The following is a 117,240-nucleotide window of genomic DNA, read 5'->3' as shown; positions in this document are numbered from 1 at the left end:
ATTAGTTATTATTATTAAATATTAATTATTTTTTAATGTAATTGATCAATTTACTAGTAACAGTAGAGTTTTGTTATTCTTTGTTGAAAGAACAGATATTACAATGATTTTTTAAATCCTTACAATAAAAGACACTAAAGGTCTTTTATTGAGTTAGTTTTCATGTAAGTCAAAATGGCACCAGTTATCTTGGGTTACCTGCATGGGACTGTTAACACTGTTATTAGAGTTTTATTTGAGATGCAATTAATTATGTAAATTTTTTTAAGCATTAAAAATTAATTTTCCTGTAATTTTCTTTAAAACTACTTGGTTTTTTTTTTTAAATTTTTGTTCACTTATCTTGATTTATGGTCATGTAAAAAAAGGTGGATGTCAAATTTAGATTTAGTATTGTATCTAAATGAAAACTTTCCTTTTAGACAAAAAAGGCAAGATGAAAAATGTGAAACATCCTTAAATTTATGACTTTGACATATTTTCTTCAGAGTTTGATATGTAGAATTATTTCCCATTTGGCATGACCTTTTTTTTGAAACAAGGTTTTTCAAGTGTATAAGATCCAAAAATTCAGAGTATGACTAAATCTTATGGACAAATCAAACTTTTTAACACAATTTATATAAAAAAGAGACTTGTGTCCTTTATATAAACTACATTTTTTCCCATGCAATAAAAGTGTCATGTCATTCCTAAAAACTATACTCTTCAAATATCTATGATGAATAAAACTTTTTTTATTGTAATGAAAACTTGTCAAATTCACAGGTTAATTAAAATTTGACAAACAAATCTGTGTAGACTGCAAAGAGTAAACGTTAGTTAAAGATATTTTTTTTTTTTTATTTCATAAGATATCAAAATTTTGTTTGATAGCAAATTACATTTGTGAAATAATTCCAAAACTGTGAAGAATTTATCAAGTATAAACTATGTGTAATTAATATAACTTGTTTGCTTCTTCTCAGAGTAATAATTGTTTCCTATACCCGTATAATTCCACTGTTTGTAATCTGCTAAAAAAAATTGAAGAACATTAATTTTATAATAATAATATAATTAATTTCCTTACAAGTAGTACTTTGTTAGCTTGAATCTTTTTCTGTATTCAAATGAGCGGCGCATATGGAATAAGGATTTTTAACAAATGTGGCATTACCATTTAAATTATTTTATTCTTATATACTTGATAATATTAATCTTTTATTTTTTACTAATTTTTTGAGATTTATCAGTGAAAATGAAAAAGGTACCATTTTTTTACCTTTACTTATTAAATTGTTGTTTCTCTAAAGCAACAAATTCTTAACAAATAAAAATCCCTAATTAATATATGTTTAGCAGTAGTTTTATCAAATATTATATTCATCAATTTAAAATAACATTGAAAGTAAGGTAATGAACCTTATCTCGTGTTTGTACATCAAACAGATCCAAAGGTAATATAGTTTTACAAATCTAATATCTGTAAAAAATGGTCAAGATTCAGATAAAAAATGTTGTAGGTAAAAGATGTAGAAAGCTCAAAAGATTGTACCCATTCTCTTGTAGTTGTGATATATCTTAAAGAATTAGTAAAAAAAATATTTTAATATCTTCAATTACAGCATAAAATAATCTAAATGATTTGTTTCAAAATCTTATGGACAGTTTTATTTTATAAGCCTCAAACTTGATGGCACAAACTTTCTGCATTGATATTCTAGTCTGTGATCTACCCATGTGTTGTAGATTCAGAATTATTTAGACCCTATTAATAAAGGTTAATAAAGATTCAGCTGTAGTATTTGATTCTCATCACATTATTTGTAATAATTGGAATGTAAAGTGTTTTTTGTATGGGAAAAATTTACTTTCTTTTTACTTTTGTAGAGTAAGGCAGTAAAAAGAGTTTTTATTTTGCTATGTAGAAAAAATTTATATATACAGTAAGTGCTTGTACATATCAAGTTTACAGTTTTATTTTCATTTAAGAGATGTGAGTTTATATAACTGTGTGTAGTCATATCTCTGAAGAATCAGAATGAACCACAAATTTTTTATTTCAGTTGAACCAGAATTTTATAGTTAAAGAGCACAAAAACAAGTACGCAAATCAAAGTCACTTTTTTTTATCATTGAGAAGGAATTACAACTTTTTTTTTTGAAATTAGATTCTATCATTGTGTTGTGTATCTGCAGCAAGAATGGACTTGGAATTACAGATCATGAAATTTTAGGCTTGCAAAAATATTGTGAATTCGTTTACAAATGATAGTGTATAAGTTATCATTATGGATCATTTATTACTTCATTATAGTCTGTTTAAGGAAGCAGAGCATAAGTTCAAATGTAATGTTCAATAAAATTTATTGTACTTTTTAATTGGATATAATAGTGACCAATTTTATATACTTATCCCTGAGAATTCTGAATTCCAGCTTATTTTCCTTAGTTCTGGTATATGAATCATATGTACTTTCAGCATCTATTGTGTTCAGATTTATAAGATTAGAAATGTATATGCTAATTGGTGATATTCTCTGTTTACAATGGAAGTAAGAGTCACCATAAATAATTCTTCATCAGTTTTATTCACATGAATGTGTGGTGGATTCATTTTTAAACATATACACAAGTAAGTAAAATGTTTTATGACATTGAGATCACCAAAAATCGATTTAAAAAAAAAAGTCAACTAATTAATTATTTGTGATTGATTATAAGAACTTGTTACATCAGAATGAATTTACTCTGACCAACATTTCTAAAAATGGCAGTATCAGTATTTCTAATCAACCTGGGTTGGGTATAGGATTGACAAACTAACCTGCAAAAAAAGCTGGCTCTCATGAAACAAGGAAAAAATCAAGCCTACAAATGCTCTAGTGCTATAATAAATAAATAAAAGTTATTACTGGATAAACAGAAAAAACTATTACATCAAATCAATAAATAGAGACCTTTTACATTTACATAATTTTAAAGTACATCAAGATGTTTAAGCAAAAATTTATTTGCTTTTTATGATTAACTAATTTTTTTTCTAAATGTATGACAAACGGGTTGTAGAACTTATAGAAAAAATCTAGATTACTATAGTTAATCACAAAATTGATTTTTTTTCCTCTAAAATTGATTTAAGAAAAACCAAGCTTCCTAAGCTGTTTGAATTCATCAACAAATTGATTTAAGAAAATGTGACAAAACATGCCCAAAAGTTTAAAAATTGATGCCATTGTAGCAGGGCATTGTAACTAGGAATGGGTCTCACACACCTTCAAACATAACTCATTTTCTACTTATCTATTACATTATATTGAAGCTAAAAGTCAGTTTTACCTTATTTATATACATGGAGGAAAAAATGAACCTTTCTAAATGTATCTCTCCGTAGTAGCATTATTATTATGCCTATCTTAACAAAACCTGCCTGTGGCAGTACTACGTAAAATATTACTAGTTTTTTTAAATTAATTTTATCACGATTCAGACAAATTATTTTCTGCATGCAATGTGTAATGCAAATTAAATGCTGTTAAAAACCTATCAGGATTAATCTTATTTCATAACTTATTTCTTGTTGCAAAACAAGAATTGTGTAGGAAGTGGGTGTAAATTTTTACATTTATATAATTTTTATTGCCATGGTGGAATATAAATAATAATGAGGTAGTTTTTTCTACTTATTGTATAATTCATTATGTAAAATTACTTGTAAATTGATATTCCAGCTGTTTGTAATTTTGCTTGTATGAATTCAAATAGCTTAAGAAGCTTGGTTTTATCTTACAAACAGTTGGGCTTCTATAGTCGCCAAAGGAAAAATTTGGGTAGGTCTGTATAATAAGGCCTTGATATGAGATACAAACATCAAGTATGAGTAGAGTACCTCATGTATGAATTAAAGTACATTTTTAGTATGAATCCGGTAAACACATCCAAAAACAGAGATTCTGGATTGGAATACCAGTTTAAAGGAGAAAATTTTTCACACACCTCAGTAATTCTTATGAAGTTCACCTTTAAAAAAAGTTAGTTTAATTGTGTTTAAAAATGTTAATTGTGGATTGTTGTTTAATTACTCAAGAGAAAAACAAATTACGACCAATGAGGAAGGGGTCAAGAATAATAATAATAAGGGCTTATACTGAGAAAGGATTGATCTTCCCTTAGATGAACTATGAAATAAGAGAGCACTACATCTGAAGTAATTTAAGGCTGGATTTTTGATTTCTTAAAATTCATTTCTAGAATAATGTGGCAAGTGGAAGGTCCAACTGATCTACAATTCATTAAGCAGACCCTCCACTAAAGCATTTATTTTTTATTTGTTGTAAATGATTGAATTTAGGTATTTATCGATAAAACTGACTTAGGTTTAATTAAAATTTTTATATATGGTAGTTGTAATTTCAGATGAATAATCCTGTGTGAGTATATGAATTTCAATTTATTGTAACCAATTTCACAGAATTCTATTGTAAACGATTTTTTTTTTAATATAAAACATGTTAAATTACATCTAGTACATAAAATTCGTAGTATAGCTAACTCATAAATAACTATCATTAAACAAATGAAGGACGGAAAAATCTCGTAATCCATTGACACATACAAAGAATGTTTTTAAACTAACCGCCTATTTTCCTCGATCAGTATGTGTTTTATCAGTCAATAAAACTAGAGTAGTAAATCATATTTTTTGTTTCTCATTTAAATTCATTTGTTAAGGGATTAAAATTCTATGAAAAACTATATAATCAGTCGCAATTAGTAATGTGAATATATTATTTATTTTATTTAAAAAACGCTGTATAATAGACATGAATAAAAAAAAATTGTTCCTCCAACAGTTATGAAAAATGATTTTATTCAAAATTATTTTCTTAATTTAAACTACTTTGTCAATGGTACGAAAAGTTACTTTCAGCATTTTGACTATAAAAATATTAATTCCCGTATAAACCATACAGTTTATATGGAATAAATTTCTTATAAAACAAATTTTTATACATGAAAACAATGTAGTGTAACTTTATATGTAAAATGTATAATTTTTACTTCATTTTCTTCAATATCGTCATTGTAGAGGTTACGTCAACTTCTAAACAGAATAGAGAACTTTAGGCAGCAGCTGCTTTACTCAGTGCGTATCTTGCATCAGCTGTTCGGATAACTAGGTTGTGGTTAATCTGGATTTGGATTCTTTCGTTGATTATTCGCTACTTTATGCTACTAAACTTAATTTTGTAGCTTTGCTACAAAATCGGATGAAGTATTATACCGCATGAAGTAAGTAAAACTGTTTTCTTATTGGAACTTTTATTATTTGCTTTTGGAATTCATTGTTTGTAGTTCAGATAAAAAGGGTTTTTGAAGGATGTGTGAAATACGTTACAAACTCCGTGGTGAAATAATTCGGTTTGATGTAAACTGCAAAAATTAATGTCGCATATGGACCGCTGTAGGTTTTACGGAATGACATGCTGTTTTTTCCGTGTTTGATAAATTCCTGAATGAAAGCCATTTTGCTGATTGATCACTTCATGTACCTACTAGTTGATTCTGTTGATTATGGAAATTTTTTTTCTAGGAAAATAACGTTTTTGAACATTCTTCGTTTGTTCTTCCGGTTTAGCCTTAATATTACTTTGCAAAATATTTCTTGGTTTTCTGTTTGCTTCAGGTTAATAAGATTTGTTATGTTTATTAGATACGATAGAATCGTAAATCCAATACGGCCTATTTAGTTGGGTAAGGTTTTGTATTAACAGTAAAGTTTAGTGCTTCATTTTTTTAAGGTTATATATTAAAAGTAACATACACTTTTCTAACTATTAAAATGTTATCAAATCTAAAACTTTTAAAATCCGGTATAGATATATATTTTCAACTTTTGAATTTCATTACCTTGAAGTGCTCTTACAATCTTTGGCTTGATTTGTTTTTTTTTTAACTTGTTATTTGAATAATTTCCTAATCTTGTTTTTATTTATCTGCAACAATATTGTGGTAGTTGTTTTAACAGTGATCTTTACTTAAATTGTAATGTCATCTACATTAAAAACTATTAACTTTTGTAACAGTCTTATCTTATTTTATAAGATTCTTATTTTATATTGTCATTTTATTCATGTTTTATATATATATATATACAATAAATTAGTGAACTTATCTCTGTATTAGTATGGTTGAAATACTTAATTTTTGACTGATTTATCATTCACATTGATAAAATGAATACATTCAAGGAAATTTTTAAAAAATTTTTACTTTATAAATAAATATAAATCTCTGACTTCCTTCTAAATTTGAGTTTGGAGTATATTTTCAATTTTTTTTTTGTAGATTAATGTAATACTATTAGAAGTAATTATAAAAAATCAAAGTTCTATTCAACCAATGTTTTACAGTAGTGATTATATCTGACATTGAGGACATAACAGACTTTGTAACATAGCCTGTGACATTTTTTGTTTTCATTCATGAAGAAATATAATTTGATTTGATATAATTCTATTGGAAATTTTATTATCTTTTATTTTCTGTGAACTGATTTCATTATTTGTAATTAATTCACAAAAAAAAGTGTATTAACACATTTATTTTTATTATTTTTTTTTAAAAAGAAAACAGCATATGAATAGAAGTAATTCTTTAACAAAAAGGAAATAAAAACTTAAAAATTCAGAAAACAAACCATAGCGACCAAAGAACTAGAACAACACAACTATATTGCCAGCTGGAATGATGTAAATTTAAAACATCATGCAACTACATTCGTAAACACAGCTCTCTATGTCTTTAATTAAAGCATCATCTTCAAAAACGATCTGTTGATCATTTTTGAACACTTTTTTTGATCACTAACATTGTGCCAATGTTAGTATGTTGATAAATTATTTGAATTTTCAGAAAGTTAGTTTTATATATATTTGACTTAATGTTTTTGAAGTAATCTGATTGCCTTAGCAACATACTGCATATGAGTAGTCACAATCTGTCAATTCATTATATGCTTGTAAATCATCCACTATATTCAGTGCCATTAAAGAGCAGCATTTAGTGTGTTGTGGAATCTGTCATTGCGGACAGATTGATTGAATTTGATATAAAGTGATTACCATCTTGTTGCAACAGTGAAGGTCTGGCTGACTGCTCAGTTTCAAACTGATGAACAGCTTTCAGTCAGGTTTAATAACTAGTCATACTTTGGCAGTGAAGATCTTTGAGAAACTGCATAGCCAGTGTTACAGTTTGAACGTGCCTGAATATGTATGGTGGTGACTTAGTGAAGGAATTTAGATACCTAAGTGATTGATGTATAGTTTATCCATAAATTTATAGTAGGGTTTCAAATTCATGATATGTGCATTAAAGAGCATTAAACATTGCATTAAAGAGCTCAAATTATATAAAATAATAGATTATGCTTAGGTGTGAAGCTAATGAGCAATGCTTTTGACTGTGTTAAGGTATGGAGTAGAGAATGTCAGTAGATTGCTTGGCTTGCCACATTTGAATTGATGGCTATTTCTTTTACGTGAATGTAGTATTTCTAATCAAAAGCCATCACATGAAAATAATATTCCTCTCTCTCTAATAATAAGCCTCTCGAATCACCAGTTTAAGGAAACAGGCAGCTTATTAAATAAAAAATGTTCTAGCAGAGGCCATCTATTAATGACAAGTCAGTTGAAGCTATTCAGGAGGGTTACTTATGGAGTGCAGAGAAATTTGTATGAAAGAACTACACCTTCGCAGTATTTATTAATATTGAATTGTAGTGATATTACATAACCGTATTCATTGTGTTTTCATGTGAAATTTGAAGAAAATTTATTGGTCAATTCTTTCATTCCAAAGAGCCTAGTTTATTGTTAATATTAGTTTTTTTATGTTGTTTCTCTTTTCTTTTATATAAATTTTTCACATTTTTGTTTGTCGTAAATAGTACTTTTTTAATAAAATAGCAGGAAAAATTTTTAATTTTCTTGTTTTGAGAAATTCTATCATAGATTTTTGTGTATGATTTTAATGTACAATAAGAGGATGAAAGGGCTGAAATTTAATGCAGACAGGAATGGTTTTTTGTCTTCAGTCTTGCATCAAGTCTTTCAGTCTTGATGCAGCTCTAGTGTCAGTTGTTTCATTTCAGTTTATGCACTACATCCTTAACAATTTGTTTTACATATTCCAAATGTTGCCTACCTGCACAATTTTTCCCATCAACATGTCTCTCCAATATTAAAGTTCCATGATTAGGGTGCCTTAATATGTGGCCTATAAGTCTGTCTCTTCTTTTAACTGTATTTTTCCAAATGCTTCTCCCTTTATTAATTAGCTGCAAAGCCTCTTCATTTGACTATTCACTCGTCTGATTTCCATCCATCTCATGCACCACATTTCAAAAGCTTCTAATCTTTTCTTCTCAGATACTCTGATCGTCCAAGTTTCACTTCCATATAAAGCTACACTCCAAACATATACTTGCAAAAATGTTTTCCTGATGTTTAAATTAATTTTTAATGTAAGCAAATTATATTTTTGACTGAAAGCTCGTTTAGCCTGTGCTATCTAGCATTTTATATTGCTCCTGCTTCATCCATCTTTAGTAATTCTACTTCCCAAATAATAAAATTCTTCTACTTCATTATTGGTGGTCCATCTTCATTATTTTGCTAGATTTCATTACTTTTGTTTTGTTCTTGTTTATTTTCATGCCATAGTTTTTGCATAGGACTTCTTCCATGCCATTCACTGTTTCTTCTAAAACTCTCTGCAAGAATTACTGTATAATCAGTAAATCGTAACATATTTGTCTTTTCACCTTGCACTGTTACTCGGGATCTAAATTGTTCTTTAACATCATTAACTACTAGTTCTATGTAAAGATTAAAAAGTAACTGGGATTGGAAACATCCTTGTTGGACTCCCTTTTTTATTACTGGTTCTTTCTTATGTTTTTCAATTATTACTGTTGCTGTTTGGTTCCTGTAACTGTTAACAATTATTCTTCTATCTCTGTACTTGAACCGTAAATTTTTTAAAATGCTGAACATTTTATTCCAGTCTACTATATCAAATGTCTTTTCTAAGTCTATAAATAACAAGTATGTTGTTTTTTTTTCTTTAATCTTCCTTCTACTATTAATCTGAGTACTAAAATTGCTTCCCTTGTCCTTATACTTTTCCTGAAACCAAATTGGTCTTCTCCTAACACTTCTTTCACTATCCTCTCAATTCTTCTGAACAGAATTCTAGTTAAGAGTTTTGATGCATGAGTAGTTCTAATTGTTCTGTATTCACATTTATCTGCTCCTGCTTTCTTTGGTATCATGACTATAACACTGTTTTTGAAGTCTGTCGGAACTTCATCTTTATTATATATATCCTCTTTAACTGATGTTGATATGGCCGTTTAAGTCCTTCCTTGACGACTACTGAAAGAGCTGCTGCCTTCTTTCAGGAATAATTTCTTAGTTTGGCTCTCAACAGATACCTCTTCGATAAGGTTGCATCTTCGGTCCAGCTAGTCTGTATCACTGAGTACTCAAGCCCCCCTCACCATCAGTAAGGTCTTATGATTGATAGAGGGAGAACTGGAATGTAATGGAAAAATAAAATCTTGTACAAAGCAACAGGTGCTGCCATCTTGTGGTTTAATTCTGCTTCTGCTGTTACAAAACTTGTTAAACTTTTATTTTTTTGTCAATTGCCATTTTAATGGAGTCTAATACACTTGCTATGTCAGTGTGTGTCACTGACATTGTGGTTGAATGTTTGCGAGGAGAAAGAGTGAATTCTGATGACATTTATCGTTGTTTAAAAGCTGCTTAAGTGATAAAACTGTTGATCAAAGTACTGTTAGTAAGTGTGTAATAAAATTGTGTGGCAAAGTGATTACTGCAGGTGAAACTCGGCAGTTGTCGACCAGCTTATGTGACTGATGAGAAGTATCTAACAAGGTGGAAAAATTTCATTTTTGTCTTCTAAAACAAAAAGTTTTGTGCATTGTGATCGACAATCCATGGAGCTAATAATACTTGGTCAAATTTATCCCAAACAATACTCTTGAGAAGTTGAAATTTGAACCTGTTCTACAGCCACCACACTCACCAAATTTGGCAGCTTTGTGACTTCCTCTTGCAGTATAAGAGTGATATTAAGGTATTCATTTCACAACTAATGTTAAACCGGGTGGAGTGATATTGTAAATCAATGAAAACTACCACCATTCTTCATTGAGAGAATGAGAAAACTGGTTCACCATTGGGAGAAATGTATAACTGTAATTGATTAGAGGTAGCTGAAGCTTTATTTATGTGAAAAAAGAAATATGGCTTTTTATAGCAAATAGAATGTTCTTTTAAGCCGTGTTTGTTTTATTTGACTATTTCTTTTTGTTTGTAAGCTAAGAGTGACTTCATTATATTTCTAACACCTCGTATTTATAAAAGTAAATACGTAATGAGATTTCTTTTGTGTAATTCATTAATGGCATCTTTGTTATATATATTGTATATATATATATATATATATATATATATGCTTGGTTACAGTGCAGCTGTACACATTTTGTTGAAGTGATAGAGAAATTCTAACAATTGCTGAAATCAATTCTTATCCATTTAATCAGTCTGCATCACTATGCTGAGCTACTTTAAGTTAAACTAAACTTCCATATTTATGTATTTTAAAGGCCTTAATTAAAATGGTTGTAAAAGAATTTACAGGAGTACAGGTCATTCCAGAATATATCAACCGCTTTCAAGTATAACAAATATCTCACATCCGGTTTACTAAAAAGAAGTAAGGGATGAGGTGGTTTTGTATTGCCTTTTCTTGGCTGAATGAACAGTTGCATATCAGCATGCTAAGCTCACCAAAAGAAGGTGATACTTAATGTTACATTCTAATCACTTCAGGGATTAGCTGTATTGTGAAGATTGTACTCTAGAGAATGCCCCTATGATCAGTACCTCCTGTTCTTCAGGTGTGGTATGAATCAGCCATAAGAAAAACAAGGAATGATAATGTAAACTGATTAACTTCCCCACTTCTACTACGTAATGTTATGTTATGTGTTCTGGGTGGTGGCAGCTGGTAATTCTCCATAAAAATTTGAATTGGTTAATAGTGTTTGTTGGTTTATCGTTTACCACCTCAATTAAAAAATAACTGGCACGATAATTATTTATAATTGTCTTTTTCAGTGAAAATTACTGTAATTGGAGTTTTAACTAAGGAATGACCTAACCGGGTTTTATAGCCACATTTATGAAATTAGGACTGATTTCCTAAGTTTGCAAAATTTCCTAAGTTTGGTCTTTTATCAGTAAGCCTGATGCTGTCATCCTCATGACCTTTAACTTCCAGTTGATAATGTTATCAATTGTGTTTCACATTAATCCACTCAGTTGTTTAATAGTTTTTCCTACGCTATGAAAAAACTAATTATAATTTTGTAGTAGATTGAATTTAGAAAATATAGAGGTTTTAAAAGTAAGCATTTTCATCATAATTATAAGATTTCAGTAAATCATGAATTTATTTGCATTTATTAGTAATTTTATTTACTACTACCAAATTTAGTTAGTGCAGTTTGTTGTTTATTTTTAGTCTAATCTAAAAGTATAATTTTTTTTGTGAAAAAACTATTGTTTGTATGTAATATTATACACCTGATAGTATATTAATTATAAATGAACAATTATTATGGTTCTTGAAATTAATGAAAATTATTCTTGAAATTGAAACTAGAAGATTCTTTATATAAATTAAGTCTTATAGATTTATGTAAATTAAGTACTTCCTGAAATGTGTTAGAAACAATGAATGTGGACTCTTGAGATATAGCTGCACCTGAACCTAAATTATTGAATACATTTCACCAAACTTTTATATAAATTATCTAAGGAATCATCAATGTATGTTGTAGTATATCTGATTACTTTCATAATTTTTGGTTTTGGGATGGAGTGAAATTTTTTAGAAAAATATTCTTGTTGAAGAAGAGGTTGCATGAAAATTTTACACAGTAACAAATTCTGTAAATTTAATGCGATCAACATAGATTAAAGAGGTATAACCCTGCTTAATCACTTGATTTCTATGTAATTATAATAAATAGTTAAATCTTCTATTGTGATCAGCACATAACATGTTAAATAGATCACATCAGGACTGATATTTATGCTAGACTACTCCATTTTCCTGGATCAGTTAAGGGAAACTATGGTAAACATTTATTAGAGCTAGATCACAAAGTACTTTGTTATTCATAAAATAAAAACTCCATATTAAATATAGCAGTTTTGCAAATATAAATTATGTAAAATATATAATTAACATACACACAAACAAGCAGGTTAATTAACAAATGTGGAATTGTGATTTGGAGAAAGGCGTACCTGAAGCGAAGCTGAATGCAGTGTTCTTTTATTTAAGCGACATATGAGAACAAGTTTATTTATATCAAAAGTGCTTTTTCAAAAGTATCTATTTTTATCTTAATTTCACATCGATTTATTTATTCAAATTGTTTCTTCCAAGTTATTAGCCTTACAATAACGTCAAGTGAATGAAGTTTACTGTCATGCCCAGAATGGAAATCTTTATTTTAATGAATAAATACTCTTCTGAAACAAATTTCAGTCTTTTCTTTAGCTTTAAATTTAAAAAACTATATATTTTGAGTTTTATTGTTTATTATTTTGGTAACCTGTTAATTTAATTAACGTAAGTTAGGTGCACAGTAATATAGGTCTGTATAACTTATAAATTGTTTTTATTATGTTTGTTAATTTAAATCATGTTCTGTCGTGCTAATCATTAACAAATTATTACCATATTTTTATTGCCATATAATTAAACACATTAGAAAAAAGGTTTTTTCTGTGCTCTTTTGTTTTCAAATAATTTGTAGTTTTAATTCTATTTTACTCATCTGAGTTCAGTATTTACCAATTTTAAATTGGTTAGGTTAATCCTGAAATATTACTATTTGTTTGTGGTATCTGCCATATTTTTACCTCATCTTTCCTGAAATATGTGTGGAATTTGTCCAGAATTGTAAAAATATACAACTAGGAAAATATAAAATTAGGTTGGCTAATAACTCATATTTTTATTTAAAAAAACTTTTCCTACTATTTATTTACACACACTTGAATATAAGACAGAAATTTGTGAGCTTTTTCTGAGGTATTTACCCTGTAAATTCTGCCAAGTTTTTATGTGCATAATAGAATTTATGAGATATTTTTGACTGCTGGCCAATGTTTCTTTATTTTTAGCTAGCTGTACCTCTAGAGCAGTTTAATTATTTTAGAACAAATGTCATTGACATAAATAATGATTGATCTATGACTTAAATTATTTTTCATTTTCGTTTAATAATAAATTGTAGTAGTTTCTATTCAGATTTTTCTATATAAATAAATATGTAAATGCTCCTCTGTTCAAATTCTTAAATCTCCGAAAGTTCTTCACAGATTGCTTTGAAATTTTGACACAACGTTGTATTCGAATACGCGCATGTTTTTATATACCTACTATTTATATACCTAAAATGTCGCACCTGTGACAGGTAAAATGCCTTTTTTGAAAAACAGTGCTATCTGTGGGACCTGAAAGCAACACACGCTATACGAAATATATTTTACGATTTCATTTGAATGTTTCTGATATTTGTGTCCGCTATAGACTAAAAAAACTACTGGATAGATTTATGTTTGGGGAAAAAGGGAGAAAGGGAAATATTGGAAAAGGGAAGGGAAAAATCAAAAAAAGGGAAGAAGGGGAAAAGAGAAAAGGCAAAAAGGAAAATATAAAGTGAAAGGAAAAGGGAAAGAGGAAAACAGGGAAAGAAAAGAGACTAAACTTTTAATTGTGTTCATTTGATATATATATATATATATATATATATAAACAAAATAATTATTATGGAACTTCACGAAATTTACTTTTCCCTTTTTCCCCCCATTTACTCTTTCTCTCTTTTGCCTTTTCTCCATCTCCCTTTTCCTTTCTCCTTCTGGTTGAATTACGTATGATTGTAAGTTTCTTTCCATAGATTTCTCTCCCTCAGTTGCATCGCATCTCAAGAGAAATTTTTTTGTTGCCAGACTCCTATGCTAAATGATTTTGTCTGATGCGGATGTTATTATTTTTGAGAACCAGTTATTATAGAACAGATATTATAGAAAAACTTAAAACAAATGATTACGTAAAAAAATAGTATCAAATCAAAACGAAAATGTTGTAGCCAAATATTCTTGTTTAATTTTTATTAAAAATTCTGTTTGCTTAAATACATTCTTATTGATAAAGTCATAAGTAATACTCTTTCCTGATGGTTGAAATTCTGTTACCGAATTTAACTATTTTCATAATATTTTGATTTCGTCTTGTCACTTCTTTCTTTCTACCAACACCTCAAAGAAATCCCCTTCATGAGCTCCAAGTAAATTATTCCATTAATATAAGTTATGGTGATGTAGGCAGAATATTAAAATGCTTATAAGTTTACACTCAAAAGACATTGAATGCATGTTTGTGCAAGTAGATGGCAGCAGACTTATGGTCATACTGTTAGTTGGTTGCTAGAAGATCGATAATTAAATGCTTGTTTAAAGTATATTTTCATTTCAGTAATATTAAGCATAGATGTTGCCCACCACAAAAATAAAATTAAACTTTTTAATGATCAACAGAAATGGCTTCAGCTGACATTTTCTTTTGTTTAATTTATGGTTCTGTCATTTTTTTATAGTAGCCTACTACATATTGTTTTGCTAATTTATTGTGCAATAATTGTATGCAGCTCTAATAAATATGTCTAGTAATTTTATGAGTATAGTAATATTAGGAATTAATTAAAAATGAATTGACTCATTATACAGTTTATAATTTAATTAAAATCATTTATTATTTTATCATAAATAAATTTTATAATAGAATAAATTATAAATTTTCAGTTACTTCTTGAAAAAGCTTGCGTATTTTTGTTTTTAATATGACATTATACTGAACCTATTGATGAATAACAATAATATTAATTTTAAACTCCAAAAAATAAAACATTTCGCATTCTACGAAAACAGATGAACAAAACACTACAAAATCCACTACGGCCCAACATCATCATCATCAAAGTTGCTAAATTCAGTTTCCTGTATTGTAACTTTCACTCTTGCTGTCATCTTCCAAACAAATTATAAATTGTTCCATTGTGTTGCCCATGTAACCTTTTACTTCAGACCGTACCATTTCAGTAGGGTTTAATTCTGGTTTTTGTGGGACTAATCGTAACACTTCATCTCTTCTTTCTTTCTTTGAGAGTCTATTAAATTATAAACATAATTTATTTAGTTTAACATAATAGTTTATAAACATAATTAGTGTTTTCTTTTTTTGTTTTCCCTAGTTAAATAGTGTTCTTGAGGTTTCCATGAATATATTATAGTTTAGTGAGAGGACGAGATTGGAATAGAGTGATGACCTAGACCTAACCGGTCTAGCGTTTCTTGTTTTCTTGGATATAGATAATTTTTCTTTTATATTATGATAGAATTATTACCTAGAACCAGATTTTGGAAAGATTTTTTTTATTAATTTTTCTGAAAATTACTTGAATAAAAGTACCATCAGATTACTTACTTATACACTTGCTTTTGGAATTCATAATGTTTTCAGAATAAATCCTATTTCTCCTGCAGCATGAATTATAATTTATGTAATGTCAAGTTACAGAGTAACAGCACGGTAATGTGATGTCAACAGTACTCTGCAGAGATGCCAAGGCAACTGTTGCAGTTTGGTGTGTAAGTGTAAAGGTACCATAAATGGTATAGTCTTGAACAGACTTAGGCCAACCACTCGGCATGTGGTTTATTGACTTGTGGTTTATTGAAACCGACCCACCAAACACTGGTATCCACAGTCTAACATTCAAAATTTATATAAAAGCAACTGACTTTACCAGAACTGTAACCATAGAACTCTCGATCATAATATTTTATTGCCTTTAGAAATTGGATTAGTCCATCCCCTGAAGCATCACTGCCCTGAAGCATATGTTTTTTGAAGGAGTATCTCCTAGATACTAGACAGTACCTCTGTACTGTATATATCTAAAATAGTACTTGTGTTGTTTATGTATCGAGAATAAAAGATAATTCATGAAATGAACTTTGTTGCATCTTTGTAGTATATACAAATTTCAGGTAGAAATCCAAAATAAAGTAGATTCGTTACAAGAACATATTTCTAGTTTCTTCAAAAAAGGTAAAGTAACTTTTTTCTAACGCTATTTCTAAGATACAAATTTTCCTATTTAAAATTAAAAGTTTTGAGATTCAAAATTTTGATCTTTTTTCCCTGTTTTTAATAATTGCATTTGTTATTCTGCTACAGGAATAAATCGTATACAAGTTGACGTCATATGTGGTAAAATGTTTAATCATTGTAATTTTATCCATAGATTCTGGATATGTAATTGTTCTTAATGATGTAATTGTTTTTCTGTTGCAGTGTTGTATTTAATATATTGAAAATTTTTGAGTATTTTATATAAGGGTATGGTTCCTTGGTGAACTTTGAGGGCTGAAAAACTCTTGTAATTTTTTGATAAATTATAGAGGATGATTCTCTGTTCAAAATTATCCGTACATTTGTGCGATTCTTTGAAATTGATTTGGCCAGTTAAGCGTGTGCTAATTTTTAGTTGCCGTGTTAAAAGATTCTTTTTTGAAGAAATAATACTAGCAATATTTTTTTCTCTCTTGAACAGTTGAATAAATACATAAGCTATCGTATGTAATTATATATATTGCGTCAATCCATTATGAAATGTATGTTAGTTTGTTCAATTTTGTTGTTGTATTTGAAAAAATCTTGTTTGTTTAAGTTATTCATAAGGAATTGAAGTGTGTTTACTTTTGTTGTATTACATTGAATGTTAAACTTAAATACATTCTGCTGATCGATACAAAATAATTTTTTAATAATAATTTATTTTGTTGTAAGTCCTGATAAAGGTGAAGGATATTTTTGGTATTTTTAACGGTTATTATTATATACAGATGTTTAAGAAAAACTTTGTCACAGTAATCTATGGTAAATCTTATGTTGATTAAATTTGTTTGTACAGTATAGTGGTCTGTATGTATGATTTCAGTCTTAATTATTAATTAATGTTTAAAAAAGGATTAAATTTTTCTTTTTAAGTAGTTTTATTTAAATTAAATTGGCTTAGGATAAATCGGGGTTATGGGGATAATTATTTATGTTATGGTACATTGTATTTCAGTGAGACATTGTATTGTTATAACAACAGTACGTTAATCTCTTCAAGTCCGTTGAAATCTTGCATCTCCCATTCTTCTGATATCATTATGACTATTGCGTTATACGATATCTTTTTAATCTCTTTTTTCCAATTTCAGTAGTTTTCTCCAAAAAAATGATCTCTAATCCAGTTTTTGTCTATCTTTATTGACCATATGTACATCACCCACCTGTGATAGTATAGCCCCAAGGAAATGCAGTAAAGCATCGATAACCTAAATCGAAGAGGATATGGTTGCTTTCCATTTTTCTGATAATTTGGTTTTTCCGATCGTACATCAGAGACATCCAGCATTACAGTACGGTATGAAAGATGTGCTGAAGTGCAATTTAGAAAATTGGATAACTGTAAAATATTGAACAAATAGACAAACTCTACAAATTTATGTTTTTATATAATTTGTTTACTTCTAAGGAAACAAGAATGCGACATGCTTTTCCAAGTAATTAGTAAAAGAACATTTTTGAAAAAGTCATAGTGTTTCTTTATTCGCTGCCAGATCAATTACTACACAATGATTTATTTATAATTAAAGTCGGCTAGATGATAGAAGGATGTATTTTGGGTTTTGATTTCACTAAAAAGATACATTTCAAATGAATAGATCAGCAAATAGGTGATATAAATAAATTTATTTACTAGTTCCTATTTTACCTCTTTTGTTCAGTCTTGAAGGCTCATTTTAAGAATGATTTTGAACAGAGTTGAAGATGTATGACAATCTTGTAATAAACCTATAGAAGACCTAAATTTTGCGATCAGATCTTACTGTGTATTTATTTTCATCCTTAAATTTTTGTACGATTTCTATTAAGAAGTTATCAGTATTTTCTTTATGCAAAACTTATTGTAAAATTCTTCTTGGATCGCTATCATAAGATCCCCCAAACCAATATGTTTAGATGATTTTTTATCAAGGAGTCTTTTATTTCGATGAGTCGTCAAGGATAAATATTTTATAACTGATCTTTCTACATAAAAATACTACTGTTCTCTTATGTCTTTAAAGAAAGTACTGATATGTTCTTTAATTACTTTCATAAGAATGTCTGTTAGATGAATTTATTCTTTTAAGTATTTTGCAATTAGGCTATATATTCTTACAAGTTAACGGTTCCACAGAACTAGAATGACTCTGGAAGAAGTCGATCTTCAATCAATATCCTGAAAATTGAAGGATATTAAGGAACGATAAAACGCTGTAGTTTAAAATCATATTTAATGAACTCTTTTCTCCAAACATCAATGAAGTTATTCTGGTTACAGTCCCTGCGTACTGTTGGGATTTGATGATGTGTATTGGTTTTTGCTGTTAAACCGGCTTAAAGTAATTTGTAAAGGGGATTTCTGTTTTGATACTGATATCAAGTTATCTAATTTATTTATTTACATTGATTAAAATATATATATATATATATATATATATATATATATATATGAAAGCTGTAATTCTTTAGCTTCATACATTTTTCTAAAAATTAATTTTTTGCCTGTAAATATTTTATGTATCCTTAATGAAATTCACTATTTTCAACTAATTTGATATTTTTTTGTTTTTAGAAAATGTATTAGTAGGAGAAATTTATATTAAGCATCGATTAAATTTTATTCTGTTTTATAATTTAATTTAATCAGACGTTTTTGTTATGTAATTATGTTAATTTAGATATTTAACGTTTATCTTTTGATAATAATGGCGTGTTGGTTGTGTAACATATTATGTAGCTTATCATTACGTCATATTTTATTATTTTGATTACAAAGTGTATCACAACCGAGGGTATCGTATAATTAAACTCGTATTTTCTTTAACGTTCGTTTCGAAACATATTTCTGTTTTTTTATTTTTTCCAATCTCTGTGTACTTGTGTGCTGAAATTTTTATTTTCACGAGCATCGGGAAGGCCTCCGGTTTAAAATATGTTAAACAGAATATCGTTAAACCTATGAGCCGTTTTATAAAATCATTTGTTTGTGTTTATGCAATACCTGTTATTAATTCTTAACACAGCTTCCATTGATGATTTCATTAAATATTTTGTTTGAACAAAAGGCATATTGTGTATTAAGATATATTTGGCATTGTGCTTTAATATGAGATGTACAAGGTTAGGTTAGTTAAAATCCCAGCAGTCTTAAAGTCCAATTAACTATAGTTCAGCATTTGATATCATCCGCTCTCTTAGTAACAGTACAATTAATTATTGAATTTTACCCGATGATTTTTTTTTAGAATTTTGTAAATTTTTTCCTCCAGATATGACTTATAAAAAAATATATTTTCATTGAAAATTGTAAAAACTTGAAATAACGTACTATTTAGTTCATTATTTCTTAATTTGATTCCATTTTTAATTTGAACTTTGTAATGCAAGTATAGTTGTTCGTTACGTAAATGAGTATCATTTTGTCATTGTAGGAACTTGACTTTGTACGTTTAAATCTTTCATTACATTAATTTTATATATTTGATTTATTTATTTTTGTATAATTTATTATTAAGTCGCTTCTTGTTTAGCTGTTTGGGAAAAATTTTTTTTTTTTTCGAAACCGGTTACAAGGCTGAGATAAAGTGGCGCATAATGGCCTTATATTTATTTTTAATTTTGAGTGTACATACTATTTAAATATACTATGGGAAAAGCCAGTTTCCTCTGAATTCAGATTTAAAATCTATAACGAGTGAGAAATTCTGTTTTTGACGTCTGTAATAATTTGTATCGGTTAATATAATTATTAAGCGGCTATTTAATTCGCTTTAGTACCTATATCGTGAGAATAATTTTATTGTAAATACGCAAAATAAATACGGGTATTTATACCTCGTTGTTGATGGAAAGATAATAAATCATCGCAGGAATATTTATTATTTTATTATTTTAAATTATTATTTTTGTTTATAATGTAAATTTGATTTTTGTTTTTTGACGAGGTACTTGATCAATCCAAATACATGTATATTACTTTGTCGTTTTATTTAATATTTTGACCTTTTCAAAATTTGTTGTGAATTTTATTTTTAGGTATATATATTATTGATATTGCAGGTTAAGTAAAATATTGTTGGGATAAATTAGAAAAGGTTGTAGGGTAGTTATTCGAAAGTTTCCAATGACGGTAAGGTTGTTGGTTCGAGGAGTAAATAGAAAACGACGATATCATTTCTCATTGAGCTAGACATTTTCTGTTCAGAATTTCTTATTCTGTTCTGTTTATTATAAAATAGGTTGAAAAGAGCTCGGATAGTGGGAAGTCGAGCTCCAAAATTTATTGTATATATTAATATTATTTTATTGTAGCGCATTTGCGGTACGGCAATACTTTTTTTAGTTTTTCAGAACACGGAAATAGAAAGAAATCGAGTTTAGTTTCTTTGTAGTACGAATGTCTTTGTAAATATTTAGAAAATCTTTTTCAGCGCTTGAATTACAGTCGTATGACGGAAGAGATCTGCGTGTTACATCGTGCACGATAGCGAGCTTGTAAAATGTTACGTTTATATCGATCTGTTCTTGCACGTGTTACTGATTAACTAGATTACAAAATTAAGGCGTATATGGGGCTTAATTTTTTATATTTAAATCTTTATTAAAAAAATATTTGCAAATTACGTACGGTTACAATTTTTTCTACTGTCTTTTTATTCCGTAACGTAATTCACCTTTAATGACAGCTTCCATTCTTCCTTTTCTAAGGAAAATTAATATCTTATCGGGAACGTCGTACGGTTTCACTTTCGTGCAGAGTGGGGAGCATTGAAAAATGTCATTAACCCGAAAGTACGACACGCTCTGTTTATGTAGAAGGATAGAAAATGTTGAAGTAGGAAACAATGCGATTAAGGAGGTAGTGGAGTTAAAATCAAAGGAAACTGTTAAATTTCACCGGGTCGATTATGGGTAAATACTCATCAGATTTTTAATGTGTAAAAAATAGTTTGTTTTTACACATGTTACGTAAAAACATCTTTTGTTACATGCGAAAATAGAATAATTCGTATTTTTTTTTATACAAGAATTATGAAATGACCTTTGTCTGGTATCACTTATGATTGATTATTATAGTTTTTTTTTAAATGATGTTAATTACTTATTTGAATGTACTGTAATCATTTATTGTTTTTTTCCCCTAAATTCTTGTCACCTTCATACGAGGGGAAACCTTGAACTTGTTTTTTTTTTTGCTGATCGAACCTTTTTTTCTTCTCAGAGTTGTGTTATTACGTTTTAATAATATGCCTATAAATTGATACGTATTATTAACGAAGTTCGATTATGTGTTTTATTTGTTATATATAGTACTGTTAAATGACTTAATATAAAAGAACTTGCCTGCTAAGAAGATAAATGAACCCTTACCTCGTAAACCGTTAAGAATCGCGGCCCCGAGTTGAGCTTTATGTGTAGCAACCCGGTAGAAAATAGAGCCAACGGATCGGATCCGTAGGCAATCACTAGAACACAGCCAAAGAAATAAACAACTTTTTATGAAGAAAGTTAGTGAAGAATCTTTAAACGTCACCCAGAGGGCTGTGGTTAGGGTTCAAATACCAAGAAAAAATCTAGATCGATTCTAAAGGAATATTTAAGTTTTATAGATGCGATTACTTCGTACACTTCTTAAAGATGATTTTGACAGATGGGTGAAATTTTGTGAGGGCTTTATTCGTTTTGAAGCAGGTGTTGGTTTCACTTGGGCGGATGAAATGCGCTGCAAACGATCTTGTGATCGCCACAGTTATGTTTATCGGTCCCGTGAAAATTCTATCGTAGTTTCGTAGTTATGGAGAAGGAACTTAATGTAGCTGGAATTTAGTATTCGGTGTGGAATCGTAAATAAAGGATTGCCGACCCTTATTTTTTCGTTGAAAGTGTAAAAGGCGATTCATATCTTTGAGATGTTATTCCCGAGCTATTAATCACACTGTTTTGATATCAGCCATGTCTATGTTGGCAACGGAATGGGGCACTCCCTCGCTGTGAGCTTCGATTTAAAGTACTGCTTCCATTAAACTCTTCTTGAGCGGTTAGGAGACCGAGGAAAAGTAACGACTACCGCTTTATCCGATTTGACAATTCTTATTTGCAATTTTTTGTTCTGGGGAAATCTTTAAAGGCGTGGTATCGTCTTCAAAACACATTAACCTGAATAGTCTCAAGCTGTCGATTGAAAAATTCGATTTTTTAATTAGAAACTAGACTTTTACCGGATAAAGTGTACAATTAAGTGGTTAAACTAAACGCTGTCAGGAATGTGTAAGGGCGAAAGATAGCGCTTTTAACACTGCCTTTCGTATGTAATAAAAGAGATTTTGATTTAATTTTTTTTCTTAATTAACTATTTTTTTTAGCAAATGGGAAAACTTACTTAAATCACATCCCTTGTAATTGTTATTCCTTAAGATATTGAAGAGCCGCCGAAGCATAAGCGCTAACCTGCGTGACGAAATTATAACGTCTTGGCCTTTCATCCGAATGATCGCGGGTTCGAATTCCAGTATCGCATTTTTTTGTAGATTAAAAACTTTCCGTAGTTCCTCCTAAGAATAGACACGGGCTTCTTATAAGAAATTTCGCTGATTTCCAGAATCGTATGACGTATTGTGCTTGGTTTGAACTATAATTTTTTCAGTCAATTACCATTTCATTGATAGCTTCAACCGAAGAAAATTTCTTTACCTCATTACTATTATTTATTCGTTGTATATCCAATACGCTGACGATCCGTAGAATCTATTTTGAAAATTATATTGTCCAGATTAATTTTATCCAAAATTGACGGGACTAAATCCAAATTAGTTTTATCTGATTAGAAAAATAACTTCAGGTACCGATTGATTTAAAATACTTTTGTATCGCTGTTCTCAAGAGTGCATTTTATAGTATAAATTCGTTTTAGTTAACCTTTCTGTCGAAATAGCGTGCTCTGTTGATTTGGTTAATTTTTCATGGAGAATAATGAATGAAATTTGGATGCAGAATTTCTGATGAAACCGTGGAAAATGTTGAGAAGTAAAATTGCAATGACGTTAAATCGGACGTTAGTGAAGGGTTAAAATCCCGAGTTAGTTTTTTATTTATCTCTAGGGGCATCTGAATCTATTTGTTTAGCTTCTTTCTTAGTCGTTTTAATTTCATTTAGTGTTATATTAAAACTGTAAATTAATAAGTAGTTTAGCGAATTGCATCCTAGCGGAATAATATAATTAATTATTTATAAAAATTAATATTTCCATTCCCTTACTGCTTCGTTATTTTTCTATCCTCTTGAAATTAACTGTTTTTGCAGAAATCTGTGTTTCGTTGGAATATACGATGCTTATCGCAAAGTAGTATCCTTCTATTCTTCAAGTAATCCTATTACCGCCACAACGCTGCTATCGCAGCTGTAGGATGCGCGCCGCACACTCTCATTTGTTGGTTTTCGATAGACGCCATTACAAGTACAGTTTGTTTACAGTTAAACATCTTTTAAAATGTTAGTCGATCGAGAATCCCGACGATTGTGGAATTAGGGCCGTTGTCCAATTTTTAAACTTGAAAAATTCAAACCGGTATTATATTCGTTGGGAAATTAAGTAGTGAATAAATAAATAGCGAAGTTTATGAGCGATTGGTTCTTCGAAAGCGGCAGATCAGTGAGGGATGCAATAATGTGCACGCGAGCAGAAGAGTGGGCGCCCTTTCGTTGTGAGCAACGATTTGGTTACGCGAGTGAAAGAAAATGAAAGAAAATCAACGATTTACAGTTTCTTCGTTATGTATTGATTTCCACGAAATTTTACGAATAGTTCTGCGTGAAATCGTAACACAAAACCTAGGCTATCGCAAACTCTGCTCTCATTGGATGCCAAAAATGTTGACGGAAATTTACAAAACCAAGCGATTAGATTGCTCGGTCTTTTCTTATTTGATACGAAAATGATGACGATTTTTGATCCATATAGTGACCGCTGACGAGACCCACACTTCATCGTAGAATCCAAATAGCAGTCTACGGAACGGGGGGGGGGGACACTCCTCTGAAAATTAGAAGTTCAAAAGCACCATTTAAACACGAAAAATCACTGTCTTCTGGGATAAGAGTGAGTTTTAAGCCCGACTTCTTGCCGAGAATTGACTATAAATGCTTTGCTTTATTGAAATAGTCTCAAACAATTGCGTCGTACAATCCAAAGCAAGAGGAGAGGCATGCTCAGTCGTGAAATTTTGTTGCTTCCGCACAGTGCTCGTCCGGATGTTGTCAGTAAACTTCAAAAGTCCGATTGAACAGTTAGAATGAGAGCAATTGAAGCACCCACCTTTATATTCCTGACTTGATGCCGAGTGTATACCGCGTGTTTTCCATTTCAAGCGGTCCGTTGCTGGTTAGCGCTTCGACGACGTTATCGACATGAAGAATGCTCTGCAACAGTGTTTATCTTCACTGGCGACGCCGTTCTTTGAGGAAGGAATGAAAAAACTGATGGAAAGATATGAAAAGTGCCTTGTATAGCTTATTATTTTGGAGTTATATTACGCTTTTAATAATAACTACCGGGCGATGATAACGCCCAAGCGGTTTTTCGCCCACAAACAAAAAAAAAAAAATGATAAGTGCCTTGATAATGGTGGAAATTGTATAGAAAAGTAGTTTAGAATACGGTTTTTCACATAATAAAATTGTGTTGAAATTTGTATATTTTTCAGTAAAGAAACTACTTATTTTCCGGATACGCCTCGTATATTATGTGGAATTTTAGATTAAAAACATATTATTATATGTAGGCAGATAATATCTCGATCACATATTTAAAATCAGCGACTGCGAAAGCGTTAAACATACAGCACAAGAAAAAACCAGAAACCAGTAGTAAATTTTGGTAGTATCTTTAGTAGGAGAAACCGGTTTCATTCGATGGACATTGTAGTGTTATTCGTTGGTTTGGCTTTTTGCACGACACCCTCATAGGAAACAAAATCTTCCGTACAATCACCACCTGATTGAGTCCACATTAAATAAGCTGCCATTTCTCGGTCCCTAGAAGGTGCTAAAAGCATGGTCCCATAGAAGTCATGGAAAAATCAGTAGTCAATTCGTTGGCTCCGAACGGGATTATTCACAGTATCGCCCTGGTCCCCACTTAACGATGGTGTTTTTAATATATATATATATATTAGTAGATAAATCGATACTGCCCACCCGCGACCTATCCATTTTGTATATATATAGATTAAACGAACACAATTGAAAGTTTGATAAAACATTAAAAAACTGAACATTACGGAACATCACAAAATTTAACCTTTCCTTTTTTCCCTCTTTCCCGTTCCAATCTTCACCCCTTCCTCTCTTTCCTTTCGCCCTTCTTCCCTTAAAAAAATATTTTTTTTTTTTACGTTAATAATATATATTCTGAATATGAGCCAAATCGGACCGTAAATACAATTTTTCGAAATATCTCTACCCTGATGCCACGTAGCGGGTCCATTTTTTTTACAAAAATACTTTTCACATAACTAGTTCATATCCTGAATATGAGCCAAACCGGACCATCCATAAATACAATTTTTTGAAATATCTCGACTCCCCGCGGGTCTAAACTAATCCAGAAATCTTCACGGGCGTGCACACAACTCACGAAATTTTCATCGCAATCGGGTGATTGGTATAGGAATGCATACGGGACAAACAGACAAACAAACAAATATTCATTTTTATATATGAGTATATATAAGATTAATAGTAAATAAGTGGCCTGTCAGATCACCCGTCTTAAATAATGACCCAATTGTAGAATGGGGTCATTGTTTATTCTAATCCGTCCTCGGTATTGACGACCTAAATTTGAGAATCCAGAATGAATTTAATCAAATAATGAATACTCTCAGGAATATTTCATCGGGTAAGACTTTCTTTCAGAAAAGTAGAGACTTCTGCAATTTTTGGTGCTGTTGACTTGTAAAACAATCATAATAGTTAATGCCAATTTAAAAATCAAAGTTAATTATCTTAAAATTATATTTTTGTTGTTCTGCAAGTAAATTTTTGTTGGAAAATTTCAGGTAATTATCTTCAAAATTATATTAATTTGAAAATAATTAAAAAAAATAGTAATAACATTATTAGTAATAACTCAAAATAATTAATAGTAAATAAATTAATAGCATAATACGAGTAAATCAAGTACATGATTTAATAGCTTATTAAATAGTTTAATAAGTAATTTAATTGGTTATTTGTTGACGTATTTTCAAAACTAAGTGTCACTTTGTTCACAATAAAATGCTTAGCATTTTTGCAAATGAAACTTAATGATAAAACTAAGCATTCGAGATATTAAATTTCTGTTTAATTTTTTCCTTATCGTTACATATTTAATTCTATACCTAAATGTTTACAAAACTTGCCTAATAAAAGTGAAATTTTATATTTAGTAATCGAGGAAAAGTACATACGGTAAGTATCGAGAAAGAAAATTTACTTTTTTTGAAGTTGAACGATTACACCGATCTGAAATTATCTTCTACTTGTTTTAGTTTTATTTTATCGCACTCTCCGTCTTGATTTTCAACTTAACCAGCAGATGATTACTTTTACTTCCTTGCACGAAGTAAAGGAAGTATTGTGATGGCGAAAAATTTCGGTTTTCAGATTTCAACGGAAATATCCATTTTGACCATCTCTGAATGCATTTTGACGGTGTGACGTCTGTTCGTCATACCGAAATATGTACGTACGTAGATACATAGGGTCATATGTAGATATGTTCAAACGTACGTACGTATCTCGCATAACTCAAAAACGATTAGGATATTGAAATTTTCGATTTAAGACTGTTGTAACAGTCTAGTGTTTTAGTTGTACACCTCCCCTTTTGATTGCAATCGACTGAACCAAAAGTGTCCAAAAAATTCCAAAATCATTTTGATTTTGGCCTTTTTTTTAATTGCAATAATATGCCCTCATTGAGAGCTTTTCAACGATACAAGGTGTTATCCAAAAGTACGGGGAATTTGAATTTCGCGCACGAACCATTGCTGGTACGACCTGCTGCCGCTAGATGTGGCTAACAGTTTTGTGAATCAGTGTTCCAACAGCTGTGACGCTAAGAGGGTGCATTGTTGACTTTCGTGCGGTTGTGTAATGTTGTGTTTTACTGTTTCGGCGAAGTTCTAAATGGCAGATTTTAAAGAGCAAAGAACCTGCATAAAATTTGCTTTATGCTTATAAAAACTGGTGTAGAAACCCATCGCATGCTTGTGGAAGCATTTGGTGACAATGCTATGAGTAAAAGCAAAACTTTTTTGCGGTACAAACGATGACGATGAGCGTTCAGGAAGACCATCGACAAGCGCAACATCGGAAAACGTCGCGAAAGTGCGAGAAGCTATTGTTGCAGATCGTAGGCAAACAATCCATGATGTTTGTGCAATCGTACAAATGTCGTATGGGTGTATGCTACAAGTGTATGTCAATGGGTATGTCATATGCAACGCATCTTGTCGGACAATTTGAACATGAGACGCATTGCTGCAAAATTCGTACCGAGACTGTTGAACAGCGACCAGAAACAAAATCGTGTAGCTGTCTGTTGTGAATTGAAAAATTCAGCAAGAGATGACCCTAACTTCATCTCCAACATCATAACCGGTTATGAGACATGGGTGTACGGGTATGACCCTGAAACTAAGCAGCAGTCGTCGCAGTGGAAGTTGCCAAGTTCACCGCGGTCAAAAAAAGCACGCTAAGTTCGCAGCAACGTGAAGTCCATGATGATTGTTTTTCGATATCAAAGGCATTATCCATAAGGAATTTGTTCCTCTTTGTCAAACTGTCAATGGGATGTTCTATTGTGAAGTTTTGAAGCGGTTACGTGAAAGCATTAGGCGCAAACGTTCAGATCTGTGGGGTAACAACAGCTGGGTTCTGCACCATGACAACGCGCCCGCGCACACTTCGCTAGCCGTTCCGAATTTCTTGGCTTCCAAAAAGAGTGTAGTGATTCCCCAACCATCCTATTCGCCTGACCTTGCCCCGCGCGACTTTTTTCTTTTTCCGAAAATAAAATTTCAATTGAAAGGCCGTCGTTTTAACACAATTGAGGAGATTCAGGAAGAAACGCAGAACGTGCTTCGAACAGTTACACCTGCAAACTTCCAGGGATACATGGAATTACGGGAAAAGGGATCATTGTATCAATGCCCAAGGGGATTACTTTGAAGGATACGGTGGAAATTATAAGTTATGGTAAGCTATTTTATTTTATGGTAAAATTCCCTGAACTTTTGGGTAGCACCTCGTATATCATTAGCGGTTCTTATTTTAATCGGTCCCAGAGTTACAGCCAAATAAAATTTTAATTAATAAAATATTTGGATCTTACAAGGGGAAGGCACATCGGCTCGAATCAGACTTATCTCTTTTTTTATTTTATTTTTTTTTAATGTAAATTTATTGGTTTATTAATAACTTAACCTATAATTGTAAAAAAACTTTTACGATAAAAATTCAATAAAAACAATAAAAAAACTTAATGAAGTTATTAATGAAATGAAATTTTATGTACGTTTCATTTGAAAAAAAAAATGTGTATACATAATTTTATAGGCACACAAGGAAGTGGTGCTATATCAAATTTTTTCACAGATCATCTTGCAGCTTTTCAAACTGGTGAAATCACAGAGTTGCCGCAATATTTTTTTTTGTCGTTCAGTCTATTAGAGGGTTTTTCATCTTAATGTTTTCTTAGCGTATTAAAGGGCACGCATGTGAAGATTGAAAAACAATTCTTTTACATCCTCTTTTATAAACGTGATGTTCTACAGTTTGCGAAACCTAAGATGACGTTATCATCTTGAATGAAAATTATCTTCATTTGATAAATTGTAGTATTTGTCTTTATATTTATTAGTTATTTTAACTCCTGCTTCCAGATAAGACAGTTTAAGTAGGTGTATTTATATTCCGTAAGTAACAACATAACCTTTTATCTTTGCTAAAGTGATTCGGGATTAAATAGAATTATTCGTATTGAAACTGTAAAAAAAAAGTAATTGTTTTCTGTTTGTAGATATGTAGAATAACAGTAGTATTTGTTTACTAATGATAATTTGTGTAGGTTGTTTGGAGTATAGTATTGTTATGCAGCTTAAAAAAAAATGTTACAAGCATCAAGATTTTGTTGTCGTGTGACACTTAATGAGGTACATGCACTTAAAATCCGGTCACGTTTAGGTTCATAATCGTGTGCCGTTTGTTATGCAACACTTATATAACCATATATATATATATATATATATATATATATATATATATATATATATATATATATATACACACACACACACGTATAGAGTGTAATATGTGTAAAGTACTTGTATTAATTTCTTCCTTCATACTGTCATAAACGATATTATTTATATAATGTACTATTATCAATCGGTGATATAAGAAACATTTTTTTGTGAGTAATTTTTCTTTAGTTTATTAAACTGTGTCCGATAAATTATTTATATAAATTAAAGTATAAAAGAGTAAAACTTTTTTAGGTTTCCTTGAAATCCTTTTTTGATAGTCTTATCCATTTCGAAATATCTATCTATATAACTCGACAGAAATAAAAAACCAAAAAGTTTGAAATTTGGCATAGTAGAACTTCTATTTATTCTATTTATCGGTTTGCTTAAGTGGGGAAAAAAAAATTGTGTGTGCGCGCGTAATATTTGTATTGATCTCAATTTTATCACCATTGGAATCTCGCAAATAATAAAAGTTACGAAAAACTTTGACGTTTCATCGATTTTTAAGTGTATTAAAAATACCCTGTTGGCATGATTCAAATCTCCGCTGTTTTTTCGATACGGCGAATGGAAATCCAAATTTTTATATTATTTCCAGATACAAAAAATAATTCTAAGACGCAACCGTTGAATAGCTTCGAACCCTTTAAATATAGTGGCAAAATTATTTTTTTTTACTTTTTGGGACATTTTTTATGGATTTATATTAATGTATGATTATATTTATATTTATGTTCTACATTAATTGTGTGTGGCTTTTTTGTTTTATACGTGATATTTAGTATGTATTATTTTAATTGTAATTGACAAAATTAAAATCAATTTTTTAGATTATTGATAAATAATACTATAAGTTCTTAAAATTAGTTATTTAGTGTTCACACTTATTCTTTTACATACAGTCTCTAAAAAATAAAAATATGTTACTGTTATTTTCCGTTCCAAAAGTGTGTATGAACTGGTGTGATGAAAATTCTGTAGAGAACGGTTAACTAAAATTTGTATATTACGTCAGCATTTCGAGTTTTTTTCTTTACGCATTGATAGGTAATGAAATCAATTTACTGGGGTTGTTAATTTTTAATTGTACATACTTGGGGTTTAAACAATTAAAGTAAACGAATGCCTACTCTTTTCCTTCAGTTTCAAGAGATGATACCTAACTTGAGCGTCTAAAATTTAAAAAAATGATCGTCCGTTTCACATATAATTTTAATGGAATGTACGTAATGTACGTAAGTCTAACATTTCCATTCGCTTGTTGTAAAACGTATGCACGTTTTTCTCTTCCTCAATAATAGTAATTGAACTACGATACGTTTTTTAATCTATTTTATTTTGAATCGCAGATTAAAACAATTAGAAAAGAAAATACGGTAGTTAAAAAAACAAATGTTATTGCAAAGGTGTTAAGGTAGGTTTACACGAAACGAACGGAACAAACGCGACTGAACGAGCATAAGCGAGCATAACTTCTCTACAGTTCGCTATTGCTAGTTCAGACCTATTCGATTAACATCTGTGCAAACAGACGTATAGAAAATAGTTCTAGCGAGCAATACTGCATTCGACGTAGGTATCTGCTAGGAACGCTGGTTTTCCCCCCGATATTATTACGGAAAGTAACGATTAACACCGGGTAGCTTTTTCGTGTACGGCGGATCCATTGTTAGTGTACGGTGAAAAATTAAAGGGTGTAGAAGAAAAAAAATAAAAGTTTGGGTTTCAGAATTTTATTAAAACGTGTCGTTGTCGGTAAGTTTGTATTGTTGGCCTGTACGGTCCTACATGGACTAGGGCGTACTGCATTCGTCAAAAGTAAAGTGTTTTCGTAGGAACGCTCTATTATGCACGGAAGAACAAAATCTCACGAAACGCAAGAACAAAACAAAAAATCATTAAATTGATGGAAAAATAGGTTCGAACAAACTGATTGCAGGTGAACCCGTTTATGATCAGCGCTTGAACCCGGTTTACACTGAAGTGAGCTTAAAAGAGAGGGAACTTTAATGATTTCTAGAAAATGCGACTATAGATATAACATCGACGAATGCAAACCGAATGTTAGTCGCTCGCTGCGTAAACCGGTTACAATCTATCCGGTGGTTCCTTCGTTGATGTCCGTTCTTCGCTCCGGTGTAAACATACTGTGATAAGACGGGGATCTCGGATCCTATGCCACCGATTCGGATCTAATACTACTAATTATAGCGAAAATTATTCTGTGAAAAAGTATTTTTCACGATCTGTATAGCAGTTAATTGCACAGGAAGTGTATCATGTACATGGTGTTTTTGTCTTAGGTTGCTGGAACCGGAAATGTCACAAGAAGAAATTTCCGAATCATCAACTCATGGAAGTAACATTCCTACTACTCCGTGAGTTTATCCTATAAATTTAATTTTTTCTGTTTTATTTTTTGTTTTGTTTTGTAGCTTTTGTCTGCTACGCTTAATGCTGTTTTGCTTTATGCTTATTTACGTAGAATTGTGAATTTTGACTTTATTAGTAAATCTTTGAATGGTTTTATTTTTTTTTCGATAAACTTCCGTTCAAGTAGAAGTAAAACCATTTATTTTTTGTATTTGTTATTACTTTTTTCTTTTTAATAATTTGTAACATTGAGATATGTTACATTGAAAAAGAATACGCAAGTAGAATTCATGTTTAGTGAAAACATTGTTTTAACGATTATAACAATAATATAAAATAATTCTTAAGGCTAATATAACGCTGAGGTTTTTTTAATACATTTTTAGGCGGTTTACTGTGTTACTGATACGACAGAACTTATTACCCTTTTGTAATCGCCGTCCTTATGAAAGTCATTTGGTTTACTGGCATTTCTCCCGCCACCACCTCATTCGGGGTCGCCCTGAAGCATGAAACCGAATGTCCGTGCCTCGAAGGGCTACTGTACGTTGAAACAGTTTACGCGACTGGTTCCTAATGTCTCCTAGAGCTAACCTAATGCGTGAACGGTGTAAGCACGTTATATTACACCATTTGTTTTTGTGTCCAGCCGTTCACTTGTCATATATTTACTAAATTGGGTACGGGCACCCCGTTTATACTAAAATATATGAACAGTCTTAAAATATAAAAGTTTATTTCGTCAGTTAGATTAATAAAAGACAGCAATTCGCTGCCTCACCTTGGTCGCTGTATGATAGAAAGTACCTGTCTACTGTTTATAACCGCTTAGAGCTTATGGTCGGTGACCGACGTGGCCGGTGGTCTTCGAAGGTAGCTTCTTCCAACAATGCGGCAAGAGCCTTCCCTTAAATAAACTATTGATGCCGGTTGAACATCGCAACTGCGTCAAGGAATTCCCACACGGTCCGGCAATGCGGCTTATGCCGTACTGACTCGCCGGTTGTGAGTGGCGAATTTTCCACCTTGAGTTCCAGGTTGGCCCGAGTTTTGGCTCCCCACAAGAGCGGGGCAGTCGTACATCATATGTAGATTTGACTGGACCACCCCGCAGACATACAGCTCATTAGTTGCCAGGCGGAACCTGAACAGATATTGCTTCGAATTTACATGGTTCGTGAGAACTTGGGTCCCTTAAAAATGAACTTTAGGCGTACCGTATCCACAAGTCTTGTATAAAATTATACAAAGGCCTTCTCTTAGTCGTGGTGTTCCATTCACGCTGTCATGCTTCCATCGCGAGATTTTGAAGTCTTTTCCGCAAGCGGGAGATGGGCGACTGTACGAAATTTAGATCCGGTGCATTGTGATCACAGTTCCGCTCCGGAGCACGTCCGACTCGAAACCGCATCCCACATACTTCGGTTTCCCAACCTTTTTGCAACTTCCACATGGCTGCCCGAACTTTCACTAATAAATCGATTGGGAGAGCCTTTCCCAATAAGGTGGTAGCCTCGTAGGGGGTTGTTAAAAAAAACAGTGTATACAATTAGAATTCTGCGCTGGGCATTCCTTAAATTTAGATTAGTAAGTGCTCTATATCTTTCCAACCTATGCGCTCATACGGGTACCGCGTAAGGGGTCATTTCAAAGACTCCTTGGTATACCATATACAATTGACAGCCCATAGTCTTTAAGAGGAATCCTCCTAAAAGTATTCCAACAAGTCGGAAAGCAACCCCAGTTAAGGCATCTCGAGAGCAGTCTGCCAAGTGGCCTCTTATCACAGGCAACAGATGGTGAAAAATATCAGAGTCAAGCTGGTCAGTCCCTGGTGTCTTTTTCAGTGTCATTTGAGGAACCATCCGGTGAATGACTACGGCTCCACAGCCTGCACACCAGAGAAGGGTGTTACTGCCGCCCTAACGCTGGTACCGTGTCCTAGTAGATCTAACACTAGCGCGCAGCACGCTAAGGTGAGAGGACCACCACTTTTTTCCGAGTTTCCGACTACGGTTAACAGACGGTTCCTCACAAGCGGGGGTCATGACACTCATTGATCAGCGGATTGGCTACTGCACAAGACTCCGTCCATTGGCGTTGGCCGCCGTAGGACTCTGTCGCAGCCAGTTTTGATGGCCCGGCCAAAGCGCTCGTCCACGAATTCCACCATGCGCCGCTCCAATCCTCGTAGCTATGCACTCGCGCCTCAGCCTCTCCTGATCCAGATTCCTTAGGTTAGCGATCCAATATCGGCTTCGGGCCACAGTCCAACTGCTGGTACTCCTAACCAGATCGCCCGTCACCAAGATGACGTCGATGTAACTTTCGCCCAGTTCGGAAGAGATTATGACTGTGATTTACTAGCATTTCTTCGTCACCGACCTTATTTGGTCGTTCTAAAGCACGAGCCCGAATGCCCGTGCCTCGAAGGGCTACTGTACCTTGAAACAGTTTAAAAACTGTTCCTAATAGCTCCTGGAGCTAACCTAATTGCGTGAACGGTATAAGCACGGTCTATTACACAGTTTGCTTTTGGGTCCAGCCGTTCACATGTCATATATTTTCTAAATGGATAGGTGTACCTCATCTTATAATAAAATATATGAGCGTCATAAATTAAAAATTTATCTCGTCGATTTAATTAAATAAGGACAGCAGTTAGCTTTATCCAGCAAGTACCCGCCACCCGTCCATCCTTTATAACTGTTTGGATCTATAGATCGATGGTCGTTCATTACTCAAAGGTAGTGGTGCTGAAGTCTTAGGAATGAGGATTCTCAATAAATTCTTGCATAATCTCTTAACGATTTATTATTATTTGTGGCTGATTTAGGCTTTCCTAGTTTTCCCCTATTAAACGCTCCCGGTTTCTTCAAATCGTTACGTGGTTTTTGACACTGTATCCTTTGAAATAGGTTTACGATTATTAAATGTTGCATTAAACAATTCTCAAACTTCATTATTATACGATCTAACTCTTATCATCAACCCCTCATCATTGAAAAGTATGACCCTCTTCTTGTTCACTAAGTGAGATGTTGATAGTAGGGTAAGCAGGTAGCACAGAAACAAATTCAGCAAAAAACAATTAACTTAGTAAATTTTCGAAATCCAGACTTTATCCTGCCGCCATTTTGGGTACAGACTGTACCATCTTTTTGTTTATACCATTTGTATTGCCTTAAAGAGACCTTTAAAATGATGTAACACAGAAAAGGTGTTACCATTTAAAATAATTCAACACCTGGGCCACCTTCAAGAAGGGGTTGAAATTCTATTTTTCGTCAAAAGGTAAAATAGTAGACCGATACTTTATCTTGAAAATTACAGTATTCTATTAGAACGGTTTTAAAGTTGTTGAGGGGTTTCCATACTTTTGACTTGCTCGTACAACAAAACTGAGTGAAATAAAGGCCTATAGTCATAGTCTTAATTATTTTATATTTCTCTCTCTCTCTCTCTCTCTCTCTCTCTTATAAATTTTTTTCAATTAAATTTGTAGTTTATTAACAGAATTGAATTAGTAGAATATTTTTATAAAATATTTTCTACTGGTACGCAGTATTTGTAAAATTATAAAAAAAGTCCTAACTTTGAAGATCTTTAGAATCTTTCATAGTTCCCAATATTTCCGGCCGACGGAAGCGGTTCCGGTGGATGTTCGAGGAGGGCTCTTTACTTGTAACTCCACAGGTTATTTGTAATCTAAAGCGGAACTAGATTGCGGGTCTAACCTGATCGTGTAAATCTCCAACGCCTCCATTATTTTCAAATTTTATCTCAAATTTTAACTTACACAAATGTTGACCGTTCCGGTATAGGAGGCAATTAAAAACTCACTTGAAATTCTTCACGGACGGTAGCAGAATCCCCATTACTTTTACATTTTTCCGCTTTCATTAAACCATAAAAACTAGATTTTATTTTTTCGTATTTAAATGCCGTTATTGAAGATACGAAAATTAACCGAACAACAGTCAATTTATAATTGTATCACTAGATTACTACAGATCGGAAAACCATAATTTCCTATCTAATATCGGAATTTAAGTTTGCAAGCAGGGAAAACTGATTTTTAGCTTGCGTTGTTTACAAAAAAAATAAAAATAAAAAAATAATAAAAGTAAAATAAATAAAAAATAAGAAAAATAATTAATTTCAAGTACCGGTCACGTAGTTAGTTTTGTTTGAAAATAAATTTTGTACAAATTATTCCTTGTGATTTTTTGACAAGGGATTGAAAATTAACCGCTTTATTTTTTCAATATTTTACAACAAATCTCTTTGTTTCTGGAATGAATCCCGACAATGAGAAAAAAGGACCGATCGTTCTGCTTTACAAATTTCTTCTACTTTAGAAACAACATATAAAGTGTTCTCGTTGTTTGTAAACGATTATTAATGCTTGCTTTGACATTAGGCTTTCTAAACAGCGTGATCCAAGAATACATGACCTCTAATGATAGAAGATAAATCGAAGGTTAAACACTGCCACATACGCCAAAACTTCGCACGTGAACTTTATACACGACACGTAATTTTATTTAAAGAAAACCTTTAATTACAAAAAAAAATATTTTCCTTAGTCGTTTTATTATTTACTGCAAAAAATAATTCTGTCAGTAACTTTTTTATATCTTTTTTAAGTTTCCAGTTTAGGTCAGCACGATTTACCACTCTAGAGCAGTTTGAACGAGTGTGTTTTTTTAAGGAATACATTTTTCTACCGTTCACGAATAATGATTTTCACAAATACGTTTAGTTTTTGTTTTTAACATTTTTTAAAATTTATAGCTTTTACTTAAAACGAAAAATTGTATTCATACGTTTTTACAACATTTATCATTGAAAAGATTTAATACACGTCTATAAGAACAAAAAATGAAGTAAGACCATATTTAATAACAGCATCGGTTTACTAAATGGAGCCCTAAACGAACGAATGTGATTGACGGCCAATCTCGAAATCATTCTTGACTATTTATAAAATCCAGAATTTGTTCGCTCTCTTCTTGCTGTTCGTTTAGTGTGTCCGGCCGTTCGGTTGCTCTACAAGTCAACATGTTTTCAGAGGTGTCGTAGCGAGGTTAGATCGCTGTCACAGCCCTGAAGTAACGATAAGTACTAGGCTATTTATAAATATGACCTTTCAAAAATTGTGATACAAGTACCTAATAGTACTGCATCTAAAATAAAGGTCAATCTTCAAATTCCTGTTACGGCAACCATGCGCGCGTAATCGTCACGGCTTCTCGCTAGGGTACACTAAAGCAAAGGTGACGCTGAGTCTACCCGAGAAGGCATTTATACGTTTGATACGCGAAAACTATTTCGACAGTACAGCGATGATTTCAAGCAGAATTCGTGAAGAATCATCTCTGTACAACAAACAGTATCGTGAAAAATTTCGAGACGAAAGTCGGCCGGTCGATGAACCCGTGCGAGACTCGCCGAAGCCGAACGCGTTCTTGCCTTTTTAAAGATTACGATAAACGGGACATTTTTCTTCCCGGTCTACCCGTAACTGGGATAACATATTCGGATGTGTCGGATAAGTGGCCGATACCGTAGGTTAAAGAAAGTTAAGGGAGGACTGATGATATCTTATTACAAACACGAGGTTTTTTTTTTAATCCCTACATCCCTGGGCCGGACATCCAATTAAGTGTACTCGGCCCAGGGACGTGTCCTTCCGACTCTAAGGAGGTCTCCCCATCCACCGGCTTAACATCCGGCACGACAGGTCAACCCCCCCCCCCCCGGTTCTGGATCTTTTGTGCCTGCCTCTAATCCCCGGCGGGGGAAACAGGGCCCGGCTATGCCGTCCCCCCCCCACCAGGAACCAGTTCCTGGTCATTATGCCTTGCCTCAAACCAAAGGTGCCAGCACCAAGAGCGCAAGCACCCCCAGAAAACCAACACCCCCGGCCGGGTCTCGGTCTTAACTTAACCCTTCGCGAAGGCTTTCCCATGGAGTCTCCGTCCCCTCACAGGTACCCGTACACCTAAGGATACGGGTCCTCCGAGACGGGGCTGTTCATCCTTCCCTACACTTAGCACTCTAGTAACCCCGGCGTCGATATTGGAGGAATATCGACGCCGTCAATTCCTCGTCGATTCCGTACGAGGAATTCGTACGGAGAACTGTTCTCGCGAAGTTTGCGAACCATTTCCAGTTATTTTCAGAGGCCAACATCCACTCCACAAGATTTCCCGTCACAATGTGTTCATCTACTAATCGTTGGCGGTGTTGCGCCCATCCATGGCACTCGAACAGCGTATGTTCGGCGTCATCTACGTCCTGGCAATATTCACAAACAGGCGACTCCTTCTTACCAATTCTACTCAGGTAGGTGCTGAAACAGCCATGGCCAGATATTAATTGGGTAATATGGTAATCCATATCACCGTGACGCCGGTCCAGCCAGTTATCTAATTCATGTATTAGTCGCCTGGTCCACTCTGCTACTGATGACTCGGTCCAGACCGTCTTCCACTCATTCCTGACCACCTCTTCTGCTTCAATTTTATTATGACCAGCCGCCCTTAGCCTCCTACCTTTGACTTGTAAGTAAATTGGCGGAACTGATGCCAAAACACGTAACGCGTTGTACGACATTGTACGGTAACCTGCCACTACACCTAATAGCGATGCCCGAAGCATACTTGTCAGTTTTTGTCTTTTTCTTTGTATATTTACAGCATCAGCCCATATTGATGCCGCGTATAGTACAGATGACACCATCGCAGACGTGATGAGCCTCCTTCTTGACGTTCTAAGTACTGTGTGTCCAGCAAACAGCCCCCTGATCGCTTTTACTGTCGACGAGCCTTCTTGCATACCATTTCAATATGCCTGCCAAACTTTAGATTCTTATGTAGCACAACCCCCAGATATTTTGTGCTAGTAACTTCAGTAATATCCTCTTCACGGATCGCAATATTCACACCGTGAAGAGGATACACCTACTTTTGGTAGGAGACACCTCCATACTATTTCTCGCTAGCCACTCGTCTATCAATCTAAGGGAGAGGTTAGCCTTTGCCTCCACAGCGTCTAGCTCCCGATCTTCAACCAGTACAACAACGTCATCGGCATATGCTACGATTGTAACGCCGTCTGGGTAATTAAGCCGAAACACGAAATCATAAAAGACGTTCCAAAGCAGGGGTCCTAATACAGATCCCTGCGAGACACCACCAAAAATCTGGTACATCTCCGTCCCCACAACCGTGTTGACCTCTGTCCATCTGTCACTGAGATAACAATTTATTTGATTAATCAAATAGTCACGTATATTCATTCCTTTCAACGCTGCCACTATAGCCGACCACGGAACGGACTCTGGTCTGTTTTACCACGTCTACTCTGGTCTCTTTTCATTCCGCATAAATCTTTCGCCTTTTACAAACAAGAGGTTACCACGACGAAATGTAACGATAATTCGATTCGTCTAAATGTATGCCATTTAAACGTCTGAGGTATATATAAAAAATCATATGTGGACACCACATGACTTGTACGTTTATTAAATTTCATGTACACATATTTGCTGCATTTCGTTTAAGTTTATTTAATTTGAAAGTGAGATACGATCCTCCAATTCTTTAACAAAAGTGGACAGTTACACAGTTGCTAAAATATTAGTTTTTATTAACATCAAATACAATTATTAATTCAACCATCTTACCTGAAATATTAGGTTAGAGTAAAAGTCCCTTGATTACTCTTTAAATAAATTGTTTACTAAATAATTCAGTAATAAAAACTGATTATTCTACACCGTAAGGTCAAAATTAATATTTGTAACCGGTATACATGAGTTCACTAAACGGAATAATTTAATTATTATTAACTTTTATTTATACAACACACCAGAAATCTTGTGCATATTACGCACAAGTGAAAAAATTTTTCAACATCACTTTAAATTGAATACAGTTCAAAAATGTATTTTTTTTGCCAAATAATTAAATAAAATTATTTAAAAAAATATATATATATGTATATATATATACAATTTTTATAAGAATTTGCTAAGAAAATTCAAATATTAATTTTAAATAATCAGATGTTTCACCAAATTTATTACATATAAAAATACGTGGATATACACATTTTAAAGGTACATAAAATTTTATTTCACTAATAATTTTTTCGTTTTTTTATTATTGAATTATTATTTATTGTATTTTTTTTACAGTCACGGGTTAATTGTTATTAAATCAATATATTTAAATTCAAAACGATGTTGCCTTCCTTTTAAGATCCAAATATTTCATTAATTAAAATTTTAATTTTAATTTTGATCGCAATCAAAAAGGGAGGGGCACAACTAGATGTTACAAAAGTGCTTGTCAAAAATCCTACGGCTAATCGTTTTTGAGTTGTGCGAGATATATATGCGCATACGTACGTACAGACGTCACGCCGAAATTAGTTTAAATGGATATTTTCGTTGAAATGTGAAAACGGAAACGTTTCGCGATCACAATTCTCCCTTTACTTCGTACAAGGACGTAAAAAGGTGACTTTACGTTAAGTTTGGCGTAGAAGAATTTTCTCCATTGTTTAATAGGAATTGTTTTAATACTTCTCGGACCGTCATAATTTTAATTAGTTTTTTACGACGGTTTATCTCTTTTTAATACCATAAAACGCTCTTCAAAGCAAAGTTCGACTTTATTCGGGATTGATCTATAATACGGGATTTATAGTACGTTTTACGAATATTTGTTGAGATAATGAATTAAAAGAAAACGCTATTTTAATGATCTAGACGATAAAAAAAGTTTTTTGTTTTTATCTTTTTTTTACTGTATCTAATAAATTTATTACTTATTAACCGTAACACGTATTGAGGTTTTTAAAAACATAAGTCTTTTGTTTTATTGATATATAAATATATTAATGATTTGTGGTGTATCAATAGATTTTTTTTTTAATTTAACCTCATTATAATTATTAATCGTTATCTTTATTTATCGTTCTTTTTCCTGTGTACACGCACATGAAATTTTGTTATTGTTTGTATTTTAATGCAAGCACGTGACAGTTTAACTTGTGTTGAAGAACAAGGTCACACGTTCTAATCCCCTCCAATAATGTTGTTACGAATTAATCTCCCCCTCTTCTTTCCCCACCCTCCTCTCTTGAACATTTTTGCTAATTACGTTAACAAATTAAAACTGTAGTGTTAATAAGTTTTCATGTAATGAATGTTGGTGCATTTAGATATAATTCGGTTATTAAATTAATATTTGTTTTTACTCTGTTTCTTTTTTTTTGTGGAGTTTTTAATTCTGTTAATTATGTTTTTGTGTCGCTAAATTTGCAGCTTATTATTTTTAAATCGAACGCTTCTATTTTCGAATAAATTGACTTGTGTTGTGTTTTTACTCTTTTGTTCTATATTAAAAACAAATAATACAGGTTAGTTCAACGTTGCTGTATTAGTAATATTTTTACTGTGTTAAATTAAGCGGACTTGTTTCTATTTCTATCCGTCGGTGGTTTTTTGTTTTGCTTATTGTAACTGGTTGTAGTAGTAACCTTCGTCCTTTGTCTGTTGTAGTAATACGTTACGCTTTCATTCTATTTTAAAAAGGGAAAATAATGTTTGAAAAATTATCTTGATGTGTTACAGTTTTTTAATCTGTGAAGTACGTTCTTTGACGTCGACCTTCTTTATTTCTTTGGAGGACTTCCAAAAATAATTTGTTCGCGTTACTTTAACATTTTGCGAAAGACTTTTGTGCCGTTCTCTATTGTGTCAGAAAAAAAATCGGTCGCTTAAAATTTCCCGCATTTAAAATGTCGTAGATATTATTTTCCGTCGATAATATTTTATTTTTACCGGTATCGAATATCAACGTCGATTACAAATTAGCAGATGTTAAAAAATTTTTAATTTAACAACTTTTCGAGAAAATTTAAGTAATTATAAAATTTTGTGAGTGGAAAACTGTAATACCGAGTTTTATAATTTTGTTTGATTAATATTAAGTGCCCTTTATAAAAAATATTTCCACTTGCCAACAATTTTTTTTCAATGTGTTATCCAAGCGCTTTCAGATTCATTTCTCCATCATCGGGGATTATTTAAAACTACGAATTTGTACCCGTGCATGTAGTGTTATATGTATGATTATAATTAAAATTAAAATTGTTATTTTCATTACAGTCGGTTGTCAGTAATTAAAATAATTTATACGTTAACTAAAATAAAACGTCATTCAGTAGGATGTCGTAAACATCCGTTTTATTTGATTATTTTTTATTTTAACGTCGTGTAAGTAGTAAGTATGTTATCTTCAGATAACAGTCGTAAACATCCGTTTTATTTTACTTAAAGTATAAATTATTTTAATTATTGATGACTGACTATAATGAAAATAACAATTTTAATTATAATCATACATATAACACTATATGCACGGATACAAATTCGTAGTTTTAAATAATCCCCGATGATGGAGAAATGACTCTGAAAGCGCTTGAAAAATATATTGAAAAAATATAATATATAAATATATTGAAATATATCTATATAAATATATATATTGAAAAAAATTGTTGGTAAGTGGAAGTATATTGTTTATACAAATTATATCAATACCAACGGTGCCAAATGTTAAGAAAATTAAATTTAAATGTTAAGTTTATTTTTAATTTTTAAAAAATTACACCAAATATTATATTTTGTATTGTGTTCTGTAACAAATATTTATGTTATTAGGCAAATAATGGGAATTAGTTACATTACAGTAATCATCCATATCTTAAATAAGAAAAAAATATCATCCAGGTTTTCAATGAAATATAACAAGTTTTTACATACTATTTTTGTCAGGGCATGTAATTTTCTTGTGTTAAATATCTGTTAATTAGTAAAAACTTTTACTAATTAAAAATTAGTTTAAAATGAAAAACTTTAAATAAATTTTATAATAATTAATTATTAATAGGTTGGTACTATTTCATTTAATATTAACTCTATTTCGTAATAATCGTAAACATATCTTACGAACATGACGTTACAGTCTTATTGACGTACAAATTAATTTTATTACTTGATGACCGACTATTATGAACATAATAGTTTTTAATTTGAATATGAATTAACATCTTATGGGAAATCCCTGATGATGGAGTAACGGCTCTGAAAGTAGTCAGATATGTATTTTTTAAATTGTTGTTTAATTTATGCAATTGTATTATATTAATATTGTAGTACAGTATATATATATATATATATATATATATATATATATGTAATTATAATATTGATATACAATATCAATATTGTAATACAATTATAAAACTTTTATTTTTTTCACAGCGCTGTTAGTTTTGAAAATATGAGTATAATTGGTATGCTATTTTTTGGAAGTGTAATTTATTCTGTTAACGTATAATCATTTGACAGTACTGAAATTATTCAGTAAATGATAATTAAGAACACACAAAAGTCTAGTTTTTATTAATTACTACTGTATTTCCTGAATTAGTTAATTACTGTAACCGAATACAACTCATGACGACTGTCAAATGCACACAGTTGCACAATTTCTTGGAATACATACGATTTCTTATTAATTAAGAATACACTGTAAAAATTTATAAAAAAAGGAAAAGAAATAATACATCGGAGGAATATTAGTATTTTGGATTGTTTGGTAGCTTGTTTGCATTTCTGTAACTATAGAAAAGTTGCACGTCTTAATTGTTCTCGGTTTCAAATGATTTGTTTCAAAAGTGAACAGACATCAAGTACTGTGAATATTTGAACAGAAACTAGTAGAAACCATTATTTTTTAAATGTAAAACAAATTGTGGAAATGTTAAAATAACAGTCTAAAAATCATCGGCTAATCTGTCATTGTATAATAGTAAAACTAAATATGCTTCAAGTGAAGCATGTTACTTTATTTATTATTTTGATGGTCTATTTATTTTTAGTATTTCCATTAATCATGTTTATTAATGTTGACCGTTATCAAAGATTATCAGTACGATATGAAAATTACTAAAGACAGAAACATTTATCTGTTCATTAATAATGTTTTAAGTGTAGCATTCATTATGTTGTAATATGATGTACATTGTACGCAGCATTTTATTGATGTGAATATTTTTTGTATCTTTTAAGCATTTAATTTTATAAAAGTATTATAATTTGAAAAATCAATTAAAATAATTATAAAAAAGTACTTAGGTAAACGGTAATTAGGTTTATAAAGCGATTGATATTAAATAATTTCATACTTTGAAAAATTATTGAATAAAAATAAATTTTAAATTCCAACATTCAGAATCTCTCTCTTTTCCAATTTTCTATAATTTTTCATTTCCTTTTTTGAATCATCAGTTGAGCGGTTAGATGATATTCACCTTGATTTTCTCTTCTGCATTCATCTTTTAATCTCAATTTATTTATTATATCTTCATTTCAAGTTATTTCTTTTGTACGCTCTAATCCTTGTCTTACATCAGGAAACTTAAACCCATATCTTAACACATGGCTCACCAATTTCTTTACAAGATTCTGCCACAGATTCCCTCTTCTTCCATTCATCTTAAGACCTCATAATTTTGGATTTTATCGACTTAACTAATTTTAACACCAAATTTCAAAGCCCTTTATTCTTTAACTTACTGACTTTACTATCGCCTGTGTTTTACTACAGCAATTTTTCTTAGTTTGATTATTTTCCCTTATGCGCATCCAAGGAGCAAATATATGTTAACATTAAAAAATTTTAACAGTTTTAAATATGAAACAGATTTCATGTCAAAGAATATCATATTTTTTACTATGGTTTCCGAGGTTCCCATATATATTTTTTTATGGCCCTTTATTTTCTAGAAAAATTTTTAAAACTTCATACAAAAATAAAAATTCCATACTTTCCCCTGACTAAAAAAAAAATATCAGATTACAAAGTAAACTTGATTAAGCAATTGCATTTTCTTCTATTTCTTTCTGATTCTTTGAATAGCTCCCATTTCCTTTTAGGTTTTTCCTAATTTTTTTTATCATTTCCAGCCTCTCTTCTTTGATCCTTTTATTGTATATAAAGTACTGTTTTAGTCAATACTCTTCTTTTAATATACCGCAGCTAAGTAGCTTTCCTATTCTGAATTGTTCTGATTAAGCTTCTTCTCTTGTTCAGTTTCCTTGTTACTTTAGTTCCACTGTGTCCATCCATGTAATCTTTTCCCATCCCAATACCAGATTTCAAACAGATCCAGTTTTTCTATTTCCCTTTTTCATATTGTTAATATACATCCATACAGAAGTGATCTCCCGATATAAAAGTTCACAAGACTGTTTCTCAAGCCTTAACTCCATATAGTAAGATAATTCTGTTTGAGTTTATATTTCACTTTTATTTTGATAATATTGCATTAAATTCTTGAACCGTTCTTGACTAGATTTACATTAATGGCTTCTGGTCTCCTCTCTTTATTTTGTTTTTTAATGTTCATTTATTTATTTGTCAGATACACAGTAACTAGCTATTTTTATTATAATAAAACTAGTTCTACAGAAGGTATTATTTACCTGTGCACAGACCTGATTACATATTAATTGAAATTACAAACTTAAACTTACATATAATTAACTTAAAACTAAATGCTCATATTATGTGTCTGTTGTTAATCGTTTGTTTACATTATTTACAATTTTTGTAGGTATCTTAAATTTACATTTTATCACCTATCTATCTACTTTTGTAATTTAGTCTTAACAGTTTCATTTCTTTGCATTCAAATTCATTTTAATTTCATATTCCATCATATCTTTTAATTCTGTGATCATTTATTAGTTATCCTATGCCTGGGACAGCTCTAAAAAATGTTAAATAATTTCTGCACCTTATACAATATACTTTCCTTTCTGTTACACCAATCCCTTCATCATCTTATAAATTTCATTTTATCTTCTATATAATAAATAAGGTTAGTTATAAGTAGTGTTGTTGTCTAACTTTTCTTTGTAGGCCAATTAAATTGCATCTTTTATAGTTTGTAAACTGAGTATTCATTATGAACATTTTATTTTCCTTACAGAATTCAATAAGTTGTCTTTCTTATCTTCTCTTTAATTCCGTTTGCTCTGTTTATATTGCCGCTTGACATTTTCTTCCTTCTACTATTACATCATTTAATTTTATATGTATTATTTTCATCATTCTTTAGATTCCTTAACTTGTTTGTAGAAGTGACCTTTGATTCTACAAATGGTTTCTTATCTTCTTTTGATTTCTTGTTTATAGTAGCAGATTGCTGCTTCTCATGTCACTATCTCTAGAAATCCAAACAGGAAATGATTTTACTTTCAGAAAATATGACGGAAGAAGACTGTCCTGTACTAAAACTTGGTGAATCATTTTGGTATTCTGTCGTCATCCATTTACGTACATGTCAGCCGTCCTGATGTGGGAAACAGTTACTTCTACAGAGTACCTCTTAGACCAGCTCCTAATCTTTAACCAGTTCGCCTTGAGATGCCCAATTAATGGCTAAGCTATTGACGACATAGCTTTCAGGATTAGTTAATGCTCAATTCACACTATCAAGGTCCTGAACCGCCTAGATGGGGAAAGTATTGTCTGCATGGCTAATTGTTTCGCCAATGCATTTCTCAATTTAGTATCTGATATTTGGCATATGAGATCATGTATAACTTGCTGTGTTATTTTATTATTTAGCCTAGAGATTTTTCTCATCACATATACTTCAAATACTATTTTATGCTGTAAAACATAATGTTTATCCCACGATTCATATTCGTTGATGTTTACTGTGTAAAACTACTCCCTGATGAACAAGAAATATATTGAGGCGTGGGATATCTTGTTCCAGTTTTAGTAAATTGAAATGTGTTTCCTAATTTCACTCTTAACACTATTCGGCTACACCAGCTGCATTATTCCACTCTAACACCTATATCTTTAATCTCATAACATTAAACTACGTTAAGGTAACTGTTTCTTGTTACTAAATTTAATGCTGCTGTAACCAAATGCAGCTCCCTGACTAGTCTTAATTCTTCTCTCATAATATTAAAGTTTATTTGATCACTTTTATGTATATGCAGTTAACACTGATATTTTCTAAATTTCGACTGAATCTAATTTGTGTTGAAGACAAGGGGATGACAATGTTTTTATATTTATGATTTTTGTTTATTCTGTTTTATTAGATAGCTTTAAATATGTGATGGAATACTTTAAAAATTGCCGTATCCTTAAAATCCGATCAAATTATTAGATACTAAATGCCTATAATGTATTGATGCCCATTTCAAGGGAAATGAGCTGCTCAGTGTTATTGAGTTACGGCAAGCTACATGATCTATAACGTAAAATTTTTTTTACTGCTTTAATCGTAACTTTTTTCAATAGATTTTTTAAATTCGTTTCTGTGTTTAGAATGAGTGACTATGAAGATGCTATTGAGGTTTTTGAAGAAGGTTCGCTCGGTCTTGGAAATGAAGGGCTTAGACATCGTAAAGATCCACTCTGGGATCCAGACAGAAATGCTGATTCGTTGTCACTAAGCTCAGAGATACCTGGATTTCATGAAGTAAAAGTAAGTTTTAAAATGGAAATTAATTTTTTTATAGAATAGAGTTTGTTACCCGCGTTGTTTTCTTTCTTATGACTGTCGTTCAAGGTGTGGCAATTTAGTTCCCAGTTCAGGTGTGTAGTGTAACCTGTGAGTAATTTGATAGGTGAGATGTGTTTGTACATCATGCAGATAGAATGCATCATGCAGATAGAATGCAGATATTCATACAGATATTTTGTTCAGTGGATGTTTTGAAAATAAAGATATGTTTGTAAACTTATATGCAACAATGAGCGATAGAAATTTACAGTAGAGCTTTTACTCTTATTTTTGATAGTAATGTAAAAATCAGTAAAACTGCTAGTAAAAGATTGAGCTAGTGTTTTTTTTTTGCATGTACTGCTTTTATTGGAAGCAGGACTTGGTGTTGATCTTCTGAGAAAGTCAAGTATTTCAGCGGCAAAGATGAGCAAGAAAGTATAAATGATTACTCCAGAAGTGTACAGCTATAAACCCTTAATGAATGGGCATTATTGTAAATAGAGCGTGAGATTCAGTATGGTTTGGGAGTCTGTTATGTATGCAAATATGCAATTGTTGATCAATGGAAGGATTAATAATGTTGAAAAGATTGCAAGATATTAAGAGAAAAAGGACCTGGGTTGTAGTCTTATAAATTAATTCAAAATGACAGCGGATCAGATCAAGCAGTTATATGTTCATCATGGGAAAGTTTATAACCAAAACATCTATTAATTAATTAGACCATCCCTACTATTCACTTGACATAACTTCCTGTAATTATGGACTATTTCTAAAATTAATTATGTTTTAAAAGGACAAAAATAAGCTTACATCATTTCAAATTAAACAACTCCTTTAATAGAAAAAAACATTCTTCTGTTGATGGTATTTCCTGAAATGGAAATACCATCTAAAACAATGTATCTTGGGAGAAATAATTCTTTATATGTGGTAGAACCCACCAACTAATATATGTTTTTTCTGTTGCATTCTGAGAATTGAATTGTTATGTCTCCTGTGGTAAGTAAGTGTAAATGAGAAAGACTCTTAACGTCAGATTTGTTGTTATCTTTGATCGTATTTTCTTAAAATTATTTTACAGAAGTTATTAATTATTGTACTCCTCTTTGTATTTATCACTGTACCTTATTATGTATAAATAACTGATTGTGGCCAGGATCTGCTGCTCCACCCTGCAAATGAACAGTTCAAATGAATAAAGAAAAGTAATTACAGGTTGTACTAATATATAAAAATTATAAGTATATGATACAATCATGGTGCAAATGAAATAAAATTAGTATCAAATAAAATAATTTGTTTGAATAATGATAAATATTTGAATACTCACAATGAAATACGTATTTGTTTATTTGTGTACGTGCAAAATGACTATGCTGAAAATTCAGGTTCATCTAGTTATTATTGTTTAAAAACTCATCAACAGAAGAATGTTTTTTTCTATTAAAGGAAGTTGTTTAATTTGTAGATATACAAATAAATCTGTTGGAAGATAGCTTGTTAGGTAAGTTAACATTATCTGTTCGTAACTTACCCTGGCCGGCCTTGTTTACAGACCAAAGTAACTTTATATAAGCTTTTTTGTTGGCTAATGAATAACTCTACTGTCTTGTTAGATACAAGTAAAATTTTTTTTTACAGAAAAATTGTACAATTGTGAAAATAAATACAAGGAAAATAACAGAATTTTTAATTTACTAAAAAAAAAAAATTTTTGAAATTAACATTTTAAAAATTAAAAGAAAAATATTGAATATGATATTTTATATACATTCATTTTGAAAGAATTACAAATTAACAAGTTAATTCTGTGGTGACAAAATACTGTTTGGACATCTGTTTGTTCTTACACTATAGTTCTGAGTCTGACTTAAAAAACCAATTTTTGCCACTTACACAGGGTTAAAATAATTTATATTTTTTTCTTTTTTGCAAGTTTTGTTGTAAGGTAGTGAAATAATTTACATAATTGTTTTATGTATATAAAAAAACAAAAAGTAATGAGAATTTTGAAATTTTGCGGGTTGTATTAGTCCAATTCTCAGGATTTTTTTGTTGTTGTATTGGTAAACATATCTGAAAAGTATTTGTACATTTTTAGCCATATTGGATGTTTAGTCTGTTGTCAGTTGTCAAAAGGATAACACGTGTTTTGGTACAATCGGCGATTTTTTATTTGTATAAATAACGGATCAGAGAATTTGTATTAAATTTTGCTATAAGAATGGAATAAAGTGTAGCAATGTTTTAAAAATGTTAAATATTGCTTTTGGTGAGTCTGCTATGAATAAAGCAAGCAAGCTGCTATGAATAAAGCAAGTTTACGAGTGGTAAAAGTGTTTCCAAGAAGTTCATGACATTGAAAATGATGAGTGCCCTGGGTGCCCCAGCACATCAACAACCGATGAAAACTTGGAAAAAGTGAAAGAAGTGATTACGAATGATCGCCAAATCACAATGAGAGAAGTTGCTGATGGATGTTGGGATATCAATTGGCTCATGCCATGAAACGTTTTGGATGTCTTGGGCATGAAACACATGTGAGAGCAAAATTTGTTCCAAAATTGTTGAATTTTGAACAAAAACAACTGCGAATGGAAGTTGCTCAGGAGTCGCTAAATGAAAACAATGGTGCAGAACTACTGAAACGTGACATAACAGGTGATGAAACATGGGTTTGTGGATATGATATCGAAGAAACTAAGGCTCAGTCGTCCCAGTGGAGGCATTCTGGATCACCAAGACCAAAAAAAGCTTGACAAGTACAGTCAAATGTGAAGGTTATGCTCACCGTGTTCCTTGATTTTAACGGCATAGTGCATCATGAGTTCTTGCCACAAGGTCAGATGATCAATAAGGAGTATTACCTACTAGTTCAAAATTGTTTGCAGTCTGAAAAAAAAATGCCCGGATATGTGGCGAAACATTTCATGGCTTTTGCACCACAATAATGTTTCTGCTCACATTTCATTGCTTGTTCATAAATTTTTAGCCAAAAATAACACTGTAATGATACCCCAGCTGCCATATATGCCAGACATGGTCCTGTGTGACTTTTTTCTATTCCCAAAAAAGAGAACCTTAAAGGGCTGTAGTTTTACAAGCATAGATGAGATTAAAAGGGGATAGCTGAAAGCTAAACACTATTCCAAAGATCGAGTTCCAGAAGTGTTTCGGGGATTGGAAAAAGCACTGGCATAAGTGTATAATATCTAATGGGGAGTCTATTTTGAAGGGGATCACATAATATAGGTGAATAAATAAAATTCTTTCCAAAAAACAAAAATCGCATTACTTTTTGAACACATCTTGTTGAGTGATAATGTAATACTGTGAAATGATAAGTATGTGAAATATTTTTCCCAGTTATTCCCAGTTAGTATTAATAGAAGGATGCAGTGAACTGGCCTGTGATCGGTATTTTTTTGGGATAAGATTGACATAGTGTATTCTAACATTTTCTTTTATTCACTGTTTTTTATTTTTCATGTTTTTCTAGTTGTTTTACAAGTTACAGTCCACCAATTTTATTTTATTATCTAATTTAGTTGCGCTTTTGTTATTATTTAATTACAACTACAAGTGTAGGAATTTTAATTAACCCTTTTTCCTGTTTTTATTTTGTTATTTTACAAATTCAACTTGAAAAGTTGTTATAATAAAATTACTTTTTGAATTTTTTTACAGTTTGAAAATATTTATAATAGATTTTATATTTAATTCAAAAATACTGTAACTGTAATAATAATAATTTTTAAAAAAGGTAGAACTTGTTTCAAGTTTTGATGATTTAAAAAGAAGTATAGAATTAAAAATGTAATCTCTGATAACTTGGCTGGTCAGTTGGTATAATGTTCAGCTTTGGCTTCTCATTCAGCAGATCCTGGTTGCAGTTTGCAGCTAGGTTTTTATACCTTTTCACAGGATCATTTTTAAAAGAAAGTATTTGTCTGAAGCTGGTAAAAAAGTGGACGTGATCTATATTTATACGACCGCTTTAAAGAAATTAAGAACTATAACTAGAATACTGGTGTATGAATTAACTAATTCTTTACATAAAATTACATTAAAGTCGATTCATCCTGAACATTCACCAGTTCAAGTGTCAGTTTATGTATTCAAATGAAAAAATATATACAATATAACATGTAGAATAAAGAATAACACGTCATTGTACAGGGAGATTGTAAAGTCGCGCAACCCAAATGATGAAAAATTGTTTTTTAGAAAGCCTTTTTATTAATTTACAAAATAATATTAACATTTAGAAAAGTATTACAAGTTTATAAGTGCTAGAAATTTCCACCATGATTTTCAAAGCATGCATCAACGCATTTTTTTTCCCATTGTATGCGACCTTTTTCAGTGTAGCAGCAGTGATATTTGATATACAGTCCTCAATATTTTGTTTTAAATTTATCAAGTGTGTGGAGGTTGTTTGAGTACACATTATCTTTCAAAAAGCCCCACAAATAAAAATCAGGAGTACTCAGGGACAAGGTAGTAAAAGGTCCAAAGTGAACAAGGAGACCATAGACCACAAGAAATTATCTGGTCATTGAAGAAATAGCGAAGAAAAATTGCATGCTGCTGTTGCTGTGTGTGCAGTTGCTCCGTTTTGTAGCCAGCAATCATATCCATCAGTATGTAGCAAAGCTATAAACACCATGATTATTTCTTGATACCATTCAGCTGTGATGGTCTTTTTTTGCAATTAGATGCATGCAATGCTTCCTTATGAGGATGTAGGCAAAATAAAATGACATCTAAAACATTCTTGCATTTTTTTAAGACCATACTGGCTCATTTTTGTAGTAATAAAACGATATTCTGGGGGTTTTTTTACTTGTTGTTAGAGATTTTTATGACAAAAAAGTTTTTTCTTCAAAAAGAAGTATTTACAAATTTTTTACTAGATCACAAGAACAAGTGTATTGTGTACGATGAAACTAAAAGGTTGCTTGTACGAGGCAGACAATTGCTGTGCAGGACATTGTATCCTTTTTTCTTGTAAAATTAGGCTCATTCAGAAACAGTATTCTCAATACGGTGTGTTTTAACTATATTCATGAATAGCAAAAATTCTTTTCACAATTAACATTTTTTATCATTTTGTTTAATTTCAGACAATAATTTCTTTAAATATATTTAAAGAAATATACATTATGCATACTTATATTTCTTATTGTATACAGTACAAAAACAAATAGTTTTACACTTTTACTAGTAAGTTATTATTTTACTTCCTCCATCCAGTGAGTCATAAAATGAATGACCACTTTGTATAAATAAAGGTTATCAAAATATTTAATTTGAGTTGTATTATATGCACTTATAATGAGTATTGGTATTGTTGATGATTCTTATAGTAATAAACAAATAACAATACAAATAGGCTTATGCTCTACAAATTATAATAATTTATTAATAGTTAGTCATTTTATATGTATTCAAAGAATAGCTAAGAAATTTTTTTGTGCATTGTTGACTAATATTCAATACCAATGTTCAAGTTCAGTGTACAAAAATAGTGTAAAGTTCATTTTTTGTCATTAATTATTAATGATACTATTGATGATGAGAAAGTTAACAAATGATGAGAAACAGTATAAAATGTAAGCTGGTAAAGCTGGTAGTTCCTAGGGAGATAAATATATAAATTATCCATTCTATCATTTTCTTAAAATTAAATCGTTGTCATAAAGTTTTGTGTACTGATTGAGTATGAATTATTTTTGTTGTATTTATGTTAAGTAACTGTTTAGATTGCAAATGACCTGACATGTGTGATCAGTCACTCAATAAAATGATATGTCTATTTTCAACGGTTACATACTTCCCACGCTAGGCTTACTTGCAAAAGTAAGTAGTGAAGCGATTCCTTTTGCTTTCTTCATCGAATTAAAATAATATTTATTTGCCGGTATACTGTGATGCAGGTGATATTTTCCCTAAAAGTTAAACTTTAACATTGTTCCTCACAGGGTGGCTGTATGGTGAAAAATATTACTCAAGAATGCAACCCTGATCGGTGCCTCTTGAAACTCACTTTCTTTATATACATCATTACGATTAGGAAGACTAGGAAAGATAGTATAAAACAGCTAATTTATTTACTCCTTACTGTTCTGAAAAAATGCATGCATTATATATATTTCTTCACTCGGTAGAGGTATTTTTACGATTTCATTATTATAACTGTTTAATAACTGAATTGTCACGTTAAGTGGTAATTATCATTATTATTATGCGTTTCGATGTTTTATTTAAGTTTTATTACATAGTGATAAGAGTATAGTTGTATAGTTCTACATTAAATTATTGTAAACTTATTTAGCTAGTATTTATATAATATTTTACGATTACCAGTTTAATGAATGACTAAATTCAGTTATGCGTGTTGTGTGCTGGAAAAGAAAATCAAATGTAAATGTTATTTTATTTATTAAGTAGAAAATTGAAATAAGTTATCAAATATTAAATTACGTGTTACTAAAGTTATATTGTTAATTTATTCAGTTAAAAAATAACTATTTTTCTATGTTGAAGTGATAAAAATTTCTCTGACCTGTAATGTTATTTATAGGATGTTATGTACAGGATAATGTTATTTATTTCAGGAACTCTTGGAAAGGGATGACACTAGTGAGTTGGCTGAAGAAGAGATTAATACCGGTTGTCCTTTGCCGAGTACTCCTGTAGATCCAAGTCTTTTGGAAACAGAGGTAAAAAATATCATTTACATTTTTTATGACAATCATATGTAAGCTTATTTATTTACATAAAAAATTCTTATTGTTTTAATTGATTTGTTTTATGTTATATTTTGGTGTTCAAAATAAATAGTGTAATTAAAGAATAGTGTCAGTCATTCAAAGTCGACTGTTTATTTGTCTTTGTTTTGTGTAGCCGTCCATTAATTTCCTCAATAATTGTTCTTCCTGTTTGCAGTGCAGATGTATATCAGTATTTCTACATAGATAAGTTCTTCCACATATTTGCATTTCTTACAAATTTGTTATATCATTTATTGAACATTTTTTTTTTAGGTAGTATGTAGGGTAGAATTTAAAGTAATTTGATGTGAACAGGAACTGGGATTATTCTGAATTTTTTTAAACTTGGAATATTTAAATAAAAAATCTCTTTAACTATTCTTCTACTTTGTGTCCTCAGCAAGCATCCTCATTTCTCTTTACTGGTTTAGCCTCCACTCTGTACATTGAATTGAGCTTTATAAACTTGGCAATAAAATATTGAATATGATTCAGGATGAATATTACATATATTTATTAATTTAATTAATGGATGTATGCTTCATTGATTAGTGCATAATAGTTTGGACTGTAGTACAAAGTTTTTGCTGTTGATTTTGGTATATACAGTAAACATAACATTTTTTAAGTAGAATGAACCCTTAGCATTTCACACAATACAGCTCATTACGAAGAGATATAAACAATTATACTTTCCATTGAGGTTTGAATTTTTATTATTTATGTTTATAATAATAAGGAAATAGTGTAAAGCAACAGATTTATGTATCCCTTCCTATTGAAAAAAATAGATACATTATATTAATTCCATTATTTGGTATAAGTATTATTATGACTACCATTATTATAACTTGCTGTTTAATAACCGAATTGTCATGGTAGTTAAATGGTAGTTATTGTTATTATCTTTTTCCATGTTTTATGTTAGCTTTATTACATAGTGATAAAACTACAAATTAAAATGAAATTTCCAATTATGGTCTTGTAACAAATTTGTTTTAGTTTCAAATCGTGTAAAAGTTATACAGTTATATATATATATATATATATATACTTTAATATTTTGTACGTATAATAGGAATTAATGGAGCAAAATTTTGTGATTTTTTGAACGTGTTGGCAACTGCAAAAGTTAAAATTTAAAATAAAATAGCTTTGAAATTTTACAGACAGTTTTCCAGGATTACATGTATAATTATAAATTACTCTACCTGTTTTCCAAGTTTATTAGTTATGATTTGTGGATGGAGACGGTGCTTCTTTGAAGAAGCCAGCAAAAAAGCAACTGCATCTGTTTAGTCTTAATTTCTTGCTGTACTAAAGTTAATAAAGTCCTTATAAACTGTGTTTTTATTTTCATGATGCGACATCCATCTCGATCTATTTCATCGATCTAATTTTTGTTTGGTTAAGTTCTTTATATTATGTAGTTTATTAAATTTGTTTCTCTTATTACACTTTGACATTTATTCCGGTATAAAATACAACTTGTAACATTTTTTGTGTTACTACGATATTTTATGAGTACTCTTTCATATTTTAGTACATAAATAGTCATAACTGCTCAGTAGCCTACTAATTATAATTTTCTAGAGTATTGCAAATGTTCATCAATCAAAATAAACAAAAAAATAAATAATAAAAAAATATCAAAATAATAAAGAAAAGGAAGCTATTTTTAGTCTATATTGTTATAAAGATAGAACTTTTTTTTTTGCAAAACCACTGTTAGAAACAACATAAAAGTGATGAAAATAGTTTGCAAATCTGTATTAATTCCCACCATGTTGGTCTAGTCATGAATGTGTCTTCACAAATAAGCTGATTTCGAAGTTGAGAGTTCCAACATTTAAATCCTAGTAAAGGCAGTTAGTTACTTTTATGTAGGTTTGAATACTAGATTGTGAATACCAGTGTTTTTTGGTGGTTGGGTTTCAATTAACCACACATCTCAGAAATGGTCGACCTGAGACTGTACAAGACTACACTTTACTCTTACACTCATACATATCATTCTCATTCATCCTCTGAATGTAATACCTGACTGTGATTCCCAGAGGCTAAACAGGAAAAAATCTGTATTAATAGTATAAAATATTGGCCTAGAAATCACATTCTTGAAATATGATGCAATTGTCGTTGTTTTCTGGACGCTACTAAAAAATTTGATTGGATGACAATTGTAATATATATTAAATGTTTTAATAATATAATTACATTTATATCATTAAAAATATGTATTCATATTTATGTGTATTAAATTAATTTTATTTATATGTTTTATTATATGTTTTATTATATGTTTTATTATATTATATTATTATGTTGAAATTTGTATGCCATAGTAAAATTGTAAATTAAGATATATTATTTAAGTATGTCGTGTAAATATGTAAGTGTTTATTTGTCTGTACTTAATTTACTGTACCAAATTACCTTAAATTAAATGAACTGACCTTGATTCCTAACTTTGTGACAATGAATGAATGCATAAAGGATCTAGAGGCTTAATTAAATGAAAAATATAAATAGTATATGACTAATTCTTTTAAACTCATATTTTTTCCTCTTATCTTGAACAATAGTAAAATGTGAACAAAAACAATTTTCTGTTTTATTTGTAATGATCTAGGTGTTACTGGAATTATGCTTTTCCATTATTTGATTGTTTATTTTAAGCCTTATAAAAGTATCTGACCATTAGATAAAATAAATGTTTCTGGCTGAAGTCACTTGTCACCAGATTGTTCATACCAAGTCTACACAGATCCTCACATCTTCCCAACACTCCTAGCAGTTGTCTGATCAACTCCTAGAGAATCCAACATGGGGTAGAAGGGTTCAAAGATTAAAAAAATTGAGTGGGTTGTTAGAAAGAGTAATACAAACTCTGAGGAATTGGTTATGAGATGGGAGTTCCCTATCCTGAGAACAGCTTCAGCAGTTCTTTGCAGAACTGATCCGACCTCTGGAGATCAGAAAATTTTGACACAGGATTAAGCGCTTTGCATTATTTACATGATTTTACATCGATCAGCTCAAGTATATGGTGTGATAAAAATTACTTTTCTTTGGGAAAAGAAGTCTCACAAGATAAAGCCAATCTAATGTGAGTCATTATCATTTTTTATCGTCATTTTACAAAATTCAAAGAAAAACATTTGTTTTTTCTATTGATAATGAATCTTTGAATTATAATTAATATTGAATTATTACTAACTGTAAATTTAATTTATCAGAAGTATTAAATGTACAATTTTATTTTTAAAAACAGTTTTTTAAATAAATGAAAAAAAAGACAATTGTCATACAGGTACTGGCAGAAATATCAGATGATTTCAAAATAAGTGTGACAAATCATGAATGTAATGCAATGAATTTACACATGTTGAGCATAATCAAAAAGGTTTTAGACAACCTGATATGAGATAAAAGTCATTCCTAAAATCAGAAAACTATTCTCAAGACAACATGCAATCATTTTTATTTTGTCTTCAGTCATTTGAGTGATTTGATGCAGTTCTTGAAGATCGAAGATTCCCTATCTAGTGCCAGTCATTTCATTTTGGTGTACCCTCTACATCCTACATCCCTAACAATTTGTTTACATATTCTAAACGTTGCCTGCCTGCACAGTTTTTCCCATCTACCTGTCCCTCCAATATCAAAGTGACTATTCCAGATTGCATTAAGATGTAGCCCATAAGTCTGTCTCTTCTTTTTGCTACATTTTTCCAAATGCTTCTTTCTTCATCAATATGCCGCAACACCTCTTCATTTGTCAATTTATCCACTCACCTGATTTTTGACATTCTCCTATAGCACCATATTTCTATTCTTTTCTTCTCAGGTACTCCAATTGTCCAAATTTCACTTCTCTATATAGCTACGTTCCAAACATATACTTTCAAAAATGCTTTCCTGATGTTTAAATTAATTTTTGATGTAAGCAAGTTATATTTTTGACTGAACGCTAGTTTTTCCTGTGCTATTTGGTATTTTATATTGCTCCTGCTTCATTACTTTCATTTTGTTCTTTTTATTTTCATGTGGTAATTTTTGCATTGGACTTCATCCATGCCGTTCAATGTTTCTTCTAAATATTTTTACTTTGGCAAGAATTACCATATCATCAGCAAATCGTAACATCTTTATCTTTTCCCCTTGTACTGTTACTCCGGATCAAAATTGTTCTTTAACATCATTAACCCGGTAGTTTTATGTAAAGATTAAAAAGTAACGGAGATAGGGAGCATCCTTTTCGAACTCCCTTTTTTGTTATTGCCCCTTTCTTACGTTTTTCGATTATTACTGTTGCAGTTTGGTTCCTGTTAGCAAATGTTAGTAAATGTTAGCAATTATTCTTTGATCTCTATACTTGAATCGTAATTTTTTTTTAATGTTGAGCATTTTATTCCAGTCTACGTTGTCAATTGCCTTTTTTAAGTTTATAAATGCCAAGTTGTTCGTTTGTTTTTCTTTAATCTTCTTATAGTCTACTACTAATCTGAGTGCTAAAATTGCTTTCCTTGTCCCTATACCTTTCCTGAAACCAAATTGGTCTTATCATAACACTTCTTCCAGTCTCCTCTCAATTCTTCTGTATAGAATTCTAGCTACGATTTTTGGTGTATTAGTAGTTAAGCTAATTGTTCTATATTCTTCACATTTTTCTGCACCTACTTTTTTTGGTATCGTGACAATAACACTTTTTTTGAAGTCTGACGGAACTTCCCCTTTTTTGTAAATATTACACACCAGTTTGTTTAATCTATCTATCGTTTCCTCACTTGCACTGCGCAGTAATTCTGCAGGTATCCTGTCTATCCCAGTAGCCTTTCTGCTATTCAGAAATCTTTTAATGCTCTCTTAAATTCAGATCTCAGTATTGTATCTCCCTTTTCATCCTCTTCAACCTCTTCTTCCTCTATAACACCAGTTTCTAATTCATTTCCTTTTTATTCACTTCATGTTTATAGTATTTCTTAGTTGTCAATACCAGTTCTCTATGTTCCGCCTAAGTTTACTTCTGCTGATATAAGAACTTTCTTTTTAACATTTTCCTATTCTTCTATATTATCGACATCATCTTTTTTACTCAGACCTCTTGCAATGTCCTTTGCAAAAATCTTCTTTCCCTCTTGTTCCTCAAACTTCTGTAAATTCCATAAATTCATCTGACACTTTTCCTTTAGGTTTTTAAACCCCAACCTGCATTTCATTATCACAAAATTATGGTCGCTATCATATCTACTCCCAGATATGCTTTACAGTTGACAAGTTGATTTCTAAATCTTTGCTTAACCATGATCTATCTGATAACCTTGTAGTATCGCCCGGCTTTTTCCATGTGTCTATTCTTCTGTTATTATTTTTAAACTGGGTGTTGGCAGTTACTAAATTATACTTCATGCAGAACTTAATAAGTATTTTTTCATTCTCAAGTCCCTTTTTCATTCCTTTTGCCTAGCCCGTATTCACCCACAATATTTCCTTTCTTGCCTTTTCCAATGCTTGCATTCCAGTCTCCAACTATTATTAAATTTTCATCCCCTTTTATTTGTTTAATTGCTTTGTCAATTTCTTTGTATACATACTCTACCTCATCATCATCATCATCATCATGGGTACTTGTAGACATATAGACATTGACAATTGTCGGTATAGGTTTCGATGTTATCCTGATTACAGTGATTCTGTCGCTAAGCTTTTAGAAATATTCCTCTCTCTTCCCTATTTTCTTGTTCATTATGAAACCTACTCCTATGTGCCCTTTATTTGACGTTGAATTAATTATTCTAAAAATCACCTGACCAAAAGTCGTTTTCTTCTTCCCACTGAACCTCGCTGCTAATTCTTCTACATCTACATTTAACCTATCCATTTCCTCTTTAAATTTTCAACCTACCAACCCTTTTTAGACTAACATTCTATGCTCTGACTCGTAGAATGTTATTTTTTAATTTTCTGGTAACCCTTCCTTAGTAGTCCCTACTTGTAGATCCAAACAGGGGACTAGTTTACCTCCGGAATATTTTACCAAGGAAAGTGCATCCACCTTTGTTATATGAAAATGCAGAAAGCTGCATTTTCTTGGAAAAAAAACAGCTATAGTTTTCCATTGCTTTTCAGCTGTGCAATACTCAGAAGATTGAGTGATATTGATATGATCGTTAAATCCTTCTGTCCTATGCCCTTAACAAGTACTGAAAGAGGTGCTGCCCTCTTTCAGGAATCATTCCTCAGTCTGGCTCTCAACAGATACCTCTCCAATGTGGTTGCACCTTCGTTCCAGCTACTCTGTATCACAGCACTCGGCCCCCCCCCCTCCAATTGGCAAGGTCTCATGACTTATAGAGGGAGGCATTCATTCTATGCCACTCTTATTAAACATAGAGAATTTAAGAAGAGGTTTTCCATTGCCTTTGTCATTGAGCCAAACATACTGTCACACTTTGGCATATTAAACCCACTGAAATGCAAGGTGTTCTGCTCTACAAGTGACACAGACACCCTCATTCTGATTGTCGTTGGGAACGATATAGTGAGATCATTTTATCATGCACTTTATGATAGTATACACTACAATTCGATTATGAACCAGAAAACAGATACTCACATTTGATTTGATTCATGGAATGTAGTTATGTACAACTGTTAATATCTTACAGCAAATGTTGGAAATGTCCACCATTTTCCTGATGGTAAGTCCAAACCCTTTGCACCATATTTTATGACACCCTTCATAGAACATGAGGGCTTATTGAATTCATCTCAGGCAGGTGCGAAGGGTTCGTACCTGCCTTCAGGGAAATGGTGGACATTTCCAACACATGCTGTAAAACATTAACAGTTGTGTATTACTACATTCCATGAATCAAATCAAATGTGTATCTCTATATTATAAATAATGGAATAAAGTGAGTGTATAGTATCAGGGTGTGCACGCTAAAATTATGTCGCTATGTAATGTAGTGAAACATTTTATTAATGTATTTGAAAAATAAGTATTTGCAATTTTCAGTTATAGTGCTTAAATTGTAATTTGCATGAAGATTATGCCCGATTGTCATTACATTTCTGTTAATGTGTTCTGAAGATTTTGCCCTCATTGTATTGTTTGGTGTTTGTGTTAATTTCATTGCAAAATTATTTACTTATAGGTTTGTGATATGAAAAAAATTTCAGATGACACCTGAGAAAATAAATCATTATATCATCTGGTTTTAACAAGTATGCTGAGACAAAACCCCTTCTTGAAATAATGTATCTTTTTAATGTTTTTGCACGGTGGCCTTTAAAACTATTTCTTGCACGTATTTGTTTTTGTTTTTTAGTAGTAAATATAAAAACATTGATTTCATAACAAGCTAACTCTGTTGTAAGGAAATCGTTCACCATTTGTCCCTCATGAAACTGATCAGGATTATACAGACAGATTATCAGGCAGGAAAATTCTGTTTGCGTGTTCTGATATTAATAGATACGTTTGATGTATAATGTTGGTGATTTCATCAGTAAGAATGTTGACATTTGATAATCATTAATTTCAGTACTGACAATTACTTTCACTTAGCTTTTCCACTATGGTAAATGTATGCAGGTGCAAATATAAATTTATATGTAGCAGCCTTTAATATTAAGGTGGCCATAATATTAATATAGCAGCCTTTAATTCTCAAAGTGGTGATTGAATTGCTGGATATTGTGGATTTCGGTTATTGACTGATGTGCTTCATTGTGGGAGTATGAGCTGTTCATAGATGACCTTTGGGTTTTTAGTTTTCTTTTCTTTAATATTCTTTAACTTTGCATAATTATTTTGCAAGTAGATACAGTATCATCTCGACCAGTGTTGAATTATCGATCGACCGTCAAGCTTTGACTACTGAATTGCTCTTTAAAATAATTTTCCTAAATTATTATTTGTTCTGATGCTCTGCCACTTGTAATTGAATTGGCTTGCTGTGATATTTGAGGCCTTTTCCTTGACCTACCCCACTGAAATGCGGGAGACATTCTATCAGGTCTAAAACATTTGGCATTTCTGCTGGTCCCTGTATAAGAACTTCAGTAATTTTAATTTATTTCAAGCTATAAAAATAATTAATTAAAAGTTTTTTTTTTTCGATTATAGATTGTCATTTTTATATACCTTCCCGAAAGCTACAGAAGATGGTTAAATTGTAAAAGAGTTTTTAATTACCAAAATAATTTATTTTTGAAAACTGAATATTTATATCTTCAGGTTTGGATAATTAAGGTATTGCTTAAATTATTAAAATTAAAGATAATTTCAGTAATTAATAATTGGTAGTTACTATCATAAGAGCTTTATGAAAAAATTGACTTATTCTGTATTAAATATAAGTAGCATGGTAATACCTTACCCTCAACTGTTACTTGATGCGGATCGAATGTGGACTATTTATACCAGGAACTTAAAATAATGGCAGTCTCCATTAGCAGATTGATTAGAAACCATTGTTGTAAAGGTCCCGTTGCAGCCAGTTTTCTTGAGATCATGTAAAAGAAAGAGAGGTACTACTATGTTAAATCTGTAGTTTTGTTTTTATTTTAATTCAACAATGTGTAATATTATGTGTTAAATTTTAATTTATTAATGATTTAAATAAATAACAAGTTCTAAAACAAAAGATAAAGTATAATTTCTTGATGATATAACTACATTAAAATTAAAATATTTTGGATTGCATCAGTTTTTTAATATTTTGCAGTTACAGTTATTCTTTTGTAAGAGTCTAGTATCAGAATTTACTTCCAAATAAGTCAAGAATGTACTAAAAATATAGTTTATTGTAATTCTTTTGACTTACTTGCACTGCTTTTTGTACTATAAAACTTCTTACTGTATATCATCCCTTTAAATTCCTAATTCTTCTTTGTATCTGTTGCTATTAAAACATTTTAAAAAAAATTCTTGTGATCAGGCCAATTTTTTTATGGTTAGCGTTTAGTATTACTAAAATAGTACTAATTTGAGTTCTTTATTATAAATACTATTCGGAGGTTAATTTGAATTTTCAGCTATATTGTTTATAAATATTTGTGCCACTCAAGTTTTGCTAAAATTAATTTAACATTAGCTTTTTTTATGCTTTGTTTTCATTACTGTAAATCATTGATTTTGTGTATTTTGTAGATGAATTGATATTTAACCTTTTTTTAAAAATATTAGGCAGATCTGTCTAGCTTTTTTTTCTTAAAAGTACTTATTTATGTTAGAATATAAGAATTGATGGATCAATTCTCACCATTACAGTAGTCAGTTCCATCAGTACAAGTTCTATGCATTTATTACGGCATGTTTTTAGTTTTTTAATATTTTTTTTTATGTTTCATTATTTTATGTTTTACGAGTTTAAAATTTATAATTTGAATATGTAGGTTGGTGTACAGTTATTATTTTATAATATATATATACACAGTATCTTTCATAAGTTTAAGGACACCTTAGAAAGACTGTTTATGTCAGTTTGTCTTTAAACTTATGAACTACATACAAATCTTATGTCTGTGAGAAACACCTTTTCTTTCAAAAATACATCTTTTGGTGAAATCCGCAAGCTTTTAAGTTAGATGCTTCAAATTGTATGGAGTCATTTAAATATTTTAAATGAGCTAAAATTAGCCTGTTTTTTATAAAGAAATTACTATTTCTCGTAAAATATGTAACCTAGGCTAGTGAGTGTGATATCATTTTAAAGCTGTGTTTTAGAGTTTTTCAATAGAGTAATAAGAAAAATTCTAAAAAATTTATTTTTTGAGTTAAATTGGCGTAAGTGATTTTAAAATTTTCATGAAATTTTTGTTTTTAAGAGAGTAATGTTCAAAAATATACAAACCACTTTCAAGTGTCAGTTACACCAACTTAGAGTGTCAAGCATACCAACAGTAATTAAAAATGTCAAGTTGGCACTATTATCAGCTGTTTCCCACCAAAACTGTGATGAATTAGCATTTGTTTCTTTGAGGTTAGGTTGATGAAAAGTTTTTTTATTAACAATGGGTAAGAAAAGTGTTAGTGTAGAAGTAAAATGGCAAGTAATCGATTTCTGGAAAGCAAATAAAACATACAGAGACATTGCTGAACAATTAAAAATATCAAAAACATGTGTACAGCAAGTAGTTAAAAAAATATCGTGATCTTCGACGATCTGGTCGACCACGAAAAAGTCAATGTGGCAAGACAGAGCAATTATAAAGGTATCAAAACGTAATTGGTCTGCTAGTTTGCCTGATATAGCGACAGAAGTAGCACAAAATCATGGAATTCAGATTAGTACTGCCACTTTTTCTAGACGTTTAAAAGAATCTGGAATGGAATCACATTTTGCATTAGCAAAGCCTATTTTAAGCGCTGTCCACAAGTCAAAACGTTGTCAGTTTTACAAGCAAACGAAGAACTGGTTAAAAGAAGCTTGGCGAAGGATTGTCTTTTCTGATAAAAGCAGATTCCAGGTGCATTCAAACAGAAAAATTAGGGTCAGGCGAACAAGAACTGAAAAGTTTCTACCAGCCTGCATCATTCTTGCTGTGCAAGGTGGAGATGCTGTCTTGGTGTGGGGTTGCATAACTTCAGAGGGCGCTGGATACCTTAAAATAATGGATGGGACAATGAACAGCATACATTACATAAAAACACTGGAAGAATTCATGCTTCCTAGTGTCCATAACCTGTTGGGTGAGAATTTCATCTTCCAGCAAGACAACAACGCGCCTTGTCATGAATCGCGAGTTACCAAGGTATGGTTTGATGCAAATGATGTGGAACTTTTGGACTGGCCTGCTTGTAGTCCTGACCTAAATCCAATTGAGAATTTATGGGATTGGATGGCACTGCAACTTGCTAAAAGAAAACCTAAAAATAAGGCTGAGTTACGACTTCAAATTGCAAGTCTGTGGCAACAGGTGACGACAGAAAAATGTCTGGAATTGATTGAATCAATGCCTGATAGAGTAGCAGCATGCCTAAAATTGTATGGAGGTCATACATAATACTAAACATTTAAAAATTGATGTAGCATTATGTCTGTTATTTTTATTTTTTACAAGTAAAAAATAAAGATTTTGTCATGAAATACTGATTTTTCGGTTATTTTTAACTTGTCCTTAAACTTATGAAAGATACTGTATATACATATGTATATCATTTAATATTTTTTCAGCCTCTGCAAAGTACAGAATTAGAGAACACTCTTACCTTTACTTTTTTATGTTCAAAATGTTTCTGGGCCTAAGCCTGAACATGTAAAAAATTCCAGAACAAATATTGTTCTAAATTTTATTAATCACAGTTTTTTTTTTAAATAGAAGTAAAAAGATAAAAAATTATTGAGTAAATGTAAATAGATGAATTTTATTAAAAAAATATCACAAAATGGCCTTAGGCCCGAAAACATTTTGAACATAAAAAAGTAAAGGTTAGAGTGTTGTCTAATTCTGTACTTTGAGGAGGCTAAAAAAAATATTAAATTATATTTTTAACGTACAGAGGAAAAAAATGGACTATAAAAATTTAATCTAAATGGAAATTATGTATATATATTAATTATTAATCTATTTAGATTAATAATTATTTAGATTATTTAGTTATAGATTCGCGATGGTGGATTAAAGAATTTATTATAAATCCTTTATTTGGATTTAATAGAACTTTACAGATGCTGCCCATGTTAATGAAAAATGAATACTACAACTTTTATGAACTGTAATTTAAAAATGGCAACATATGAAGAATTGTTATATAAAAAAAAGTATTTGATAAAGCAGATAAGTATTTTAACATGAAATCATTCAGGTGATCTGAGGCAGTTTCTGAAGAGAATTTAAAAAGGTAGAGCGATCAATGTGTAAAATGGATGTTTGCATTGGTATTTTTTTTTTTTTTGTTAAAAAACCGGTTAAACTAAATTTAATTCTTCAAAAGCAGCACTGTTCATTCTCAAGTAATTTTTAAAGTTTTCAGGATTATCTTTCCATAATCCTTTAAGAGGTTAATATGCATCTATTTTGTTTAACTATTTCTTTTGATTTATATTTTTCTGATGTTTGTCATCTGACGATAAAAATAAAAATACACAGCAAATGTTTTTTTCTTTTCACTGCTTAATAAGCTCATGGTATCACTTAACTTTATTTTTTACTATACAGTTATACCTACTGCACAAAGCTAGCAACAAAACAGAAGTACTTCAGGCCAAACACTTCACATTTTAAACTGAATGGAATTCTTAGTGTGCGTACTTGGAACATGTAAAATGTAAAGATTTCATCATTAATGAACATGTAAGTATTTCTTGTTCCAAATGTACATGTTTGGCATGTCTGTTTCAAACTATGATTGTGAGTGGCACAAGTACTTAAAACATCGCATTTAAAATTTGTGAGTAAGTAAGTAGCATACCAAGGTTGAGTTCCAAATATCAGGATTTTCAAGCGATTTTTTTTCTTCACTTGTGGCATCAAATAGCTATAATGCATATAAAGTAGCTGTATATGAATTTTTGTATAGTCTTTCACCATTTTGTAATAAACTAATTTACCCTATCGTGGTTAATTAATACATAAATTTGCCTCTAGTTGTCTGTATCATAATTTCATATATATCTGTATTCTTCTAGTTTTATTCACATCATTTTCTTGATCTTACATGTGAAATTGTATCTCTGAGGTTGAAATAGTAAAAAATCTTACTACGCTTATTTATCTTATTTGATTTTGGTAATTTTTTTTTGTAATTTGCTGTTAATAGATTATGTAAGTAGCATGTAATGTTTATTTAGCATTCTTGTTATACAATTTGAGTTCTTAAATCGATGATAAAAGAAACAAAGTGACAATGTGATTTTTGTAACTTTTAGTATTTTTATTTAAACACTAAAAGCAAATAAACATTAAAGCAAATTACCAACTAATTTTTAATTTTATTTCTGTTTATTAGGTTACTGAAGCATTGAAGGCAGGTGTTCTTGAAAATGAAATCGATCTGGGTACGTTAGCACATACTGCTGCAGAACAGGCTGAAGAATTTGTTCGTAAAGTATGGGAAGCTTCTTGGAGTGTATGTCATTTTAGAAATTTACCAAGATGGTTACAAGATAATGATTACCTCCATGCTGGACACAGACCTCCTCTCCCATCTTTCAGTGCCTGCTTTCGTTCTATCTTCCGTATTCATTCTGAAACTGGAAACATTTGGACACACCTTTTAGGTAAGTTAATCTCGTAACTTTCATACAATTTTATTATATAATAAACATTTTTATTATAATAAACATGTAATAGTGAATCCATTATTATAATTATTTAAAAGTGAACTTAGTTGTTTGTTCTAAATGTTATTTAAAAGTTGATAAACAAAGTATTTAATATCAATATTAATAAAAAAATTCTATAGGTTTGTAGAATCGATTACTCTCATAAAGCAGACAGCTGAAGGACTCTATAAAATTTAAGTTAATAAATGATTCATTTGTAGAACTACCAAAAATATATGAAATAATTCGCCTTATGATGCTGACATTAGTTTCAGACTGTTGTGGTGCACCTTCAACTAATAATTTAAAATTAAAAAAAAATTATTAAATAAAATAGAAGAATGGAGCTCATTACATCACCAATTTTTAAAACAATTTTAAAATGAGGTTTGTATAAAATGTATAATAGATTCCTTCTTTGCACATTCTATTTCCTTTTATTTTGTCTATGATTTCAAACGATTCATGGCTTGACAAATAATATCTTATAGATCATATGAATGTGGTTATTAGTGTATATGTCTATTTTACAATATATTTTAAAATTGTCATAATGTTTGAAATTTACTAAATTTTCTGCTATCTTTTTATCTCAGGTTTACTTTTAATATAACCAACCATTCTAGTTCCTTCAAATTGCATTTCTAAAGTTCTTTTGGTTCTACTAACAAATATGTTAATTATTTTTTTCATGTTTGCTAATGTAACTACTACTTATTTATAAGCAACAAATTGTTATTCAGTTACAGGAAATTTATATGTTATTTTATAACTTGATTGCTTTTATAAGATGATATCATGAGATTAAGTTTTAATTGTAAAATTTTCAATTTGTGGGTTATCTGCTTTCATGTCAATGAGTGAAGCTTTTTCACAGACCATTGTGTTACATAGCCCATTGGGTAATGTCTGAATGGAAACAGAAACCATTTTGCTTTGTTGATTCTACGGTCCATTTCTATTTTATATTTTTTTCTGTTGTATATTTTATGTAATTTATTTTTGTTTTAATTCAAATGAGAAATGCTCAGTTTATAGTTTGACTAACAAAAGAAACACGTTGATTAGAAATGCTCTATTTTTGTATAAAAGTAAATATTATTTTATTTACATATATATATATATATATAAATTCTGGTGAATTTATAGCATCTCTGTTTTTTAACCAGTAAATCCTGGGTTTGAATTCCAGTTAACCTTGACATTTTTCACATGTCCAAAAATTATTTTGTATATCCATAACAGTACAGCCAGCCATTCATCTCTGAATGGCTTTAACTGGACAATTAGTATGCAATTGGTTCAAAATAGAAATAGAGATAAATAGATAATTGTTGCTTGTTTCTGAATTATTTCATTTGGATCAAACAAGTTCAGGTATAAATTTAATTAGATTTAACTGCTACTTTAAACATTTTATTAAAACATGTTTAAAAGATGGTTAGTTAAACATTCAACAAATTCATGTTTAACTTGTGTTATTGCCTAAATACTTTCAAAACTTTTAGAAGCAATTATACAAGTTAGATAAATAAAGGACTGTAATAATCTTAATGTAACAAAATGACTATTGTTGCCACAACATTTTCTTTATGTTAAGTTGATTTTTTCTTTTATTCTTTATAGTCTTCTTAGGACCTGAGAGTCTTCTTCGGGTAGATGATCATTCCTCATTGAATTAAAGCTGGTTTTCTTTTAAAAATTTAATACAAAATTGAAAAATATTCAAGAGTTAATTATTCTTTAATATTTTACATTCTTCAATACAGTCTTCTTCCCTCTTCTGATTTTGTTGTATAAGTCCATATACTCTGATACTTATTTAGGTTTTATCCACTTCTTTTTGTAATATACTCAGAATATTTGTCATATCTGTTACACTGATAGACCAAAAAAATATTTTTTTAATATTTCTGTAACTACATTACAAATCTGTAAATACAATTTTTCTATCGCCCTTAGTTTTAAATAAATTATGCTTAAAAAAAATTAAGGGAAAATATAGTTAAAATCTGTAAAATTTATAATTTTGCATGGCTGTACCTGTGTTAGAATGATTTTGCTGATGCTTTTCTTTTATAAACAGTCTCAGGCACATCCTGAATTTAATGTCAAACAGTAATTGGCTAGCATGTTAGTATTCCATTTCCCTTTATAGTGGCTTGGTGGAAATGTTCACTGTGTTCGTCACTTAGGTCTCCGAGGTTGACTGGAAAAAAAATCCAGATGTGAGTGGAGGAAATGTATTTTCAGAGACATATTACATCCCATAGTTCTGTATGATGCAAGAGTTAATTAACAATATCACTGTAATTGTTGGATTTTTGTTTGCCGAGAAAAGTTTTGCAAACGTCTTTGAATGAAGCCCAAGCTGCACTTTCTACATTATTTAACACCGAGTTAAATAATCATCTTTGATCAACTCTCTTATTTGAGGACTAACAAATATTCCTGCTTTAATTTTTCCTTCACTTACATTCAGAAATTTCCGAGTGATGTACAAAAATCTGGGACTAATCCTTCTTCATTACTGTACAAAATTTTTCATTAGTCCTAGCTTGATATGGAGAGAGGGTAAATATGTTTTTGTAGGTTCAACTAAGGGCTCATAAATAATATTTTTTTCCATTTGGAGTTAAGTTGTCTCGTTTCTTCCACTCTTTGGTAACATAATGTTTATCCCTAACTCAGCTATCCCATTCGCAAAGAAAACACATATACTTAGTATAGTGTGACTGCATGCTTAACAAAATAGTTGTAACTTTCAAATCACCACATATCTTTTTTATAATTTATTTTTTCAAAAATGTCTTTCATCACATCGTATGTCTCTTTAAAATTAGTACCATTCAAAGGATATTTGTTACTGTTGTGTAGTAGAACCACTTTTAAATATTTGGACAGGTTTATGAACTTGTCCTAAGTACAACATAAGCTCATCAATATTTGTGCAATAAACAAAATTATTTTCATCAATAAAGTACTGAGAAAGTTCTTTTTGTTGGCTTCGAAAGCCCAGAATTTTTATATTTTTTTGAAGTAAATTCCAACCTTGCAGTCTTGTTCCTAACAGTTCGGTTTGATTTTTTGATAAATTTAAATCCTTAACAAAGTCATTTAATTCATCTTGTGATATTAGATATGGCTTATTGGAAGATAATTCAAAATCATTGTTGTCTTCTTCAGTACTGTCTGATTCGTCATCACTGGTTTCGAAACATACATTCACAGGTGGAAGAACTGGAATAATTTCACTGTGAGGTAGGTCTGATTGCAGATTGCAATGAAGGATATTTTACAGTATGTTTTAGAAATTTAGAGTTTTTGAAATTGCAGACACACTTGTTAAACAAAAGTAAGAATTAATTACATGATCCTTTGGTTCATGCCAAACCATATAGGTACACCAAATGGCGAAGCCTTCCATGTACCTTTCAGTCATCCTCTTAAATATACAAAACAATTAGTGCTTACTATATGAGGAGCCCATGTCTTATCCTGATCACCAATTTTACACTGAAAGTACAAATGATATGCTTTTTTAATTAAAGGTGTAATGTTTTTTCCATCTGATTTTATGGTAAACTCACCACATACATAAAAAGCATCCACATCATTTACACAATTTTGAGGCATTATGACACTGCACTGTTAACAAACTTAAGACAGCAATAAGACTGAACAAAATTAATTCATTCCTAAATCCAGTACTTAATACAAACAATACAGCTGTGTTTTCAGCTACATGTTTTGACTTGCACAGACATGATTAATCTTGTCTATGAGATCTCACTCTTCAGTATTAGATATGATGTCATAATATGTGACTATGCTGGCCTCCATGGCGTGAGTGGTGGTAGCATGTTGGCCTTTCACCCGGAGGTCCCAGGTTCGAATCCCAGTCAGGCATGGCATTTTCACACACGCTATACATCATTCACCTCTGGATCCAGAGATTAAAAAAAAAAAAAAATTGTGACACTGATGTGATTTAATTCTTTATCTAGTATTGTTTATTTATAGCTTAAAAATTATGTCAACAAAGTTAAACAATAAAAAATGAGCTAACAAACTATAATATAGGAACTTAAAATGCTAACTATATGTTGAAAAATGAAAAAATCCTTTATTTATAAAATTAAATAATTTTTCAAAAATGGTGGGCGATTGAAAAATTCTGACTTCATATTTATTTTCAGCATCAAAAAACAGATTAAAATCACGGATCGCATTTTAGGAAACAAAAATTATGTTTAACAGTGTTATTAAAAAAAAAAAAAAGTAGAAAAAATGTTATATTCTAGAGTCAGCTACCTTGGGTTTAATAAAATTTTACTTTGGCGGAAAATTATTTTTCTTTTGTTTGTTTAGAAGTAATTGTGCCAGTGATAAGTTTTAGGTTGGAATTGGATGTTTGAATATTTAAACAGAAATTTTATACAATATCTACCAATTTTCGTTAAATATTTTGGGGGAGAACCTTTAGCCCAGCTTCTGCTGGGCTATTTTTGCTTGGAAAATTCAAGACAGATAAGAAAGGGCTAAGGCAAATATATATGTTATCTTGGCTGTTTTCAGCTACATCCATAATATTATTTTTAGAAATTTTGTGGATTACTATAAATTCTAATTAGAATTTTTAACAGTTTATTTCTCTGAGAAATTTGGAAAAATTATTTCAATGAAATACTTGGAGATAGATGTAATTTTTTTTTAAAAGGTCTGCCATGACTTAAATGTTATGAAAATTGTCAAATATAATATTAAAATTTATATTTTCAAGTCATATTTTTTCAACAAATAACTACATCATTTGCAATTATTCTGTCAAAATACTTTAGCATTTAATTTTTATTCATAAAAAAGGGGGGACACCATTTATATGAATTCTTAATTAAATAATATAGAAAAGAAAATGCTTTTATTTGGTGTATAAAATGTTACTTTATGATTATTTTTTAAATAATCAGTAGCAGCAGATAAACTTTTTTAGTATTTTCTTTTGTTAATCTAAATACAGCTATTTTTTTGCTAAGTGCAGTTGTTATTGTTTGTTATGAAAGCAATTGGCAGTAAATTTTTTTTGCAATAAAGTAAAATTAACTACACTAGTAATAAAGGTTGCTTTTATGTATAAAATTCAACTTTTTTTAGAAATAAATAGAGATGAAAAAACGAACACATATTGATTGTTATTTGTGCTAATTGATATGAACATTTTTTGTGACTGATTAACTAATAATTAAGATATTAAAGCAGTCTAACTTTATATAATTATGTAACTATCATTTGATTGTCACCAAAAAGAAAAATTGACGTAATTTGTTCAACTAATTATTTGTAAAACTGATTTAGGTAGTTGCAATCAAAACAAATATTAAACTATTGAATTAATGATAATTTTTTCATAGGTTGTGTTGCATTCATTGGAGTAGCTATATATTTCCTTACTCGTCCTTCAGAAGAGGTTAAACTTCAAGAAAAGCTAGTATTTGCTGCATATTTTGCCGGAGCTATTGTTTGTTTAGGTTTATCATTTGCCTTCCATACTGTGCATTGTCATTCAGAAAATGTTGGAAAAATATTCAGCAAGTAAGTAATTAAGCTATGTTCAAATGTTTATTATTAAAAAAATTGTTATTTTATTTAAAAAAATCATTCATTCATAATGGATAATATTTTAATAATTTTTTATATAATTACAGACTAACTGGGCGGTAATAACATTTACCGCCCAGTTAGTCTTTGTACCGATTAGATGCTGGTTGCTAGATCAGTTGATCTTGGGTTTAATTCCCATATAGGGTTTGCATTTTTCTCCTATGATTTCATCTGTACCATTTTTCTTGTTAAATAAAGTACAAAAGTATCATAATCGAAAAAAATAAAATATAAAATAAAAGAAAAAAATACAATTTTCAAGCTGACAAAGAAAAGTTGTTAAAGCCAGAAAAAATTATAAGTATAAATTGTAGCTAAAACTCATTTTTCAATGGAAAAGCTGGATCCAATAAATTTTTAAGAAGAGTTTTTAGTAGAATGTTCATAATTTTATATATATAAAACATTTATTGTAATAACTTAATTTATTTATTTTGCTTCAGTTGATATTTTAGCAACTTTTATATTGTGTACAACTGTTCTATAAGAAAATATATATAATACTCCAGTGTCCTGTACTTCTTGTTTGGTCTATTAGATAAAAATTTATAGTAACATACCCAGTACGTTTGAATATTCCCAAACTAAATTAAATAAAAATAAAGATTTAAAGATAAACAAATTTATCATATCAGCCCTCTATATAGAGCTGTTCTATAATTATATACTTGTTGCAGCGCCAGTAGAGCCCATCGAATCTCTGGAGAAATCATTTAATGGGATCCCTTCAGCTGCTTGGTGCAAGCCCTTTGGATGGCCAGAATGTCAGTGAAAAAGCGGCCTTTCATCTTCAACTTGAGTTTCAGGAACAGAAAATAGTATGCTGGAGCCAACTCGGGTAAATAGGATGGCTGGGATAAGAGTGATTTGATTTGCAGCATAATAAATAACGTGTTAAAACTGTTACCATATGGGCCATGGCATTGTCGTGTAATATATTCCAACTGCCTGGATCCTGGTACTTGGGCCAGATTTGATAAATGCACACATCAGGCGTTTCATTATTTCCAAATAGAATTTAGAATTTACGGTTTGACCAGTTCGGACAAATTCATGATGAATCAGGCCCTTTGAGTCAAAGAATGTAATCAACATCGTTTTCACTCTCAGTGGATTGACGGTTTGTTTGCAGATCATACATAAAGCACCAGCTTTCATTCCCAGTTTTAATTGTTTGCAAAAAATTCAGGTTACTTATCGGCAGTTTCACGCCAAGAAAGACGCACCTGTTTCTGATTTTTGGTCAAGAAGTGTGGAACTAAACAAGAGCACACCTTTTGGCGGTTCATTTTTCCTGTTAGAATTGTACATACCACATTTTTACCAATGTTTAGCTCTTTTGTTATGGCCCAAAGGCTAAGATGACGTTGATCGGGCAGAGCGCGTGCACTTTCGCAACGTTTTGGTTGTGAACAGTTACTGTCTTTAAACCGCTTCCACCATGTGTATGTTGTAGTATGGATGCAGTTTCGTCACTGAATGTTTACTGTATCATAAAGTAAGTTTCAATGAAAAACGTTTGAAGTCGAACACTAAATTTTATTGCACTTCTCTGTTCCATGTTGCAACCTTGCACAAGGTGTCACATGAACACAACGTGCACGGCCAAATATAACTTGAGACTGGAGTGACAAAACATGATGGAAATTTGTACAAACATTCATCAGACATCGTGCTACATAGTTCCTTGGTTGTCTGGGAGATGGTGCTACTTGTATCAAAATTTAGTTCTGGAAGTTCTCAGACCTACTGTGTGACATTTTCAAAAATAACCACCTGACATTTTTTCTTGGACTGGTTAGACGAAAGAAATTTTTTATATAGAATGAAAATTTTATAGTTTTGGTGAGAAACTTAAGTTGCAAATTGTTGGCAGATCATCAATTGAAGCATCCTCAAATTAATTTTAATTAATTAAACGGGTTTTCCAGAATAATGTGTTTTACAATCTCTGTGAACTGACAACAAACTTAACATGATTTTATTCATAAAAGAACCCGTAGAATAACTAAGCCCCTGGAATGGTCCATCCAGTCATAAAAAATTGGACTCTCCTTGATAATTTTCTGTCCAACTGGATCAGGGTGTCTTATGAGGTCCAATGTGTTTAAATTTAGCTCATTTGGTTTTGGGATGTCGCTTCATATGATGATGTTACCATTGCAGTCAGTGTCTCCAAAAGCCTGTACTCATCTGTTCTGTTTTTGTGAGTCTTTACTTCAATCAAGAATTACAGTACTTCTACATTACAGTTTAGATCACTGTATAACTCTTGTGATTAACTCATGTTTTTTTATTAAAATCTTGAGAGAGATCTTGAATGAACAGTCTCTTTCTATTTCTTTCCTTTATGTTTGGCTTTTTTTATATTACAAGTTGACTGAGATAAAAAAAAGTGAGAGCAGAGATGAGTTTAAGTTGTACTAGAATGGAGGAATACAATTTGGAAATTGAGTAGGAATGATTTCAAAAAGGATCTTTACCAAGTAGCTAAAAGAAGGGGTTGTTATAGGTGGTATCAGTTACCCTAACTTATCAAAGATGAAACAGATAAATTATAATGTACTTATATTATATATAAGCCCATTCAAAAACTATAATTCTGACTGCATTCAAGGCAGTATTTTTAGTGTTTATAGGGAAAAGAAATCAACTCTCTTACAGTTACTAATTTTGTTGGTTTGAGGGCTATCAGTATTAATAAAGATACATTTGGCACTGTTGTCTGTCTCATTATGTCAGTTTAACATAAAAATGTCAGTTCACATGCAACGTAATAATTTTTCTCAACTAATAGAACAGGTTTGTGCTGTATATTTTTCTCCCTATTTTCTTTATATTTTTATATTTTATTTAATTAATTATGTTTTATATATGTATTTTACTTTATTTATTTATATTTTATTTTTATATTTATGTTTTCTCTTCTATTAGCTTTGAACTTCTGTAAAAAAAATAATTAATAAAAGTGCTAAAATCTGTGTTTGTACACTGAAGTTTCTAAATAATATTGCTTTAATCCTATTGCCAAAAAAATCTAAAAGAAGGCTTTTACATAAATTTTTACAAAATGTAAACAAATCCTAAGATAAAAAAAAGATTTAAATAAAAATAAACGAATTACTGTTTTTATGTTGTAGACTCGATTACTGTGGGATTGCATTACTGATTACTGGATCATTTGTACCATGGCTTTATTATGGCTTCTATTGCCATTTTCAGTCAAAATTAATATATCTGAGCGCTGTGATTACTTTAGGAATCTCTGCTATGGTTGTGTCACTATGGGATCGGTTTAGTGAACCTAGTCTACGACCTTTAAGAGCTGGTAAGATTTCTGTACTTTTTTTTATATTTCAACCATTTCTACTATTTGATAGATCAGTAAATAATAACAGAAGTTGGTAAGAATGTACTGAATAAATTAACTTGCTTATTGAAGTCTAGATTTTTTATTTAAAAAATATTTTGTCAGCAACATATTGTCATAAAAATCAGATTATTTATTGTGATAATAAAATTAGATATCATTATATTATAATACAAATTTTCAAGTTTGATTAAAGTACTGTTATTTAAAAAAAAAATTAATCACTGTATATTTATGAAAATATCATCTTTCTGGATGAGGTACACTTAATTATTTACGTGTAAATGTTCATTTCATGGAAAACTCCTTAATCTTTAAAAGATTGTAAGGATTTATGTATGTATAAATTTATTTTATTTTTTAAAAGTAAATACAATGGGAGAGAAATGTAGTAGATAAAGAAAGAAAAATTGATGTGGACACCACATGGACTTCCTTGTAAGTCTGTTAAATTACATATACACATTTTTTTACAATGAAAAGTACTAAAATTTTATTTCTTTTAATAACTTCTGATATTTTTTCCTAATTTTTTTTTGTTCTTATTTTTGAGTTTTTATCATACATTTTTTTACAATCAAAGGTTAATAATTATTAATAAATCAATATTTAAATTTTAAAAAATGTTAAGAAAATGAGAAGTGTGATTTGAATCGATCCAAATATTTTATAAATTAAAATTTCATTTCGCTGTAACTTTGGAACCAATGAAAGTAAGTACCACTTATGATATATCATTGAAAAGCTCTCAATGAGGGCTTATTACTGCAGTTAAAAAAGTGCAAAATCCAAATTTTTTGGATTTTGGGCTTTTTTTAGACAATTTTGGTTCAATCGATTGCAATCTAAAGAGGAGGTGCGTAAGTAGATGTTTCAACAGTTCTAAATCCATAATGTCAACATCCTACAGCTAATCTTCTTTGTGTTATGAGATACATACCTGCGTAAGTACATACATGCATACATATGTATTTACAGATACCACGCTGAAACTAGTCAAAATGGATATTTCTGTTGAAATCTGAAATCCGAAATTTTTTGCGGTCACAGTGCTTCCTTTACTTCGTACAATGAAGTAAAAATGAACAGTAAAAGTTGTTCAAAATGTATACAGTGGTAAAATAACAACTTTGTAAGAAAATAGAAAAAAATAATAAAAATATCTAGTTTGATATTTAAATTGAGCTGTCATGCTGTTGAGTATTTTGAAAATTAATAATAATATGATTGATTAATAAATATGGTTATATAACAGAATGTGAACGATGCAAATAGGAAAAGACATTTACATAGGGAAAGGCAAAACTTGTTGGTCATGTACAGCAAGATTTTTGGAATGTGTGGGTGTACAAAAATAAAAACAGAAAAAACATTTACATAAAGTTTTTATAAAATACCTGAGGATCTCATAAAAATGCACACCATAAATAATATATGAGGGAATAAGGAAATTTTGGTTAAATAATATTAATGAATGACAAACTAGAAAAATATATTTAAACAAATTTTTGAATAAACATAAACAAACGAATTCACAGTTTTAACTGTAAACAGGATGTTTTGTTTAAATTAGTGAAGAAGGGATAATAAACTTTAATAATTATGTTTGCAGTAAATATTGATAATTTTATTCAGTTACATATAAACTTTTACAAATTAATGCTGCTATTTTAAACTTTAATATTTGACTTTGATACTTTAAAAATTTACCATTTCTTATTAAATAATAATGATAATGGAAATACCTCTGGAAACATAATCTTTAATGTAGTAAAAATATTTTCCTTAAATTTTTACTGCTTGAATAATTGGATAATATAAAATATTATGTGTAATATATATTTTTTGCATGTTTACTTTTATTATTTTTTTTTACAGCTGTTTTCACCGTATTTGGTCTTAGTGGAGTTGTACCAGCAGTTCATTATGCACTGGCAGAAGGTTGGCTGAATGCCATTTCTCAAGCATCATTAGGTTGGCTTGTACTTATGGGATGTCTTTATATAATAGGCGCCATGTTCTATGCATTAAGAGTACCAGAGAGATTTTTCCCTGGAAAATGTGATATCTGGGTAAGAATGTAATTTTAATTTTTATGTACATCATTATTGCATTTTATTGTTTAGTGAACTACGGAAAGCATTTCATATTTTATGAATAATAGCTGATGTCTTCTAGTCTGCCATTCTTTTCCTACCCTTCTGGAGATTTAATAAAATTATAAAAGTAAGATATTGATCCACCAAAAAAAAAGGAATGAATTTAAAAGTTGTCTGGCAATTTGCCAGAAAAAACTGAAACAAAATGACAATACACCACATCAGTCATATGACAATATGACTAACCACACTCTTTGGTGTGGTCACTGACACATATTAAACTATTTTTTTTAAGTTTATAAGTTTTCTCATTCTCCATCAGTGTTGTATTGTCTAAAAATATATCTTTTATGAATAAAAAGTTTCTTTTGAAATTTATGAAAAAACATTTCTTTTTATGAATGATGTCAAAAAACATTCTAAGAAAAGACAGTTGCTATAAAGTTAAAATAAAAATTCATTACCTGAAATAGAGAACACTTTTTGTTTTAGCTTGAGTTATTCAACATTAGATGGATCTGACTATATGTGTTACTCAGGTGTTGGATGAGAATGACACCCCCAAAAAAGGCTGGAATTCCCAATTGTCAGCTTTTTTATCAGTTCATTGTTCTTGTGCCATGTATTATCATTATTTAAAAAGTTATGAAAAATTTACATGTATTTTTAACAGTTTGTTGTGTCCTCTGGTATCAGAAAAATCAGTTGAAAGTATATTTTAATTGCTATCCTCTGTACCCTTTGTAAATTTTATTGAATTATTTTAAATTTGATCTGTGTTCTGAGAGGATCTGATGGTCTGGATTGGGTAGTGATTACAGGACAAAAAGAATCATGAGAAAATAAACTGAATAGAATATCCAGGAACAAAAAAAAAAAAATAGTACAATTGCAATGTAAAAAATTCATTGTGTTCTTGTTAGTGATTTATTGATTAACTTCACAAAAATTGAATTTTGTAATATTGTAACTTACATTAAATATATAATCTCTTCAATGTTATATATAATTTAACTTTTAAGTAAACTTAATTCATGGAGACAGCTCTAAGAATGTATTTTGTCAAACATATAACATAACATTTTTCTATTACAATGAAATGAAATAAAAAGAATACCTAATACACAACATAAAATAATTCATAAGTCTGTAGATATACTATCAAAACTGAACATGACAGTCATCAAACGCACAATCCACATGAACAAACAAAATGTTTAATACAAAGGTTAATATTGCAAACTTAAAATGGTTGCCTTCTGTTACATCACAATGAAGTCGATAAAGAAGCAATACATAAAACCATTAAAGAAATTCAAACTTGTTTACTATAAAGCTTATAACTCAGAGTAACAGATGCAGATTTATCGTTTAATGTCACGTGATTACATGAACTTTCTTGTCCTCCTAACTGACACTACACTTTCAACATCTGCCATTTTTTTTAAAAACAGATGAAAATGAATGTCTTCAAACGATGACTAAATATCATTGTTGTGTTAGAAATTATACTTGTGAGCAGAAATTTTGATTCATTTTTGTTTAATATAAGTGAATATTTCATATTTTGTAAAGTTTATACTTATAAAATATAATTTTATAAGCAAAAATGAATAAGTTAGTCGCTAACTCATGTAACAAACTACCAAGAGGATTGCGTAAAATCAGCTGCTTGGAATTCTTTTAGGTTTCGTGGTAAATTTATTAAAATGGTGTCATCTCAAACAACATTGTGTGTGCGACCTTGACCAAAAACTGAACATTATGATTTTATGTAAAATACATTTTACATGGTTTATTTTAATAGGTCTAAACACCATGTAATTTTCTTAAATGGTTTTTAAACAGTTTACAAAAGTGTAAAATTTCATTAAAAAATCTAAAAAATTTTTTGATATAAAAGAAAAGTTTAAAAAAAAAATTTAAGTTTAACACAAACGTGTTATATAAGGCATTATAAATAGATTGTTTATATCTATTAATGCTGTGCTGTAAGAACATACAGGAAATACAGCAAAAACAGTCTGATTGTATGAACCAGCTCATTAAATTTTAATACAATAGTTTCATCATAGATCAACCCACAGTAGTGTAAATGAAATAAAATAATGCTCACTTTTAACCATGATAGTTAGCTATATTTTTCTATTACCCATTTTAGTCTTAGTGCGTTCTTTTTTAATTAAAAAAGTAACATGTTGCACCACATTATGACCTTGTATTAATACCCTTCTCATGTTAGGCTTGCAGATTATCTTTTTCCCAAAACAGTCGTGTTTATTGATATAACCAGGTAGGTGAAAATGATAAACTCCCAGTACTTGATGAACCACATCTGCCAGAAACAATTACTGCACTGAATGCACCTTATAAGAAAATGGTTGCACGTCATTTTTAAAATCCTGTGAACACTGGTTTAATGTTAAGTTGATGGGCCGATTGATAGATAGACTAGTGTGAATTTTATTTGGTAGCATTCATCAAATGTTCAATTTTTTTAAATTACATTGTATTTGAAGTCTTCCAGGGGATAATTTTGTTGTTGGAAATGTCCTTCTCATAGAATTTACTTAAAGCGTTTAGCAAATATACCTTATTTGGGAATGGTGCCTTATGTTTCTGGAAATGTCAGAATTAACTTAGTGCTGGGATAATGCAGCTTCTACCAGTGAAGTATACTTCCACAATGTATGTGATTTCAGACTGGGTTCATAGCAGTGCATTAAGTATCAGTGTCTTGAAAAAGTGATTACCAAAATATTAATTATCCAAAGTCCAATTTTTTAAATATGGTACATATAAAGAAGAACGAGTATGCCCATTTATTGTAAGTTAAAAATAATATCATTGCGTAACACCAGTTATGGTTTTATTTTCTTGCATGTAATTTTATTACTTTTGTTCTTTGATTGACTTGAGTTTGGTCTTAGAATGTCTTAATTATTTGGGTATAACTAATGTTCGTTCAGTCATTAAAAATGAAGATTTTATGCATCAAAATAATCAGAAGAATGTGTTAATCACAACTGGTGAGATGCAAACATACATAAATTTGCATTTGAAATGCGGCTAAAAAATTTTTACTTAAAATGAAAATTACATTAAGTAATAAAAGTTACATTGCCATTAGCTCATAATGTTGTTTATAATGTAGAAAAGTTCTGCTGTTTTATAAATTATTTTTTTATAATGTGTATCATTTTGTATTTTTTTTTAGTTTCAGAGTCATCAAATCTTCCATGTACTTGTAATAGCAGCGGCTTTTGTACACTATCATGGCATTACAGAAATGGCAATGTATCGTATGTCAGTTGGAGAATGTTCACCGCAAGAAATAACCTTCTGACAAACGCATCCTACTTCATCCTCTACTAAATCTCAGATGTACTTCTAATAACACTAATTATCCATCACCATGACCACACACCATTCCATTTCTAATACTTTATTATTACTGTTATAAATTCAGTACCATATATATATTTTTTTGTAATAATAACAATATTTATACCCTGCATGCTCTGATCCTTAATACTTACTGAGACTCGGGATTCACTGATGTTTGTATAGTAAATTGTATATAGCTAATATTAATTAATAGAATTCATATTTGTTTTTTAAAAATTATTATTAATGTTTTGATAATTATCAACATAAAAATGGACTCAGATTTTTTTTCTTCAAGTAGTATTTTCTCTTCCATTATACTTTCTTTTGTAATTGTATAGTTTAAGTTTTATGAAATAAATGCTTTGTAATATACGCTTTTATTTATTTATCATGAATGTACATTCAGTTCTCCTGTGATAATGTAATTCCTTTTTCTTAAAAGCTTTCTGGGGTTCTATTTGTCTCACTTTTCAGAAATTATAAGTGTTCCTTTTATATTTGTTAAGTCTTAATATTATTAATACTTTTTTTTGTTTTCCTAGTAATGAATGCACTATTAGTGTTAAAATTACACGCTTCATAGTTGGAAATATAGGTAGTATTTATTACTACTAGTTTTTTTACTTTCTATTTCACAAATTGCAGTTTTTAGATAATCTGATTTAAGTTTATAATTTTTTTTCTGTTGTATAATGTCATCTTCAGTAAGCAGTCAGTCCAGAGTTGCCATTAACACTGAGTACTTAATACATACGTGCGTGGTGATCGCATTGATGTATTGTATTGTATGATTTTATACTATTTAAGTGTGTAATTCAAATTATAGTCAAAGTATAAACTAATTTATTGCAGTATATTGCTGAGAAGAAGTTTTTTTAAATATTTTTTGCTAAAGTGGTAGAATTTTTTATATTATCACAATTTTTTAAAACTATCTTTAAAGTATTTCTGTTACGTGACGCTTAGTTTATTTTAATAGCATGAAGGGATAATATGTTACTTAATGTAATATTTATTTGAAGTTAAATTATTTTTATGTACCCGTTAACTTAAAATTAGTAAAATTTTATTTTGCTAAATGATTAAACAATTTATTATATTTTTAATATTAACTGACTATGGTGTGCTTACATTTTGTTTTGTAAATAAAATAATCGTATTTCATAAATGTTAAAAACTCATAAACTGTTAGAGTAGGTCCTGAAAAAGGATTCAATTGTTGATTAATGTTATAAGTTAATTTTATTCACAATAGTTCAGTTTTATTGTCATGGTGATGTTACAGTTGCTGTGTTATAGGAGAACTGATTGTAAAAGTTTTAATTCATTATTTCCTTATAAAATATTATAAACTGTTAATCAGTTCAATTTAAAATTAATAATAAAGTAATTTTTATTAGCTATTTTATTATTATATATTAAAATCATAAATTTGAATATTTTTTTTATAATCCAGTAATCACTGAAATTGTGGCTTTTGTTTTTCAGTAACTTGGATTAAATGTCACATAATTATTACCCTGTTGTAATTTAATGAAATATTTCTTTTATTGTGTCATCGTTAAATTTTTTATTTAGTATTACAAAAAGGTATACTTCTAAACTTTTTAAATGTATTGTTTGAGCTCTTTCTGAAATTATTTTTGTTGATGATTAAACGTTTTTTTAATCCTAATCTTACGCTTTATTATGTAATAATATAAAGATGCAACTTTTGAATTTGATGAAAGATTTTACAAAAATAATTTCCTGGGATTATAATGTTTCTATATTTCAATTCATTTGTTTTCAATTTTTATTTAATATTTTGAACATAGTTAAACTTTTTTATTTAGGATTTTAACAGATTTTTTTAAATTTCTAATTATTAAAAACAACTCAAATTTTTATAACCTTTTGGTCATAACACTTGTATGTTTGTATTTCTAATTTAATCAATTTACCACTGTGTGTGTGTGTGTGTGTGTGTGTGTGTGTGTGTGTGTGTGTGTGTGTGTGTGTGTGTGTGTGTGTGTGTGTGTGTGTGTGTGTGTGTGTGTGTGTGTGTGTGTGTGTGTGTGTGTGTGTGTGTGTGTGTGTGTGTGTGTGTGTGTGTGTGTGTGTGTGTGTGTGTGTGTGTGTGTGTGTGTGTGTGTGTGTGTGTGTGTGTGTGTGTGTGTGTGTGTGTGTGTGTGTGTGTGTGTGTGTGTGATTTTAAATTAAGCTTTAACCATTCATATATATTGTTTGGAGTATGGGTTTTTAACAGTATGTATATGTCTTACATTGACACTGTGAGGTTCCTATGACAGTTTTATTGTCTTCTGTGCACATTAAATAACTTGCATTTATACATAATGCTAAATTTTGAAAACTTACAATCATAAATTTATGAAAATTGATTGGTCAAGTGGTTGTTACATTATTCCATGAGTTGTGAATCTAAAATATTAATGTATTATGTCAATGTTAACCCTTCGTACGCTTGGTATAAAATTATGAAATTTGCTCTAACACTTAATTTCATTTTTTTTTTATTTTAATTTCTTTAAGTTAATTGTTTTTCTTATCGTTTGCGATTGCACTTGAAAATGTAGCATCCATCGCACCAATAACAAAATCATCAAAGTCTGAATCGTCAGGATTCGCCATAGTTGAAAAATAAAACAATCAACACAAATATGTAAACAGAAAAAAAGCAGAAAACTAAAAACGAATATTGTACATAACACACAATTTATTACGTTATTAATCAGAAAAAATAATAAATAACATAACATCTGAAAACAGTTAAACATGTGCATATTATCGGTAGAAGTGGAATCACGTTTCTAAAGATTGCTGTGGATATTTCTGCCTAGAGCGCTATCAGAACTATCAGATGCGCGCGCAGCAAAACAAAAGAGAATAAAAATACGTAATTGTGCGACTCATTTATGGCTTTGGTGCATTGAAAAAAGTTAGCATGGCAACGAAACTTTAAAATAACATTAACTGCGCCCTAAAAGCTATTTGACGATCTAAAACTACTTTATTACGTAGCTAAATGGGCCAAGCGATATATTCCGCTTAAAGCGTACGAAGGGTTAATATTTTTAAATTAATATTATACTGTTTTAGATATTAAGTGTAAATTTTTTAATTTATCATATTATTTTGTTTTCTAATTTTAGTAGCAGACTAGAATGTCCTTTATTTGGTTATTTTGTAGAAGTTATTTAATTTTTTACTTTTACGCTGAGTAAAAATAATAATGATTATAAACAGAAACTGGAACTATCTTAGCAATTTCTTGATTACAAACATTAAGAATCAGAACTTATTAATTAAAACTTTTGTTTAGCTTGTCTTATCACTTTTACATTCTAAAAATAGCAAAACTAAGAAATCTTAAGGAAAGGTAGTTCCTAATTATTTATTTTTAGTAAATACTTATATGGTGTACTTACTATAAAGAGAAAATAATAAAAAAATTACAAGAAGGTGGTTGATGTCAGAAACAACTGATTGAGTGATATTATTTTGGCCGTTTGTCTAGTAGTTCCTTAGTTTAAATCTCATTCAAGTTTATCTTTGTAAAATATAAAGTTTTCACTACATATTCCTGTGCCCAGGCTTTGAGCTTATGTAATTATTATATTAAAAAAATAGAAAAAAATAAGAAAATAAAAAATTACAATTCAGTTACCTGAATAGCACAGTTTGAATGGCCGTTAATATAGCACACAGTTCTGCTTACAATTCCTGGTTTAAGCTTGAAAAATTTCATAACTCAACAATCACCTACATGCAAAAAATTGTGTACGTTTAGGTATTGCGTATTAAAAAAAAAAAATTAGCTAATAACATTTTTACTATGGTTTTAAAAGAAATTTAATGGTTATTATTTAGTTTTTACATGTTAAATGTGTATAACGGAAAAAACAAATTACGATGACACATGCAGAAGTTAATAAGATTCATTTAAAAAAATATATTTGAATAAACATAAAATTCCTTTGAAATATTAAAAATATTAACATAATACAGTAAAATTCTAGTAACTCTGTATCCAGTGGTTTATCAAACATATCCTGTACTACTATCATGTTGTACTATTACAACGGCAATATGCTTCATATCAACAAAAGTTTTGTGACAGAAAGTTGTGAACTCTAGGAGTTAAATCAACTAAGGCAAAAGAAGTAGAGAGTTGTAAGGAAGTTACTTCAACCAGTATTGGTTGGGATGTTGCTGTTGACAAATTAAATAGATTTGTAGATTGTAAGGGTTCAACCATAACTCCAAAAATTCCAGTTCTCCACAATTGAATTTATTATAAAAAAAGCTAAACAGTTATTAGCTAAACAAAGGTTAAAAGGTTATTCAAACCATATTATTCTCACAAAAAATGAGATGATGGATTGCCGAATTATTGAAATAAACATTTTCCTTTTCTTTTACCATATGCTTCAGTAATCCAGGAAGGTTGTGAATATGCCAGATTATGAGAATTTTACTGTACTTTGTGACAAAAAAGTTTTAATTTAACATAAAAGTTAACCAAATACTATAGATTTGAAACATTAATATTAAAAATTAAGAGCTTAAATTTTATCTATAAAACTTAATTCCTGAGTATCGGTAAAAAATCATTATAAATTTTCTATGGAAAATCTAATTGTAAATTATGATAATTATTTTTTCTATTTAAATATTTCAATCGATGAACAGTTTTGTATCAAAGTTGATGGCTTAAAAAACAAAAACATTACAAATTAAATTTGTATTGTTTTTCTTATTTTTTCATAAATTAAAAACCAACAAAAATTTATATAAAAAAGTTTGATTAGTAATAGTTTTTTTAGTTTAGATTACATAGTAATATTATTTTTAGTTAAAAACTAAATTAATTATTCGTTATGTATATTATAAGAAATCAAGGCTGGTGTTTTAACTTACTTTTTTGTAATTTAAATTTCTAATGCAATGTAATAATAATAAAATTGTTGGTGTAAAATATAATATTTTAGTTAAATATATATATTTAAATATTTTATAATATAAAGGTTTACGTATTAGTTAAGCGGGTTATTTATTTTTAATGTATTTAAATTTTTTTTGTCTTATATTTAAAGATACATGTACCAAAACAGCAAAAGCTCAGATATTATACACATTTATATTTATTAAATATTTAAATAAAATAGAATAATAATTATTAGTTACTATATTGTTTTAGAATAGTTTTGCTCATTACAGCTAGGGTCAATTTAAACATGAAATTGAACTTTTTTTAAAATAGATTTTTTTTTTTTATTTACAAAATTATTATTTTTTAAATTATATTTGGTAAATATTTTTCAATAAAAGAGTAGAAATCTTTACTTTTGTTGTTTATTGTTGTGTGATATAAGTTAATATTAAAATAATAAAATAAAATTTATTTTTACTTAATTCTTTTTTTTTTATTATCCTTTATTTATTAACCCAAATTTTAATTAGTGTGTAATCGTTAAGCTTTTTTACAAGTAAAATTCCAATATAAAGTATTCACATTAACATTAAAGTTAGAAAAAATCATAAATTCAATGAATAATTAATAAAGAATAATTTAAAAATTACAAAGTATTCATTTTTTGCTTGCTAATGAAAAATGTTATACCAGTATTTTCACCTAAATACTGGTAAGGTTTTGAATAAATAGTATAATGCTGTTTTAATTGTTAGAATGTAGAACTTTGTGAAGCGGTATATAAATAATTTCAATATTTATCGTGCTAATAATTATCAAAATATTTTACAAATTTTAACAATATTAAAATTAACAAAAAACATAATTTTAACATAATTAATATAAATATTAATTTTAACAAATTTAAAATGGCAGTTTGGTTTCTAAAAAACAGTAATGGAAGTATGTATTTAAATCTTTTTAGAGACATCGCCCAATTTCATCATTTGGTATAACAGATGGCGCTGTTTTTAATGCCGTTGGGATTTAAGATACTTTTCTTAAATCTGTTTAGAAATTTGTTTTAACATTTGTGTTATTAAGTGGTGTATTTGATTTGTGTTTGATGTTTAAAATATAAATAATAATGCCATCTATTTTTTTTAAGTTTTTACATCCATTTTTCTGGATACTAATGATAAAATTATTTCTGATCATTGAACAGCTTCTTATTCTCCAAGTAGTTTATATTTCAATAATGATGATTTCTTGTGTCATATTTAAATTAAAATTACAGTAATCCTAAGTTTTTTCCAAGAGATGATCGATTGGTATTCTGATCTATATAAGTGGAGGTATTCTAAAATACCTCTGGGTAAAACTTCTTTACCCGTTCTTGGTAAACTTTAAATTTAAATATTGCAAATGGTTTTTTTTATCGATTAAAAAAATCTCATTTAATTGTAAAGGGAAAAATTAATTTTATTTATTTGGAGAACATTTTCAAGGTTATTGTTGTGTTCTTGGAGTGTGTGTGCATGCGTGCATGAATGCACGCACGTGCATGTGTGTAGGTTATGATCATTGTTGTTGGTGTCAAGATGTAGTATTGTGTAGGTCAAATGTGAACATTGTCGCAGTGTGTTTTCTTTCAGTAGTGACCGACTAATAATCAAAATAAAATAATTTTGTGGTGCTACCAGTGACTATTTTTATTTCTTGTGCAACCCCAACTTAGGTAATTAGGTAATTTTTTTAAAATTTGTCATTCAGTTCTTAAAGATTTTTATATATTTGAAATCATATGTAATTAATACCTATATGTGGATTTGCATAAAGTATCCTGCAATAATAACTAAATGAAAATTCCTTTCAATTGGTTGCAATAAACATTTATTAAGAAAAGTTATTTTTAATAAATTCTACACAAATTGATTAATAATATGTAGTAAGAAGTGAGTCAAGCTTTTATCATTAATAAATTTAAAAACAAAACATAATTATGCTTTTCCTATATCCTCTGCTGTAACTTTATTTTCTAAAATAAAGACAGAATAATATGTTTGATAACAGCCTGCTGATATTTTTATGACTAGTATTTAGTTTAAAATTTACTGTAATAGATGGGTAATTTTTCAACAAATAGTTTTCTTGTTTCACATTTAAAACAAAAATATATGTACTTATATGAATTTCTTTGTTTTTTTTTGTATTTAATACAGTATTAAGTTTCTGAGTGTATATAATCTAAACTAATTTTTTTTATTGAAAACTATTTTTTTATTTAGAGATAACTAAATTAAAAACTCAATATCTATAAGGTAAGCATAAGCAAGAGATATAAATAGCATATTTTTCTGTCATTATATTTTATACAATATCACGAATTTATTTCTTTGTAAATACAGAATGATCTGTTACTGGACCTATTTTCGTAACTTACTTTCTTAAATAAAAAAATGCCATGTTACGTTCTAAGCAGTTTACGATTTGACTAGAATTCGAGTGTCAAAAATCTGTAACAAAAATATATACAGTGCTATACAAACATCCAGATACAAGTTAATGTTTATAATTTATCTGCATCATGACTGAATAAAACATTTTGAGCGTAACTTGCACTGCATGTTGAAAACGCTCTACTCTTTTCTGTGCTTATAACTTGTTTGAAATATTTTATTTGTTGTGATACAAATTTAATTTTTCATTGTTTAGTTTCTTATCCATGCTCAATATCCTAATTTTTATTATTGTCTTTTAACATTTGTATATTTGATTAAATGACTTTCTCATCATTTTGCTTTTTGACTTCATAGACATTATTATTTTCTGATTCAGAAAATTTTATTGTTTTTTAATTTTTGAATTTAAGTGATCCTTTAATAAGGTCAGAAAGATTTTTTTTCTTAAATGAGTCAAACAATAAATTAAAACACAAATGTCTGTTTCTGTCATTACAGTTGATCAGAATAGTTTTTCAGTGGTAACAGTTTTTTCATTGTTTATTTATACAGGGTCATTCACGGATTTAAAAAAATTGAATATTTACTTTAAAAACGTTTTATTGGTACTGAAACACTTGTTAAATCAAAGCATTTGTTACTTATGAACGAAAAATTATGTCCGGCAAGTGATGTCCATTTTGGGCAATACATTGTTGTAGCCTTTCACGGTAACTGGCCTCAATTCTTTGCAGCATGTCTACATCAATCTGGGTGACGCGATGACGAATTGCGATCTTTAGGTCCTCCAATGTACGCGATTTCAGAAACCCCCACAGAAAAAAATTACTACTCAAGTCGGGGGACCGAGGGGGCCAAGGAATATCGCCGAATCTGGAAATGATCTGTCTTGGAAACAAGTTACGGAGAACAGCCATCGTTGCCCTCGCTGTGTGCGCTGTAGCTCCATCCTGCTGGAATAACACATTTTGAAAATCGATTCCCTGGTTTCGTAACTTAGGGATGAAAAACATATTCAACATCGCAATGTAACGATCAGTTGTTACAGTTACGGCAGCGTCATTTTCTTTAAAAAAATATGGTCCAATAACACCGACCTTTCCTATTGCACACCAGACAGTCACCTTTGGGCTATGAAGTGGTCTCTCGTGAAGCCGATGTGGGTTTCTTTCTGGCCGATACCAGCAATTCTGTTTGTTGATGAAGCCATTCAGATGAAAATGGGCTTCATTACTCATTAACAATAATAAATTTTCAATTTCTTCAAAAACTGTAAACATTTGTCGACAAAATTGTAATCGCTGCGTGAAATCTTGCTCATTTAACTGCTGCACGACGGCTATCTTGTAAGGAAGGAATTGCAGGTTTGTATGCAGAATTCGTCTTACCGTACTTGTGTTCATTTGAAGCGCTGCTGAATGCCTCTGAATAGAGCGGCGTGGGCTTCTGACAATGGCGTCCCTTACTCGTTCGATGTTCTCCGGAGTGCTAGCAGTTCGTCGGGGACCCGGTGGTTTTTTCTTCAATATTGAACCACTTGTTCGAAGGTTGTTTACCCATCCCAATGTTGTCTTACAAGAAGGGACACTTGCATTATGATGGATATTTAAACTGATGGCGGAAATCTCACTGAACAGCAGTTACGGATTCGTCATTTCGCACAAAACTGTCATACGCTTACAGGCGTTGGTCTAGCGTCCACGGCTCCATCTCAACGACTAAAATGTAAGTGCTATAAACAAAGGAAACGTCAGACACCAGCCACGTGCCCCTCCCACCACGAACGCCTGAATACAACCCATTTTAAAAACATCGGTTCCCGTGAATGACCCTGTATTTGTATTTTATTATATATCATTAATTCAGTGGAACAGTTGTTACTGATAAATTATAAACCCATATTGGAGAGGTTTTAATTGTGGTTAACATTTTAATGTCAGTAGTAAAATGACAATTTCTCGATTGTTAATATTGTGGCACAGATAATGAAATTTACTAGTTTATCCCAGTCTTAACCTAACAGGAAATTGTTTTTTTAATACATATTAAAAAATTTCAGTAACGTATATTACATAATTCATCAACGTATATATAAAAGCTAATAAATATTCTTACGTCATTACATCACTTAGGTTTTATAAGAACATGAGTTTAAATATTTTCTGTTCCTTAAAAATGTGTGAAATATTGTAAAAATTAATTTTTAATTACATTAAAACTTGTTAAAAAAATCTATATCTCATTTTTCTATACTTTTGGGTATTTCTTTTTATCTTTTAAAGACAAAATTAAAAAACAGAGTACTCTCAATGTAGTATGTATGTTGGTAATATTTAAATTTAATATTAAATGAAATATAAACCACAAAAACAGTAAATAGATATTAAACTTAACATATTAATTCTAAGAATTGATTTTCAGTTCACATTTTCAGTATTAAAAATATACACTTTTAGATATTGAAATAGAAATAAACATAAACATTGTAATAGAAATATTGGTTTGTAGAAAACCCACAACAAATATATTACAATACATTTAAATTCTGATCACCCATAGTAACAAAAAATTAATATGAATATAAAAATGATATTTAGAGCTATTAATTATACAAAAAACAATAAAAATAAACTCATAAAAGAAATAGATGAAATAAAGTAATTATAAATATTTAATGGTTTTGATGACAGAATTGTAGAAAAAAATTGTTTCAAAGTAATAGAACAAATTATTAATGTATGTACTAAAAATAAATATAAAAAAGTGTATAAACCAAATAATTACATTATAAAATATTTAAAAAAATAATGAGAAAAGAGAATATACAAAATTAAAAACAAAAAATGTAACATAGCTTAAAAAAAAGGTATATCTAATGTAGCTGCTCACCATTTGTTTGAATGTTTGCAAAAATAAAGTGATTTTGCAAGTTTTAATAATGATAAAAAAATGTATTTACTCAAAAAATATTACATTTATAAATATAAACAAAAATATAAAATGATAAACCACCAAATCACATTTGAAGATGATAATTTAATTAAAAATGTAATAAAAATTCAATCTTATGATTGGCAATAATGACAAATAGAACAAAGGAAAATAAGTTTTAAATATTATATCATTCCATTACTGGACAGCAGAATTTGCATATTTATCCATAATAAATTTCAAAAAGAAAAGATTTAAACAAATTATGAATAAATATGTTATCAAATTTGATAATTATATTAAACTGAAGATGCAGGATCCTACGAAATAGATTCTTGGAATTAATATGATAAGTTTAACTTATCTTACTGTGTTTTGGTAGTTTATATTTCATTTATTTTTAAATTTTACTGCTAGCCAGTGTGTTTAAATAATGTAGCGTAATTAAATAGTCCAATGACGGAAGAAAAAGTACTAAATTTTATAGTGATCTAAATTAATATAATTTTGTCTTATTGTTCAAACTTCTTACAGTAATTAATTAATATTATTTTTGTCTTAATTTAATCATGATATATGTAATAATTTTAATTCATTAGAGTATAGATAAATAATTTGTAAAGTTATAAAGAAGCACTATTCTCATTATTTTATTTTTTTTAAAGTAATTCATTTGTGAAGGATAACACATCATGGTCAGGCAGATATAATGTAGGTCTTTTTGTGAATCAAATGTGGAAGTTTATTTCTATTAAATAATTTTGATATTATGGGTTTTTTATTTGGTTCAGTGTTGTTATACCTTTTGTCAAAAAAATAATGCGAAAAAATAATTTTTCCAACAAAATTTTATCCCTCTATAAAATCAACTCTGTTTTCAATCAGGCAGTCAAAGTGATTCTGACCATTCAAATTAAAATCCAGATGAAATACCAAATGTGTTTGATACTAGAATGAAAAATATAAAGAAGTCAAATCACATGAACTATGTGGCCATTTAATTATACCTTGGCTTACTATCTGTTCAGGTAAACTTTGATTGAAGTAGTCTAATGAAGAATATAGTGAGGAAGTGCTCCATCTGTTGCTGCCCGTCTTAGGGTTGACTGGATGTCAAAGAGGATTTTTTTTAGTGGTTCAGCAATAATAAAATCTCAAGATACAAATCATCTGTTACACTTCATCAAAGAAATAAGATCCCGACACTCCTTTTTTCTACCCCACACCAAATATGAATTTCAGGTACATAATAAAAAGTTCTCTCTTCATAATTTAAATAAGGATTTTCATTTGACCAGTAGACACATTATCAGGCCATTCTATTTGTAACATACTTCACCACTAAGCTAGTGAAATCAGGGTCTACTTAACTGTAAATAATAAGAAATGCCATAACAATAATAACAATTCCAATTTATTAGATTTCTTGTTTCTTTAATTTTTTGAGTAGTAATATTTTTAACATATAAAATTTTTTTCTTGTAACTTTTATTTAGATTATAATAAATTAATAATAAATAATCATTTTAATAACAGTATAATACTTTCATTTTATTTTATAATTTAACGTAATATAAAATATGCACATTTAGTATTTATTTTACAGTTGTAGATTATGTAAATAGCGTTATCAAGAAAACTTTACATTATATAGAAAGAAAGAATGTTAATTATTTTGAAATTTTCTCTTGGAGGTCATAATACTTTATTTTCATAGATTGAAACGTTTATTGATAGACTTGGAAAAGTTAACTTGATTTCATTATATATATAATGTTATTTACATAAAAGAATTATTAAACAAGAAATACAATACATACATTATTAAATATGTAGTTAGTTAAAAAAATATATTAGTAAAAACATAATATTAATAATTTCATTAATTTTAGTAGAAATTTTTTATTTAATAAGTAAATAGTATAATATAAAACCAAAGGAACGTACAGTAATTGTAACAGAAATAATAGATATATAACACATTCACAATGAACTAACTAATTGTTGTGTACTTTTAAAGTACATGTTTTATTGTGATCAATCTTATATGGATATAATTATTCCACTATATTTGATAAATGTTTTGATAGTTGTGGAAGAGATAATTATCAGTGGTTGATTGGATGAAACTAAAAAAAGAAGATATTTTTTATAATCAGATTTTTTATTTAAAATTTTTTTTTTTAAATTAAAAAATGGAACAGTAAGACAAAAGATGAAATAATTAACATTTCAGTTTGTTATCCAAATTGCCATTGAATTAAAAAATTTACAATACTTTTATTTTACCTCTTATTTTGTTCATGGAAATGAAATAAGAAAAAACCTTTCATGAAAATGAAACAAAATAAAAAGATACATTTTGAAATATATTTTCTGCCATCAAATTTATCTAATTATTACTTGATGGACATAATCAAGTACATATATAATTGTATATATTCATAATACAATGAATAGTATGTGTTTATTTATTTATGTATGTATGTTACAATTTTAATTGTTTAATGATATTCATGGAGTGATAATCAGGTTAATTTGATGATGAAACCCATCTTCCAAAATGTTTAATTTAATATACATGTCAAAAAAGTTATATGACAAATTGTATTTTTTTATGATTTCATTGAATATGGTTATTTCATAATAAAGCCATAAACAGTTGATTATTAGTATCAATTATTATATGGTGGGTTCAAACCAAGTTAAATGTATTTAGTACCACCTCGAATGAACTCCATAAAAAACTTAATTTTTTTTATTTATTTTAATTTAAATTATGTGCATTGAAATTTTTTATTAATAAGTGAAACAGATCTTTGTAATTAGAATGCTAAATTTTTGTAATTATTTTTAAAGTATATTTTGATATTGATGTTTAAATTCAACTACTCACGGAGCCATTGAACAGTCATAAAAAGATTACTTCACTGAAATTGTCTTCTTTTGTTAAATTTTTTTCATATAACTATTTGTTTCATAAAACAAGAATTTGAAAAACTCATTGTTGGCTGATAAAAAGAGTTTTATTCGTTAAAGTTAGGAAGTGTAAATATATAGGTTATAATATTATCTATATAATATTATCTATCTTCAGTATCTGAAGTAGTGTTGGCACTGCTAATAGGAGGTTGAGAAGGATAGTATATTGGAATTAGACTTTATCCATAGCAAGAGGCCATTTGCAATCGAAACCCATTCTGCTCGCCTCAACCAAGCTTTCTAAACTCTAATTAAACTATGATAAGAAATTACTGCCATTTGAGTATATGCTCATATAAACCAGATTTCTGTAAATTTAGTATTTTTCAATTTAGTGGTCCAGGCAATCGTGTATCCTTATTAGGAATACTATTTATTGGTAACTGTTTCTGGTTTTGAGCAGTAGGTTCATTTTTACAGTCAACAGTCATCAATTTCTCTATATAATTAATTACTATGATATTTATATTACGGTACATAACACTTGTAAAAATCTTACTGACAAGACATTTTTCTTTTAACGTTGACTTAGTTTCACTACTGACATTCAACTGTTATGAACTTAATAATTAAATTTTTTTTTTTAAATTTTAATTCCCATTTATAAAAATTTATATGCACAACTACAAAACTCATAATTAGTCGGTAATCCCTGATGGAGGAATAATCTGAAAGTTCTTGGATGGTCAATATTCATAATTGTTGGTAAGTGGATACTGTATTTTTATATAAATTAACTATTAATGTTCTCCAAACTAAATTTTCATTCCTCAAAGTATTTTACAATTCTTAATCTGGAAAGGTGCTCTTCTTACTTAACGTTATCATCTCTTTTGTTTTGAAGGGTCTAGATTTATGTTGTTTATCACGGCTTAATGAAGCATAAAACTACTATCATATTACTGTTCACATTATTGTGAAGAACAGTAACGATAACAGTTTATTCTTGTGACATGTTACTGTAACATGCTACTTATAGATGCACAATAATATTTCTAGCAAGGTAAGAGTAGAGAACATAACAATAAACTTGTCAATATGATATCCTGCTGGAGTGTGAGGTGCCACATTGGTAGGCTTGACATTGAGTCATTAAAGATATTATTGTTATTACTTAATTGCTATGTTTCTGGTATTTTTTTTTTTTGTTAAAATTAACTGCACTGACTTGGAAAAACTTGAAATAAGCTTAACTTGCCAAATTGTACTTCTTTTATTAAACAGTTTTATTTGGAAATAAAAATTCAGTGTTAGGATTCTGGTGTGTATGGTAGATATTTTTTCAGCCTCTTCTTCCAATCAAACTTAGTGATAATTTTTCAGTGAAAAAAAATCCTAGGCCAGTAATATATGAGCACATCTTGTTTGAAGATACAATTGTTGCTCAATTTCAGCTTATCAAGGAAGTTCGGTTAGACGACACAATGACTTTATAGATGCTACAGTGCAGGTACAGTCCAAATATTCCACAGAAGTAATTGATTACATGTCTGAAGAACTATTACTAATTAATTTAATGGTAAAAGCTATTAAAACTTCAATAGAATTTGTTATTTTTTAACAGGTATATTATATAGTAAGAACTTATATTTGCTTTCTTTATTTTGATGATGTTTTAAATACCATAAATTGGAGGTGGATAGGATCAAATTTTAACTTTGGCCATCTGTGACTGAAAATATTTTTTATTCATACTTTGTTTTACATAGAAATTTGAGTATTCTTAATAAATATTAAAAATCGTAGTACCAGTTTACAATTTTTTATATATATTTTTATTTGTTGATTCTGTTCACTCCAAAGGTGGGGGTTAAAAGAATTTTGTATTGATATCAAAGGATTTTTTTTTTGTAAAATACCAAAGTTTTGAGCATAATTAAAAAGGGAAATTTTATTATTGCAAAATTAAGAAAATTTTGAAAAATTTAATTGGTGTAAGGTATTATTTTCTTCTTCAGAAATTCAGTTAAATTAATTCTAAAAAAAATTAACTAAAAATGTAACTCCAAAAAGAAAACATTCAAAATAGTGATTAAAGGAAAGAAGATTATTCAACGACTTTTAAATCTTTCTCACAAATCTTTTTGATGAAGTCCAATTATTATAAGTCCTCTCTGTATTTCCCTTGATTATTCAATTTGTTTCTTGTCCAAAAAGAAAGTTCACCTCATCCTCAATATCAAGAAATTCAAATACACAACCATTGTGATTTCTAGTTGATTTAGGCCTTAAAAATTTTCACCTTAAAAAGTTTCATATTACTTTACATTAAATGTTTTACATATAATCAGGAGTGCAGTTAGAGGCTTGTATAGTGTGGCAGATATTATTTGTTTAATTTTTAAATTGCAAAATCAGTGTTTAAAAAACTTAAAAACCATAGCATGTTGTTTGATTTTTTAATTTTTTTATTATACCATTGTGTAAATGGGCTTTATTGTTCTTTTAATAGTACTTACAGACTAAAAGTTGATCATCTTGTGCAGCACAACTACTAGAATTCACTTCAGTTCTGCTTTGAGTATAACGAATTGATGTATTCATTCAATTCATTGATAATGTGAGAACTGTTCTTGTTAACCTTGTTTGAGGGCTGTCCAAAAAGTAATTTATATTTGGTGTAGATATAAAAAGAAAACCCACCGGGTTGGTCTAGTGGTGAACGCATCTTCCCAAATCATCTGATTTGGAAGTCAAGAGTTCCAGCGTTCAAGTCCTAGTAAAGTCGGTTATTTTTACACGGATTTGAATAATAGATCGTGGATACCAGTGTTCTTTGGTGGTTGGGTTTCAATTAACAACATATCTCAGGAATGGTCAAACTGAGAATGTACAAGACTACACTTCATTTTCACTCATACATATCATCCTCTGAAGTATTATCTGAACGGTTTACCGGAGGCTAAACGGGAAAAAGAAAGAAAGATAAAAAAAGAAAAGAAAGCAGCTGTTGGAAAAAATATTTATTATATTCAATTTGAAAATACATCCTTAACTAATTTTCTACATAGTCACTAAAAAGATTGAAACACTTGAATCATTGGATGAGTTCTTGTATCCCTTCATAAAAACATTCTGTCGCCTCGTTTTTCAGCACTTTTTGGAACCCATTGAGTATAAGGCTTATGGTAATCAACTTTTTCATCATAATTTCATGCAAAAGGGTGCATGAATTTTCAGAAACGGAAAAAAGCTCTGTAATGGTAAAGCACCAATTAGAGCGAATCCTTTTATCAACCTTCTCTACCATTTCATTAGACAAAATACTAAGCCAGCCACAACATCTTTTTGATCATGAACATCTGAGTGGACATTTTTAAACATGGTATACCACTTTTTGTTGCATCTTCATTCATTACATCTTTCCCATAAACATCATATAGTTCCTTATAAATCTCAGGTTTGCAGTTTTTTCCTAAAGAAATCTAATAACCAATCTTGTTTAACAGCTGGTGGGATTTACTATAGTAAACTCATTGTGTTTATATTGTTTTCATTTGTGAAGTAACTTGTCTACACATTTTTTATCATTTTTGTCTCGCTGTTTTGCAATTGACAAAAGAAAATGTGTGTTTAATGTTAAACTGCAACAGGAATACAAATTTTTGAAATTGTATATGATAGTAACAATGAACGTGTTTATTGTACACTATGCACTGGAGAATTTTCTGTTACACATAAAGAAAAGGGTAATTTTGAAGACCATGTGGAAACAGCTAAACATGGACTGCTATTAATGCTACCGCTTCAGCAATTATAAGAAATTTTTTTAAAGCCAAAGAGATGAGAATAACAATAACAGTGATCTGGAGTGTGCTGCTAAAGAAGCTACATTTTCATACCATACTGCTAGAAATGAACTCATTTCAAAACATCTAAACTGGTTAAAAAGTTGTATAACCCGAACTTTTCATCTGCTAGAACCAAAACCGAGGCAATTATTGATAATGCTATTTTGCCATTTATATTTGATAATATGTTGCCTTCTTTGGAAAACATTAATTATGTAACAGTAATGGTGGATAGCTCAAACAGAAGTAAAACTTGTTCTGATTGTTGTAAGATATTTCAGTATAGAGGAGGGAATTCAAGTTAAACTTTTAAATTTTGATGAAGTGTCAGGTGAAACTACTCAAATTTTGACTCGCTATCTTTTGCAGTGTGTGAAAAAATACAAACTTGAAGAAAAGTTGGTTTGTTATGTATTGCTGATTTTGGTGGGGTGAAGAGAAAGGGGAATGAAAATGTGTTCGGAAAAGTTCAAAGTGATTTAAGTAGACCTATTTTAGTAATTGGTTGTTCAGCCCACATTGTACACAATTCAGTGATTCTCTCTACCCCTGAACTTAGAAGTTATTGTTATAAAAATTTACAAATATTTTCACATTTATACAGTAAGAGTAACAAAGTGTTCAGTGAATTTGTGGAAAAAAAGTATTATCTCATAGCAGCACAAGGTTCCTTAGTTACCTGCAATAAAAAGAATTCTTTCCATTTTTGTTGGCCTACAATCATACTTCTTATCTTGTGACAAATGCCGAAAATTATTATTTGATTTTTTGAAATTTTTATATGGTACTCTACAGTTATTTAATAATATAGTTCTGAAATTTGAAGCTTCTATCACAGCAACAGAAGCATTTCAGACATATTCTGAAGTAATTTGTCAACTTCAGGAAAGAAAACCCCACAAATTTATACCATCTTCTGCCAAAGAATTGCTATGCATTCTAAAAGAAAACAATGATGTTCAGGAACAAAAATTCTTTTCAAGCGTATGCAATTTTATAATTCTAGTATCCACTACTTACAGTTGTGGAAAACCAGTTTTGATAAAGTTAGTAAGATTCATTGGATAAATTTATGAACTTAAATTGCCTGGTCTGATTAGAAGAGAGTGCACATGTAATGAAATTATAAAATATTCCATAAATATTGATGAATGTACATTGTTGAACCAGGTAATTCAAAACCAAAGGGTAGATTATGGTTCAAGTTCTTAAAAAGTACCAGATACTATTGAACAGATGGATAGCAGTTTTTAAGGTGCTTCAGAAGACTGATATTTCATGTTGCAATATTTCTAAAATGGTTGAGTTTGTGATTTCTTTGCCTGGTACATCTGCTCCAGTTGAGAGAGTTTTTTCAATTACAGGGAACATTTGGTCTGCAGAAAGGGGTAGACTTTTAGTATCTACTGATAAAAATATGCGAAATGTTAAAATTAATTCAGAACTTTCTTGTTGTGAATTTTATGATGCAATTAAAACAAACAAACAATTTCTGAAAAAAAGTCATGTCTAGAGAAAAATACAACTGAATAAATAAAGTTTAATGTTTCAGTAAGACTTTTACTGTTGTTTAATGTTACTGTTAAGACTTTTAAGTAATTTCAAAAATATGTTCTGGGTTGGACCCAAAAAAATATGGTAAGCCTAAATATGGTTGATCTTAGAGGTTCTATATTTTCTTTTCTTCCTACTGTCCATATATAGCCACATATTTCTTATTAATGTTTTTACCCGATTAAAAATACTTTGATGTATGTTTCTTCCAATGTTGAAGTGGTATCGTATATGAATTTGCGTTATGTGTAATCATTATTTAAAAAAAAGAACTTCATAGCAAATGCATAGTACTTGACCAATGTTCTTTGATGACTATAGACTTAGAACTGCTGGTCAAATCAATGTAAACAACAGTGCTATTTATTGGCAAAATATTTTGGCATTACTTTCAAACCATGTAACTAATTTTGCTGCACTCTGTATTTTTTTTTTTATTAATACCTATTTCTATTTGATTCACTTTCTTTGTTTTCTGTTGATCTTTTAATATATAATATTTATTATGTTCTCAATTATTTGTTTTGATTTTAATTTTCATATTCCATTACAATTTTTATTTTACCCATTACACTTCCTTTTGATTTTGAATTACTTGCATCAAAGTTGCCTGAAGATCTTGTTTTATAAGATTCTATTACTTTCTCTTCTTTGATTCATCCTAAATCCTTTTAGTTTTTACCAATTAAAATAGATTTATTATTCTTTACCGACATAAATTGTGTTAAAACTAGACAGCATATCATGAAGATACTGGGTATAAAAAATAAATTACAATTCATAAGGCATTATTGAAAATTATTTGATCATATATTACTTATATACCTGTTGAACAGGATACAGAAAATTCAAATTTTTTTAATTTTTAAAAATTAATAGAGTAATATTTCTTAAAAGAAATATAGTTAATAACCAATGAATGATATTTGTAATATTTAAATCTTTGAATGATTATTATAATTTCTGTTTTCATAATTGTATGAAAGTTTTAAAATTCCAGTTATAAGAGTTCTATATATTTTTTTATTTTCAAATGCAGTGGAATAAATTAGATATTATTTTTTTAACTTTTTATATGTACTATAATTATTGTAATATTAATCTTATATAATAAATTATTAGAAATATATAAATAATAAATTTCATTATTATTTTTTAGATAATAATATACATAAAATAAAAATCTGTTTAGTAGTTAAAAATATATCTATCTATTGGTTGCTAAAATCCCTAATTTTATTAAAATAATTTTTATTGAATTTATTAATGTTTTCACTGACAGCAGAATTTTTGTTAATATAACTATTTAAAATATTTTTATTTATTGTTTTTGTAATTTGTAAGACTGTGACTGGATATAAATTAACCGCTAAATGTAATTATTGTGCTTTGTGGTTCCTTATATTTGGGCTTATACACTTTATGTAATTATATTTATGCGCTTACATTATTAATTGCTCATAATTAATTGATTACTTATTTACTGGATTAAATCTGTTACATGTTTTAATTTGCTTATGATTATTATTATATAATTTTAATGGTTAATTGTTTATGATTATTTAGAGATGTAGTTAATATGGGATCAATTAATATAATTTTCTAAATTGTCATAGTCCCTCAATTAATGCCTGGGGTTTCATTCTGGAAAAAAATCACTTACAAAAAAAGTGGTTAAATTAAAATTTTATAGTTACCCAATGATTTCATTGGATGAGAAGATATGAAAATTTACAGAAATAATTTTAATAAGTTTTTTTAGATTTTAAATTAAATGTTAAGAAAAGTAATGTATTTATTACTTTACAGTAGATCCTCAGTTATCCAAAGCCCAGGTTATCACCAAAAAAATATTTTAAAAGTTTTCTCCATTGAATAAAACAATTTTAAGTTGCGTAAATGAAGGCCTAATCCATAGAAAATTTTATTATAACTATACTACAGGTTACAGAATGCAAGATAGATGATTAATTACTTTTCTGACAAACAACAAATCATTTTTTTACTGATAGTATATGCCTTCTGTACTGTTATAAATCATCTTATTAATTTTAATGTATGATAATTTTACTTCCATTCTGGTCATTTGTTGTAGGCTATGTAAATCAATGTGCATACATCTGTTTACATTTATAATTGATTACAGAACCATATTTAATCCGGTTCATATTTGACTATGGTCAAGTTTGTATTGCCCAATGTCAATGCTTATTTCATTACAGGTTGTGCTTTGCTTTAACTTATTTTTATATCAAGAATTGAGTATTATTATACTTAGAAATATTTAGTGAATGATTAAACATCTTGTTTTAGTAGTTGATGTAAATGTGTGTTGTATAAGAAGGTTAAAATTAAAAAATGGTTACATTTTGCACAATAATAGTGTCAGTATTTCAAAGTTTTCATATGAATGGGATTGTATAGAAAGTGTTAGACCCTCATGAAGCGTAATCAGATATATCAACTTCAACATTGCATGAGTGTATTAAAATCAATGTAGTAAAAATTTATTTAGGACCTACAAGTTGCAGGTAGACTGATTTGATTCTTTCATAATGTAAATTTATATTTTCTCTAAAAGATAGTGCAGTTAAATCAATATTTAAAATTTTATGGATTGAATGTTTTCTTCATAATTCCATTCTTTAAAAATAAAGATCAGTTTGGACAGCATTGTGCTAAAACATCCAACACCACACAAAAAAGAAACATTAATAGCTTTTTAACATGAAGAAACTTAATTTTTTTTTAATTTTTGTTGATGCAGTGGAAGAAATGGATTTCATTATATAGTGTTCTTATTTAAGAAAAGTTTTAACTGCTTGTAGAAATGTTAATGAATATAAAAACCTTTACAACTGGTTCTGGGTAGTGGAAAAACAGATATGGAGCTTTGTATAAAATATTTATGATGAGAAGTTGTTTGCTGAATAAATTTAAAGTATTTTGTGAGAGAGCAACATTTTAATGCAGATGACAAACAAGATTAAATTTTAAAATGCTGACCAAGAAATTTCTTGCAGCAAAAGAGAAAAATATGTCTCAAAAAATATAAGGACAGAATAACACTAGTACAGAATAATTCTACTTTAATATTCCATGTGTACGCGTAAAATGGTTTGGGAACATTTTGTTTTGCATTAATGTCAAAAATTTCCACCAATAAAAGTTATTATAGGCAACACAGTAATTATTTACTGGTATCTTATACAAATCAAGTAATTAACAGATGTCATCTAATTTATTTGTTTATTCAAACGATTTGTTACTGATGTGGGAAAGTTTTTTATAATAAAAGATTTTGTAGAAAAGCAATTGTATTTGTTGATAATGCACCAACACATCCATAAAATTTAGCAAGTGTTGGTATTAATATAAAATTCTTTCTGTAAAATGTTAGCAGCCATCCCAATACCAGATGGAAATGTTTTTCCTGCTTTAAACAATATTATTTTGGGTTTATCCTGCTTTATTTTAGATGAATATTATGCAGGAAAAGAGCCCCAGAAATTTTGTCTGAATTTATTGCACTGAAATTGTAAATTTTAAAGTATGGGAATGCTAAATTACAATGATAAAAAATGGAAGTTTCCTGAGGGAAAATTAGGGTGAACATACTTGAACAGAAGAAATGGAAGTTGACACAGACATGGATGAAAAATTCCAGGATGTAGGCTGAGCAAGTAATGCTGTTTAAGAAATTTATATTGTATTCTTTAACTAATTTTTACATTTTAGATGCGTTTTATATGTAATATGTTGAAATTTCTCTCAGCCATAATTATTTTCATTTCAGGCTTTTTTACAATACATTGAACAATGTCATAAATTATTGCCCTTGAAATACTCTGTTAATTAAATGATGACATCACACATACACAAAACAATTAGAGCATTTTATGTAGTATTTAGAATAGGTCTAATTACCATTATTACTTTTAAGTGTATCATGTTCCTTTAAATTTATTTGTAATAAACTGTTTTTATTAAGGAAAAATTTGTATCATGATGGGTTAATGAAAAGTTAGATTATTCAAAATTGGTCAAGCCCCATTCATTTTTTGTGTCTGGAAATCTATTGTTTTAGTATTTGTTTAAAGGTATTCTAAATGAAGGCTATACATTTTTGATTGCTTATTATAAATCACTAGATAACAGTTATTGTTTACAACCAACAAAAACAAATAATCATTTTAATTTGAAATATTGTTTTATGTCACTGGGTTTTTAAAATACTATTTGACAAGACCTACTCCCATTTTTTGTATTACTCCACTAAGCTCTGTGGTAGAGTAATAGGCAGAAAAGGCCTTTCATGTATGTAGAAAATTTTTAAAACTTGGTCACCATTACATAATTTCTATTTGTGATTATTTTCTGTTTTTGTAACTTTTCTGAAAATAGACCTGATTACTTATATATGTGAAATATATTACTCACTAACAATCCCATCTAATTGGGAATTTCTTGCAGCGTTATTTAATTTGGTGCACCATTAATAAATAACATCCCCACTTACTGCATCACTGATGAAGGAGTTGCACAATAGCACCAAAAATATCTTATGAAAACACAAATTGCACATAAAGAAAATGAATCAGTTTTTATATTTGCTTTGAAAAATAACTTTGGTGACCTATGATTACTGTTTTATTACAGTAAGTTGAACTTTTGGAGCTCAATTGTCTCTTTATTTTGTTGTCAAACTGCTAGTTCCTGGTTTGTGCTTGTTAGGGATTGTGGCTACTGATTTACACAACTTTATTTATTGTTTAGTTTTGTTTCTGTGAATTTTCTTAGTTGTATGTTTCTCAGTCTGTTCCTAGTTGCATATCACATAAACAAGTTTCATAATCATTATAAACCATTCAGTTGTTTAGCCAAGACAGAATATTGATACACACTAGGAGTGTTGAATGTTGTGGTGCTGGTATTCAAATCAGATTTTGAAGATCATTCTTGTTTGTGATGTATCTAAAGAGAATATATAATTTACTTTGTGTTTATTTAGAATCATTTTTTATTGTTTATATGTCTTGGGGAAAGTGGATTTAATAGTGAGGTATATTTATGTGTTTTTGTATCATCGTGAAATCTGTACCCTGTTTGTCTTATTTAGAAACTTATTCTGATTGATTGAGTTTTTATACCTCAGCTGAATCAAATTTACTGGGTTTGTGCAAATATTTGTCAGATAATGAGTATTTTTGTTTTATTTATGGTTCTGTATACAATGTTGTAGCCTGCTTTTTTGTTTGTTGTAACTTTTTCACTGATGCTGTAAATACGATTGTTATGAATTTGTTTGTCTTATTCTATCGTAATCATTTGATTAAAATGGTTATATCAATTTTCTTTATAAATAACGTTTGTTATGGATATCAAAATTCAAATATAGAGTGTCTTTAAAAAAAAAAATTAAACATTGAATAATACAGCAAGCCTTCTAAAAGATAATTAATTATATAAAATGGTGTAGTTTTTTTCCATTTTGAGAATATAAAATCTTTCTTGTTTTAATTCTGAATAGTAACAAGTATGTATCCCTAAGGTATGACTCGTAATGTAAGATATCTACTAGAATTTCTTGTTAACCATTAGTGACTTCTTATTAATTGTTCCACTTAAGTGGCAGCAAAGAACATATTGTTCTTTAATCCCATAACATAATCAAGCAGTGATTTTCTATTACATATGCTCCGGCATCTTGATATAATGCACCAGCTTGTGTTGTAGGCTCTAGTGAGAGGATAGACTTGTGAAGATATGAAATTATAAGTAGAATAGCATACAAATTATAATAACTTAAAAAAATTTGCTGGTTAATTGTTGAGCCAGGTTAAAGTGGAGTGGTAGAAAGGTTAAGTGCTGTCCATATAAACTCAGGCCGGCAGCATGGCTTATTTATTAAAGTACTGTACATTATAGAATGTCCATACAATCTTTCTTCATTACTTCTGATATTAATTACTCATGTAATCCGTCAAACACATTTTAGCACCTTCATTTGCAAATATGTTATAGTTTTTGTTCCTCAACTAAATTACTCTTCTGTAGTACATAGGACTATATGTCTGACAGCTGTTTTGTAAATCTCATTATTGACTTTATCATTTTAGTTTAACATGGCATTCCTTAGAAGAATCCAAATTTTAGAAGAGCAGGATCAACAGTGTTATATTTGCGTCTTTAATTATTGTAAATTTAAATCAAAATTTCAAACCACCAACAATTAATGTTATGTGCATAAACGTACAGAAACATTTACATGCAGTGTTGATGCTGGCTTCTACATCATCTAGTTTTCAGGTTTTCTCTATCATCTGGTAACAAGTTCCAGATCCTGTCAGAATCCTGTCAAGGGTCTGGCATTTTTTCACATGCCAATCTCACTCATCACATATCACATGTCACATACAGTAAAATGCACGTCTAAAATGTGTACCTTACTTTGCACCTTTTTGTCTAAAATTACATTACTGTAATCATGTGTTTAACGATCACTTGATTTTTTTGGGGTCATCTTTTATAGTGTCATTAGAATTTCAGTCCCCTATTTGAACTGAATAACTTTGTTCCACGGAGAGATCCACAGGGCATCAGTAATAGGGTTACCAATAACCAAAGCCTAACTACCCTCTCCCGTTGGCACTACCATTCATCTTTCTAAATTCTCCAATCGTAAAAAGATGCTTTAGATAAAATTTTTAGACTTACTTTCTAAGTGGGAATATATTTTCTATGAAGGTAAAATCTTTAGACTTATTTTTCTAAATGGGGATATATTTTTTATGAAGTATAAACAAGAATTATGTATACAATAAATCAGCATCTCTCATAATAATTAAGCTCCAGAACCACATTTATTTGTGTATGTACCATGGATTTTTTTTTTGTTTAACCTCCGGGATCGCTGTTAGATATTGCTTTAGAGGATGAGATGAATGATTTCTATGTAGCATGTGAAAATTCCATGCCTAACCAGGATTTACACCTGGAACCTCAGGATGAAAGGCTGAGATGCTACCACTTGTGCCACAAAGGCCAGCAGCATGACTTATTATTTATTAAAATACTGAATATTATACAAGGTTGGTACATTCTGTCTGATTACTTTGTGAGAATTTTTACTAAGTTAGAAACTCAATTATTGCAGGAACATAATCAAAACCTAAAATTTTATTTAAGCAAGGAGAAAACTTAATCTGAAGTTTTTACTCCTTTCCACAAATCTCTAAATGTAGAATTTGGGATGGTCAATGAAAACTTTTTTGACAGAAAATTATCTCATGATACATCCTATTAAAAGCCGTATTGTTGGTGCAAACAAACATTTTTTGTCAAGACCATATTCAAAATGGCAGCCATGGATTTAGGACTGATTTTTTTTGGCTGTCATTTTGAATAGGATGATAATTTTATTTCCTTGGATAGGATTTAGATAGTGTGCTCTTTTTTCTGATCTATCAAACAATATGGTTTCAATAAACCTCCTCCTTTCAACAAATGTGGATGAATTAATATATCAGTAACTTAAAATAAGTAGGAATTTATTTATAGATTAGCATAAAGGCTTTATCTGATCTTAGTTATATAAAGTTGATCTTAAGTTATATAAAGTTGTTACTTCAAAAGGGTTAAGAGAATAGTTTTTTTTTTAAAAATGTACATCAAAATGTTTTTATTTAAGCTACATAAAGCTTGTTTGTACTAGAGTTTACTCTTGTTTATGGGTAGAAAACAAAGGGAGTGAAGTAAAAATATATTTTGACTTATTAATTTAATTATTACTTGCTTGGGTTGAATTTGTCCAAGTTTCAGACATGCAATATAATGGAAGGCTGACCAAAAGAGGGGTTTATATATGGTCCTTTCATTCAAGTAATGTGTCATTAAATAATCCACTACACATGTAGTTGCTGGGGATGCCAGATTTTTCTTATCATTTGTCCAAAAAGTCGAGTATATTATTAGTCATTTTATTTGGTTCAGCAGCAGACTTTTAAATGGTAAACCTTTAACAGAAATAGTAAATAACAGTGACTTTTTCATAGATCATAAGCAGGACCATTGATTGGTTGAAAAAAAAAACAGGTAACATTGGTATGTACTCAGATAGCATTGTTTCTCATTAAAAAAGATTACAAGAATATAAACAGGCTTCAGCCGCAAATGGGAATGAGCATCTTTGATTCTGATCTATTTCTTTTACTTAAGACAACAATAATTATTAGCAAAATGATGTCTGACTTTTCTGTTTATTGGAGGTCTCATGGCACCCTTATTGTGTACAATTCTAGATGGTTGCAAGTCCAGAATTTGGTTTTGTAACTGTTCAAAATGAAGTATATGTTGAGGTAAGTAATTTTTATATTTTATGTTGATTAAAAGTTATTCTGTTAATACTAAAATTATACTGTTTTGTATTTTGTGCTTCAGGAAGTTCTTTTATTATTTGATTGGTATACTAGAAAAAATATTACATTTTTTTTATGTCTTCATAATTTATGTACTAATGTATTTTATTGGGAGAAAGGTAAATTAGAAGTCTTCAATGCATTAATTTGGATAGCTTCAAATAAATAATAGAATGTGGTGTTTTTCTTAGAGAATCCTTATGGTGCATTTTGTGTAACTTACTGTAAATTTTTAAAAAGAAAATAAAACAAACATAATGTTTTAAATGTTTAAAACATTATAAATGTTTATTTAAATAAAAATAATGTTTAATTTTAAATTTTCCAGGAACACCGTTTTTCTTGTTTGAGTTAGGGATTTCTTTGAAATTCAGAAGAGAAAATTGGCTGATTATTAAAAAAAAACTTTGTTTTGCAAGTCCTCAGACTTTACTTGGTTATTATTATTTTGGAAACCTTGTATATTTCTACAAAAACTTATACTGCTCAGATGTAATAAATGTCATATATTTATTTTTATATACATAAATAATTTAATCTATTGCATATCAAGCAGTTCTCAATGTGGAGACTAGTTTCATCTTTTCAGAGTTCTTATTTGCCTTGGTCTTTTTCCATGTAAAGTTTATGTTATTGGATGATTCATCATTTGCTTTGCAATATTTGGAATAACAAATGCTCATTAAAAACATATATATTTATAAGTATTCATTTATACCTCTAAAACTTATTAATCAGACAGTTGCTTATATAGTGCTAGTACAGCCAAATATAAAAAATGTACAACTGATACTATTGAAATAAACTAGTTGTTTTCTACAACCAGTTTTCCACCTACTGCTGGGTCTGTATGTATTGGGGCAAATGCAATTATTACTACCGGCTTGCCAGGCTTCATGCAACACCAGATTTAGTGCGATGTAAGTGTAAATGTACAGGTAAACTTGTAGTCTAGAACAGGATCAGGTCAACCACTTCTGAGTTGCATGGTTAATTGATATACAATCAATAAAGAACATCGGTAACCGCAGTCGAACATTCAAATCCACATATAAGCAACCTTGCTTGTAAAAGCTGCCTTTACAGTGACTCGAATCTTAAGAACACTCGATTTCGAAAATCAGCTGATTTTGATAACGATTTTATTGAAACAAATTCTGTTACGACAAAGATCAGTATCAAACTAAATTAGCGAAAATTTGTGTAATGAATTTACGTATAAATTTGAATCATAACATAAAAATAACTGCAATTGAAAAATAATCCGTAGTACAAATATTATTTTTAAAACAATTTACTGCTTTACATATAAGGGAGTGGCTGATATCTTGCGTATGATTTCTTTTTCTTTGCTCTGAATTTCGTTAATATGGTCATGTGATAAGTTCGAGCTTGTTTGCTAAGTACAAATTCAACAGCTGTTTATTGAATTTGAATGGTTAAAGTTTAATTATTGTTGTTTATTTCAAACTTGATAAGAATAATGAAACAATAAACCAAATCTTATGATTTAAAAAAATAAACCCGTTTAAGTAAAGAGTTTATATTACGAATTGTCGTTGTTAGGGGTAAGTTGTTAAGTAACGCACAATATTCAAACGACGGCGCTTCGTTGTTGTTGTGTTACAAGCCTGCTGAGAAACGTGCAGTAGTAACAGTTTTTGTAGCCCGACATTATCTGAATTGTGTAATCTTTTGCTCTTGCGCGGACTTGTTCGATTTTCGTTTGGTGTCTCGCTTTAGTTTGTGTTTATTTTTTCCTTCTGTCTTCAGCGTTACTTCAGATTTTGACAGAATCCAGTTAGTAAGTAAACCACTTTATTTACCGCTTAGGAATGCTAAATTTGAATTTGATGTATAAGCCAGTATCGCAATATACATTGATGTCAATTATAGATGTTATAACCTTTCATTTTGTGCTTTATGAAAAGTAAATTTTAATATCACTTTTTAGTATTGAATATGTAGGGTATTATTGTATATTTCTTTTTTAATCATATATTTTATAATTTTCACTAAAAGACATACATTGTTTACGGTTAAAATATGTCAAAGCAGGTTATGATGTATTTCGCCGGCAGAACCTACCAATTTTGCTTATATATTATATCAGTTCTTTACTTGTGTCCAATATTTAATTTTATTTATACACGGTATATTGTACGTAATAACAATTTTGATCATTTATAAAGACGACTGCGTTATATATGAATTACCGTTTAATTCAGAAGATATGTTTGGTTTGGTGCTTACTATTTAACATAAATACTATAAGAAAAGGGGGTCAAGATATTAGAACTATATGCATTTTTTTTTACACGTACACACACACACACACACACACACACACACACACACATATATATATATATATATATATATATATATATATGTTCAAATGTTAGGATTTATTCTGTTGAGATCTTCTGGTAGTTTCTTTTCTGTTTATAATTTGTAGTATTTTGTTCTGGTGAGATTAATGTTGGTCACACCAAAGGTAAAATAAAGGTATGAAATACCTTTAAAAGGTAAAGGTATGAAATATATTTTGGTTTAAGGTTTAATTAATATGCTTAAGTTTTTTTTCTGAAATGTAAGAAACAAAATATGTAGTGATGTGTGAAACCTAGTTTTGAATTTGTGGGGAAGGTTCCAATGAAAAAATTATGAATGTTGAAGAATAATATGTTTAGAAATAGCATACATTTTAGAGAAAAGGTTGGTGTTTTAGTTGGTCAGGAATGTATGGTTATAGTACAGGTATTTTACAAGTTAGTGATTCTTTCTTTCATATATTTTTATTTTGTTTATATTTTTTATTAAAATTAACTGCTGTGTAAAAGTAATATGGGAATTTTTACACTCATTGGTGTAACACTTACATTGTAAGTTTCAAATAGACTTATTAATTCTATTTGTTGATATAATGTGTACATTTTCTGAAATAAAAGTTTGTAATTTATTGTCATGAGATAAATGAACAGAACCACCCCAATATTTGTTTTTAAATGCAAATTTCAAAAAGAAACAGTACTAAACTGAATTTTAAACATGATTGAAGGTTACTTGTAAAACAGCATGTTATAAACTTTAGAAATCTGGTTCCCCAGTATCAATTAATTAACTATTTACAAAAGAGATTGTTTTTAATTTTTCATGGTTTTTTGACAAAATTTCTGACATTGAGTTTTTGAAAAAAAAGTGTTACTAATTTTATTTTCATATAATTAGATTATATTAAATAAAATTTATATTTCTGTACAAATTACTTTGAAGAATAACTTGACTTTAGTTTAGAAACTAATCTTTTAGACCATGGCCCATCATCAGTCTTCATAAAAATTGTAGTTTCTTGTAAAGATTAAAAAAAAATATATATATATATATTTGTTAAATGCCAGTAATGTTCTTTGCTTTTCTCTAATATTTTTTTATTTATTTAAAGAAAACACTTATTAAATGCAGTGAAAATATACTTAAAACATGAAGATATATTTTTTAATAGAACCTGATTTCAAATCCAGTAGGAACATATAATGAAAGTGGAAAAAAAATTGATAATTATTGCATTGAACTGAGAGCACCATGGCCTTCATGTAGTAATATAAAAGAATAGTGTACAATAATATAAATTATAATATACTTTAATTTTCTTGTACTTTTTGACTTAGTATAAAACATTTTATATTATTGTGTGTAAGGAAATTTATAAGTTTATAAAAAAATGTTATATGCTGTACAACTTAATTTTATAAAAATACTTATATTTTACTCGTAGTTAGTCCTCTATGGAACTAAAGTCAGTTCTGTTTATCTGATTTAGCTTCCTCGTGTTTAATGCCATCAACTTTATTGTACTTAATTACTAATAAATTATGAAAAATAATTTTAGCTGTTTTGAATAGACCATTTATTTTATATCGAATACAGTTCTTTTTGTTTTGACTCTTGTATTAACTCATTATTGTCTTTTTCAAGTACTTAATTATTAATATTATCTTTTGAGTTCATTATGTTCATACCTTTGCAATATCACTTACAACCAGAAAATTTTATTCTGTCAGTTAAGAAGTAGTTCATTTGTTACAAGTATTGACAAACAAAAATATAACAGATTCAATTAAGCACACTGACTACTCTCATGTAGACTGTTAGTAAAATAAGTACGCAAATGATTTCTTTATGCTCAATTAGAATTTATTATTGAAGCTTAACCTGGTTTAATGTAGCTTATTGTTTATATCTTTAGATAGTGATATTGCTATAGCTAAGTAGTGGTTGATAAAACCATATTTTAGGTACAAGTTGTATGTTTATACAATTCATAATTTCTTAAATTTAATGTGATTAAATATCATGCTGTTTGGATACTGTTAATTATTTAGTTTTGGTTGCATATTTATTAAATTATTCAGTAAATTTGTTATGTATTCAAATTGTATTGAAAATACTAATTTTATATTTAGTTTTATTGCAATTAATTTGGCAAATAAGCCACTGACTTGGATCTGACTTGTAGTGTGCTAGTTTAATTTAAATTTAAGTGTGCATTTATTTGAATTATTTCTGGATTTTCAGTTTAATTTTTATTTATTTTTACAGTTTCTATTATGTTAGGTTCTTTCCATTTTTTTTAAATTTTGTTTTTTGTTTTAATCGACTTGCTTATTGGGAATAGATACTTTATACATCTTTTCTGTAACATAAAAAAGAAACATTTTAAAATCAATCTGAAAAAAATCTGATGTGGACACCACATGACTTCCTTGTACGCCTATTAAATTTTATGTACACATTTTTTTAGAATGAAAAGTACATAAAATTTTATGTCATTAAAACTTATGTTATTTTTTCATATTTTTTATTGTTATTATTGAATTATTATTTATTGTAAAAGTTTTTTACAGACAGAGATTAATAATTATTAACAAAACAATATATTTAATTAAAAAAAAAAAGTTAAAAAAAGGAGATGAAGTCGCCTGTGTGCCTGTGCCTTTCCCTGTAAGATCCAAATATTTCATTAATTAAAATTTTATTTGGCTATAACTCTAGAATCAATGAAAAAGTCTAAAATCTAAATTTTTTTGGATTTTAGGCTTTTTTTTGGACACTTGGTCTAGTTGATTGCAATAAAAAAGGGAGGTGCACAACTAGATGTTACAACATTCATAAATTCAAAATTTCTTTAGTTTCTTTTGAAACTAGTCAAAATGGATATCTGTTGAAATCTGAAAAAATTTTCACGATCACAATATTTCCTTTACTTTGTACAAGGAAGTAAAAATACATAAGTAAAAGAAACTGCATACTTTAAATTTCAGCTATATTAAATCTTCATTGGACTGAAAGTAAATGACTACCAACATTTTGTTATTCGTCTAAGTTTTTATGGTCATTTCACGTGCATGGTGGGGAGGATTCCTGGACTGACAACTGGCTTCTTGCTATCTATGATATCCTGTCACAGTATCCCTTTCATTTAACTATTAGCGGTGTCAACTTACAACTACTCAGGTAGAACTTTACTCATCCATGTGCTTACAATTTTTAAACTTTGATAAGTAATAATCAAAAATTTGTTTTATTTGCATCAAAACTTCAAAATATTTAAAAGAATTAAAAATTATTTTATTATTTTTTACTGTAGTTCATTTTATAAAAATCAGTTTTATTATTTTTTATAGAGATATTCTAATTTGAAAAGTGAGTAGGACTACAAAAAATGTTGTTTGTATGAAAAAAAAAACTTTTACAATAAATAATAAAGGTGATCAGCTTCATAAAAGTAAATTAAAGAATGTTAAGAAAAATGTTAGGTAATTTCTACTTTTGAGCATGAACTATGGCTATTCAAAATTTGTATTATTATTTTTCTTCTTGTTTTCTAACTAATTTTCTTGAAGTTTTGAAAAAAAGAAACTTTGAATATCAAACCATACAAAAATAATTCTGATATAACAACTCAATATTAACAAAAAAAATAATAAAAAAAGCCAGCAAAGTATTGCATTTTTCTGGATTGACAGATTTTTATTTTAAGTACACCATAGGGTTTTTAAATATTAGTGACTTAATTATCAATGTAGAGTACAATTGCAAAAAATAAAAAATAAATAAAAATAAATTTTTGGTCTGATTTAATCCCTTAGATTAAGTGAAATTTTTACCATCAAATTTATATGTTGTATGTAGAGTACAATTGTTAGCAAAAAAAAATAAAATTTTTACCAAAAATCTGGATTCAGTTTGATAATTTACTTGAGCAACCTCATTATAATATTTTTTAATTGTAACCATAACTTGAAAAACAGGTAAAATATCAGATATTTTGAAAATCAAAAAAATATTTTAAATTCTTCATTATGGATTTAGACGACGCCCTTTTTTTTTTTTTTTATTAAAAAAAGTTCCCATGTTGTTGTGTTCATTACTATTTGGATTTTTCAATCTTGAAAATAAAAATTTTAAAAATTGATATTTTAAGTGCAGGTTGCATTCTGCCTGTTTTTTTTTTTTTTGGTGCTTTAATGTTTGATCAATTGGAGTATTTATTTACTTAAATAAGCTATTTAACAGGCGTTACTGTACTATGATGGCCTCATGTGTGGTGAGGTCACAAAACATGAATATTGGTCAACAGGTTTTTGAGATATGAAGAAAACTTATTTAGATGTAATATTGAATATCTCCCACCTTACATACAATAGATTATAACTGGAATTATTAAATAGTTTTGTTGTCCTAAAGCATAATTTTCTATGACCACTAAATAAAAAATCCCCTTTTTTCATTTTGTCTAAAATTTAATTTCATTGATGCCTCAAGTATGAAAATTTTGTTTACATTGTCATAGAATTTATTTTGAACTAGGTCAGAGATATTAATCAAAGTACAGATATACACATCATGCACATATGTATGCTCATCTTTTGGACATTTGTTACTTTTTTTTATAATAATGGGGGCCCTTAAAACATCAAAATTTGCAAAAGCTTCATTACAGAAAATTTTGACTGATCATATACATCCGTTAATATTTAATAGCTGGGAAAGTAATAAAAATGAAAACTCTTCTAATTGTCTCTACATTTTGGTGTAATTAAAAAAAGAGATTTCCACTGATATTATCAAAGAAATTTATTATGAATTTGTTGATTTATAATTATCTTTAATGCAAAAGAATCATAGAAGAAAGTAAAGTCATAGAGTAAGGCTTGAACATTTGTAAAGTAAGTAATTAAGTAACTAATAAACTATGTATCTTACTGACAGTAAATTGTGACTTAAGCTTTTGGTTTGGATTTAAGACAAAATTTCTACTTTGTACTTTTTACTCTTTATTATCATTTACATCTTTTACCTTTTGTTTTTGTTTTAAATGTAAAACCTTAAAGTTTTGTTGAGTGTGTGAAGGTAAAACCATATTTATTTTGGTCGTTGATAATAGACACAGGAATAAAGCAAGTTAGGAAATTTTTTGTCGTTACTGACCAAAGAAAAATGACATTATGAAAGGATGTTGTCCCAGATTACTTGCCATAGACTACTTTAATAATCTTGCCCTCCTTAACTAGTCATGAAACTATTGTATGCTTACATAAGACAAGTTTACATTCAAGAATGTATGCAAACAGACATACAATGAGTTGTCTTTTCTCCACATTTTTGATTGATTAGGAAACTAATTATTTTTAGCGTAAGAATAGAACTCTGTTTCTTCTTGTTGGAGATTGTTGTTTAATAATCACAAGGAAAGCAACTCATAAATTATAAATGTTTCAAATCGGTACAAACAAATTAATACATTATAAAAATCACATCGGTAATAGATAGTACAGTACTACACAGATAAGAAGAAATGCCCCAGCATCTGCTTGGCTAGATCTTGATCTGTCCCAGTTGATGGTTTCTTTGATAAAAGTAGTGCCAAAAAACGCACAGTTAATTTTTAAAAAAATAAATAAAAATGATATATGTTATGTTATTGACTGAAGAA

At 29.5% G+C, this 117,240-nt stretch overlaps 1 protein-coding gene across 3 annotated transcripts; it reads left to right on the top strand.

Moving 5' to 3' along the window:
• The first annotated feature begins 5,115 nt into the window (after window positions 1-5,115).
• Window positions 5,116-93,267, top strand: AdipoR (adiponectin receptor). Of its 3 annotated transcripts, XM_075374122.1 has the most exons (9): window positions 5,117-5,274; window positions 31,920-31,994; window positions 47,433-47,592; window positions 54,237-54,341; window positions 67,357-67,627; window positions 73,084-73,264; window positions 76,474-76,661; window positions 78,582-78,775; window positions 82,020-93,267. In XM_075374122.1, exons 1-9 carry the CDS (start codon window positions 5,270-5,272, stop codon window positions 82,146-82,148), a joined length of 1,308 nt encoding a protein of 435 aa, XP_075230237.1. In that variant the 5' UTR covers window positions 5,117-5,269; the 3' UTR covers window positions 82,149-93,267. The 3 variants fall into 3 exon arrangements, with proteins under 3 accessions (XP_075230238.1, XP_075230237.1, XP_075230239.1); XM_075374123.1 differs by lacking the exon at window positions 31,920-31,994 and having other exon boundaries at window positions 5,116-5,274; XM_075374124.1 differs by lacking the exons at window positions 5,117-5,274; window positions 31,920-31,994 and adding an exon at window positions 41,198-41,424.
• The last annotated feature ends 23,973 nt before the right edge of the window (window positions 93,268-117,240 follow it).

The sequence above is a fragment of the Lycorma delicatula genome, chromosome 8, assembly GCF_047948215.1.
Source record: "Lycorma delicatula isolate Av1 chromosome 8, ASM4794821v1, whole genome shotgun sequence".
Classification (NCBI taxonomy): Eukaryota; Metazoa; Arthropoda; class Insecta; order Hemiptera; family Fulgoridae; genus Lycorma; species Lycorma delicatula.
This window is presented reverse-complemented; position numbering and strand designations above follow the sequence as displayed.

Excerpts from the sequence above, each read along its gene's own strand:
- AdipoR (XM_075374122.1), top strand. Across the intron at positions 76,662-78,581 it reads TCTACGACCTTTAAGAGCTG|CTGTTTTCACCGTATTTGGT; the intron begins GTAAGATTTCTG and ends TTTTTTTTACAG. Across the intron at positions 78,776-82,019 it reads CTGGAAAATGTGATATCTGG|TTTCAGAGTCATCAAATCTT; the intron begins GTAAGAATGTAA and ends ATTTTTTTTTAG.